This window comes from Oryza glaberrima, chromosome 11 (assembly GCF_000147395.1).
Source record: "Oryza glaberrima chromosome 11, OglaRS2, whole genome shotgun sequence".
Lineage (NCBI taxonomy): Eukaryota > Viridiplantae > Streptophyta > Magnoliopsida > Poales > Poaceae > Oryza > Oryza glaberrima.
Window position 1 is genome coordinate 21310486 of NC_068336.1, and position 144179 is coordinate 21454664.

The following is a 144179-nucleotide window of genomic DNA, read 5'->3' on the forward strand; positions in this document are numbered from 1 at the left end:
TACTCGGATCGTATCCATACTTTGTCTTCATAGTTCTACTTGAAAAAGGGACATCTGAGAGTATAAATACTAAGACCCCTAAGAGGAGAGGGACACGACACAATACACACCAACAAACGTGAGACGAGGGACAAGTCTATACATACTCAATCGGGAGTCATAGAGGCCACATGAGGGATCTAGCACTACCCTCTTTCTCGCTGAGTTCATATTTGAGGAAGAAAACCATGCTGCCGTCGACTACGTGTGGAGGTCCATACCGCCAAGTCAACAATAACTAATTAGGTTATCCCAAATATTATACTCGATTGATACTAATATATAATAATAGCACACCGGTTTCAGCCAACAAAGGTAAGGAAATTACCTTTCGAGGGGTCCGAAGAGGAGTAGGGATATTACCTTCCGAGAGACACGACCAGAGTAGGGATATTATCTTCTGAGGGGCGTGAACCTGTATAAAAATCATTGTCTCCGTATCTTTTACGTTAATATCGCGTACACCTTGGCACAAATGATCCCTACTAGAGTGGTATCTGTTGATGTGGTCGTGTCTGGTTAATCATGGAGCAATGTGTTGAAAACAGACCGATTGAAAACTGGCACATCGAGTGTCGATCCAATGTCACGCATGCGGGAGAGCAACCTAAACAGACCCAGCATGTGCGGAACCCAACTAAAATCAGGAGAGACGGACGAAAATCAAAGGAGAATAGAAAACATAATCAGATTAGGATACAGACGACGTATAAGGGCTTGTTTGGTACAGCTCCAACTTCTAAATTTAGCTCCAGGAGTTAGGTCTGGAGTGGAGTTGTGGAGCTGCCTAAACCCAGCTCCATAACTCTAGTTCATTTTGTGAGAGAGCTCCACTCAACTCCACTCCTAATTTTGATGGAACTGAAACTCTTTGGCTGGAGCTGGAGCTGGAGCTGTGTCAAACATGCCTTAAATATCCAACGAAAACATTTTTAATTTTTATAGTTGTAGAGATAGGATACGTCATACTCCTACGTGTGTTCCCATTTGTATTTAGGGGCTTGCACGTGCGCTTAGATTTAAAAAAAAATCGGCATCAGGAAGCTGGAGGCACACGAGTCGGAGTCGGAGTCGGAGTGCGTACGACTTCCGTTCCGCAGCGGTGATCAGAAGCCCCGGGCTAAACGGTCGAAGATTTCATCGTGGTGATCAGAACTCCGGTTCGGGATCCAAGAAAACGGCTCCGACTCTGACTCAGAGACTCGCGCTCCGGCTCAGCTCCAGCTCTGACTCCTGTACATATATATATATATATATCCGGATCACTTTCGCCGCCCAAACAGGTGCGTGTTCTGTCCAGTGCGCACAATCTGTTAATTAACACCGTTCAGTGGTGGTATTTTTTTTCCTAATTACAGCATTTCACGGTTGTAATCTTGTAATTTTTATACTACTCTATCAATAGAATTTGTACCGTCTCGTGCGAGTCATTAAAAAAAACAACACCGTCATGGATCCACTGCAAGCCACGGAGGGAGAGGGAGGAGGAGGAGGAGAAGCCAAGGCAGTCACCACCTGCTTCGCGGAGTTCGCGAGCGAAGCCAACCTCGACGTTGACGACGGCGGCGGCGACGACGAGGAGGAGGAGAGGGAGTATCAGCGAGCCAAGCGGGAAGACGAGCTGAAGCGGCAGTGGATCTCCTCCGTGCTGGCCATGGCCGGCCGCGAGGTGGACGCCGGCGTCGTCGACTCGGGTAGTGTGTACCACTACAAACGCGCCGAAGTCCTCTACGAATCGTCCAGGGATCTCCGCCACGTCAGGAAAACCCTGGATTGGCATCTGTTTTATAACATGCACATCCTCTCACCAAGTAAGTTCTTTCTCTGACGGTGTGTATATGTTTAATTAAAGGAAGCATTAGCTTTATTCATCATCATTTTTTTATTAGAATAATGTTAAAACATCTAAACATTTATGAAAATATGTTTCAGGATAAATCTCATATACATGCGGTGTTTATGTTTGAAACTATCGAGTTTTAAAAAATAATAGTCAAAGTTTTAAAAGTTTGATAAAAAAACAGACCAATCATGTGTATAGAGTGAACTTCACATACAATTCCTCTTCTATTCTCTAGTTTTTCTGTGAGCATGCTTACCAAGCTACTAAACACTATTTTTCTTTAAAAAAGTTATAAGAAGGTTGTTTTGAAAAAGTCATTAATTTTTTAAAAGTTTATTTAGCTACTAGTAATTAATCAATCAATGGTATGTTAATGAGCTACCCCGTCTTGCGTGGATGGAGAAGCTCCCAACCGTTGCTGCCGAAAGATATTTTGGCTGCTTCTCATATTGACACATTTATTTTCCTCATAACAGCTCCTCTAGGACCGATGGATCATTGGAATAATTGCAGTAATAAGGGTGACGGTTGCAAGGAGGATCCATATGCAATGCTGCAAATATTTGATGTCAAGGTCCTGCCCTTCACGCTGGATGTAACCCGTCCGGTGGAGGTTTACGGCATCATCGCTGTGCGGGACGATGTCGATGAGTATCGCCGAAATTACATCTTCAACAGATCCAGAGATAACCCGGTCCTCATCACACCGGTAAGTAGTACTCCCTCAATCTACTTTTGATAGACATATTTCTAAATCTGAAAAAATTATTTTTGACATGTATATTTTAATCCAACAACCTATCTTCTTAATGACTTTCTCGGATTTAATACATGACTCTCTATTCTTTTACACAAGATTGGCTACATGGGCATCGAAAAATGTAAATATTAATAAATCGCTTGTTTACGAGTAATAACTAGTAGTATGTTTAAATTGATGATAAGTAGAATTAATTATCCTTGGTCTATGTGCGGGAAATATGACTATCAAAAGTAGATGGAGGGAGTACTAAATATAAGCATTTTTAGATTTTGACACGGTCTTCAATATGCTACTTTGACCAATAATATTTATAAAAATAAAATATTTTAAATAAAAAAATTACATATTATGATAGTTTGTTTAACGATAAATCTACTGGTAGCATCAATTTACATGATTGATCTATTTTATTTTTTAGCTATTAATAATTAAAGTTAAAACTGCTTGTCACTATATTAAAAGTACTTATATTTTGGAACGGGGAGTATATCATTGCATCAAACAAATTAAATGATAACGGCACCTTTCTTCATCGAGATGATCCATATAACGCATGATGATCAAAATGCAATAATTTTACAGGCGTACGATTCACTGCCCCTGATGAGCCCAACGAGGGGCATGTCAATGGCGGAGGCCTGCTTGATCGAGACCGACATAAGAATCAAGGTGCAAGGAGAAGACGCCACGCGAGACCTGACAATGGCGGACGGATGCAGGTGTCTCCAGGACAACCTCTGTTCCTCCTTCGACTACCACTCCAAGATCCGGATCGACGGCGAGCTCGGCGCCGTCCTCACCCACTCGATGCTCATCCACGACGCCGTCGAGGCCACCGTACAGCTCGAATTCCGGCGGCTCCCCGCGGCGGCGGCCGGCGGCGGCGATTTCCGCGTGCGGATGACGGGCTACACCAGGGCTCGGCCGTCAGACGACGACCACCGCGACAACACCTACGTGTTCGCCGGCGATGGCCGTGAGTTGGACGAGATCGTCGTCCGCGCCGCCGGCGAGCTGGAGCACAGGTTCGTCGCCGCCGTGGGGCTGGGCGACACGCTGGAGCTGTCCTTCATGGAGGAAGGGCGAGAGCCTCTGGCGTTCTTGTCGGCCAAGCATGACAGTGAAGTGAAGCCATATCGCTTTCAGAATGGAGCCCTGGTGTTTGTTCAGGTCTCTTGGTCAGTTATGGATTTAGGGCCTTAAAAGAAGGGAAAATTAGAACCGCCATTATAATTTTGTAAAATTTGAGATATACCATTCTAACCCACATGTCATTGACTCATGTGGGTCTTACATATCATTGAGATATCGATGACATATCTTAAACTTTACAAAATTATAATGTCATAGTTTCAATTTACCCTTAAAAGAATGGAGCATCGAGCATTGGAGAAGTCTTTATTCTTGTCAGTCAGTACTGCACCGGATTGTTACCGTAAATTATTTGCTCTATGTCTCTAACAGTACATTTTATACAAAATAGTTTTAATTTCCAAGGCATTGTTTAGATCACTTGTTTTAAACTACTCTCTTCGTTTCATATTATAGACTGTTTTGATCTTTTCTCTAATCAAACTTTTTTAAGTCTGATCAATTTTGTAGAAAAATATAGCAACATTTTTAATAAATATATTATCAAAATATATTCAACATTACATCTAACAAAACTAATTTGATATTGTAGATGTTTGCTGAATTATTTTATAGCTTGGTCGATCCTAAAGAAGTCTGACTATTAAAAAATGGTCAAAGGGATTTATAATATAAAATTATTTTATTAACTTAATTTATTAAAATATTTAATCTATCGCTACGATGAAGTAGATAATCCATAACAATATTTTTTTCTAATGTATCTCAAATGGGGCCTTAGATCAGCTGCTTGTCTGAACCTGTATTTGTTTTTAGCCTGTCATTATTCACCAATCTGTGTCAACCTTTTTAGGAATTGCATTATTATCCTTTGCTTTTAAGGAATTTTGTCGACTCGCTTGGTGTCTCAGTTAAATTAGTCAAACTTGTCAAAGACTGAAATAAAACCACAACGCTAGCTTAGTCCCCTTGTGAATTTCACCACAGTAAGCCCCAAATCATCTCGAGAGTGTGCAGCTTTGCCAGAATGTTCAGGATTACTTCATTTTCAAGTGTCACACCTCAATCTGACACTGCCATACAATGATACCTGATAGGAGCATATCGTTTTGAAATTTATCATAAACTTTTAAGATTGTGTTAACCTTATTCTAACAAAGAGAGAAAATTTGCTTGGTGAGAGGATGTGCATGTTATAAAAATCATGCCAGGGATAGGTTTTTTCTAGAGAAATTTGCATATATGCCACAAAAAATTGGCTTGGACAAAATGCCATTGTTAAAATGAGATTCTATAAATTGCCACTATCGATCGGAGGGTGTTCGCTAGAATGCCATCGTGGACGGTATTGCCCTTGAATCTTCTTCTTCCTCCCTACCACTCCGGCTATTCCCCTTCGCGTTAGAGGGGAATCACCGGCGTTAGAGGGAGGAAGAAGAAGATCCAAGAGCAATACCGTCCACAATGACATTGTAGCGAACACCATCAATTCGACAGTGGCAATTTATCGAAGCCAGTTTTTGCGATGACATATATACAAATTTCTCCTTTTCTTCTTCTGACGTGCCGGAGATCCCTGCTCGATTCATGGAGGACGTACAAGCTTTTGTAGTAGAAGTCGTCATCCGGGTCGACGACGCCGGCGTCCACCTCACGGCCGGCCATGGCCAGCATGGAGGAGATCCACCGCCGCCTCAGCTCGTCTTCTTGCTTGGCTCGTCGATATTCTCTCCCGTCGTCGCTGCCGCCGCCGTCGCCGTCGAGGTTGTCTTCTCTCATCGCGAACTCGGCGAAGCAGGTGACTACCTTGACCTCTTCGTTCTCCTCGCAGCCGGCGCTTCAGCGATCCATGGCGCGCGGTGTAACAGACTGTGCATGCGTACGCGGCGGAACATGGCCGCGGCGGCGGAAACATGAGCCGTTTTTGGTTGAGTGAACATCACGTACGGGTTCTAGCTAACTTTTTCCATGGCCCATGGGCCAGAAGTTAAGGACACAATTATAGATTTTAGTTCTGATAAAAATGAGTGGAATAAGTTGGGTTTGAAATTTGTCCCTGAACTGCAATACAAGATATGACACGTCTCTCAACTCTAAAATCAGTGCAAATAATTTTACAAGACAGTTTGAATTGTGGTTTCGGCTAACGTGACGCCTAGGTGGTGTTGACGTGGTATTTAAAGTAAAAAAATAAAACATAAGGGCCTATAGATGGCCAAAAGGCCCGAGGCCCGACGGCCCGGCCCATGGCACGGTATTTTGGCCCGGCCCAAGCACGGCACGGCCCGACCACCGGGCCGTGCCTGGGCCCCTCCACCGGCAAGTTGGCCCGGCCCGGCCGGGCCGGCAGCTAGGCCCGATACACAAAAAAATAGGGGAGTAAAAATAGACATATTATATGCCATGAACGAAAGAATAGGGATCTAAAATAGACTTTTATTATCTATACATATGTCAGCCAAAGAGGAGGGACAGAAATAGATTTATTTTAGCTATACACATGACAGCCCAAAGAGGAGGGACGGAAAATAGACTTATTTTAGCTATACAAATGAAATAGCCCAGAGAGGAGGGACGAAAAATAGACTTATTTTAAAAAAGCCCGATGGGCCACCCATGCCTTCGGGCCGGCATGGCACGGCCCGACAGCTGGTGGGCCGTGCCTGCTGGGTAGCCGGGCCGTGCCGGCCCGATGGCTGCTGGGTCGTGCCCAGCCGTGCCTGGGCCGGGCCGTGCCGGGCGGGCCCTTTGGCCATCTATATAAGGGCCACATGCCAGTAACTGCCCAATTAATAAAAACAAAAAAAATGTAGTGGAACCCATGTCTCCTCCTCCCCGTCTCCTCCGCCTAAAGATTTCGTGATCGAGCTAGTCATCGTCAACGAACCAGAACATCAGACTGCAAAATGATGGATGAGACCGTTCCATTTGCTAGGCTTAACGATCACCGATTTCCCGCTAGTTAGGCCCAGCTGAAAAATACCCAGCAAACCATGTCAACAGCAATCAAACTTGCATGAGCAGATGGGAAAGATGCGATGCAAAATGAGTGGGTGTAGTAGCGCACGAAGGGAAAGAAGCGGCCCTTGTGATTTGCTCAATTCGTACACACTCTCCTGAGGCGCAGCGACTCGAGCTCGGCGGCGAAGACGTCATCTTCTTCCGTGCCGACGAAGATGACGTTGGGGTCTTGAGCTACTGCAGCCAAACACGCCCGCTCCTTGCCCTTGGGCTTCTCCCGACCGGCCATGAGAGCACCGGCTCGAGAGTCGAGATCGATGGCCCCGCGCCGCAACCACCCACCGGGCGGCGGTGGCGGAGGAGTCCTCCTCCCTCGCCCACACGGTGAGCTTGTGACGGTACAGGATTCCCGCCTTCCCGGCAGCAGCCCGGCCCAGCCCGCCCCCCTCGCTCTCTGGCTTGAAAGTTTTAGGATTTTTGAATTGAAAGTTTTTTTAATTTTTTATGAAAGTTTTAGATTTGTAACAAAAGTTTGTGATTTTCAAGACGAGGCAACATCATTTTTTGAGGCCAACTCCTTTTAGCGCGACCAGAAGGGATTGGGATCCTCTAACGTGAAATCAGAGGAACGTGATGACTGACATGTGGACCCCATCGCTCGTGAGCCCACCTGTCAATGACCACGACAGGAGGCAGATAACGTCAGACGATCTGGTTCCGAGTAGAAGACACCACGTGAAGTGGCAAACAGCTAAGGTGGGGCGTGACCATGCGCTACTTGCGTAGCTAGCGCAGCTGCGTCAACCAGCAACCCCGGTTTTAAGCCTCTGTGCGGAAGATGGGGATTTGTCGTGTAATCGGGCTTGGCTAACGGGTGATCGATCCACATCCCCCGTATACACTCCTCTCCCCCCTTCCTCCTCCCCTTCTTCTCTTCCTACTACACCATAAATTTTAAAAAAATAAAAAACAAAGTTGAAAAACTTTATATATAGAAATACTATATATAAAAAATATTTGAATTCAAATTCAAATTTGAAACGGGTATGTAAACTTTTGACTTGTAAACTTTGGGACTATAAACTAATATTTGAATTCAAATTCAAATTTGAATCGGGTATGTAAACTTTTGACTTATAAACTTTGGGTCTATAAATTTTAGGTGTATAAACTTAAGATGTATAGAAATACTATATGTAAAAAATATTTGAATTTAAATTCAAATTTAAATCGGATATAATTCAAATTCAAATTTGAATCGGGTATATAAACTTTTGACTTATAAACTTTGGGTCTATAAACTTTAGGTGTATAAGCTTTAGATGTATAGAAATATTATATATAAAAAATATTTGAATTCAAATTCAAATTCGAATTGGATATATAAACTTTTTACTTATAAACTTTGGGTCTCTAAATTTTAGATGTGTAAACTTGACTTGTAAATTTACTAAAATAGGAAAGAAATATGGTGCCAAAAAAAGAAAACCAGGTGAAGGGAGGGGGGACGGAATCTTGATCGCTCGATCGCCCCTTAGCAATCTCGCGTGTAATATGGTGTTCCCTATTCTTTTCCTGCTTTCCTTTAGTTTTTTTTTTCTTCCCTGTGAAGATTCTGTTGCCCTTCACTATAATTGCAATTTTAGTGGATTCCGGCCCTCTACTGAACCCCGTGGATTTGAAGATTTTAGTGGGTTCCGGCCCTCTACTGTAGCGAAGGGGTAAATTGCAATTATTCCTACCCTATTCGCCGCAGAGTGGCCTATTTGCAAATGTACATCTTACGTGGAATGCCACATCTGTGGTTAGCTTCGGTCAGATGGGGGTTTGGACCGTCCACGATTCATTAAAATAAGATGGTGCACTTAGATGTGCAAATTTCAATATTACGAACCTAAGTAACACCCGCTCTCAAGTTTAAGGACCGGCCATATATTTTACTCTAATCAAAACAACACCAATGTATTTAATCATTAAGTTTATTCTAACAGCATTTTTTATAAATGTTGAAAAGGACCAAACTGGAAAAAAAAAAAACCACCGGACAGATCTTAGTTTCATCGAGCAGAGATATATGTTGTGTCTGATCCAAATTTTAGTCTTCCCGTCAAAGCACGGTTACTCCAGCCTGATCATATCCCCATGCGGAGAAAAATGCATCGTCACCCTGGTACAGCTGGCGATACAAATTGCTGAAAACGACGAGCTTGTCTGCTCGTGTGGGGAGGGGGAGGGGGGAGGGGTGGTTGGGCGATCTGATCTTCAACGTTTCCTCAATCACTCCCTTGGTAATTGGTACTCCATCACCAGAAAAACTTATTTTAAAGTTAAACTGCAAATTAGTGTAAAGGGGAAAAATAAGTGTTCCTTATTAATAAAAATAAAAATAATATAAAATAGTACTTTATCCGTTTTAAAATATAACAATTTCTAGATTTTAAATTTGACTTTTACCACTAAATTATCCATACTGCCTCTACTATTCACTAGCATCATTATAATCTCAAGCCCAAACCTACACCTCCTTTACCCCCATGAGGGAACAAGTCCTTTTACCCTTCTCCTTAATATTTGGGCGCGCAACAATAACAACATTCACTACTTAAAAATAGTTTTTTTTTCTAGTGTCACCATAATTTTATTTGGCAGATAAAATATAAAACTCTAGTGAAAATACAATCGGAGGTCCCTGGTTAGTAACTGCTTGTGAAAATCGATTTTTACTGGCGGTCATATTATTAGGACCACTTGCAAAATTATGACTATTTTTACAAGCGGTGCTTTAAGAGAGCCACTTGTGAAAATCATTTTTTACTCGTGGTCCTCTTAAGCAGCTGCCATGAAAAATAAGTGGAGAACATGTACAATATTATAAAACCCTTATCCTTCTTCCATTATCGCACTGCATAGGGATCTCTCTCTCTCTTCTTCCATTTTTCCCACCGTACCCCTCTCTCTCTCTCTCTTGATTCCTTACATCTCTCTCCCACTCCCCCCTGGTGCGATAAGGCGGTTACCGAGGTAACCGCCAAAAACCGTGTGAATTTTGTCTTCAAAAAATGGCGTTTTCGTGGTTACCGTGCGGTTTGATGCGGTAACCACGATGTTTACAGAAAACATGGAAAAACACTCAAATGTGTGTAGAAATTGGGGATAATTAGGAGAATATATAGAATACTTGCAAACCTAGCTTGTGGATGTAAAATACAAAAATGAAGCCCAATACATTTTTTATTTTCTCCATTTTCTAAACAATTATTTTCTCCATTTCCTAAATTTGATTTTATCTTACTCTTTTTAAAAAAATTTCTTCACCATCTACCATTAAAAATCAAGAAATACATCCATGATTTTTTTTTGTAATTTTGGAACCCTTACCGTACCCCCGCGGTAAGCATGGTTACCGGCGGTAAGGGAACCCTGGGCTAGCGTTAGCAAAGGGTGGCGGGGCCGACGGCGGCAAAAGAGTGGGGTGTGATAGCGAGTGGCGAGAAAGGGGATGATGACACGGTGGAGGGAGCGGCGAAGCTCATCAGCAGCAACGACGAAGCCGCCTCCCCTCCCTATCCCAGTTCTGGCTAGCGAGAATCAAGGAGTCAGGTGGTCGCGGTGACAATAAAGGGAGCAGCGGTGTCAACTTCCTTACTCTTCTCCCTTCCCTCTCCTAGATCTGGCTAAAGGGAGGTGACCGGAGGCGGTGGTAGTAGCAAAGAGGGCTAGATCTAGCAGCAGATGGCTCGGAAACGATGATGACGAGGGCGGGATGATGCCGGCTACCACTGCGAGGGCTACGACCGAGGTTGGGTGAGGCGGATCTGCCTTCAACAAGGATGGGAGAGGCGGATCCGCCGTCGTCGAGCTCGAGAGGGGCGTATCCATCGTCGTCGGGCTCAGTAGGTAGGCGGTGATGGCGGTTGATGATGGTGGAGGATCCGTGCGCCTCGACCTCGGCTGTTGGGGTGGGAGAGGTGGATTCGGGCCTCGGTAACAATGACGATGATCGGTGGACGACGATGGCAGCTGGGACAACGACGATGGGCGGTGGACGATGATGCTTCTGAGACAACGACGACTTTTGTGATTTGTGATTGTGGGTTTATTTTTGCAGGAATTTAGATTTGTGGAATGTATGGATTTGGGATTTTGAGGGAGATTTTGAAATGGGAACATGAATTTGGATAGTTTTTAGCCTCGAAAATCCTTATCACAGGCAGATAACTTAATTTCTGCACCAGTGAAGTTTCGGTTTCAATGGTGGCCGTCATAAGCTGGCCACTTATGAAATATGAATTTCGCAGGCGGATAGGCACCCGCCAACGAAATGTTTATATTTTCACTGGCCTTTGGTTACTGGCGGTGTTGCTGGCCACCAGCGAAAATCCATTTTGACCACCAGTGTAAACCCATTTTGTAGTAGTGATTAGGCACTGTGCTCCCCTTCTGGGGAGTTATTGAGCTGCCACCTCTTCCTCGCTAACAGGACTAGCCTGGTAAAAACCTAGTCCAAGGATGGACGAGCGACGGTGGTGCCTTCGGCTCATGACCTCTCTGGAGGTGCCGCCATCTCTAGGAGGTCTTGTTTCCTCGCCTTCACTGCCTTCTCTTAGTTTTGTTACATCGTCTCTCGGTTATCGTCATCAGGTTGGCGCGAGGATGAGCAGATTTTTCACTCTCTTGCCCTCACCCTCCTCAGTACTTCTCCGTGAGGATGACTAGTAGCGCGTCGACGGTTTAATTGTTGGAGTTGCCTCCCTCTTGCCTTCTGGTATTCTGTGAGAGAAGTTGCTTGCGCAGCTCCTGTTTCTCTGATTAGTTTTGTTGTTCTTTCCCTAGGATCCCCCTTCTCCTTCCGCCTCACTCAGCTCTTGTTCATATGGATTTGTTCGTTGTGCGGTTGAGCAAGAACGGCGATCCATCACCACTTCAGCAATCTATTGATCTCTAGTCTAGGAACTCGCCAAAAACCCTAGCTGTGGCTTGAGCGCTTTTTCCCATTAACCACCGGGGAGAATGGACTTTGGCCCAGTTTAGTTCCCAATTTTTCACATCGAATCTTTGGACACATACATAGAGCATTAAATATAGATTAAAGAAACTAATTGCACAGTTTGCATTGAAATCACAAGACGAATCTTTTAAGCCTAATTACTCTATGATTAGCTATAAGTGCTACAGTAACCCATATGTGCTAATGACAGATTAATTAGGCTCAAAAGATTCGTCTCGCGGTTTCCAGGTGAGTTATGAAATTAGTTTTTTCATTCGTGTCCGAAAACCCCTTTTAACATCCGGTCAAATGTCCGATGTGACACCCAAAAATTCTTTTCGTGAACTAAACAAGGCCTTTGACTTGACCTTGGGGCAAAGTCCTCCAGAAAAAGCCATATGACTGGCGGCTGGGTATCACAATCAAGCATACAAGAAATAGCCATTTGAATCACGTGTTGGTGGCATCATCTGTTGAGATTATAGGCATATAATGATTTAATCTATTCCATAAATAAATCATGACATTACAGATGAAAACTAGCATGAACGCATCATTAGATCTACACATGTAAACTACACAGTATAACATGAACAGATCAAATATGCGCAACATATTGAACACGTACCGAGGTGACGGAAAGACCGGCTGCTTGGTCGAAACTTTTCGCAGGCGTCTACGAAGGCACGAAACACGCGAGCGAAGAGGAAGGGGAGCCGTCGCGAACGAACAGGGAGCAGTCTCGCAAAGCGCTTCCCAAACACCTTATTGCCGCCTTCTCCCGGTGCAGGACGTCGAAGGCAGAGGTTCCGGAGACCTGCTCTCCCGATCGCCAGTGCACGCCGGCGAGCGGGATGGAGTAGTCTACGAGCGACGGCGCAGTACAGAGTAGGAGGCAAACCCTAGATTGATTTCGCGTGTGTTGCGTGAAGACGGCGGGTCGGTTTATATAGAGAAGGGTCGCTTGATCAGGGCGCCCGCACGATCTCTACTGCGCGTAACCGAACCGGATAAGTCGCGCGTAACTTATCCGGACTCCACGTCGTTTGCACGCACCGGATTTTTCGGAACGTTTCCAAAACAAAAACGAATCCGAATTTGCAGCAAAACAAAACTGCAAAAGGAGGCTACATCTGCGCAAGGGTGAGGAGCCAATTTTTTTTGGACCATTCGACGCGTACGTCGTGCACGCGCGCCGCCGGCCCGGCCCGGCGAGGCGAGCAAGCGCGCGCGTGTGTTTCCCCTCTTCTCTCCACCACACATGCTTCAAGTGGCTAGGAGGGCATCCTCCCTTTTAAGGAGGTCCCCTCTCCTAGAATAAACAAGGTGGTACTAAACTCCACATGCATGCCATCCCATGAGGTGGGCTTTTGTGATTTTCCAAAGAATTAATCTTCGAGTGGGCTAAGGCCCATTCATTAATTCCAACATCATCATCGTAATTGGATAGTTGCATTTATTTATCTATTTATTGCCTCAACCACCCAGGATAATAAAATGTGACGTGTAGATATATGCGCGCCAATCCATTGGTGGATTAAGAAATTAACCAAATGCCATTTAATTTAGCACTCCATGACAGCGATTTAGATCTGATCATCTTCCCTATCGGTCGCCTTGATAGCTTGACGTAATATGATGAGCTGACCACTCACCACTGTGTGGCACAACTGTCTACTCTAAGGGCTCCTTTGAAAGAAAACAAAAAAATGTAAGAATAGAGAAAAACACAGGATTTTAACATGAATGCAAATTCCACATTCCAAGTAGAGGGCTGTAAAACTTTATAGGAATCTGTTTTGCAAAATACAAGAATAATATAGGAGCCGACGATTACGAGAATTGCTTAAACAATCCCAAGCAAATCATCTTCTAGTGGAAGAGTAGATAGCTACTATTTATACCGGAACAAGAGGATATCTTGATTCCTTAGAAATTGGACAGGTAAAGAAATTTCTGGATGAGTTACGTAAATGCACCGATAAAGGTAGCCAGGCTAGCAAGCTCGATGGGGATTGGACCGGTGGAAGAGATGACATATTAGAGGGAATGAGAAGGAAGGAGAAGAGGTAATTTTGACTAATTTTTATTATGAATGCATTCAAAAGGTAAGTAGTGGCATATTTCTAATCTCCATCAAATTGTAATGGCATGTCTCCAAATAGACGAGTAGTAATGATATTTTTTAAAAAAATTGAAGAAATTGTAATGGCATGGATCCAATTAACCCTTGTTTTAAAGGCATTCCTAGGAATTATTTTCAATAGGATTAAAATCCTTCAAGTATACTATGTTTTTCTACAAATCAAAGTGGCCACCAAAGAGGTTTTTTTTAATAAAAACTGGTTATTTGTAGTTTAAACGATTCAATGATGTGAAGCAATGGCTATATTGAGAACTATTATGATAAATCATTTGTTTATACTTTGGATTGAATATATATATTTAAATCGCTTTAATTTATTATATAGACTTCATATACAAGGTGAGTCTCATAACTAAATAAGTATCAAACGGGGCACGGAGGAACCTCTTAGAGTAAGTACAGTAATGATTTAAATGGTACAGATTAGATAATAAGGTGAAAGAGATAAGCCAGAAGAAAGATGATGAGTTACCCCTCATGCAACATCTACACAAAGCTTAAGAAAAAGGGTTCATTCCTTGTTTGGGTTAATTGGATCATGGCACTGCAAATGTGGCAAATTAGAAAAATGCTACTACTATTCACAATATCGGCTGGGTACCACTAGAATTTTGGGAAATTGGATCCATGCCACCCCGTCACGTTTTCCGTCCTTCCCCGTTAAATTCCTAACTCTGTGCCATCGTGGGGGCTGCCGGGACTGGACGCCACCACCGGACATCGTCTTCGTTGCCGTCGAACTGGAGCAAGCCGGAGCAAGCCATCGCGCCATCGTCATTGCCTCGAAGACCTCTTCAAGAAGCCTCGAGAACCCTAGCCGGAGACGCAGGGAACAGGGAGATCGGCCTTCATCTTCTTCACCTCCGGCCGCCGTTCCCATCGTTGATTTCCGCAACACCGATTGCCACAGCTGCGGGCCTCGTTCCTCACGCGGTTGCCTCAGCGCATCACCACCTTCCTTGCCGGCATCTGGGCCGAGACTAGCCTCGCCGCCGCTCGTCGTGCATGCCCACGGTTGCCACAGCTGAGAGCAACGCTGGTGAGCACCATCCCATCGTGCACATCATCCACCACGACGGCGCCGTGGCGGGTGAGGAGCGGGTCGGCAGAGAGGAGCGGAGGACGACGCCGGCCACGACGCCACCGGCAACTCCGCCGCTCCACCTCCTCGACCCATCGTCTCCGCCGTCCGCCGTCCGCGACGCCAGCCGGCAACTCCGCCGCTCCGCCTCCTTGACCCGTCAGCTCCGCTGTCCGCCGCCCACGACGTCGGCCTCCGTGCCCTCGGCCTCCTAGAAAGAGTGACGGGAAGGATGGAAAATGCGACAAGGTGGCATGGATCCAATTTTCCAAAATTCCAGTGACACCAAGCTGATATCGTGAATAATAGTGGCATTTTTCTAATTTGCCACATTTGTAGTGGTATGGATCCAATCAACCCTAAGAAAAATGTACAGAGAGAGAAAAGAGAGACAGGGAGTGTGTGTGTGTTTGTGAGTAATCCAACAAAAGAAAATAATTAGGATTTATGTGTTAGAGATAATATGTTATAGTATATGTTGCCTCTTAATTAATGAGTGGAGTAAACTTAGACGTAGTAGCTATCTCTCTATAGTATAAAACTCGCTCTTAACCGGTTCAGATTGTAAAACATGCTAGGAAGCATGTGAACGGCTCTGACTACCATGACTCGTCCGTCGTCGAAGTCACATAATCAATGGCACAAAACGGAGGTTGGCAGTAGTATACATTCACATCCCGTGCGGAGAAGAATTCATCGCCACCCCAGCTAGCTAGCAATTCCCTCCCCCAGATGGAGAGCATTAACAGCTTCATCTTTTATAGCTATTGTACAGTGTTTCCCTCTTCTTTATGTTCATTAAGCCAATTTTGGGTGAGACTAATCACGCTGATTTTGGTCGATCGCCCATAACCGCGGGCACGGCTATTCGAATAATTTTACTCTAGCCAGAGGTGCACAACTGTACCCACAAGACACAATCCACCGGCATGTCACCGTGCCATGCATGACACGTCACCGTGCCATGCAAGACACGTCACCATGTCGAGTGATTGTGATAGGACCCTTCATATAACTCCCTCTGACCAAGCACACCACACCTCAAGTTTCGCCCCCACTCCTCAACAGGCAGCGGGCAGCCCCCTCTCGTGCCTAGGCGAATCAGCAAGCCGCATAGGCCGTCGTAGGGCCCATCCAGACTCCATCACGCTCACCCTTGCCTGGATGCGTCAACCAGAGAAAAGCTATACTACATATCAAACAGTTACACATTCCCACTTGTGGTAAGTGTCGTGAGTCTTCCAGTGCATCCCCGTGAACCGGTTCTTAATTGCCATAGGTGCGACTAGCAAAACCATGCACCCACAGCCCACCATTTTGTCGCATTTTAGTTGGATAATTACAACCAATGAAATATGGCCGGATGTCCCGAGCACGTGACTCGTCATGATACTAGATGTCTAAAAATGTAATCATCCCATTATGTGAACTAGTGGTAATTAAGCATGGCTAAGCATATAGTTCTAGCTAGGTTAACACAAGTAACACAAGCTAGTCGATTTATCACCCAAGTTTAACAAAGGACGGTTATCAAGTAATATAGCGCAAGCAAACAGATAGGTAAACCATGATCCCATATAATTAGCAAGACATGCAATTTTATTTGCAAACGGTAAAACATTTATAAATTAGAATCAACATGCTCAAGGGAATGTGTGACATGCTCAAGGGAATGTGTGACTTGCCTTACTTCTTCAAAAGAATCTTCTGAACTCTTTTCCTCGTGATCGCAATCTTCCGAAACGGGAAAAATCTACATGCTGGCACGCAAAACGAGGAAAAACTCTAATAAACACCAAGTAAACAGTACATAAGAAGTAAACAAACATGTAGAGCTCAATTTTAGATGAATTTTGCACGTTGAATGGCCCAATTTGGAGTTTGTATGGATTATATATGAATTTTAGAAGTTTTGAGCCATTTAAATGAATTTATGGGATTATTATTGATTTATTGCGCAATTATTAATTATTTTTCCAAAGGAAATGGGGACTGCTGATGTCATCAAGGGGGAGGCCGGCGCTGACAGGCGGACCCCACGAGTCGCGCACGATGGACAAGATCCACCGTGGCACGGGCGCGCGTCAACCACGTGGTGCTGACGCGGCAGCCACGCGGGATGGACACGCTGACGTGGCGCCGACGTGGTGCCAACGCGGCAGAGCCGCTGACGGCCACGGCGGGCACCACGCGGACGGCCCAGATTGATCGAGGGCCGATCGGACGGCAAAGGGCTCCCGAGCGGTACGGCCACGCGGCGGGCACAGGACGGCCAGCCGGCGGGGAGCGGCAGCGACGCCTAGGGCCAATAGGCCACCGGCGGCAGCGGGAAAAGCGGCGGGAAAGGAGAGGTAGAGCTCACCAAGCGGCGCCGACGAGGGGCGACAGCTGGAAGGGCTCGGCGACGGAACCCGGAGGGAGCTTGGTGGCGCGGCTCTTCGTGGTGAGGACGACGGCAGTGGTCCGACGGCGGCCGACAGGCGTGGAGTGGCGGCCGGGGACCTCCGGAACCTGGGGAAGGAGATAGAGGGATTAGGGGGCGAGGAGGAGGCGTGGTGCTGAGGGAAATTGTGGCCGGAGGCAGCGGGGAGCGGCGGAGCTCACCTCGAACGGAGGAAAGTGGAGTTCCGACGGCGATTCGTGAAAAGGGAGGGGTAGCCGACGTGCGGCTCGACACCGCGGAGATAGAGGGGGTATCGGCGCAGCCGGACGTGGCTCCGAGCGCCGGCGGCGAGCGGCTAGAGGCAGTGCGGGCGGTGGTGGCTTGGGTGTGGTGGTGGAATGGTGGTTCGGGTGGCGGGAGGCGACAACCGAGCGGCGGTCGAGGTTGTGCTCAAGAAGGCGGAGCTAGGGGTGGCGGCGGCGCAGTGCGGTGATGGCCAAGGCGACGGTGGCATGCGGCTGGAGTTTGCCGGCGAGCAGCAATGAGAGGGAGTAGCGTGGGAGAGTGGGCGGGGCACGAGAGCTCGGGGAAAAGTGGGGAAAAAGATTGAGGAAGCCATGAGGAGTGTTTATATAGCTCCAGGAGGTGGAGATCTTGGCCGAGATGGGCGGCAACTGGCCGGCGACATGGGGAAGAGAGAGAGAGAGAGCGGCGGATTCGAAATTCGAATCCGCGCCGATTTTCGAGCGTGGCGCATGGGCGGAGTGGAGGTGGGCAGTGGTCGCGGGCGATGCGGGGGAGTGGAGTGGAGTGGGCGCGGAGGAGGCAGCGACGTGAGGAAATGACGGCTATGGTGGTTGGGCTTGGGGAGGCCGGAGGAAGGGGATGACCCCGACAGGTGGGCCCCACCTGTCGGCGGCTCGGGGAGAGGAGGGAGGAGGAGGGACGCGAAACAGACTTCAAGGGCGAGTGGGCCGAGGGGAAGAGGCCGGCCCGAGCGGAAGGAGGGAAGGAGGATGGACTTGGGCAGAGGAGAGAGAGCAGCTTTGGGCCGAAAGGGGCCCAAATTGAGGGAGAGAGATTTTAATTGGTTTTTATTTTTATATAATTGATTAAATGAACTTTGTAATATTAAATTAGATGTTGAGCTCCATTTCACGGGAAATTCCAGAGAGTACATTAGGGCACAAAGAATATTACAAAATATTTCCGGCCATGACTTTTAAAGGGAATTTTATTTCCCCACATTAATTTCACTTGATTAAATAGCTTTAACATTTATTTAATTTCTAGAAAATTATTTATTAAATGATTTTTAATCCCGAACGAAAATCGGGGCGTTACAGATGTCTTGTTTCAATGCCTTCCCTGTCTTTTCTCAGTTTGGTTTTCATCGTCTCTCAGTTATTGTCATCAGGTTTGACACGAGGATAAGTGAATATCTCTCTCTCTCTCTCTCTCTCGCCCTCACCCTCCTCAGTACTTCTCCATGAGGATGACTAGTAGCGCGTCGACGGTCTAATTCGTAGAGTTGCCTCCCTCCTGCCTTCTGGTACTGTGAGAGAAGTTGCTTGCGCAGCTCCTCTTTCTCTGATTAGCTTCGTGGTAGGTTCCTCCTCCTTCCAAGTTCCGCCCCGCGCGCTCAGCTCTTGTTCATCTGGATTTGCTCGTTGTGCGGTTGAGCAAGAACGGCGATCCATCCCTACTTCAGCAATCGATTGATCTCTAATCTAGGAACTCGCCAGAAACCCTAGCTATGGCTTAAGCGCTTTTCCCCTTACCCATTAACCACCGGGGAGAATCTAGAGCAGTGGACTTGACCTTGGGGCAAAGTCCTCCAGAAAAAGCCATATGACTGGCGGCTGGGTATCACAATCAAGCATCCAAGAAATAGCCATTTGAATCACGTGTTGGTGGCATCATCATCGTAATCGGATAGTTGCATTTATTTATTTATTGCCTCAACTACCCAGGATAATAAAATGTGTCGTGTAGATATATGCGCGCCAATCCATTGGTGGATTAAGAAATTAACCAAATGCCATTTAATTTAGCACTCCATGACAGCGATCTAGATCTGATCATCTTCCCTATCGGTCGCCTTGGTAGCTTGACGTAATCTGATGAGCTGACCACTCATCACTGTGTGGCACAACTGTCTACTCTAAGGGCTCCTTTGAAAGACATGATTAAAAAAAAGTAAGAATAGAGAAAAACACATGATTTTAATTTTTAACATGAATACGAATTCCAAGTAGAGGACTGTAAAACTTTATAGGAATCTGTTTTGCAAAATACAAGAATAATATAGGAGCCGACGATTACGATAATTGCTTAAACAATCCCAAGCAAATCCTCTTCTAGTGGAAGAGCAGATAGTTACTATTTATACCGGAACAAGAGGATATCTTGATTCCTTAGAAATTGGACAGGTAAAGAAATTTCTGAATGAGTTACGTAAATGCACCGATAGATGTAGCCAGGCTAGCAAGCTCGATGGGGATTGGACCGGTGGAAGAGATGACATATTAGAGGGAATGAGAAGGAAGGAGAAGAGGTAATTTTGACTAATTTTTATTATGAATGCATTCAAAAGGTAAGTAGTGGCATATTTCTAATCTCCATCAAATTGTAATGGCATGTCTCCAAATAGACGAGTAGTAATGATATTTTTTAAAAAAATTGAAGAAATTGTAATGGCATGGATCTAATTATCCCTTGTTTTAAAGGCATTCCTAGGAATTATTTTCAATAGGATTAAAATCCTTCAAGTTTACTATGTTTTTCTACAAATCAAAGTGGCCACCAAAGAGGTTTTTTTTTAATTAAAACTGGTTATTTGTAGTTTAAACGATTCAATGATGTGAAGCAATGGCTATATTGAGAACTATTATGATAAATCATTTGTTTATACTTTGGATTGAATATATATATTTAAATCGCTTTAATTTATTATATAGACTTCATATACAAGGTGAGTCTCATAACTAAATAAGTATCAAACGGGGCACGGAGGAATCTCTTAGAGTAAGTACAGTAAAGATTTAAATGGTACCGATTAGATAATAAGGTGAAAGAGATAAGCGAGAAGAAAGATGATGAGTTACCCCTCATGCAACATCTACACAAAGCTTAAGAAAAAGGGTTAATTCCTTGTTTGGGTTAATTGGATCATGGCACTGCAAATGTGGCAAATTAGAAAAATGCCACTACTATTCGCGATATCGGCTGGGTACCACTAGAATTTTGGGAAATTGGATCCATGCCACCCGTCGCGTTTTTTGTCCTTCCCCGTTAATTTCCTAACTCCGTGCCATCGTGGGGGCTGCCGGGACTGGATGCCACCACCGGACATCGTCTTCGTCGCCGTCGAACTGGAGCAAGCCGGAGCAAGCCATTGCGCCATCGTCGTCGCCTCGAAGTCCTATTCAAGAAGCCTCGAGAACCCTAGCTGGAGACGCAGGGAACAGGGAGATCGGCCATCATCTTCTTCACCTCCGGCCGCCGTTCCCATCGTTGATTTCCGCAACACTGATTGCCACAGCTGCGGGCCTCGTTCCTCACGCGGTTGCCGCAGCGCATCACCACCTTCCTTGCCGGCATCTGGGCCAAGACTAGCCTCGTCGCCGCTCGTCGTGCGTGCCCACGGTTGCCGCAGCTGAGAATGACGCCGGTGAGCGCCATCCTGTCGTGCGCATCATCCACCACGACGGCGCCGTGACGGGTGAGGAGCGGGTCGGCAGAGAGGAGCGGAGGATGAAGCCGGCAACTCCGCCGCTCTGCCTTCTCGACCCATCGTCTCCGCCGTCCGCCGGCCATGACACCGGCCGGCAACTCCGCCGCTCCGCCTCCTCGACCCGTCGGCTCCGCCGTCCGCCGCCCACGACGTCGGCCTCCATGCCCTCGGCCTCCTAGAAAGAGTGACGGGAAGGATGGAAAATGCGACAAGGTGGCATGGATCCAATTTTCCAAAATTCCAGTGAAACCCAGCCGATATCGTGAATAATAGTGGCATTTTTCTAATTTGCCACATTTGTAGTGGCATGGATCCAATTAACCCTAAGAAAAATGTACAGAGAGACAGGGAGTGTATGTGTTTGTGAGTAATCCAACAAAAGAAAATAATTAGGATTTATGTGTTAGAGATAATATGTTATAGTATATGTTGCCTCTTAATTAATGAGTAGAGTAAAATTAGATGTAGTAGCTATCTCTCTATAGTATAAAACTCGCTCTTAACCGGTTCGGATTGTAAAAGATGCTAGGAAGCATGTGAACGGCTGTGACTCTCTGACTACCATGACTCGTCCGTCGTCGAAGTCACATAATCAATGGCACAAAACGGAGGTTGGCAGTAGTATACATTCACATCCCGTGCGGAGAAGAATTCATCGCCACCCCAGCTAGCTAGCAATTCCCTCCCCCAGATGGAGAGCATTAACAGCTTCATCTTTTATAGCTATTGTACAGTGTTTCCCTCTTCTTTAATAAAAATGCACTCTGCAGGGGTTTATAAAAAAGGACTGCAATGTTCGGCCTTTAGGATTTGCATATATGTATGCTGGGGAAGATGATGAAAATTAAGTTCAAGGAACATAACGTACGTTGTACTTCGTGGCAATGTACGCGTCGGCACCTTGCCAGAACAATGCGTCGGGGTTCTATATATGCTTTTGCAGAGGTTTGATTTCAAATATCTATAATTCAAATGGTCATTTCCTTATTTTTTTTTTAAATCCCAATACAAACACAACAATCGATATATCGCCTACTACTGAAATAATAATTATTAGCCGTAAATATGAACACTCATGTCAATCTAGAATTTGAATCCAGATGGGCTGGTTCCACCACAAGAACCATAACCAGTTGAGCTACGTTTCATTTCGCTTCCTTGTTGAGCTTTGTGGTTCCTTTCTGTTGGTTGGAGTGCATGGGAATATTGAGTTGAGTGGTTGAGTAATCTTCGGTCCAGGGTATTAATTTGGCCTAAAAAAATAGGTAGCACGATTTGTAGTGCATTAACATTGGTGTGATGCTTATTCTGCTATAAATATATAAAAAAAACAACACCAATGAATTTAATCATTAAGTTTATTCTAACAGCATGCTTTTATAAATGTTGAAAAGGACCTATATAACTGAAACAAAAAAACCACCGGACAGATCTTAGTTTCATCGAGTAGAGATATATATCGTGTTTGATCCAAATTTTAGTCTTTCCGTTACAAAGCACGGTTACTATGCTAGTGGTATCTTAAATTAGAAAACCCAGATTGTATATTCATATGGTCATATCCGCATGCGGAGAAAAATGCATCATCACCCTGGCACAGCTGGCGATATAAATTGCTGAAAACGACGAGCTTGTCTGCTCGTGGCCTCGTGGGGGAAAGCCATCACCCATGAGCTCTCTGCTGCCAGTGGCATCTTCATCTTCATTGATATTTCTAGTTGCATTTATTTAGAGTACTGGTTGCTGTGCAGATGCAGCGATCCTATCCGGGGATTAAGAAATTAGTTTGTGCTATTTTACGACTCCGTAACGATGATGAGATCTGATCTTCAACGTTTCCTCAATCGCTCCTTTGGTAAATGGTACTCCATCACCAAAAAAACATATTTTAAAGTTATACGGCAAATTAGTGTAAAGGGGGAAAATAAGTGTTCCTTATTAATAAAAAATATATTATAAAATAGCACTTTATCTGTTTTAAAATACAACAATTTATAGAGTTTAAATTTGACTTCTACCACTAAATTATCCATACTCTACTATTCACTGGCATCGTTATAATCTCAAGCCCAAACCTACACCTCCTTTACCCCTACGAGGGAACCAAATCTTTTTACCTTTCTCCTTAATTTTTGGGCGGGCAACAATAACATCATTCACTACTTAAACAAGGATGTTTTCTAGTGTCACCATTCTTTTTCTTTGGCGGACAAAATATAAAACTCTACTGAAAATACATCGGAGGTCCCTGGTTAGTAACTGCTTGCGAAAATCGATTTTTACTAGCGGTCATATTATTAGGACCGCTTGCAAAATTATGACTATTTGTACAAGAGGTGCTTGAAGAGAGCCACTTGTGAAAATCGATTTTTACTGGTGGTCCTCTTAAGCAGCCGTCATGAAAAATAAGTGGAGAACAGGTACAATATCATAAAACCCTTATCCTTCTTCCCTTATCGCACTGCACAGGGATCTCTCTCTCCTTCCATTTTCCTACACACCCCTCTCTCTCTCTCTCAATTTCTCACATCTCTCTCAAGGTAGAGGGGCTAGCGCAAGGTTTACCTTACCCTTTTGGCGGAGGTTACCCCCCCTGCCCCCCCCTCCCCGACGCGGTAAGGAGGTAACCACCGAAAACCGTGTGAATGTCATATTTGGCGTTTTCGCGGTTACCATGTGGTTTGTCGCGGTAACTGCAATATTTGCGGAAAACATGAAAAAACAAAAATGCTAAAAAAATGAAAAAAAATAAAAATAACAGTTAAATGTGTGTAGAAATTGGGGATAATTGGGAGAATCTATAGGATACTTGCAAACCTAGCTCGTGGATGTAAAATACAAAAATGAAGCCAAATACATTTATTCTTTTCTCTATTTCCTAAACAGTTATCAGTTTTGCCATCAAATTTGATTTTATCCTACTCTTTTTCAAAAAAATTATTCACCATCTACCATTAAAAATCAGGAACTACATCCATGATTTTTATGGAATTTTTGAATTTGCTCAAATTTCACCCAAACCCTACCACCGGTAACCCTTACCGTACCCCCACGGTAAGCGTGGTTACCGGCGGTAAGGGAAACCCTAGGCTGGCGGGGCCGGTGGCGACAAAGGGGTGGGGGTGATAGCCGGTGGCGACAAAGGGGATGATGGCACGGTGGAGGGAGCGGTGAAGCTCATCAGCGGCAACGACGAAGCTGGCTCCCCTCCTTATCCCAGTTTTGGCCAGCGTGGATCAAGGAGGCCGGTGGCCTCGGCGACAATAGAGGGAGCAGTGGTGTCGGCTTCCTTACTCTTCCTTCCCTATCCCAGATCTGGCCGAAGGGAGGAGACCGACGGCGGTGGTAGTAGCAAAGACGGCTAGATCTAGCAGCAGACGGCTCGAAAACGATGATGACGAGGACGGGACGACGACGGCTACCGCTGCGAGGGCTACCGAGGTTGAGCGAGGCGGATCTGCCTTCAACGAGGTTGGGAGAGGTGGATCCGCCATCGTCGGGCTCAGGAATCCCGAATCCGCCGTTGCCGAGCTCGAGAGGGGCGTATCCACTATTGTCGGGCTCAGGAGGTAGGCAGTGATGGCGGTTGATGATGGTGGAGGATCCGTGCACCTTGACCTCGGCTGCTGGGATGGGAGAGGTGGATTCGAGTCTCGGCGACGATGACGATGATCGATGGACGACAATGGCAACTGAGACAACGACGATGGGCGATGGACGATGATGCTTCTGAGATAATGATGACTTTTGTGTTTTGTGATTAGTTTTTTTTTTTTGCAGGAATGTGGATTTGTGGACTATGTGGATTTCGGATTTTCGGGGAGATTTTGAAATAGGAACATGAATTTGGATAGTTTTTTTGCCTCGAAAATCCTTATCACAGGCAGTCAACTTAATTTCTTCGCTAGGGAAGTTTCGGTTTCAATGGTGGCCGTCATAAGCTGGCCACTTGTGAAATATGAATTTCACAGGCAAATAGGCACCCGCAAGCGAAAAGTTTGTATTTTCACTGGCCTTTGGTTACTAGCGGTGTTGCTGGCCACCAGTGAAGCCACCGGTGTAAACCCATTTTTTAGTAGTGATTAGGCACTGTGCTCCCCTTTTGGGGAGTTATCAAGCGGCCACCTCTTCCTCCCTACCATGACTATCCTGGTAAAAACCTAGTCCAAGGATGGACGGGCGATGGTGGTGCCTTCGGCTCATGACCTCCCTGGAGGCGCCGCCGTCTAGGAGGTTGTCACGCCTAGAAATTTAGCCCAAATTTCCAGACTATTTTGTGTATTAAATCCCTGTCCAGGACCCGCCAGGATACACAAATTAACAAATTAATATACAGATCCAAACGTAAATAAAGCATAAATACTTACAGAAGAAGCACTTAGTCCTCACACCGAAACGAAAGCAGCAGCAGCGGAAAAAAGCGATCCTAGCGGGGCTTCAGCTCCACTCCACAGGCAAAACTCAACTGGGGTCTGAGCCTTGGTCCTCTAACCTCGTCTTCAGCTCAGAAGCACTACACTTCTGAAAAAGGGGAACAATAACATGGCTAAGTACAACCACCGTACTCAGCAACACCAGTGATGCACACGTGCAAGGGGAGACAAAGGGAGGTTTGTGGCTATTTGCATAGAGGCGGTTGTAAAGCATTTATTGAGCAAAACAGTAAAACTGTTGATTAATTTAGGTAATACTAAATCTCTACTGATCAACGCTACACCACGTTGAACAGGCCCAACCATCCCACCTGAACTACATATGTTCATTAAGACAAATTAGGGTGAGACTAATCACGCTGATTTTGGTTGATCGCCCATAACCGCGGGCACGGCTATTCGAATAATTTTACTCTGGCCAGAGGTGCACAACTGTACCCACAAGACACAATCCACCGGCATGTCACCGTGCCATGCATGACACGTCACCAAGTCAAGTGATTGTGATAGGACCCTTCATATAACTCCCTCTGACCAAGCACACCACACCTCAAGTTTCGCCCCAACTCCTCAACAGGCAGCGGGCAGCCCCCTCTCGTGCCTAGGCGAATCAGCAAGCCGCTAAGGCCGTCGTAGGGCCCATCCGGACTCCATCACGCTCACCCTTGCCTGGATGCGTCAACCAGAGGAAAGCTATACTACATATCAAGCAGTTACACATTCCCGCTTGTGGTAAGCGTCGTAAGTCTTCCAGAGTTCCAGTGCATCCCCGTGAACCGGTTCTTAATTGTCATGGGTGCGACTAGCAAAACCATGCACCCACAGACCACCATTCTGTCGCATTTTAGTTGGATAATTACAACCAATGAAACATGGCCGGATGTCCCGAGCACGCGACTCGTCATGATACTAGATGTCTAATAATGTAATCATCCTATTATGTGAGCTAGTGGTAATTAAGCATGGCTAAGCATATAGTTCTAGCTAGGTTAACACAAGTAACACAAGCTAGTCGATTTATCACCCAAGTTTAACAAAGGACGGTTATCACGTAATATGGCACAAGCAAACAGATAGGTAAACCATGATCCCATATAATTAGCAAGACATGCAATTTTATTTGCAAACGGTAAAACATTTATAAATTGGGATCAACATGCTCAAGGGAATGTGTGACTTGCCTTACTTCTTCTAAAGAATTTTCTGAACTCTTTTCCTCACGATCCCAATCTTCCGAAACGGCAAAATCTACGTGCTGGCACACAAAACGAGGAAAAACTCTAATAAACACCAAGTAAACAGTACATAAAAAGTAAACAAACATGTAGAGCTCAATTTTAGATGAATTTTGCAAGTTGAATGACCCAATTTGGAGTTCGTATGGATTATATACGAATTTTAGAAGTTTTGAGCCATTTAAATGAATTTATGGAATTATTATTGATTTATTGCGCAATTATTAATTATTTTTCCAAAGGAAATGGGGACTACTGACGTCATCAAGGGGGAGGCCGGCGCTGACAGGCGGACCCCACGAGTCGCGCACGATGGACAGGTCCACCGTGGCATGGGCGCGCGTCAACCACGTGGTGCTGACGCGGCAGCCACGCGGGATGGACACGCTGACGTGGCGCCGACGTGGTGCCAACGCGGCAGAGCCGCTGACGGCCACGGCGGGCACCACGCGGACGGCCCAGATTGACCGAAGGCCGATCGAACTGCAAAGGGCTCCCGAGCGGTGCGGCCATGCGGCGGGCACAGGACGGCCAGCCGGCGGGGAGCGGCAGCGACGCCTTGGGCCAAGAGGCCACCGGCGGCAGCGGGAAAAGCGGCGGGAAAGGAGAGGTAGAGCTCACCAAGCGGCGCCGACGAGGGGCGACGGCTGGAAGGGCTCGGCAGCGGAACCCGGAGGGAGCTTAGTGGCGACGCTCTTCGTGGTGAGGACGACGGCAGCGGTCCGATGGGCGTGGAGTGGCGGCCGAGGACCTCTGGAACCTGGGGAAGGAGATAGAGGGATTAGGGGGTGAGGAGGCACGGTGCTGAGGGAAATTGCGGCCGGAGGCGGCGGGGAGCGGCGGAGCTCACCTCGAACGGAGGAAAGTGGAGTTCTGACGGCGATTCGCGAAGAGGGAGGGGTAGCCGACGTGCGGCTCGACACCGCGGAGACTGAGGGGGTATCGGCGCAGCCGGACGTGGCTCTGAGCGCCGGCAGCGAGCAGCTGGAGGCAGTGCGGGCGGTGGTGGCTTGGGTGTGGTGGTGGAATGGTGGTTCGGGTGGCGGGAGGCGACAACCGAGCGGCGGTCGAGGTTGTACTCGAGAAGGCGGAGCTAGGGGTGGCGGCGGCGCAGTGCGGTGACGGCCAAGGCGACGGCGGCGCAGTGCGGTGACAGCCAAGGCGACGGCGGCGTGCGGCTGGAGTTTGCCGGCGAGCGGCAATGAGAGGGAGTAGCGCGGGAGAGCGGGCAGGGCACGGGAGCTCGGGGAAAAGTGGGGAAAAAAGATTGAGGAAGCCACGAGGAGTGTTTATATAGCTCCGGGAGGTGGAGATCGTGGCCGAGAAGGGCGGCAACTGGCCGGCGACGTGGGGTGAAGAGAGAGAGAGAGAGCGGCGGATTCAAAATTCGAATCCGCGCCGATTTGCGGGCGCAGCGCGTGGGCGGAGTGGAGGTGGGCAGCGGTCGCGGGCGATGCGGTGGAGTGGAGTGGAGTGGGCGCGGAGGAGGCAGCGACGTGAGGAAGTGACGACTATGGTGGTTGGGCTTGGGGAGGCCGGAGGAAGAGGATGACCCCGACAGGTAGGCCCCACCTGTCGGCGGCTCGGGGAGAGGAGGGAGGAGGAGGGAGGCGAAACAGACTTCAAGGGCGAGCGAGCCGAGGGGAAGAGGCCGGCCCGAGAGGAAGGAGGGAAGGAGGATGGACTTGGGCAGAGGAGAGAGAGAGAGCAGCTTTGGGCCGAAAGGGGCCCAAATTGAGGGAGAGAGATTTTAATTGGTTTTTATTTTTATATAATTGATTAAATGAACTTTGTAATATTAAAATTAGATGTTGAGCTCTGTTTCACGGGAAATTCCAGAGTACATTAGGGCATAGAGAATATTACAAAATATTTCCGGCCATGACTTTTAAAGGGAATTTTATTTCCCACATTAATTTCACTTGATTAAATAGCTTTAACTTTTATTTAATTTCTAGAAAATTATTTATTAAATAATTTTAATCCCGAACGAAAATCGGGGCGTTACAGAGGTCTTGTTTCCATGCCTTCCCTGTCTTTTCTCAGTTTGGTTTTCATCGTCTCTCGGTTATTGTCATCAGGTTTGACACGAGGATGAGTGAATTTCTCTCTTTCTCTCTCTCGCCCTCACCCTCCTTAGTACTTCTCCATGAGGATGACTAGTAGCGCGTCGACGGTCTAATTCGTAGAGTTGCCTCCCTCCTGCCTTCTGGTACTGTGAGAGAAGTTGCTTGCGCAGCTCCTCTTTCTCTGATTAGCTTCGTGGTTGTTCCACTAGGTTCCTCCTTCTCCTTCCAAGTTCCGCCCCGTGCGCTCAGCTCTTGTTCATCTGGATTTGCTCGTTGTGCGGTTGAGCAAGAACAGCGATCCATCCCTACTTCAGCAATCGATTGATCTCTAATCTAGGAACTCGCCAGAAACCCTAGCTATGGCTTAAGCGCTTTTCCCCTTACCCATTAACCACCGGGGAGAATCTAGAGCAGTGGACTTGACCTTGGGGCAAAGTCCTCCAGAAAAAGCCATATGACTGGCGGCTGGGTATCACAATCAAGCATCCAAGAAATAGCCATTTGAATCACGTGTTGGTGGCATCATCATCGTAATCGGATAGTTGCATTTATTTATTTATTGCCTCAACTACCCAGGATAATAAAATGTGTCGTGTAGATATATGCGCGCCAATCCATTGGTGGATTAAGAAATTAACCAAATGCCATTTAATTTAGCACTCCATGACAGCGATCTAGATCTGATCATCTTCCCTATCGGTCGCCTTGGTAGCTTGACGTAATCTGATGAGCTGACCACTCATCACTGTGTGGCACAACTGTCTACTCTAAGGGCTCCTTTGAAAGACATGATTAAAAAAAAAGTAAGAATAGAGAAAAACACATGATTTTAATTTTTAACATGAATACGAATTCCAAGTAGAGGACTGTAAAACTTTATAGGAATCTGTTTTGCAAAACACAAGAATAATATATGAATGGTTGTTTGAATAAACTGCGGATAATAATTGGATGAAAAAATAGACTTGAATGAAAATTTCTAAGATGTTGGAGCTCTTGCTACCATTCCTTAAAAATCTCTAGATTGTCCATTACATAGAAATTTGAAAGAAAAGGATATGATTCTATCCTTTGTTGTAAGGTTAATTGAATCCATGCCATTGCAACTTCTTTGATTTTAAAAACTATCATTACTATTCGTCTATTTGGAGACATGTCATTACAATTTGACAAAAATTGATGATATGCCATTACGTGCCCCTTCAATACATTTACAAAAAAATTTGGACCAAATCACCGCTCCTTTTTCCTTCACCACTTCTTCCTTCTCCCTCTCTCCTCTGTTAACCAAGATCAAAATAATGAAGCCACGACCATTGGTGACGGAGAGCGGCAATGTGGTAGGGGCGAGTCCTTAGTGTCCGGTGGGAATTGGAGCTTCTTGCGCCGACTGTGCTGTGGCACAATGGATGAGCTACGTGATGTACTGGCCGTCATGCGCCGAAACCCCGCTACCCATGCACCGATAGAGGTAGTCAGGTTGGCGGGCTCAATGGGGATTGTTCCGGTGGAAGAGATGACATATTAGAGAGAAGGAGAAGTTAGGAGAAGAATGCATTGAAAAGGTAAGTAGTGGCATATTTCTAATCTCTGTCAAATTGTAATAGCATGTCTCCAAATAGACGAATAGTAATGATATTTTTCAAAATTGAAGAAATTGTGATGGCACGGATCTAATTAACCTTTGTTTTAAAGGCATTCCTAGGAATTTTTTTCTATAGGATTAAAATCCTTCAAGTTTACTATGTTTTTCTACAAATCAAAGTGGCCACCTAAGAGGTTTTTTAATAAAAACCGGTTATTTGTAGTTTAAACGATTCAATGATATCATTACTATTTGTGAAGCAATGGTTATATTGAGAACAATTGTCCTTAGATAAATCATTTTGTTTATACTTTGGATTGAATATAAATATTTAAATCGCTTTAATTTAGTATATAGACTTCATATACAAGGTGAGTCTCAGAACTAAATAAGTATCAAACGGGCACGGAGGCACCTCTTAGAGCAAGTACTGTAAAGGTTTAAATGGTACCGACTAGATAATAAGGTGAAAGAGATAGGTGAGAAGAAAGATGATGAGTTACCCTCATGCAACATCTACACAAACTTTAAGAAAAATATATATAGAGAGAGAAAGATAGAGACAGGGAGTGTGTGTTTGTGAGTAATCCAACAAAAGAAAATAATTAGGATTTATATATTAGAGATAATATGTTATACTCCCTCCGTTTCGAAATGTTTGACGCCGTTGACTTTTTAACACATGTTTGACCGTTCGTCTTATTCAAAAAAATTTAAATAATTATTAATTCTTTTCCTGTCATTTGATTCATTGTTAAATATATTTTTATGTAGGCATATAATTTTACATATTTTATAAAAGTTTTTGAATAAGACAAATAGTCAAACATGTGCTAAAAAGTCAACGGTGTCAAACATTTCGAAACGGAGGGAGTAGTATATGTTGCCTCTTAATTAATTATTGAGTAAAGTAAAATTAGATGTAGTAGCTATCTCTCTATATAAAACTCGCTCTTAACCGGCTCAGATTGTAAAAGATGCTAGGAAGCATGTGAACGGCTCTGACTACCATGACTCGTCCGTCGTCGAAGTCACATAATCAATGGCACAAAACTGAGGTTGGCAGTAGTATACATTCACATCCCGTCCGGAGAAGAATTCACCGCCACCCCAGCTAGCTACCAATTCCCTCCCCCAGGAAGCAAAACCAAAAAATAACTGAAAACCACCACTCCCGGCCCACCTCGAGCACCCAGCCGGCGGAAGAAACAGGAGGAAAGGAGGGAGAGGGGTGGGGGGGCATCAGCCATGACTGAGCTCGCGTCTGGCGCCGTGAGCTCACTGCTGGTGGTCATCCGCAACGAGGCGGCTCTTCTCGGTGGCGTCCGGGACGACGTGCAGTTCATCAAGGAGGAGATGGAGAGCATGAACAGCTTCTTGGGGCACCTGGCCAGGAGCGCTCCGAAGGGCGGCGAGCACGACGAGCAGGTGCGTACCTGGATGAACCAGGTGCGGCTCCTCGCCCAGGACTGCAACAATTGCATCGATCTCTACCTGTACTCTGGGAATCCAGAGATTCACCGAGCCAAGGGCAGACTCCGGCGACACCTCTGGTGGGCTTACTGGTACCTGCGCAAAATGGTCGCAAGGCACCACGCAGCCGTTCAGCTATGCCAGCTCAAGGACCGGGCGCGGGATGTCGGCGAGCGACGGCTGAGGTATGGCGTGGAGGTTCCAGCCACGACCAAGGCTGCTGCACCTGATGCAGCAAGTGGCTATGCTGCTGGAGATGATGAAGACGAAGAAGACTATGAACATCAACTTGCGGTGGCAACTGCAGGCCATCATTCTGCTCGAAGGGCCGTCTATGAGCCCCCCGCTCTGGAAGACTACGTGAAGGCAAAGTTGATGGAGTGGATAAAAGGAGTTCCTATGGGAGCCGTCGAGACGTTGTCCATCGCCATTGTGGCACCGGATACAGATAACAAGGAAGCCCTTGATCTTGCACATGAAACTTTGGTTGCTAAAGGCGAATACTACCCTCGCAGTATCATGGTCAACGTCCCGGCGTTGCATCACCCTTTTTTACCGCTACGACCCAAGGAGGTTCTCTACTACATCTTGCGGGAGCTCAAGCATGCCGAAGGGGCTGGGTCCCAGGAGCAGGCCACAGATCAAGGTGACACTAGGCAAGATTTCTACAAAATTTACCGTAGCAAAAAAAAGGTGCTTCATAAAATCAAATTGAAAATAGAAAAGATGAATATTTACAAAAAGCTTGACAAGATCAAGAGTGATATTGCACACGGGCAACAGAAGAGCGACAAGCAGCTGCTGCTTCAGCTACAAAAGAAGGGTGTGGATCAGGTGGACCTACATGTACTCCTTCACCTGTTGCTGCTCCAGTCTCAACAAGACCAAGTGAAGAACAAAGCAGTAGACACATTTAAATTACCAGAGTGGAACGACAACAACATCATGAAAATAGCCAGGAGGCTTAAGAAGCATATGGAAACAGATGAAGAGACCAAGGAGGTTCACAAGCAAATTGAAGTAGAAGAAGAAATAACCAAGCAAGAAAGAGGGGGGGAAAGGAAGGAGGAGGAGGAGGAGCAGCAGCAGCACGAGGAGCAGGAGGAGAAAGGAGAAGAGAAGAAAGAGGTGGAGCGGCACGAGAAGGAGAAAGAAGAAGAGAGGAAAGAGGAGGAGGAGCAGCACGAGAAGCAGGAGGAGAAAAGAGAAGTGACGAAAGACGTGGAGCGGAACGAGGAGGAGAAAGAAGAAGAGAGGAAAGAGGAGGAGAAGCTGCACGAGAAGCAGGAGGAGAAAAGAGAAGTGACGAAAGAGGTGGAGCGGAACGAGGAGGAGAAAGAAGAAGAGAGGAAGGAGGAGGAGGAGCAGCAGCACGAGAAGCAAGAGGAGAAAGGAGAATTGACGAAAGAGGTGGAGCAGCATGAGAAGGAGAAAGAAGAAGAGATGAAGGAGGAGGAGGAGCACGAGGAGAAAAAGGAGAGTGAAATAGAGGACGAGGAGGAAGAAGAAAAGAACAATCATGATAAGAATGATGGCAATGATAATGACAAAGAAGAAGAAGAAGAAGAAGAAGATGATGAAGAAGAAGAAGAAGAAGAAGATGATGACGACGACGACGACGACGACGACAATCCGATTGATCTTCATGAAGCTCAATACGCACAAATCTTACAAGAAGTGTTCCCAAAGATCGCCAGCAGAAAGGCCCAACAGCAAGACAAATCGGAGGCCAAGCAAGTTACAAAGACTGCAACGACTACATTGGACGAGGAACGCATCAAACAAATGATCAACGAGGCAAAAGAAGATGTCTTTAGGGAGTTACGGGGAGGCAAACCTGATAAGAATCAAGCAACATGTGAATCTGATGTTCCGCCTGATAAGAATCAAGCAACGGGTGAACATGCAGGTGTTCTGGATCAAAATGGAGAGGCTTATTTTACAGAAATAGAGCAGAAGATTGACGAAATCAAGCAGGAATTTAAAAAACAGCTGAAAATCAAAGGGATCGTGGACAAGATCAAACAACGCTTGATCGAGTACAAGATCAAACATGCCTTATGGGATGAGTGCCCCCTCATTATCCTAAAATTTGATGATATGATGGATGGGTCCAGATGGGAGGAGTTCAGAAAGGCTTTGAGCTTGTTAGAATGTAGCGCGGATGCATTGATCTTCACCACAGAGAGCACCGAACAAGCTAAAAAATATAGCTATCCACCACGAGAACCTATAGACTATTCTCTTGTTGGTCTATACCATTATACAGTGCTTGAGCTTACTAGCAAGCATAAGAATGAAGACAACTGTAGCCCCAAGATTTTTCGTGACATCTTGGAGGAGTGTGAGGGGCATGAATTTTGCATGAAGATCTTCACTCACGCTCTATATGCTAACCCCAAGAGGAGCAACGAAGAGTTAAGCAAGCTGCACAGCACCCTGCAGGATTCACAAAAATCATTCGATGCCATAGCTAAGAAGATGTTCATGTACTCTTACAATGATCTGCCTAAAGAATACAAGTCTTGCTTGCTATACCTAGCTATCTTCCCCAAGGGACAGAAGATCAGGCGATCAACCTTGATTGGACGATGGGTTGCAGAAGGGTTGACACTCAAGGAAGATTGGCCCAGTTCTGTGCGTCAGGCAAATCGATGTTTTGATGCCCTCATCCGTCGGTATCTTGTTTGTCCTGTTGATATTGGTGGCACAGGAAAGGTCAAGTGCTGTGCGGTACATGATCCAGTTCATGGGTTCATTACCACAATTGCCAGAAAACAACATATTGTGGAGACACGCCTATCACATCATTTGGCTCGCCACTTCTCCATTTTCAATGATCTTCGACTCCGCAGCTCTGATGGAATTCACACATTCCTCCAAAGCCTCTCACAATCATCTCGAGTATCCCTACTGAAGGTGCTAGATCTAGAAGGTTGTCAGTGCTTTGGTGGTAAGAACCAGCGGTACCTCAAGGACATCTGCAGCAAGATGTTACTGCTCAAATATCTAGGCCTAAAGGGAACAGATATTAACCAGCTGCCCAGTGAAATCAACTGCCTCCGTGAACTAGAGGTATTGGATATCCGAGAAACCATGGTGCCAGCAAATGCAACGGTTAATGTCCTGCTCTTGAAGCTGAAGCGTCTACTTGCTGGTCACATTGACCCAAGTCAAAGAAATTTTGGCACTAGCGTTCATATTCCTCACAAGATAGACAAGATGGTAAACATAGAGGTACTATCTAATATCAAGGCCCAGCGCCGTGATGATTTGGAAGATATTGGAAAGCTATGGCAGCTGAGGAAGCTAGGTGTGGTTATTGATGATAAGAAAAGTCACCTTATGAATTTGCTTAAAGCAATAAGTGACCTACATGAGTGCCTGCGTTCTTTGTCAATCACTATTCCCACAACCACACTCAACGGTACTCCTTCAAGCCCAGAGTTACCAGATGATATTGGCTCTCGCATAGAACAGCATCCCAAGATTCTTGAGAGTCTAAGCATTAGCGGAGCCAGGCATCTTTTTCCATTGTTGACTAGAGGTGGCAATAACAAGCTTGCCAAGGTAACTCTAAGTGGCACCCCACTGAACCAAGATGATCTGAAAGTCCTTGCCAAGCTCCCCAAGTTACAGTGTGTTAGACTCCGACACATTTCATGCACCGAGAGCGTGCTCATCTTCGAGGAAGATGATTTTGAATGTCTCAAGTACCTTCTTATTGAGGGCTCGAACTTGACTAATATCACTTTTGAGGATGGAGCGGCCTGTGAGCTCGAGAAGATGGTTTTATCTTCCACCGGTATAGAGTCTATTTCTGGAGTTGATGAGCTTCCAAAATTCGAAGAGCTTGAGTTGAACAACAACAGCTGTGGAAGGTTGCTATCATCATTTCACAAAGCCAAACAGATAACCAAGCTCACTCTTCGCGGTACATTGCTGAAGCAAGATGATCTACAAATCATCACCAAGGAACTAAAAATACGCTGCCTAGTGCTCTTGGACAAATCTCTTGATGGAAGTCAGAACCAGATTACCTTCGAAAAAGAAGAGTTCATATGGCTCAACCTTCTTATTGTTGACTGCTCTGCCATCACCAAGATTGACTTCACCAGCGGATCAGCTCCTAGGCTTGAGAAGATCGTCTGTTCACATTTCACATCTCTCTCTGGCATCGACAACCTTCCTCGATTGAAGGAGCTCGAGTTAAATGGAAAAGTTGTCCCAAAAGAGGTGAAAGAAGCCATTGAAAACAATAAAAGAATAAATCTTAAATGTAATGAACCATGAAGTCAAGACCAGGCAAAACGGAGGTGAACAAGAGGATGAAGACAATGCTGCAAAATCCCCATTCTGCTGGAAGAAACAGGTTTGTCGCCAGAGGAGCATATCTCCTTTGATCCCATAGTGTGGTTTGTGTGTGCTAGTGTGGATTGACATCTGCTGTTAGTCTATTTTATTTCTTTCTGCTGTGCGTGAGCGTGTCTTTATGTTCTGCATGATGTAATAATTCTTGCTGTACCCTGTTTTTTCTTCCTTACTTTGTTTTGGTCTGTTTCCGAGTTCAAGTCAGTGTAAGCTCGAGGCTTGCTTGTTCAAACCGGAGCGAGTCCTTAGCTAGTTGGCACGACATGCACTGGCGTGTGGGATGGCACACGATTCAGCGGGCATGGCGCGCAAGTTAGTTGTGTCGGTGGTGCAGCACGCCCCGACGTGCGGGATGGCGCACGAAGTGGACAGGCGTGGTGCGCGTAGTGGCATCAAGGCCAGAATTTATTTTGTGTCTTGGCTATTTAAGTTTCAATATAATCCAGAAAATGCTGCCGCTTGACAGCACCAAAAAATCTCTTCCTGTTCGAGTTCTTCATCGTCAAGTTCAGAGCAAGTTCGTTTGTTTGGTTTTTTCCTGACACTCCATGTGTTTCAACTGAATGTGTCCGGTTACTTGCTATGCATAAGTGCCTTGTGCCTCTAATTGAGCTAAAATGGTCGTGTCTCTGCTCGGATTTGAATTTCTGGGGTTTTCATTTGTCGAACACCATATGCATTCATGAACATTTTTGTGTAATAATAAGTATAATATTTGTGTACACATTTGACTTCTAATTAATATAATGTGTGCTACATTATACAGTTTTCTTATTCCTGAAAAAGGAATATTATGCAGCATGCTTGACTGGATTCTGAAACTCAACGATGAACTGGGTAAATGGGAGAAGCAGAGTTTTATGCAGATTAAGTATGCTTGATCTGCAATCTGTCTGCACCTTCCGATTGAACTGCTAGCAGTATGCATGATCAAGGAAAAACAGAAGTTTTTTCAGTCGTATGTTGCTGTTCTTTTGGTCGGTCCGTGTGGTTTCTCTCCGTTTTTTTTTTTTTCCTGATGGAGAAGCCAGTATAGTTCAGAAGTTAATACAATTGAGTTCACGACTTAGCAAGCTGCATGCCTTGATTGATGGGGAGGCCAATTCTTCCGATAAAAGGAATGATTTGTGCAGGAGGACAGCTTCAACCGAGCATTTAGCTAGCGAAGCAGTGGACATGTGCATGCATACTGGAGTTATAATAACGAGCAGGATCACTTGATCACTTGATCCTCCCATTCTCCCCTCCAATGAGCATCTCTGTTGTGCCTCGCCCCCACCCTGCCCTTGTCCTCCCATCTCCGGTGGCTCTACAGTCTACACGTCCTGCCGCACTAATCCAACAAGCTGCTAGCCCTGCCCCAGCACTGCTCACACGATGGTTGACATGATGCTAGCTATAGTTTAAGAGGTTTCCTTATTAGAACCATTTATAAAGACATAACAAGCATGGAAGCAAGCAATAGTCAAACGGTATCCTAACTGGAGTGTAATTCACTAGTAGGCTAGTAGATACTAGATACTGGCTACAGTAGTTTAGTAACAGGGCCAAGTACAACATGACACCATAACCAAGCATGGGTCAGTAAGCATGGCTCGAGTCAGAAATGCAAAATATCCCTAAAGAAATTGAGAAGATAACTATCAGGATTTCACTACAACATAGAAGAAAAGTTTTAATTGTTGGGTAGTCAAACAAAATAGAAAAAAGGTTAGGAGAGTAAAAAAAAGGGGAAATTCCAAAGTACAAAAATGAAGTACATACAGAACAATGGATACTACAAAAACTATAGATAAGTAGTTCATCATGTGCCCAATCATCATGTGTTGAGTGTTGACAAGATGCAGAAAGGGGTAGCGCGGAGATGAAACAGCAGATTATGTGTATGGTTACTACAAATTTTTATAATTTCTAGTTGTCCAGAGGAAATCTGATATCACAATAGTTTCGTTGTTTACATTAATTTCAGTGCAAAAGGAACATTTATATTATCTGAGCCTAAGATATTCTTTGCATCTGTGTTTGGAAAATTTATACTTCAATTTTCAGGTTCTTAAAAGAAAATTAAAAATGACAAGCCCAGACACTTTCAAAAGAACCAATAGCTATGTCTCTCCTAGACACTCCCCAGTTTACATGGGGAATAATACCTTTGATGGAGTATGCTATGATGTCCTATCCACATATACAAAAAGAAGAACAAAGGTCACACGCTGAAACTCGGTTCAGTAAATAATATAACATCTTATGGCTATGGAACCTTCTTAACCAAACTACCAAAGTATCCAAAAATACAGAAAACTATGGTTCATCAACCTAACATGACAGAACTAAAGTCTAGCAACCTAACATGACAGACTTAAAGTTTAGCAACACTTTAAATATTTACTCCACATGAAACGCTGAGAAATCATCCATACTTGACAATTTCAAGAGAATTCCAACAGAGAGTACAAACTCACTGTTACTGTCAAAACCCAAAGTTGACACCTAGTGATTTAACTGAGCTCCCTTTTCTTTTGTGAGGAACTAAAGCACCATTTTAACCTATAGCACTAGTTAGGAATCTTCACCAAGACAACAAATAACAGGGAACCAAGTCCAGAGATGATCAACACTTTAGTCCATAGATCAGTATAAACATCATATTTCCATGATCCCAAAGTACACAACCAATTGTTGGTTGTAGGGCAGGAGTTACATTGCCAATATCTACAGCAAGGAGACCCTCTGATCTTCACCGTTAGACAATTTACTCTTAACACATTAATTAAGGGTGGTAAACTACTTAACCACTGAAGACATCATGATTGCTAGTTTACCACAAAAGGGCCACGCCTAACATAGCAATTTCCAATCCCAATTCACACAACTTAAATGCAACCACATTATAGAGTTAATCTCGGATAGCAAACCCTATTGATTATTCAAAGCTCTGAAGGATCATTCTAAAGCAGAAATATGGAACACGGCATCCAATCCACTCATCAAACGTCACTAATTCACCATAGAACCTACAAAAACGACATTTCTCACAAAGCAATGCACGCTAGTAAATCATCACAAGCTCAAAATTAGAATCAGGAAACCAAGCTGACTAAATCGGTCATTGCGATGGCACCCTTCTAGTTCTAAACTAACGCCCAAATCCTCATCAGTCATCACAAAAATTTATGAGATGCGGAGCAATTAAATTGGCACGAAATGAAGGCGAGGCGCCTCACCTCGGCGAGCCACCGGTCGTCCTCGGCGTCGGCGATCGCGAAGCCGGTCCACCCGCCGGCGCCGTCGTCGAGCTCTCGCACGAGCCCCTGCAGCGACGCGCACAGGCGGAGCCACGGGGAGTAGAACTCCAGCACGGTCGCGTCCCTCCCGCTCGCCAGCGCCCGCTGCTCCGCCTCCGCCGCCAATCCGGGGCTCCTCCTCCTCACCCCCACCGCCGCCTCCTGCGTCCGACGAGGGGGAGGGGAGGTCCCCGGCGACGAGGCGACCCTGCGCCAATGTGCGGATGGACTTGAAGAGCCAGGGAAGCTCGAGGTCGCCGCAAGGCCATGGCAACTTGAAGCAGAGTAGCAGACGAAGGGAGAGGGGTTTCGTCTTCGCGGCGGCGGCCATCTCTTAGCGGTGGAAGCGCCGGCGAGGCGGCGGCGGCGGCGGATTGGTCGAGGGCGTGGGGGATGAATGGACGGCGCAGCGCAGCGCAGCACAACTCGATCCAACGGCTAACATCTAACTCACTGGAGTACTGGACGCGGCCTCTGCTTTTGCGATATTTCCACAAAATACCCCAAAATTAATTTTCGTTTATAAATATGCCCTTTGGCTATGGGGCCATTGTGTGCTATAGCTGTCACTCCCTTTTTCTGAAATGAACCATAGTTCAATTTCAATTCATATCCCCAACCCTTTACTCCTGCTCTCTAATGCCACTGAATATTTTGCTCACTTCGCTGGCATAGCTGGAATTCTTTGCAGAGTACTCCATCCATCTCATAGCTGGAGGTAGATTGGTTTTGATTAATTCTGTTCTTTCAAGTTTAGCTATGTTTATGATTTCTTTCTTTGAGATTCCGAAAGGGGTTCTTCATAAGATTGATTATTATAGATCACGTTTTTTTTGGTAAGGGGATGACCATAAGAAAAAATATAGACTAACTAGATGGGATATAATTTGTCAACCCAAAGACCAGGGTGGATTGGGTGTTCATAATTTAGAGATCCAAAATAAATGTCTATTGAGTAAGTGGTTATATAAGTTAATTAATGAGGATGGTGTTTGGCAAGATTTATTGAAGAGGAAGTATCTTCATAATAAATCTATAACCCAAGTGGATAGAAAACAAGGTGATTCTCATTTTTGGTCAGGGCTTATGAAGGTAAAAAAACACCTTCTTAAGTATGGGCTCTTGGATTGTGAATGATGGTCAACAGATAAGATTCTGGGAGGATAAATGGCTAAGTAATATAGCCTTTAAAGACAAGTATCCATCTTTATATGCTATTGTTAGAAGGAAGAGTGCCTCTATTGCTAGTGTTATGGGTTCTGTTCCACTAAATGTTTCTTTTAGGAGAGCTTTAGTTGGGCATAATCTAACACTTTGGTATAATTTGTGTGCTTCCATTGCTCATATCCAGTTGGATGATTCTGCTGATTGCTTTAGATGGAATTATCATCAAAATAGACATTTTTCAGTAAAGTCAATGTACTTAGCCTTAATTAGCAATGGTTACATTGATAGAAATAAGTTCATTTGGAAGCTTAAGATGCCGCTTAAGATCAAGATCTTTATGTGGTATTTGCTTAAGGGAGTCGTCTTAACAAAGGATAATCTTGCACGACGGAATTGGAATGGGGGTTTAACATGTTGTTTTTGCATGAAAAATGAGACGATCCAGCACTTGTTTATGGATTGTCATTATGCAAAGTTTATTTGGAGAGCTGTTCAATTTTCTTTTGGATTACATCTTCCTAGAAGCATACCTCATATGTTTAATGGATGGCTTCAGGGTGTGGACAAGGACAAGAGAAAGTTGATACTTGTTGGTGCCTCTGCTTTATGTTGGGCTCTGTGGTTGTGTAGAAATGATAGGGTTTTTGACAAATCACCATCTGTTTCCTATATGCAGGTAATTTTCAGGGCAACATATTGGCTTCGGCTGTGGGCTCAACTATAAAAGTGTGAGGAAGATGGAGTTTTCCTGAATGTTGCATGTCGTACTCTTGAGTCAACGGTTATGCAACTTTTTGCCAACCATGGATGGAGATTTTCTAATAGGCTGGAATAATGTGTTCCTTGTCATGTTAGGTCTTTCTTTTAATTTTGGTTGGTTTGATAGTTTTATCTTGAATTAAGATTTTATAAGTGTGTTACTTTTTGTAATAACTGGTTGTAGCTCTTTGGAGTAAAGGCCGGGATGTTTCATTCCATTATCTAAAAAAAAATCTCATGTTATAACTCGCTTTAACTTTTTTTTATTTTTTAGAAAAATATAGTAACATTTTTAACACAAAATAAACATAGTATTAAAATATATTCAATGTGATAAAGCTAATTTAGTATCATAAATGTTATTGTTTTTTATTGTTTTTTCTATAAACTTAGTCAGACTAAAAATTTTTTAACTAGAAAAAATAACTTATAATATAAATAGAATATAAAACAGAGGGAGTACTTAGGATGAGAGCTAGGATTTTTGAAGGATTTAATTTTATAGCAACATTTTCTACATGGTCCTTTGGATTGTAGAGTTGGGCTGGCAAATTTTCTATGGAACCATTCCTTTCCTTTACTATGATGTTCTGTGCTTTGCTGCGGGATATATGTTAAATAATGGAGAAATAATGAAATGATTTGGATTGAAATATTATAAAAATGATTTAAGAATTATGATTTAGCATGTGTATGTTTAGTTTTAGAATGAAATAAATTGTAGATATAATTACTATATGGTTGCATGTTGAGTTTTGTGTGCTTATTGGGTTGATGTAGTATGCTTACATGTAGGTTCTAGGAGTGCTAATAAATACTTTGCTTGCATGTTGAGCTTTAGGTGTTTTGTGGGTGTTAGCTTTATAAAAAGAAGAGATTTGCTGAATGATTTTGAATATGAGCTCTAACCTTATGTTTTGATTTCCACGGGGAAGTCGAAGGCATTTTTTTTCTATTCATCTATCCTATTAACTCTACAAGGGTTTCTTCGGTTCACAAGTTTTTCAAATTACAGGAATAGAAAAAACATAAAAATTAAGCAGGAATACATGTGCAAAACAAATGATAGGAAACAAAAATAGAATGGTCTCTCGCAAAAGGGCCTATTTCATGGAAAAGCTCCAAGCAAACCGTCATAGCATCATCGATGATATATGCTGAGTTTGTAGCTAGTTATGAGACCACGAGGCAGGCAAAATGGTTAAAGAAGTCTGTACCCAGGTTGAAAGTGGTCGACAGCACTCAAAGGCCACTCAAGATGTACTGCGACAATGAGCCACCAGTGTTTTATCCTCACAACAATAAGTCAAGTGGTGGTGCCAAACACGTTGACATTACGTTTTATGTTGTGAAAGAGAAGATCCAGAATCAGACAATTAGTCTCGAGCATATAAGAACAAAGGAGATGTTAGCGGATCCGCTTACAAAAGGCTTACCACCCAGCGTGTTCAGAGAACACTTAGCCGGCATGGGTTTACAAGAAAGCCTATGACCCTTGGATTACAAAAGACCCTAGTGTTTATTTCTAGATGGGGAGGTGCATTGTAGTCGTTGTGTCTGATGGTTCAGTGGTGACTATCATGATGAAGCGTGCTTTATGCATCAATCTATTTAGACATAAATGATAATTAATAGAATGTTATAGTTGCGATCTCCGGGGGATCGAGAAACCGATCCCCACTCTGCCTATGCTCCCTGATCGGGGGCGCCAGCCATTCGTGGTTGTGGGCCCCTCTCACGCAGCGCAATACAAAAAGGGGGAGTCATCGGGCACACAAACCAACGTTTGCTGTGCACACGCGCTCCCACACAAAACCCTAGCAAACCCACCGATCCGGGATTGGCGCTGAAGTGAGGGGAAGTCCGTCGCCGGCCGTCGTCCACACTGTCACCATCGTCCACAAGCCCATCGCAAAGCCACCACCACACCGTCGTCACGGCCGCTTCAACCTCTAAAGGCGAAGGTATGTGTCTCTCTCTCCTCGTTCACTCACAAAAGTCATGTCTATTTATTGCTATGTGCTAGAGATCAACCCCTAGATCCGCACCTAGAAATCCTAAAATTCTAACAAAATCTACACAATAAGCAACTTATATACTTGGGTCATGTTTGCGTGTCGTCTCTCTGAAGGAGAATCCAGAAAGACTAGGAAGCATTTTTTTACAGGTTGAAGCCCTCCTTCAAGTTATAGCCATATATCCTATCAGGTGGCTTGTTTCTTTATTGCTAGGGCTAAGTTCAATTTATCCCCCTCAACTAAAATTACCTCCTCAACTACAAAAACGGACAAATTACATTCCTCAACTATTTAATCATGAAACTATTATATCTTGCGAAGTTTGGCCAGCGAGGAAAGGCATTTGGCAGGTCAAATGGTTTGGCAAGGATGGAGAATGTTTTGGAAAGATATTTTGTGCCGTACCTGCTAAATTTTGGCATAGAGAGCCAAATAACAACGGCTCTCAGAGATGCTCTTAATTTGTGCTAACAATCCTGATTGGAAGAAAAAGATATTCCGCTTAGATGGCACTCTATTTAATAATTTAATTGGTTTAAAGGTGTGTATATATTTATATCCGTGTTAATGTATCATCATCCAATAATAACAATATAATCGAGTTTGTCTTGTACAACTAGTTATACCTTTTACTATTTTCATGGTATATTATGATTAAAATCCATGATATATTTTATGTACTGGAAACTATATAAAACAGGACAAAGACTTATACTACATTTTAGTTATTAGGAGGGAGTATCCGTTCAATATTTGACGGTAAAGATTCAATTAAACTTTTAAAATTTAACCATCAATAAATTTTCAAATACCTAATTTTAAAACAAAACAAATAATATACATTAATTTGTTTGGAAAATGTACCATTGATGGTCCCAATTTAAAATATTTGGCCGAATCTTACCGCAAACGTTGTCAAATACTCGTGATTAGGAGTAACAAAAAAAAAGCAAGTGAAATTGCAATTATGAAGGGTATTTACGTAATTAGACAACTTGTAAGGGGCAATATTGGAATCGGGGTACTTATATAAGTACACGCTCCTTCGCTCGCTGCGTGCACTGCGCCTCCGCATTTCTCGCCTCGCCCACCCCCACACGCAACCGACTTACCGACCCACCCATCCATCCCACCCCACCCAACCCCACGCTCTCCTCCTCCGCGGGCTTGGCATTTCCACAAACACCTCGCGTGCACCTCCCTCGCCGCCACCTCGCCGCCGCGCGCCGCCTCCTCCTCTCGGTCTCCGCGCGCCACCGGCCTCGGCGGCTCCCCGTGGGACGCGGGGGAACAAGACGAGCCCGAGCAGGGAGCAACATGGACTGGGACAGCGCCACCCCCGGCTTCCGCGCGCGGGTGAAGGACCTCACCGGCCCACTCCCGGCCGAGCGGGAAGGGGTTGACGTCAAGGAGGAGAGGCTCCATGAAGCGGTGGAGCTCGCCGTCGACTTCCACTCGGCGCTCGCGTACCACGTCGTGGGATACGTGCGCGCCGCGCTCGGGGAGGACGAGTTGGCGCTCGATTCCCTTCGCCTCGCCAGGGATCTCGCCCCCGGCGACCTCGGCATCGCCTTCACCCTCGCCATGAGGTACGCCGCTAGGGAGCAGTTTGATCTGGCGGTGGAAGAGTGCCAGCGCGCGCTCAGCCGAGGTGACGCTGATCTCGTCGACCCGCAGCTAAACGCCGTCTTCGAGTCCCGCCACTTGGAGCCGAGCAAAGAGGCGCGGATCTCCACTGCTAAGAATGGCCTCAAGCAACTCCTTATCTCCGCCTTGTCGAAGATCGCCATCCCGATGGCCCGAGATCGTTGGAACGGCATGAGCGAGGAGACGCGCCGCAGTTTTCTGACAGTGGGTATTGACGAGATGGTAGCATACTACTGTGCTAAGCCGTCTGACGAGTGTCAGATGAGTGCTCTCACTGGTGCACTGGACTTTGTGAAGGACAATAGAGAATGGATCTGCTGGCTGTGCCCTCAATGCGAAATGACTTTCCTCACTGCGAAGACCTTCCAGTTGCATGTTGAGGATGATGAGTTCTCCCGGTCCCAGGAGTTCAAAGAATCGCTGTTGTTTGTGCCGGAGAGGATATCTGATGAACAGACAGAGTTTATTAAGTGTTGGACTCTGCCATCTGATGTCAATCCTACTGAAGAAGCTGAGAGAGAAAAGATCTTGACCAAGATCAAGAGTACATTTCAGTACCTCAAGGATCAGAAGGCTCTATCTGTTGATCTTTTTGACAACCTGATCAAATTCACGAAAAACCGGATTGAAGAAGCTGTTACCCAAAATTATAGCTGCATTACTTCTCTGGACCCTGGAGGGCTTCTGTTGCTGGGGACTTATCTGGATTTGCTTCGATTGAGGGTTGGTGATGCCGAGCAGGATAGCCGTGATAATTTTGGTGGGGGAGTTGTTCAAGACGCTTGCGTTCTATCTATAGGTACTGATGAGAATGTGCTAAGAGTTACTGATGGTTCTAGCAATCAAGATGCTCTGTTTAGCTGGCTATCTAGACCTTCAAGACAAGACCCATTTACATCATGGGACAACATGAGGCAAGCCTGTCTAGATAAGGGAACTCATGCCCTTGGAAAGTTAAATGGAAGGGCCGCTGCATTGATAGAGAAAGTTAATCTGAAACGTGGCTTAACAGCGACGCAGACTTATGAAGCTTATTTTGGTGAAAAGGTTCCTTTTACTATATCCTGAATTTCTGTTTGCTCAATATCCTTTCAGATAGTGTTTGGACCTTCCTGACCAATCTTTTAAGCTTGGCTGTAAAATGTGCAGGCTAAAATAGATATTGAGATCATGCAATTGGTTGCCGAAGTTGATAATTTGAAGAAAAACCTCCTGGAAGTCTGCACTTATGATTATCGTGAAATCATTTTACCAGCTATGAAAGATTTCCTATGGGTTAGTCTAGTTCTTGTATGTTATTTGACTTTGATAAATAATACTACTTTGCTTATCATTGTTTTCATGGTTGCACTCATGCAGGCTAAACTGTGTAATGTTCCACCTAAAGGGGTCTCAAGTTCTGAGGATGATAAAGCTTCTGAGGCAAGTATTGAAAACAGAGATCCAGTTCAAGAAGATATTAATGTAAGTTGTAACACGAACATGATGTTCTTTTCTTACTCTGAAGATATATCAGCTTTGATTAGTTTCACTTAATCATCTTTGCATGATTGTATGCTTAACAGGCAGGTCTCAATATCATCAGTCCTGAATCAGTCTTACAAGAAGATGATGGAAAAGCTACCGAGGACAATCTACAGGGTGGAGATTCAACTGTGCCCGACTGTAATGGTGTCGAAGAGCTTCCAGGCGATAGTAAAGTAATTAACGGTTCAATATTTTCTTACTTAAAAAAATAACAGTATCATCGTGCTTTAGCTTCTCATTCACTGCATGCACTGGCTTAGTTTCATTTCATGCTTTACAGTACTGAACAAAGAAAAATGTTCTGATTTTAGGTACTGCAATCTGGCAAGAAGCTTGAGTTGCCTCCAAGAGCTAACACAACGTAAGCATGCTTATGTTGGGTGTAGCTTGCTTCCTTGAAATTGTTATTTGCTGGATTTCGCTCTTGTTTTAGACTATAGCTTTCTGGACTTGTTCCACTATATTATGTTCCCATTTTCCTATTTAATGTATTTTCTGTAAAGTTTATTGAACTTTCTGTTATGCTTTTGACCCAGTGAGTATATCTCATATCACCATGATATATATATCCAATGATGTATATATCCATGTCTAAGGGTTATCTCAATATTTTTTTCTGAAAGAAAATCGGTAGTTCTGCCTTATCAATTAAGGGGGAGAAAGATAGGGACGACTACAGAGTTCAGTTTACAAGTTTTGCAAAGAAGAAAACCAACTAATACTAACTGTTAACAAACTACCCTAATTAAAAGGAACGGATAAGAAGGTTCTCTGGCACAAATCTGTTTGACACCAGCTGCTACAAACTACCCTAATTAAAAGGAACGGATAAGAAGGTTCTCTGGCTCAATCTGTTCGACAGTATTGCTATATATATCGAGTCTAGGTCCTGCTTGACAAACTTTGCATCTTTTGGATCGCTATATACAAAAAACTTAGGGCCTTCAGGAGTTCTTCTGCGCAGTCTCTCCTTTGCACGGGAGAAGATTCGAACGTGGGGGAGTCCAGCATAGATAGGGAACCTATCTTGATGTCCAGACAGCAAGAATCGTGAGTAAATCCCATATGTACCATGTGCAGCTGCCTGCATGGATCTGGTTATACCTAAAGGGAAGGAGTCCGATGGAAAGGGCATCGCTGCACCTAGCAAATTTATCTTGGTCATTTGTATATCAATTACTTGCTGATGATTGAATCCGACTGGAATACGTATAATTAATGGGGCTGTTCATCCAAACAGTACATTGATGGGCTACATTGAGTAAATAATGAATTCAGTCAGTTTTCCTACTTTGAGTCTGGGTCGCCCAAGTAGAGGCATGGTACAAATCAGAAGGGCTCAATACTTCTATACTATATAATAGGTACTCTTAGGTGCGTAGGAGCATATGCTTTGTAGTATTCGACAGATTACAGCCCAAATTTCAAAATTATATTTGAGAGGGATTTGCTTGGATTCTGAATGTTTTTTCAAAACAGACTTACAAGTTCTTGGCCAAAACTTGTGGAGAGTAACCTAATTTTACAATTGCAACCGTAATTTGTGCTTGAATCCAGGTGTTTTTGCTTACTGGTTTTTCATTCTGATGGTTTGGTTGGATGATATAGGAGCAAGTGGCATCGTTGTTTGTTTAATGTGTTTGTAAAATTTGCATCATTAGTTATCTTATTCCGATGGTTTAGGTAAATTTAGATTCCCCTGAATAAGTGCTAGGGATTAAAATATGATCCAGAAGGGTATTCCGAGTGTAACTTTTCGGCATCAACAATATTTTACTAGAGAAAATTTGAATGCCCTCCCTGTCTCCCTCTGGAATATTTAGTGCACCAAATGTCCACACTGTTAGATTAATTTCTTCATATTCATGAACCTGCATGGGGAGCCATGTGTTATTTTTTTTAAATGTGAAACAGGAGGGAAGCGCCTATCATCTGTTTGCATATTCCTGGTCCTTCATTAACACAGGACATGTTACTAACTACATGTATGTTTGGCACAGCACCTTGGGAAGCTCAGAGACTCCTATGGAAAAGGAAAACAAGACTTCCTCGCCATCTGGTATATGTTTATTATATTTTTTCTATATCTTATGTCATCCAGAATACCATGGTAACCACATGTGGTTGTAGGCTTGTACCCATTGTATTTCAGTATTTCACATCCACTGTGGACTATACAAAATAAAATGATGTGCTTTACCTGATGGACTGTCATGAAATTCTAGCAACCACTATCTAATGCATCGCTATTCATAAGAAACTTCCTGCCATTCTCTCACCAGTCACCAGTGAAAACACTCATTTGTTCTGGCTGGTAAAATCTTGTAAGCAGATTACTCTGGCTCAAATGAAGGGAGTGCAAACATTTCGAGCAATGGAGTAACTGGAACTGCCTATCCAAATAGTGAAAATGAACTAAAGTCCTTGTTTTCGGCTCTCCTGGTAACTCCTTTGTGACTCTCCAGATTCTCTTATTTACCTATTATTTTATGATGTTTCTCATAGCCTCCAAACACCCATGCAGTCATTGTGGCACTTAAGGCCCTTCACTGATAAGTTCATGAAGAAAGCACCGCTTTATCCTCATTTTGGAGTTTCTGGAAAAGATCGGAATTGTATGCTGTGCTACTTGTTCCATAGTTTCAATGCTTTTAGTGATAAGAGTGACTCTACAGCAACTTATCGACTGAGCTGTTTGAGACCTTCTTTTATCAAGATTTTAGAAGAGGCGAATGTTTCGTTGAAGGTTTGTCCTTCAGCCTCTTGTGCCTTTTTTTCTGACCATTTTTTTTCTTGCTATCTCCTGAAAAAGAATAGATCAATAACTTTTCAAATATTATTTTCTTCACTTATAACTCACTAGAAAGTATAATCAAGAAAAAACTTAATTATAAAAAAACTATATTTGTTTAAATAAACTATTCCTCCATATTGTCAGCACAGAAAATTTGGCTTCACTAATCAGTAGGAATTATCATGATGCAAAATCTTCATTCCAGCATGAACTGGATTGGTTTTAGGCACTACTTATTCCCCAGCTATTGTTACTGTAGTTAGAGAAAAATAGCAAGAAAACATCCCAAATTCCAACTACCTAGCACATTCTAGCAGTCTTCTTTTTTGTCACTGTGGTGTCACACATTTTCTTTTCCAGGACTTGTATGGCGTTAACAATTTTTCTCCAGAACTAGTACAACTTAATAGGGAAAAACAAATCAACTATTAAAATGCTCTATAGACCAAAGGTTCATGTTAAACTTTTTCCCCTCTACCTAAATGATCTTACCTGCTATAAATTAGTCCAAAACAGCATCGCTACTTTTGTTCCTGACCTAATTGCTTTGCTACATCCTAAGTGGATAAACTCTTGCAGAAAGAGCAATTAAATTACTTCTAGAATGAGGATCTTAGCATAAATGTGCAATGTTTCATAATACTAACAATATTTTATTCTGGTTGCAGGAGGAAACAAATTTGGCAGTGAAATATATAGAAATAGTGCTTAACATGGTGCATACATCAGAAACTGCTAAATGTATCAGCAACAACAGTAAAAACATTCTGTACAAAACAACACTCTTCTCCAGTTGTCCTGATCATAGATGCCTCTCGCATGAACTTTTTGGGATGCACAAGAATGCAACAGAGAGCACATATTTTCTCAACGTTGGTGCAAGTGAACTGCGGAATATTGAGGTGTGCTTCAGTGCTTTCTTGTTTCCTTGTTGGATTAGCTTGTTGTAGATAATGCGTTTGTAAACTTTGTCATTTATTAAATTGACTTATGCTTCCTCTCTAGATGAACACTTTTGCCGATGTCATAAAATCTGTCGACAAGAAGTTTCACTGTAATACTGAGAGTAATGCTCACAATCATCCGCCACGTTACTTCACAACTGGTAATGTTGCTTGTTTCAATTAAGACTGAAGTATAATCATGTGACTACATTTACACTATATAGTTGAGAACGTACTGATGGGCAGTGGAAATTAAATGCGGCCGCTTTGGTCTTTTGCACTAACCAAATCAAACCAACTTTACTGGTCTGCAAATAACATCCTTCAGTATAGTCAATGCAACATAAATAACTAGAGATTTTTGACAAATATTATTGGACCGACTAAACACAATAAATCATTATGTAATTCATGTTATGTTCATTTTGTGGTAATTTACACTAAAACTAATTTTGTTCTCTTTGTATATTGCTTTGTCACAGCTTTTGGCTATCCAAGTGAGAATGATAGCCATCTTGTCTCTGGATTACTGGTCAGCATAGCTGCCCCCTTGGACATTAATCCTGTTTATGAAGGCCTGCACTCAGAATGCAAGTATAATATGGTTTCTGCGGTATGTGCAGATCAAAACTTTTATTCTCGGATTCATATTTTTAAATCAATTTGTCCAATATTATATGGCAATGGCCCCAGGACCTGTTCCAGGTTTAAGTCAAATATTAGAAATTTTTCTGTTTACAAAGAGTTTTCCATTTCAATTTTCTTCTTGATTGAGGTTGATCATCAGGTTTGCTAACAGGTGAGAGCTTGTGTGATTGCATTTAGTGATGCTTTGTTGAGTTCCACTAGTGTTATAGTCTTGGGTATGCAAATTGGACGTGTCTGTATACTCTTGCAAGAGGGTAAAATGGCATGGCATTTGTTACATTTGTACTTATCAGCTGTTGATGTTCTTGCAACCGTCCCAAAAGTGATTTTCCTATAGTTTTGGTCATAAACCATTGATCTTATGAACTTAGCCATGACATTGCAATTCAAACTAGAAAAAACAGAGATTTAGCTGCATTGTTTTGTTGGCATCAAGGTGAAACGCAGAATTTGATTTAGAAAGCAATCAAGCTTAGCCACCTTATCCAGTAGAACGGAATACTAGTACAGGGTATTGGGACATGAAAGGTGGAGCTTATTCTCAATCGAAACTGAGAAGAAGAGGGCACATTTTAACATAGGGGACATATGCAAACAATGTCAAGAGCAAATTTGCCGCTCCGCTGTCACATGGGTATTATGCAATTATTTCTTCATTCCGGTTTCTTTTGTTATACACAACATATTGTGTGAACTGAATATTTGATTGGAATAGTTCCGTTGGTTCCCTTGGGTCAATGCCATTGTAGGTAATATAATTAAATTTTCTCCCTCAGGATATTTTGTCCATTTTATTCGTCTCATCACCCTGAAACTTCTTTTCTTTCATAATTTCTTCATAACAGTATACCACCAGCTTGACCAATTACCTTTTTGTCATAGTTATGTTTTTCACCTCTGTAAGTACATAGTTAAAATATACTATTACACAAATGATCAATGCTTGACATACAATCTACTAACATTATCAGGTATTTCGTGCTGAGGGGCGAGATATCTGCCTTGCTCGCGAAGAGGAGAAGTGGCTTGTATATGATAACTCACTCAGGGAAGTCAAGGCAAGTTTGACTCGCATTTTCCCTGCATTTTCTCTTGGCCTTTTGCCAGATAACCCCTTTTCATGACGAGACTTTCTCCATGCAGGAATTTGATTCATGGGAGAAAGTGCTTGAAGAATACAGTCGTTCCAGTTTCTGTCCACAGATAATCTTCTTCGAGCGTATCGACCCAGTTTCAGAAGTCACAGTCTAGACAACTGCTTACAGTTCTACCTGGAAACCGAATCAGGGGGCTATTTTTGATGGCTGAGTAATCACCTTTTTAGTTAGAATACAGACAGCTTGATGACGCAAAGCTGAATTTTCTGTCATGTACTGTCGATATGGCTTTCGTCTCTATATGCCTTGTCCTTAGCTTTACAGTTCTACTACCAGATATCATACGCAGCGCAGGGTAGTAAGTATTCCAGTTATGCACTACTTTTAGGATGATATACCAGGTATCTTAATTACTTCGAAACAGCTTTTCTTGAGTCCAGTTCTTGCACGAGTGTGGCCTTGGACTGTTGCTGTGATTGAGAATTGGTCCTTGATCAGTTGATCCTTCCCTGCAGCGAAAAGTTTTTTTAAAAAAAATGTTTGATGTGGCTATAGAATTGTAGGTTACCATTGCATGAGGCAGTCCTCTGATCCTCTCCCTGGAGCACACCAGGGATTGCAACCGTTAGCTGAATCTTTGTTCTGATGTTGATTGTGCTTTGAGATCATCACACCGGCGTGGCACATACGTTCATGTCGTATATACTGGAGTTTACATAATTTGCTTGGCGAGATCGACACTTTTTTGCTGACCTTGATCATCTAGGCTAGAAGAAAGGTATCCCTGTCGTTTGTTTGTTCTTTCTGGTTGCTACCTGCTCCTGCAAAATTGCTGCAAATACCGTGATTGCCAGAATGTTGTGGGCTTACAATGAGTAGAGACCAGATCTCTTATTCTCCTGTGCTTTTATGGGGCACAGTCATGTACTCCCTCCATTTTTTAATAGATGACGCCGTTGACTTTTCCTCACATGTTTGACCATTCGTCTTATTCAAAAAATTTACGTAATTATAATTTATTTTGTTATGAGTTGTTTTATCACTTATAGTATTTTAAGTGTGATTTATATCTTATACATTTGTATAAAATTTTTGAATAAGACGAATGGTCAAACATGTGAGAAAAAGTCAACGGCGTCATCTATTAAAAAACGGAGGTAGTAGTATATAGTCTATATACTAACTTGTGTGTCGTCTATTTCTTCTTCTGGTTGCGTTGTAGAATGCAATTTTTGCAACTACCGTGATTGCCGTACCAGGGATTTTTGGGTTTATAACGATATATGTTCTGAAAGCAAAATGCACTGCGAAATGAACGATATGACAAAATGCACTGCAAAATATACAGTATGATTTGCGTCGTTGATGTCCGAAAGGTTGCTGGACTCGATCACGACGAGCATTGAGCGAGGGAAACGGCTGGTTCACCCGGGCTGGAGGCAGACGCATGAACAGACCTTCAGGATTTAGATGCTGAGATTCAATTGCTAAGTAGTCGCTGGTGCGAATCTAGATTTTAGCTTCTAGATTCTATAGTTACACATTCTCAAAATTTAGATGAGAATCTTAACCATTTGGAAGAGCAACCTGGAAATCTACGAGTTACGAGAAACTCTCATAAATAGAACCCCAATCTACCACCATCCTGCATATTTGCACAGTAGCACTCAATCCACCATCGTGTTTACCGTTGTGTTGAGGGTTCTAGTCCCGAGCATTTTGTTCAGGTCCTCATCGGTTGCCTATTCCCTAATAAGCCAAAACAATTTATTAGGAAATAAAATTTATACTCCCTCCGTATTTTAATGTATGACGCCGTTGACTTTTTGACTAACGTTTGACCACTCGTCTTATTCAAAATTTTTGTGCAAATGTAAAAATACTTATATCATGCTTAAAGAAAATTTGATGATAAATCAAGTCACAGTAAAATAAATTATAATTACATAAATTTTTTAAATAAGACGAAAGGTCAAACGTTTGTTAAAAAGTCAACGGCGTCATACATTAAAATACGGAGGGAGTAATTTATAAGTAAAAATTTTATATACATATTTTAGCAACTTAAAAACCAATGCTATTAAAACTATCGTAAAATCAACTTTAAAACTAAATTTTAAATTTTAAATTTTAGTTTTGGCTTTATCTATTACTCCAGCCAACGGAGCTACTATCAGTTTTACTTATCTCCAAAACAGAATCTGGTGCAGGAATATCTCTCTGCGGTTCGAGCCTTGGGCCCCGTAGGCCCAAGTCCATCCTCCCTACCGCTGCCCCCTATAAGTACACGTCACCTTGCCATCTAGGCATCCACGATTCCACGCCTCATTAGTCATTAAACCTTCTTCTATCCCCCCACACCACCGCTTCCCCCCAATCGCCGCCGCTCGCCGCTCGCCGCCGCCGTTGCCTCGCCTCCTCGCTCCAACCGCTTCGCCGCCGGCGAGCGGGTTTGACCCCTCCTGCGCCGCACACCTCGGCCGCGCTGCGATCCTTTCCTCCCGCTCTCCGCACACGCCTCGACCTCGCCGCGGCATTTCGACGAGCACCACGCGCGCTAGCAAAAGGAGCCCCCGCGATCGATCGATGGCCGACGACAGCAAGGACGTGAGGAAGGCGGCTAGGGCGGTGCTGATGCGGGACTACGACGGGGACCACGGGGGGGCGCTGGAGCGCGCCGGGAAGCTCGCGCGCGACCACCCCGGGTCGGCGATCGCGCTCCGGCTCGTCGGGGACCTCAACCACGCCGCGGCGATCAGGGTGCGGAAGGTGATCGAGATCGGTGGGAGTCTGGGCCGCGCCGCGGAGCGGGACGCGAGCGCGCACCTCGCGGCGGCACGCGACGCGCTCTCCGAGGCAAGGCGGCTCGTCCCCGACTGCGTCGGCATCGCCACCGCGCTCGGCGACGTGCTCGTCGGCTCCTCCATGGCCGAAAAAGCGGAGCAAGCGTACACCTCGGCGCTGGCCATCCCACTCCCCGTCGACCCGGCGCTGCACAACGCGGCGTACGGCCTCCACGGCCGGGACCGCACCACCGTGAACGCGAGGGTGAAGGATGCCAGGGAGAAGGCCAACCTCGCCTACGGCCGCTTCAAGAAGAAGGTGGTCGATGAGTGGGTGGCCGAGATGCTCCAATTCCTTCGCGGCGATCTCCTCCGGAAGAACCCGCGCGCGTCGGCGAAGGAGATCCTCAAGGCGCAGCGCGACGCGATGGTGGAGGCGCGCAAGAAGGCGAAGAGCATGGTCGACGCCATGCCGAACTCGGCCCGCGCGCAGTGCTTCCACGGCCTCATGGACCTCAATTTCGTGTACCTCCTCGACGAGGCCATCGACAAGCGGAGCGCCCTGCGGCGGAGCACCCTGGCCATCTTGGACCGCGCCGCGGAGAGGTTCCCCAAATCGTTGGTGATCGCCTCCTTCCGCGCCAAGCTCCTGTACATCCTGGGCGACTACGACGCCGCGGAGCGCGACTGCCGGCGAGGGTACACCATGAAGAATCCCGATGACCCAGCGGATGATTGCATCCCACCTGGTTCCATAGGCGGGGAGAACAAGGGCGACAGGCTGATTACTCATGTCAGCGAGTTCCATGAGCTGATCAACAAGATCGTGAGGACGGCCAATTTGTACTGGAATTCCATGACACAAGAGCAAAGGGGCGAGTTCCTAAGCGTGAGGTTCGATGAACTACAAGAAGACTACAACAAGGTTGATCGATCTTCGTTCACCATGTCGGATGTGCTGAGATTTGGGGAGAAACACAATTCTTACAGGTTCTGGGTTTGTCCCTTGTGTGGTAGTGGTAGCAGTAGCAAGAAGCATACAGACACCGTCTCGCTGTTGTCACACATGTGCAGCAAGCACCAAAGGGCAGTATTGCCGAGGCTGCGGTCAGTTCTAGATCAAGAGCTGGATCGCAGTGCATTTGACGATGATGAGTACTCTTTCAACAAGGTGATTTTCTCTCAAGATTCTGATCAGCGCAACATTGTCTGCTTCGAAGAGAGAGATCAGATGTTCAAATGGCTGTTTGATAAACCCTCAAGTGGAGTACGAACACTGGCGCTCACTGAATTAATAGAAACAAAACGCAGGACAGGAGCTTTGCTCCTTGACAATATCAAGGAGAAGTTGAAGACTTTGGTTACAGATAAATCTAGTACTGAGGTTTGACATTTTTATATCTAAATGGATCCTTTTTTGCTGGTATTAATTTTACATGAGATCAATTTGTTTATTTGCATTGCAGTTCGCCGAGGCTCTTCCAGGAATCCAGGAATCGTGGATTAAATTTGTTAAAGAAACTGCTGTGGATTATAGAGCACTCATCTTGGCGATTGGAAGATCATTGTTATGGGTTTGTTTATGCTGAATTTGCTTGTTTAGGTTCAGTTATGCAGGTACTTTCTGATAGCATGTGATCACTGAATATTGCCATCACCATTGCAGAGAAAATTAAAGAAATGCATGTCTGAGGACCCAGAAGTAGGTGCTAGGAGGATTAGTGCTGCTGATATTGATGAAGTGTTTGTTATTGTTGCTTATAATTCTGGTAGCAGTGCTGTTGAAGACAAGACAGAAGCTCACATGGTTTGTTTTGTTCATCTTGATATTCTTCTAAAAAATAGTAGCATTTCTCTGCTGAACAATTCCTAATTAATTTGTATTATTGGTTCATTAGTATCTGCCAGTTAACATTAGTACTAGAGCGACAAAATTCTTTTTCAGTCTTAGTATTGTATTATTAGTTGATTCAACAGAAAATAAAATTACTAACACACAAACATTCTTTCAGTCTTCACACTCAGATGCAGCTCAAAAGATGAATGGGAATCATCAAGAAAGGTAATATTATTAGTGTATTTCTATTATTATTTATTTCTTGACAGGACTACCCTGTCTTTTTTAAGGAATTATGTATTTAGCTCTCATTTTGTTCATGTCCAGTATCTACAGAATTTTCTCTCTTTTTTTCATATATGCCGCACTTCAGTATTTTTAAACTTTATTTGTTCATTGATTATGTACCAATTCATGAGTATACGCTGTATGGAATAAACATACATTATATTGTTCAAGACTTATATACTGAGGTGGCATCATTACACATTTATCCTATAATGAAACGTGTTGGGTTGTGGTGCCTACCGAATAATATGAAGCCCTTTTAGTGTTGCACTGGACTTTCTGAAACATTGGTGTGATAAAGGGAGAAAGTACTTCTTAATATGTAAAACTGAGATGGAATGATAAATCCCTTCTTGTGTCCATGTAAGCATGAGTTCATTTCAGCTTCTATATACTGATTTAAATTTGTAGTATGGTCAAGATCCATGTGGCTAATCTATTAACTGGAAAGAAAAGATTTATACTTCTTTATTTGAGTAGGTAAGACAAACAAACAAGAGTGACATTCTGAAAGGGCAAAACAGAGGCATTATTTAAAATGAAATGGTGTTTCCTTTCAACAATCTAAAAAATTGTGCTGATTTTATCAGAAGTAGGACACACACTCTATTTAAAGCACAAACAGCTATTAGATGAGTGCATCACTATATTCTGATGACCCCCTTCTGTATGAAGCCTTGATTACTAACAAAAGCATATTGATACTAGTACATCAGTATATTCTGACATCACATTGGTGATATCTTTCTTATTACTAATAAAAGCATATAGATACATGTGAAACTGATTATCAGGAGAAATAACATCAAACCGTGGTCACCAAAGTTGTTTCCTTTTGAAAGTTTTATTATAGATTCTAGACAATGCACATATATGATTCCCTGAAATTTTGCATCGTTATTCCTCTATTATCATTTATTTCCTCGGACTCTTAGCTTGCAAATTTCATTATTCCTGCAGTGACTTTCATGCTGAAAATAGAAGTTCTGGGACCATTGTCGACATGAAACCACAAGATCCGCCAACCAACATGGAAGGAAATGGAAATAAGCTAGATGAACAGATGGAAAAACTGGATATTGATCCAAATTCTGTCCGATCAAGTGCAATTCCTCAGTCCAGTACACCAAATGGAAATGGTTCCCCCCACATATTAGGTACTGCTTTTTTTATTTAATCAGACAAGAAGCATGGATCATTTATTGATCTTGCTTTCTTGGATTGCATTAATTACTGGTAGTAATGCTATTTAGTTCATATATCCTATCTTTTGCAGATAAAATCATTGATATTGTCATGTGAAAATGACTCTAGCATGCATATGTTTTTTGTGTTATATAAACACGAAACTATATGTAAGCTAAATGATCCTGGGAACAACCTGAAGAAAGTCATCTCTAGGAGGCTGTTAAACAAAATCTTGTGGAACTACGTGGTGCTTTAATTTGGAGTTCAAGTATGGGTCTGTCCATCGTTCCATATGATCTCTTGACAGGATGTTATGCATTATATCTACGCTTGGTGCATAATATAGTGTACTTTATATTGGATTCAGATCTTGTAATAGGGATTTTAATCTTGTCAGACCAAATGTAATATGCATCCACTTGAGCTCTAATGCATGTTATTTTCCAAGTATAGTTGTCAGATGGTGATTGAACTCTTCACTGCACCTGCAGTGCGACATTTTTCATGATCTAACCTATACCTTTTCTAGAGATCCATTTTAATGATTAACGGTATGTGATTAATTGTTTGCACGGTACAATAGTCACATTGCTTACAGGCACTTCCTGTGCAAAAGGTAATAGCGAATTATGATGTACCTATTGGTCAGTACTAAACACAACAGAAACTTCTGTGCTGCTCTAATTTTTGCAACTCTATTCACTTATTCAGTAACGCGGCAAAATATTTGTTTTAACTTGGAAATCTCATAAAGCAGGATCTTCTAGCCAATTTTCAGATGAATCAGCACAAATTTCCATCTATCAAAAGAGTGTTGATGTTCTCAACCAAAACAGTGAAGACATATTTTTCTTGCATTTGATCATACAGGTACTTGACGGTTGCAGTGTGGTTATGCGTTTTTGACATCACTAGCTAATAATTTCGTTTAATTTGCATCTTGTGCAGACAATGTGGAATTTGAGGCCTTTCAGGGATGATTTTTTAAAGAGGCCACCTGCCAGTTTCCAGTTAAGACATAATGGCTCCTGCTTTTCTGATATATTCTATGACATCTTCTCTGCTTGGGAGAAAAATGATCACCACGAAACATACTATTCACTGACTTCTCTGAAGAACAATTTGTGCCAAACTGTAAATGTTAGAAATATATTTGAAAAGGTATGCTTCTCATACTTTCTTATCATTATGAAGATTTACAGCTTCCCAAACAATATATGGATGTGGCAATTACATCCATTCATTGTATAAAGCACCTCAAACCTTGCATGAAAGACTTCAGTTTTCTTGTCTCAGACCAGAATCAACTTTTGTTTCTTGTTTCTTGTGGGCACAGTTAGCATACTGTTATCATGCATCATTTATAAGTGCTGTCAGGCTTTCCCTTTTCTTTGTTTCTTTCCTTTTATCATATGATGTTACTTGTTCCTTTATATTATGTATGAATGAGTGAACCTGTGCTTTCAATTGTGTGTGTTTACAATCGTAAACCTGGTGAATCATTTTCAGCTGCGGGCTGGAAAATATTTTGCTTCTGTGATTTTGGATTTAGTTCTCGACGAACTGCACGTGTCAGAAGCTCCTTTGCATTTCTATTTCAACAACAAGATTCAGGGACAAGTAGTAAGTCCAATCACTTGTGAAGGCTGTATATGCCGAGCGCATGTTCTTTTTGGGATGAGGTTCCTGGTGCGAACGAGCTGTAGGTGTGGAGCATGTTTTGATGAAGGAAAATACAGTACACTTATCCATAAACTTGATGCAGGTTTACCTCAAACACCAAAGGTGCATACACTGTAAATTCTCTTCCTAGCCAACATGGTGTATGTAAGCGTGTGTACATTCTCGCAAGTAGTAACTGTTGCAGTTCTCTTTGTCCTTTTTATGCAGATCAAGTCCTTTGCAGATCTTCCAGTTGCAATTGATGAACGGTTTTGGTACCTGCAGGACGAATGCCAGTCTTGTGGAAATCTGAAGAGTGTTGGCCACTTTCTTTTGAATACACCGCACTTCTTTACAGTAGGTAAGCTTGTTCGCGTAGAATAATACGGAGTACATTGCTATTTAAAATTCTTGTGGTAATCTTCCTGCCTCTACTAGACGACAAAAAACCCTGACAACAGTACACATAAATTGACTAATTAGTTCAAATCAAGCCAAGAAGGCAAGAAAAACTACAGTAGTTAGTTTGATATGACTCGCTACCCTTACTGATAACTGAAATGCATAAAAGGATAAAAGAGAAATATATTCATCAAAAGGAAAAGGAACTGTGAAGTTGTGTGTGACTTTCCATGCATAAAGTAACTAGTAGTAGTAAGTTCCCTTTGTGTTGTCTCAAGAATTTGCTGCAACACTCAACCTTTTCTCCGTTCGAAGTCGAACTAGTTTGAATGAAATGGTTGTTTTATTGTCTCCTTTTGCAGTTTTGAAATGCACGGATAGTAGCAAAAGCCATGTCAGCCTGTCTGAACTTCTAGTTGGCTGCACATCTCCCCCTGATATTACACTCGCAACTAAGTATACTCTGGCCTCAATGGTAAATGCACACAAATCTTTTTTATTTTCCAGGTTTGACTTTTCTGATGAAACTAGATAAACAACCTACAATCCTGATGTTTAAGGGATTCAGAAAGGGAAGGAGGGAGGGGGCATTACGAGTTTTTTTTAAAAAAAAATATTGGTTTATATGCATTTTCCCGAGAGATCTACATCAGTTTACAAGTTTGATGTTATTTATTTCTTTTCTGGTATTGTTGCTCGTTAATTTTGAAAAATGCACAAGTATATTGACTCCCAGCATACATATTGGATGATGCTTCTAATCTGAGAGGTCACAAAAAATACATTATTATTTAATATTTGTAAAGTTGGTGTCGTTCTGAAGGCTATGGAGGTTTGTTTATTTTTGGATAATGAATTGGAGCAAGGTTATGAAAGATATTTATACCGTGTTGCAAACTTTTTTTTCTTTTCAAAGAAAAGGGCAGGACCTCTGGTCTATTGCATTACAGATGGAAAATAGGTTTAAAATTAGAAAATGAAATGAGAGCAAGGACTTAAGAGTAAAAGAGGTTTAAATTAGAAATGAAATGGGAGTAACTTGGTTCAATCATGTTGGACCTCCTTTGTTCCTCAACCTTTTTGGTTTCTTTCCTTTGTTATTTTCTCGGTACAGAACATGTGTAAGCATATCTTCTTATTTTACCTGCATGCTGACTTAAAATATCTGTATTCAGTTAAATCAGAATCTAAAGTTTATCCGTAATAACCGTGTCTGGCAAATATAATTTACGTACGACTTATGTATGTATCAAAATCTCCAGATCTGCTGTTCTGACGGGCAGTATGTCTGTATTTCTCGGGACCAAAACAAATGGCTCATATATGACACCAAGACTATCGAGGTAACGAAACTGTTGAACACTGCATCCTTGATTCTCAACTGCTCCACATGTTATATTGTAATCTGCTTGATTTTCTGGAGGTATTATCTGGGTTCCTGACATATATATGCAGGCAGAAGATTCCTGGGAGCGTTTGGTACTGCGTTTTACAGATAGCGAGCTCATACCTGAAGTCATCGTCTTCGAGGTCATCAAGTAGCTATAGATAGATTGCATTCCGTTAGCAAGTTTATTCTCTCACAGATTCTGTTGACAATTTTAGTTGATGTGCTCTGTAATTCTGCTGCTTACATACTCATGTGATCTAGTGTGGATAACATGGGTGATGGATCATGGATGATGCTGATAAACACAAATGATGGTATGTGTGATTTGTAGTTTGATAGTTAAGCTTTAAAATAGGGTCAAATAAGCAATTGTCCATTTCAAATAACACCAAACAATATGCGCAAATTAAAATCCCCCCTCCCTGATATGATATTATTCTGACCGAAACTTTTATTTTTTTTGTGAATTTGGTAATATTTTGTTTAAATATGATCAAATTTTGTTCAAAATTTCGGATCGAAATTTCTGAAATTTGGGTATATCAGCGTCCTCTGATACAAACGCCGAAAAGGAAAGATCGAACCCTGCAAATTACTTAGCCAGCACGCTGCGCGCCCAAATTCTAGTGCACTCGGAGATACTACGGACGGGTGGATCGGATCGCCCGTCAGGCAAACATCCAACGGCCTTGATTTAAACTGGTCGCGCACCTGTTGTGCCCTTCGGCCCAATAAAACACCATACATTCATACTATACTATGCAGTTCTTTCCTTATTATATCATCGTTATCAATCGTCAAAGCTGCAACACAGCACCTGGTAATTAAAAGGCAGGCGACGAGTGACTCGTCGATTTGGCGCGTGCCACACTTAATTTTGTCGGTGTAAGCACAGGTTCGTTCACTATGTCATGGTATGGTACAATTTTGTTTTCTGTAAGATGTAGTTCTATTTGGTTAAAAATTGTCTAAATGGGTTATAGCTTTTATAAAAGGTTTTTTTTTTTTCACGATGGAACATAATTTGATATGATTTGTGCGGCTCCATCTTTTTTATGTGCACTTAGCTGAATATCTTCAAATATATAAGGGATATATTACGTTGCGCATGTGTTGTGTCAGATTCGTGACGTTTATACCAGATATATACCAATTCAATCACTGCTTCTAAAATTACTCGTGCTCGCCAATTTGGCTACTCATAACGTACATAAAGGAGTCGTCGTTTCGCTTATTCGCGAAATAGGAGAAACGGCATATTTGCAAACAAAAAGTGATTTGTAAGTAAAATTTTTATATACGTGTTCTTAGCGATCTAAAAGCAAAGGCTAAAAATAAACTTTGATGAAAAAACCTTAGAATCAGCTCCAAATTTAAGGTTGAAAATTTCAAATTTTAGCTGATAAGTATAAGTATAAGCGAAAAGATGAGGCCCTAAGATTTTTATCCTCGATATTATTCATACACACAAATGCAGTACAAGGTCTTAGTTTATCAAATCTTATATACCTAATGTAAACAGTGAAAACAAATTAATATTTGTGTGACGCTTTTTTATAGCATATAAATGCTTGATTACATCATCACTAGTGATTCATTTCTAATCACAGAAACAAAACCTCTCAAAGAAGGTGCTAATCTTTATGCACTTGATTCCCCTCATTTTAACCTTTACTATAAAGAAAAAAAAGAATGCCCATGATTGTCTTCGTATTTAATTGACCAGTTTATATAAATCACAAATTCGTATCCCTCCGAAATATTAAGGTTGAGAGGGAGACATTCCCTTTCCAGTCACATCACTAATCAAATTTAAAATTGTGAACGATCTATATCCTCCACAAGCATTCGATTGGCTAAAAATGCTTAGATTTCGGTACAAAATGCTTGGCTTCCTATGTATTTAGAATTGTTGTAACATAAATATTTACATTATATAGAAAGTACTTATATTTACCAACAGTTGGAACAATTGAATAAATATTACTCCCCGGAAACGCCACCGCCATCCCTGCCTCCTAATCACTCTTCTAGGAACCCACGCCACTCGTCGTCCTGAACCCAAATCTGCTCCCCACTGGTCTTCCCAGTCTCCGGCGCCCGGAAACGCTACCGCCATCCCCGCCTCCTACTCGCTCCTCTAGGAATCTACGTCGCTCGCCGCCCTGAACCCAAATCTAGTTTTTTTTTTAGTCCGAGAAAATCAATGGCGCCAAAGCGGAGGAAGAGTTGTACATATGCTTAAAAAACTAAAGTAAGCAAACATGCATCCAAGTCCTCTACTGAAAAACTTGTACATATGCTGGTTCTGTAGGATCATAAGAGTCTTTCCCATCCTAAAAGCTAGCTAATAAGGCGAGTGGTTCCCCACTTATATATTAGGTCTCTTGTCCTTCCAAAAGCAATGTGGAACTATTCAACAATCTCTCCCTTCACCCCGACGGCCCCTCAAGTATATAGGCCCCGCAGGCACCACGGTCTGTCAGGTCTTCACACACTTTATCCATCAAACAAAATATGTTGAACCAGCCAGGCTCTTCCTTGCCCTTCCATAACTAATTAATGTGAGACTATTGAATAGGTTAACCTACCCAAGATCAAATATGTATGTGCCATGTCTTAGAGCATCCATAATGTGTAGTTCATGTGAGGGTACTAGAGGTGGGGCACACATCAATCATAGTAACTAGAGAAAATTGTTGCAATGTACTACTATAAAACACTCCTTAAAATCATTATGGAACCATGTATTTAATATGTGGGCCCAAAGATACTCTCTCACCATTGGAACCAGCCACTAGTACTAGTACTTGGTCTTAGGATGAGGCCTCCTAAAAAAACAGCCACAATGTATAAGAGCAGGTACAATAGCAGGCTAATGCTATTAGCCAGCTATAAACATATTTTAATGAGATAAAAGATGAGAGAGAGAAGAGCAGCGGGCTACAGATCTGTAGCCAGCTACAGCACGGACTCCAAGATATAGTGTATGTATGACATGTGGGACCATATATTAATAGTATTGTAAGCAACTATTGTATGAATTGGCTATTAGATTGACTATAAATGAATTGGAGCTAGTAGTGGGCTATACTATTAAACTTGCTCTAAGGCTAGCACCATGGTCTTCTCTCTCCTCTAGTACCCCTCTAAAACCAACCATGCAGATGCTCTTACAGGTCAGTCGATCCAAAGGGCAGAAAGAAAGAAAAAAATTACACTTGAGGATTCTAACATTAATCGTATTATTCCTTCCGTTTCATATTGTAATACTTTCTAGCATCACCTATATTCATATAGATACTAATGAATCTAGATACATATATATGCCTAGATTTATTAACATCATATATAGACAATGTTAAAAAGTCTTACATTGTGAAATGGATGAAGTATATTATAACACATTACTATCTAAAAGTAGTAAATGCTATAGTCGTGTATACAAAAGCTAAAAAAAGAACACAATCCCAAAGACAACTGCAGTTTGCTGGACCTTGGCAATGTCCCATTTTACTGAACACAATCAATGAGTGGATGAGCATATACTTAATTTATCATCAAATAAAATAGTCTTCCCTTATACTTTTACATATTAATATTAAATTTTTTGAATATGATGAAAAACGTTTACCAAAAAATCAACGAAGTCATATATTTTAAAAATAAGGTAGTATATAGTAGCAAAATGAAGATCTCCTTCCCTCTACATATGCATGCAGTACTAAGAAGCATGATTAACAGAAAAAAAAAAACAAGGCTAATTAGCTTTTCGCAGATAAAGAATCACCTCATGGCATTGTCAACTATCCAGATTAGACAAACTAACCAAAGTTTACGTTCTCCGGTGACGGTGAACATGAAGGGACATTTGTGAATTGTCCATTCTAAAATGGTTTGGAATTAGAGCTTTCCGCTAACGTACATATATTATACTTGAAGATTGTCCATGCGAGCAACATCCAAGAGACCAAAACCCCTCTCACCTTGTGTAAATAAATTTGCATTGACCTTAAAAAAATAAATTTGCATTTGGTTTTATTGGAGTGTGGGAACAGTACGTAGTCTAATGTCAAGTAACATAATCCTGACAGGAGGGTCCAAAAGCAATACTCTCACCGTCTTATAAAAATCCAACTCCATATTCATAGTCAGAAGTTACTTTTTTTAATAAGACAGATGAAGTATAAGGCTACGTTCGTTTCTCTCATTTCCTAACTTATACTCCCACATTCTTTATACTTACGCTTCCCTAACATTAAAATGATGCCTTTTTTTTTAAAAAAAAGGGAAATTGCTTTTAAAATAGTAATAATTATTTATTTTTTAAGTTTTTTTAAGCTAACCCTTAACATCTCGCATATTGTTTGGCTACATCTTTTTAGCAACTATTCATTCAAAACGACAAAGTTCAAGTGATCCCAATATAAGCGGCGCCTAAAATCCAAAACGACGGTAGCGTATCAACATCCATATCCAAACAAAACGCAACTAGAAAAAACAAACCATCGTTTATCAGGCACGAAATCCCTTTATCCAATCGTGTGGTTAGTTTACGCCAAAATTAGAAGTTTGATTGAAATTGAAACGATGTGACGAAAAAATTGGACGTTTGTGTGTGTAGAAAAATTTTGATGTGATGGAAAACTTAGAAGTTTGAAAAAAAAAATTGGAACTAAACTCCGCCAAATTTTGCAACATCAGAATCCTTAAATCCCCTTTATCCATTCAAACAAAATTTTGCAACATCACAGAATTCTTGCGTTTCCTCTTTCCCCGCGCCGCTATATAAATACCCTGCCGCCTCTTCCCCTCCTCGCCTCCCCAAACTCCCCGCATTCCCAACAACCTCGCCGCCGCCGCGATCTCCGCCTTCTACTCCCGCGTCGCGCTCCCCTCGCCTTCCTCCACTCAGGCGGCGCTTCTGCTAGCGTCTTCGGCGGGGGTCGGCATTTCGACGAGCACCTTACCCGCGCGCGCGCGTGCGGTCAAGCGCCCCCCAATGGCGACACGCGACGCCGCGGACTCCGCGGCATTGCGCGAGGAGGCGGCGGGGATCCTGAGGCTGCACCACGAGGGGGGTTTCTCGGCGGCGATGGCGCGGGCGGTGGAGCTCGGGCTGAAGCACGGGGGCTCCGCGCTCGTGCTCAACCTCGTCGGCACCCTGCACCAGGTGAACTACACCGCCTGCAGGGTCATGTCGTGCTGCGGCGGGGGCGCCGGGTCCGGGAGGGAGGGCTCGGCCGAGGAGGAGGAGGAGGAGGAGCACAAGCGCGCCGCGCTCTCCGCCTTCGCCGCCGCGGCGTGGCTCGCCCCCAACTGCGTCGACATCGCCGTCTCGCACGCCGAGATGCTCTCCGAGGTCGAGAGGTACGAGGAGGCGTACGTGGAGCTCCTCCGCGCCCTCGGGATCTCCGACCCCGCCGACCCCGCGGCGCACGACGTCGTGTATGACGTGTGCGACGGCGAGACGACCCTCGCCGAGAGGTTGGGGAAGGCCAAGGTCAGGACTCACCGCGCCATAGACCGCCTCGCCGAGCTGATCTGCGCACGGTTCATCCCGGCGGAGTCCGTGCGAGTGCTCGACGGCATCAAGCTCGGCGGGGACGCCGCCGCCAGAGCGCGCGCGCGAGCGAAGCATCTCGCCACGACCTACCCGTTCGCGCCGCGCGCACACCTCCTCCGCGCGCACGTCGACCTGGAGCGCGTCCGTGGCTTGGACCCGGCCATCGACAAGAGGCGGTTCCTGCGCCGCACTCTCGACATGGTCCAGGACACCGCGTACGAGTTCCAGCGATCGCTCGTGGTCGCCCTGTTCCGCGCCAAGCTCATGTTCGTCCTGGATCAGTACGACGATGCCGAATGCGAGTGCCACAGGGCGCTTGCCATCGAGAGCCCTTTCGACCCGGTGGTGGATGACTTGCCTCCAGGATCTGTCACTGGAGCAGATTATGATGCCAGAGTGTGTTTTGTCAGGAATCAGCTTCGTACACTGATCAAGAAGATCATATTCTCGGCTGCAATTTACTGGCGCACTCTAACAAGCGAGGATGAGGATAGCTTGATATCAGTGAGGGTCAAGCCATTGATTCAACTATGCAATAGAACTGACAAGTCGTCTGCAAAGACCATAACGGATGCAGTGCGCTTTTTCAAGGGCAACAATTCATGGAGTTTCTTGATTTGCCCTCTGTCGAGTCGCTGTGATGGCCGGAAGTTTGTGGACACTTCTTCACTCTGGGGACACCTGTGCAACAAGCACCCAGAGGGGCACTGGAGAAAGTTCCAATCAGTTTTGGGTTCAAAACTATCTGAAAATACATCAGTGGGGGACGGTTCCTTGGAATGGATAACTTTTGGTCAAGATTCAGAGAAGCATGACATCTTCCGTTTAATAAAGATAAACGATATGTTCGATTCCTTGATTCGTCTGATAGCTGGTGGAACAGAACCAGATTTGGTGGAAATGCGTACAGAGAAATGCAGAGAAGGGGCTGAGATCCTTGAGGGAATCAAGAAAAGGTTGGGGACTTTGCCTACAGATACATCTAGCTCTCAGGTCTGTTACAAGTTACAGTCACATGATGATATGACATGATTTTAAGTTTAGCACTTGTACTTTGTGTGCATTAATGTGCTTACAATTATGTTTACCGGACTGAGAATTCACTTGCCTTTACATTTCAGTTTGACGAGGCTCGAGTCAGAATACAAAATATGTGGCTTAAGTTCCTCGAAGTATCTGTTTTGGATTATCGTGGCGTCATATTTCCACTTGTGAGATCGTTCGTATGGGTGTGTTACATCAGGAACTCCTTTTTTGTCTTTGTTATTCAGCTGCTTGTTCATATTGTTTGCTCACTGATAACCATCTTTGCAGGGAAAATTAAAGAAACGCATGGCTGGAGATCCAAATATTGTTGGCCATATTAGTGCTTCCAAAATTGATCCTATATTTGATGATGCTCCTAGTGCCCGTTGCAGGAATGTTTCTGTAGGACATGACTCCAATCCCTCCGATGCAAACAAAATGGGTACAGCAAGCCAACATAATCTGAAGGTTATTTTTGCTACAAGCATTTCTGTCAAATTTCAGTGAACTAACATATATTTTCGTTAATTTGTCTATCTGAAGCTGACAGTAACACATTAAAATTGCTTAACAGGCTTCATTCTCAAATGAGACACTTAAAGCTGGCAAAGATCACCAAGAAAGGTATTAAATGCAGTGGTACTCTTATCATTGTCTGGAATATTTTTGTAAGGTTATATTTGCACTCTATTTTTTTTCTCGTGAATCATATTTAACCTACTGTTTGTTTCCACGCGTTTCATTAATGATGCTTTGACAAAATACTTCCTTACTCTGCACTTCCATTTGTATGTGAAATAACCTGGTACTATATGGAATGACTGGTTATTTTTCTCATTGGGAAATATATGGAATTAATAGTGTAGAAAACAAAGTATTCCATTTTCTAAAATTTATGGCAATGTTTACACAGAACAGCAGTGTATTCAGTACTTTTCATCTTTGATAATGTATAACAATGTGGAGTTCAAAAAATATAGTGAATTAAGAGCAATTTCTATTTGTCTGTTTTCTCCTAATTTTGTTTGATGAAAACATTTAAGAGTTGGTTTTAGAACTAATGCTTGTTTTTTGGTTATATTTTCTAGTTTTAGTGTGTTTTATCTTAGTGGGCATGAATTTGAGAAAATATAAGTTATTTCATGTTATTAGAGATTACTATGGTTTTATATCTGCCTAAGTATATTAATTGTGGGAGAAAAAAACAATAGAATATATGAGGTCCTAAAGCAAGCAAGAAGTAGCTTCCATAATTTTGACCAAAGACATCAAAGTCAAACAGCATCAGTGGACTCTAAAATAGCTATGTTCTCACTGTTGTGGTATTTTCATTGTTTCTACAGTGCCTGAGCAGTCCCACAATGTCTTTTGTACAGTTGCCATTTGCCTATAACTGTGACTCGATATCAATAATCTCGCAATCCTACTTTTTTGGGTTAATTGATTAGGAAGATCTACTGAGGCCACTAATACTCTTCAAGAAAATTATAGATGTGGTCAACTGGTCATCCAAGGACGATGCCATTGCCCCATGGGGAATATTAGATTTCTAGCAAACTAAAAGGAATGATAAACAATGGAATGTAACACTTCCATTTTCCATAAATATTTTTCTGCTATTCTACAATTGTGTGCAAAATAGAGACAGCAGTGTAGTAGCTTCCACCAAACTAGATGCTGTAACCAGTAAATAGTAGTTGTGGACTGAACAAAATAACAATTGATGAATGAGGGGAAAAATGGTAAGTGTAAGTAACTAGAATTTTAAAATAGTAGCTTTGGGATTAGGTGTGTAGTTATTAGAATTTTTCTTTGATATAGACTCTAGGAAATGCAAGTAGTTTGATGACTTGACCACCCTTTATTTTTCAACTGTAAAGATGACCCCTCACAATTTTTAATTTTTTACTATGTGTGCAGTGAGGTTTGTGTTGAAAATAGCTGTTCTGGGGCCATGGTAAATACACCAATGGATGTGGAAGGAATCGAGATGGAGATAGCTGAAATACTGGCTAATATGGAACAGAATTTACAACTAGAAGGTGACTTCTTTCCCCTGCACACAGCGCCGTAATTACATTGATAGTCTGAATTACCTATCCAGCTCAATAAGCACTTAATTCCACTTAGTAGATAATAACACTAGGAAAAGTAAAATTTCTGTAAAAGTATAATTTTGATGAGAACATGGATGCATGACTTATATTCTGAAAGTCCATTCTGAGACTAGTTTTCTAGTTTTTGTACTCTGCATATGTGTGGATATATTTGGTAGTATTAACATTACAGAGTTGCTTTGTTTTCAGGAGAACTTAAACATTCCCTATCCAAAAGGTAATTATTGCATGTCTAATCATTTCTGAAAAAAAAAACAGATAAATATCCTGTAACTATTAGTTGTATCTGTGATTTCCTTGTAAATGTGATTATTATGAACTTAGTAAGCTCACAATTATTAGTTATATCTGTAATTTTGTTAATGTGAATGCAGTAATCTGTGATTTATCTATTAATGTGAATGCAATAATCTCTTCATAATTACAAAATCTATCATTCTATCCATGTCCTAGCAACACAATCTGTTCGCCATTTTTCAATTATGTTATTTAATGTGGTGATTGTATGTTTTTATGGATAATTACCCAGAAACTGATAGCCAATCAACTGAGGAAATGTCAAGCACCAACGGCAATGAAAATGTTGATGTTAACAAAGAAATAACCGACAAAGACCTGTTTATCCTTCATCCAATCATACAGGTAGTAAAACCTTGCATGCAGCTATTTGTTTTGTCTTGTGCTAGCCTCTTGAGTTCTGATTTCTATGCATGACTACCTTCTGAGTTCTGATTTCCTATGAAATGTGCAGTCATTGTGGAATTTGAGGTACCTGAGAGATGAGTTTTTAATGGGAATACCTGCATGGATCCTGAATATCAGTGGGAACTGCTGCATTGCTGACCTAATCTATGGAATCTTCTCTTCTTGGGAGAAAAATGAACACGACAGAGTGGCTGTTTTGCTAGCTTCTGTGAAGGCCAGTCTCTGTAAAATTGCAAATGATAACATGTTTCAGAAGGTACGGACGTATGGTCAACATCATATTGTATTCCTTCGCATGGTCATCTTGTTCAAGCAATAATTATTACTCCCCGCATTACCTTAATATAAGGATACCATGTTTTTCAAACAACTATTTTTTTCCGACGATTAAATCAGCGCACATCGCACTAATTGGAAATATATTATGAATGAAACTAATGGTAAAATGTCAATTTGCAGGCCATGCTTTACCAAAAATAAATGTAGGGTCTAAAAATTTAGGTTTACAAAATGCGCTTTAAAAATAATTATAGATACTAAGTTTTTGTTGTACCATACAAAAGCTCACTCTATAATGTTGTTTTCTGTTGGCACAACCTTCGATTGATTGCATTTTCCGATTCCTTAAATTATGGAGATTATGGAGCATTCTTGTTGTTTTCAGTATGTGACATTTTTTTTACATTTTTTTTTAAAATCATATCTGAAGGATCTATATTTGTTATCTCTTGTTCCATATGACTACAGTGAGTGATTTTGGACACATGAGTATCATTTTCTTTTTTCGGCAATCCCTATTATTTTGTTTCTTTTTTCTGACATAACATGTAAAATGTCAAAACCATTTCCACCAGAGACTTATTTGAGACATGTGAGTCTCATTTTCTGCTTCAGTCTTATTTTACTCTTCATGCATATTTTTCTGCCTTCACAAGGCTAAATCTGGTTGATCCAACTTCAGCTCCAAGCTGGAAAAGGAATTGCTTCTGAGGTTGTGGCAACGGTTTTTCAAGGGTTGCATATATCGGAAGCTTCTTTGCATTTTTGTTTCAACAGTGAGATTGAGGGACGTGTAGTAAGTCCTATCAGCTGCCAAGATTGCATATGCCGAACACATAATCTGTTTGGAATTATGTTCCACGTGCGAATGAGCTGCAGATGTGGGAAGTCTTTTAATGAGAAAGAACATACCACAATTGTATATAGACTTGATGCTGGTTCAGCTCAAACAACAAAGGTATGTCACATTATATATCCTGTATAGCTAACTCTTCATCATAGGTGGATATATTTTGCCAAAGTATCCTACAAATAGTAATTGCCAACCTTTTGCAGATCAAGTCCTTTGCAGAGCTTCCTGTTCTATATGATCAGCAGTTATGCTTTGAGGACAATTGCGAGTATTGTGGAAGTTCGAAGAAAGTTGATGTTTCTCCGTTGAACACGCCACATTTCTTTACTATAGGTAGAGGTTCTTGTCTGCAATAGTAAATTGCAATTTAACATTTGATGTCCCCTTTTCCTGCCTAAACAGAAAATGCTATTGGAATTATACATTTGGTGTCCCTTTTTCCTGCGTAAACATAAAATTTATGTAGGAGACATGTATCACGACCACTTGTAACTAAAACATAAATTGAAACTTGAAGGCTAACTTCTAGAATCCAACAAAACTGAAGTCTCTACATTGTTAAGTGTGATATAGCTCGGTATTATGCTGGTTAAGAGGCTTTTGATCCATTGATATTTTTTTTTCTGTATTGTAAAGTTAACGTCAAACTTCTTGTTAAACTGAAGTCTCTACATTGTTAGGTGTGATATAGCTATTATGCTGGTTAAGAGGCTTTTGATCCATTGATAATTTTTTTTCTGTATTGTAAAGTTAACGTCAAACTTCTTGTTTTGTTTCCTGTGTTTGGCATTTTATTGTAGGTTTAGATTGGTTTGGTGGCAGTGAAGACCAGGGTCAGCTATCTGAACTTCTGGGTGGCATTGCACATCCCCTTGACATTAAACTTCTCTGCAAGGGTGTTCACTTCTCAGCAAACTATTCTCTGGCCTCAATGGTATGAGCACTCAGAACCTTTCTTTTCTTTATGAATTACATTGTTGTATAACAGAAAAAGTAATGTTATCCTTGATTGTCAATTGTCATTTTAAGGAATCTGAAAAGGAGGGAAAAAACAATGAGCTACTTGATATTGGTTGATATCTGTTGTCAATTGTGTTTCTTGACTCGTATCGTATCTTAACATCATCACCACATATTATACTCAAGGCGAGGGAAGTCACAGGAATCAAGGTTTTACTAGAACTAAACGGACCAATATTATAATTTGGTGTCTACAAGATTCAAACTGGTCAGGATATAGTGGATAATGGGTTGAAGCTATGATCCATCTGAGTTGGCCATATAGTATTTTGGTGCATATTTCAATGGTTTTGTTGGCGAATGTTATTCTGCATAAACCTTACTGATCTCCAGCATTTGGAATGCTTCAAAGAATTTTGTCAAGGGTTTTGTATGCAGAACTGGCAGCAACAAGCCAACAACTAACATCTTGTGTAATTTCACAATCTCACTGAACGTTTTGTCAGGCTGTCAGCATGTTTCATTGATTGAGAATTGAAATGGAGTAATATGGCAGGGTGATCTTTAATGGGCTTGTTTCAATCTCTGTTACTCCCCAGTTATTTATATTCATCCTTTGGTTTATATCTCGATACCAAAATGTCACCATCAGAAATCACAATCAGTGGTACAGAACTTACATTGGTATACCTCGTTTTGTTTTCTATTCAATAAATTTATTATTCTCTTGCAACGAGTTCTACTTCTTTGGCCTTTTGCAAGGTTTGTTGGTTGCTTATGCTTACCAACACAACATTGTCTAGCAAATGTAGTATATTAGTTTTCCATACCCCCAGCTTATTAACTCCCTGCCAACCAAAAACTCTGCAGATCTCCTATGCTGATGGGCGCTACGTCTGCTTTGCTCGCAACCAGGACAAGTGGCTCATCTGTGATGCTGAGAATGTTGAGGTGGGTAACTAACTTCTTGGCCTGTGCAGCGCATCATGTATGTATGTATGCTTCTTGATTCTGATCTTCTCTCTGTTATTCTGAGCGGTTAAACTCTATACAGGCAGCAGATTCCTGGGAGCTGTTGCTTGAACGCTTCAGTGTCTGCAGGCTCCAACCTGAAGTTCTCTTTTTCGAGGTCATCAAGTAGATATACGAGTGCCTGGAACAACCCTTTCGCGACATTGTGTTTGTATCTTAATTCTGGCATTCTTGAAAGGAAATAGTTGTTGCTGCATGTCACCGACTCGCTATCCTGCTGCTATCTCTACATCAGGAAAGGCCTTTAGTTTGAAACGCAGCGTTTTTATGGATTTGGTGGAGATCTTATGAATTCTGATCAACTTGTACGATCAGTCCACATTGTATTGTGATGAATGATACCATTTCCTTTCAACCGTCACGAGTAGAAGTCATATTTGATATCAGGCTATTAGTTATACTGTGATGACTGATGAATGATACCATTTCCTTTCAACCGTCACGAGTAGAAGTCCTGTTTGATATCAGGCTATTAGTTAACCAGTATGTCATATCTGTACTCTCTGTCTCATATTTTAAGATGCTTTAACTTTTTTTTTTATGTTTGACCAAATTTATAGAAATATATAGCAATATTTTCAACACAAAATAAACATTATCAAAACATATTCAATATTGAATAATACAATACACAAATGCAATACACATTTTTTTTTGTTTCGCACAAGAAAAAGGATGTCCACAAACAGCGCGCAAGTGCTCAGGAGGCAGGACTGAGCATCGCCAATGGATTGGATAAATTGTTCCCAATCCAAAATTTTTGGGAATTTGGGCTAAAAATCAGCTCCAACATATTTCCTCATCTGCTGCTAAAAATTTAGAGTTCCCTTCCCTGAGTTTTACGATCTCTACTTGTAGGGACGTGCGAGGGCTCCCAATCCCTCCTATTCTGCTGCTTCTAACATCCCTCGTCGGGCTGGGACAAGGATGGTGATGGGAGTTGAGGAGATATGATTTCTGTTGATAGTTTAACGGAGGTCCGGGTCTACTCTTTTGTCCTCGAGAAGAGATTACTTGTGTGATAAATTAAACAAATTTGGTGTTGTAGATGTTGCTAAGTTTTCTATAAATTTGGTCTAATCTAAGGAATTTTGACTAGGAAAAAGTTCAAAGCGACTTATAATATGAAACAAAATATTATTTTTCTTTTTATTTTCTGGTAGTTAAGATATTCCTGGCAGCGTCAAACCTGAAGTCGTCATCTTCAGTTGTACACTACCATTTCGATCATTTTAGTTTCAAATTTGATGTTACCTTATTGTGTTTGCAACTTGCAGTTAATTTTGGCATTCATGCAAAGAAACAGTTGTTATATGTTCACCATCTTGGTGTTATCTCTACATTGAGAATTCCCTTCCGTACTGACATCAAATGTGCGATGAGAATGATGCAAATTCTTAGAATTGAGCTACACCCAACGAACTTCAGAATTTTCACCCAAATTCATACAAAATTTTGGATGAACAGATAAACGCTGGATGGACGTTCATTTCACGTCCTTCGTATCTTCAGCAACTCAGTTGTTAGCCAAATTTGTTGAATTTTGGATGATCAATAGATAAATGCGTCCTCCGTATCTTCAGCAAATCAGTTGTTAGCCAAATTTGTTAAATTTTTGGATAAAATAGATAAGGGGCAATTGTGATTTTGATCCTATTTTGAAACCTAACTACCAATTTGACTTTACTTTTTCAGGTTTGCTTATATGACTCTTATTTTCAAAACCGAAGATCATGTCTGACTCTCTTTTGTGAAGTCAACATAACTGTGCTAACTTAGACAAAAAAAAAAAAAAAGATGATGTTTGTGTCCTTACTTATTTGACCCTATATTAATTATCCCTTCTTAAAGATTTTGTTTGTTTGATCCAGATTGCGGTGGATAGCCTAGCGGCCGACTTCCCACGGCCACATCGGTGAGCACCGCACCGCCGCCCATCGTCATCTTCCTCCTCGTTCGGATCAAAGAAGAAAAGCACCATCACCCCGCAACCTTCGACCACGCCACCGTCCTCTCTGTTTGGAGCGAGAAGGAGCAGTGCCGCCGCCCGCCGTGCTTAGGGGTATTTTCATTATTTTAGTCAAGATGAAGTGAAACCCTAATGGTTAAGTAGAAACATGGTCAAACGACAACTTCAATTTAAAAAAACGAGGTCAAATAAACAAACTTAGAAAAAGAGATCAGATTAATAGTTAGAAGACTTCCAAAGGATCAAATCAGCAATTATCCAATAGATAAACACTACTCCGTTCGTTTATTTTGACGTCATCGTATCTAAAGCTATTCCGTTCGTTATCCCAGTTAGCTAGCTAGAATCTCTCCGAGAGATCATCCCCTCCCGATTCGTTTCCTCCTTCTAGATTCTAGAAGCTATTATAAATACCCTCCTCTCGCCTCGCGAAACCCCAGAACCGCGCCGCGCTTTCCCATCAATCCTTCGCCGTCATCGCCGCCGCCGCCGCCGCCGCCGCCGCATTTGTACGAACACCTCGCGCGCGATGGGCAGAGGCAGCAGGGCTCAGCGGAAGGAGGCCGCGGAGCTGGAGCGGCGGCGGCTCGAGGCGGAGAGGGCCCTGCGCAGGGAGGCCGTGGCGGCGCTGCGGATGTACCGCGAGGAGGGGCGCCACGACGAGGCGATCGCGCGCGCCGAGGAGCTCGCGGCGGGGCACCCGGGCTCCGCCGTCGCCGCCCACCTCGCCGCGGTCCTCCACCACGACGCCACCAACCGCGCCGTCGACGGCGCCTCCGGCCAGCAGCCCTCCGCCGCGGGGAAGCACCTCCACCCGGCCCGCGACTTCTACATCCGTGCCGCGCGCCTCGCCCCCAACTGCGTCGAGATCGCCACCAGCCTTGCGACGGTGCGGTTCGCGTGCCTCGACGACGACGACGCGGACCTCGACATCCGCCGCGCCGTGACCATCGACTACCCCACCGACCCCGCCGACAACAACGTCGCCTACGACCTCGACGACGACGACGGCGCCACCCCCAAGGACAGGATCGCGAACGCGAGGGCGGCCGCCATCGAGCGCTACAACCTGATCATGGCCTTCGTCATCGCCAAGGTCATCCCCCGCGCCGTCCGCGGCGTGCTCGACGTCGCCGAGCGCGAGGGCGCCGCCAAGGCGGTCAAGCCGGCGAAGGCGCTCGCCGCGCGCTACCCCTACTCGGCGCGCGCGCTCTTCGCCCACGCGCACGTCGACGTGGAGTTCGCGCGGGGCCTCTCCCCGGGCATCGACAAGCGCCCCTTCCTGGACCGCCTCCTCGGCGAGCTCAACGGAGAGGCGCTGCGGTTCGACACCTCGCTCGTCCTCGCCGCGTTCCGCGCCAAGCTCGTCTTCCTCTTGGGCTCGTACGTCTCCGCGGAAGGCGAGTGCAGCCGTGGGTTGCACATGGTCGGAGCAGCTGATCCCGCCGACGAGGATGTCCCCCCTGGATCTGTCCCCGGAGAGAACTCTGAAGATAGGCAATCCGCTGTCCGTGTAGAGCTCGGTCGTTTATTCCAGAAGATTGTCTTGGCGACCAAAGATTACTGGTCCTCGTTGCCAAGGGAGAAGCAGGACAGATTTCGGTTTGCGGGATTCAATTCGATGCATCAACACTATGCCAAGAACTATGATGACACGCACGAGGGCGCAAAGACCATATCTGATGCACTCAGCTTTGTCAGGAAGAACAGGTCGTGGAGGTTCTGGATTTGCCCCTATTGTGTTGGCAAGAAGATCCCGGACACCGATTCGCTCTTGCAACACATGCGCAACAAGCACCCGGAAGGGGGTGTGTGGCTGAAGCTGCTGTCGATTTTGGATCCAAAATCGGTAGATTCATCTGAGGGCGACTATTTCTTGGACGACGTAGCTGTCTGTCAAGATTCAGAGGAGAATTATGTCGTGCGTTTCGAAAGGATGGATCATATTTTCAAATACTTGTTTCTTCGGGCAACTGGCACAGTTGAGCACAAGCAATTTTCTGAACTACGAGAGACTAAATGCAAAGAAGGAATTGAAATCCTTGAGATGATGAAGCCAAAGCTGAAGAATGTCCCCACAGATATTTCAAGCAGTGAGGTTTGATAATCTTCCGTTTTTCATGGCCTTGTTTCAACATTTTCCTTTGTTAGATTCACTCCCATACTGATATTCATCTTGATTGGACTAAACACTGTTGCAGTTTAATGAGGCTTGTGCTGAGATCCAGGACATGTGGAATGACTTCCTTGAAATCTCTGTTCTGGATTACCGTGTAGTCATCACACCCCTTGCAATATGTTTCATATCGGTATGTTTACAACTGGAGGTTCTTGTTCACGTCTAGCTATCTGTCTGTTCACTGTGTACTGAACTACTGATCTATAAATCTGTAAACAAATTTACAGGAACAATTACTTCTTTCCATGAGTAATGATGAAAAGGCTGCCAGTAAGAGTATTGATGCTGCTGATATTGATGCATTATTTCCTAATGTCGATGACACTCCTGATATTGATGCAATATTTCCTAAAGTTGGCGATGCCCCTAGCGCTGCTGATACATCAAAAACAGGTTATTCGGATTTTGGTTCCTCTTTCAATGCAACCTGTCTTTCTTTGATACAGAGCTTGTTGCCTTGTTGTTCATGCAGTTGTCAAACTATATATGTACTGCATCTACTTGAGGCATGCTTGCTAACTACTACATGGCTTCCATTCAAATACAAATACTATTAATCACTTCAGTTTAATTTCATAGTGTGATATTGTAGTAGGTATTTGAACTCTATTGATAACCTGCAATAAAGCATTAAGCATCACATCGACATTTTACTTTTTTTTAAAAAAAAATTCTAGTTATTTGCAAATGTGTGAATACTTATTTTGTAGTATTAACATCACAGATTCTTTGTTTTCAGGAGAACTTTAACATTCCCTATCCAAAAGGTAATTATCACTTGTTTTATTCATCCCTGAAAACAGACAAAGCTTTTTGAATTATTAGTTGTACCTACGATTTTTTTTGGTTGATGTGAATATATTAATCTTACAATTATTGGTTGCACATGCAATTTTTTTTTTTTGTTAATGTGAACGTAGTAATGTGTGATTGATTTCTTAATATGAACAAATTAATTTATTCATAATTACAAAATCTATCCATGTCCTAGCAAAACACTCTGCTCCCATCTTTCAACTCAGTTACGCAACATGGTGATTATATATTCTTATGGTAATCTCATTATCCAGTAACTTATGCCCAATCAGGTGAGGACATGGCAAGCACCATCAGCGACGAAAGTATTTATGTTCTCGAAAAAGATAACACTGACAAAGACTTGATTATCTTGCATGTGATCATACAGGTAGTAAAAACTTGCATGTAGTTTTTTTTGGTCATGTGCTAGCATCTGAGTTCTAATTTCCTACGAATATTTGCAGTCATTGTGGCATTTGAGGTTCTTCAGAATTGAGTTTTTAAGGGAACGGACTGTATGGATCCTGTGTATCAATGAGGATAACTGTATCGCTGACCAATTATATGAAATCTTCTCTGCTTGGGAGAAAAATGAAAATGACAGAGTGGCTGTTTTCCTGACTTCTATGAAGACCAGTCTCTGTAAAATTGCAAATGATAACATGTTTCAAAAGGTATGTGGGCAAGACCACTGTATTCCTTTCCATGGTCATTTTGTTCAAGCGATAACTATTACTCCCATATAAGGAGACCATGTTTTCCAGATCAAAAAATGATTTTTTTTTCTGACTATTAAGTCAGCATTCATATGACCATGATTTTGCAGTTATTGGCAATATGTTTTTTTACAAGAATATTAACAATATGTTGGTGGGAATTAATTAATGATCAAAGTGCAATTTTGTCAACCATGCACTGCAAATATAAACTGAGTCTAAAAATAAAAACAGGGTTCGAATTTTTTTAGTGTACTATGTGAAAGCCAAATCTATAATTTTTTTTATTGCTGGTGCTAACTTTGGTTGGTTGCATTTTCCTTTGTCGATTCCTACTTTCCAGACTTGTTTTCAGTATCTGACATTTTTTACATTCCACAGAAGGAAACACCCAAACGTTAAAATGCAATTATGTGCTTTTTTAAAAAAAAAATCATCTCAGAAGGAGCACAAGTTTTCAGAAGGAAACACCCAAACGTTTTCAGTATCTCTCCTTTTTTTTGTTCCTTATGCACTGGAATGAGGGAATTTAAATACACACAAGTCTCTTGTTCTTTTGCTTGCAAACTCTATTAGTCATATTTTTGTTGTTTGTATTTTTTTTTTTATGTAAGGTGACGAACTAATCCATTGGAGACTACCAACATCTTCATTCTGCTTCTGTCTTATTTTAGTTTTCATGCATATTTTTGTGCCTTCACAAGGGTAAATCTGGTGAATAAATTTCAGCTGCAGGCTGGAAAAATAATTGCTTCTGAGGCTGTGGCAATGATTCTTCAAGGACTGCATATGTCAGGAACTTCATTTCATTTTGAGTTCAACAATGATATTGAGGGACGTCTAGTAAGCCCTGTCAACTGCAGAGATTGCATATGCCGAACACATAATCTTTTTGGGGTTCAGCTCCAAATGAGCTGCAGGTGCGGGAATTCTTTCGATGAGAAGGAACATACTACAGTTTTCTATAAACTTGATGCTGGTTCACCTCAAACAACAAAGGTATGTCACATCTAACTTTTTATAGGCGGATATATTATGCAAGAGTAACTTAGCAAATCGTAACTGGAAGCATTTTGCAGATCAAGTCCTTTGCAGAGCTTCCGGTTCTATATGATGAGCAGTCATGCTTTGAGGTCAATTGCGAGCATTGTTGAAGTCCAAAAAACACTGATGTTTCTCCTTCAAACACACCACATTTCTTCACAATAGGTAAAGGTTCTTGTCTACAATAGTAGATTGCACTTTACTATTCAGTGTCCTATTCCCCTGCCGAATCGGTATCTCAAATACTGAGGTCTACATTAATAAGTGTGATGATTTTGTACTATGCTGGTTAAGAGGCTTTTGATCCATTCATATTTTTTGTTATAAAGTTAATATCAAAATGTTTGTTTCATTTTCTGTTTTCACCAACATGTTGCAGGTTTAGACTGGTCTGGTGGCTGTGAAAACCAGGTTGAGCTATCTGAAGTTCTGGTTGGCATTGCACATCCCCTTGATATTAAACTTCTTTGCAAGGGTGTTCACTCCTCAGCAAACTATTCTCTGACCTCAATGGTATGTGCGCATAAAACCCCTTTTTTTTTTGTATATGAATTGAATTGGCTATATAACAGAAAAAATAATGTTATCCTTGATTGTTATGCTAAGGAAATGCAAAACGGAGTGTGAAAACCAGTGAGCTGTATTGTATTGGCTGATATCATTGTCTTGAGAGTTCTGTCTCATTATGTTCCTTGACTGGTATTATCTTAATTATGACAGTATACTTTGGATATACTCGTAAGGTGTGAGAGGCCACAAGGATATTGCATGTTATGCTTATCTTAAAAGAGATGGTGTTAGTCTGAAAAAAGGTTTTTGCAAGAATGAAGTGAACCGAAGTTATAATAATTGGTGTTTACTAGATCCAAATTGGCTAGGCTTCTGTGGATAATGGATTCGAGCTATGACTCATAATGTTCATATCTGAGTTGGTCGTATACTCATGAGTATGATTTTGGGAAATATTTGAGTCCATCAATGGTCTTGTCAGCGAAGTTATTCTTTCTATACTACTGATCTCCAAATTTGGTAAGTTTGAAGGCAAGAATTTGAGCAAAGAGTTGGTAGTCCGTGTAGGCAGTACTGGCAATAACAAACAATATCACGAGTGATTTCGCTGTCTCACTGAATTTTTTATCAGCATGTTCATTGATTGAGTATTAAAATGGAGTACCATGGCCTGGTAAAATCTTGATTGGACTTCTTTTTTTCTCTGTTACTGTCCAGTTGTCTTGATATATTTCTCCTGTTCTTTATGTCTGAGTTCTAAATTATCACCATTAGAAATCATATGTAGTGGAGCAGAACTTTTGCATCATACTGTTCTCTTTTTTTGTTTCAATAAATTATAAAGTTATTCCCTTGGTCTATTAATTTTTACTTCAGCTCTTCTGCACGGTTTTTTGGCTGCTACTTAACCTGCCCTGCTTATACTTACCAACATAACCATGCCTGATAAATATATCACGCTTTTACATGTCAAACTTATTTATTCCCTATTATTTAAACCTCTGCAGATCTCCTATGCTGATGGGCGCTACATCTGCTTTGCGCGCGACCAGGACAAGTGGCTCATCTGTGATGCCAAAACTGTTGAGGTAGATAACTTGCTCTCCTGGCCTCTGCAGCAGCAAAGTGAGGCTTCTTGATTCTGATATCCTCTGTGATTCTGAGCTTGTTAACTCTCTACAGACAAAAGATTCCTGGGAGCAGTTGCTTGAACGCTTCAGAGGCTGCACGCTCCAACCTGAAGTTCTCTTCTTCGAGGTCATCAAGTAGAGATCATCGAGAAATTTGCCTGGAAGAACCGTGTCATAACATAACTTCAGAGTTAAATTTGGCTGCTTGTTACATGTCACCATCTTGATGCAAAACTGTTCTGATACACAACCTCCTTTGTTGTAAATGCGTGATAACATTTTCTTTCCGGCCATGTCATGGTAAAGGAACGTCTGATATTGAGCTGAAACCATTTGCTACTAGGGTATTATTATCTAACCAGTTGCTCAAGTCTTGTGGGTTTTAAATTCTGAAAGTCTTGTCGATTTTCTGATAAAGCCATTTTCTCTGTCCAATCTGAATGCATCTCTGCCTTGCCTTTGCAGGTAAAGACCTAGTCCATGTTTTTATTACTTGTGCTTTGATTTGTGCATGGGTCACAGACTTTCTGCTGTAGAAAACTAATGCAGAAATTTCCTGTTCAAAATCGTATATTTCAAACGGCCCTTTTTGAAACCTACAAATCCTCTGTTTAAAACAAAAGGAACAAACTGATAGATCCTGCTATTGAGTTGTTTTACCAACCTTTCGGCCGGTGCACTAAAAAGTAAAGTGTTGTTAGTCTGCTTGTAGCTTCAGTGTTCAGGAATATTTTGGGCCGGGCTTTTCCATTCTGGGCCGAAGGAATTTAACAGCACGAGAAGCTTTCGGCCCGGGTATGGCTTAGGCTTCGGCACGTGTTTGCTGATCTGCTGGCTCTGCTGACTGGTTGCTACACACCCTATCTAAAAAAACCAACTCATGGTTACGAATCTAGACACAATAAATCAATTCATGGCTATAAATCTAGAATACTATGTTTAGATAGCTAAAATTTAATTAATTTTTTTATAGGACGGAGGCATTAACTTGATGAGTAGGATGTTTGGGACGTGATTTGAATGATCGCCTTGCCATGTGTGGATCAAGATAGTATTACTCAACATCACTGGTGCAGCTACTCCCCTAATCCTTAGCTCTCCGGCCGAATAGTCCTGATTATATCTCCATCTTGTTTATCTTTATGTAAAAAATGCTAGAGATATTAAGAAGCAGCTATTGAGTATTCCGTTGGTGAGAATCTAGATAAGCTGAGGTTAATTACCTAACCGGTTAACTAGTTTATTTCTATAATTCTCCATCAAAATATGAAGAATATTCTAGAATATTCAGGAGAGTTTTCGAGAGCAGTTACAGCTATGAGAAACTCTCCAAAAGACCTTACTGTCAATACCATTGGAGCATTCGGGTGAGAATTCGTAATCTCTCCTACTCTTAATGTCACGTCTCTATCTCCATCTCTCTCCCTCTCAATTCCTAATTACTATCTCTCTCGAAAACGAGTGACGTGGATGGGTAAGAATATAATTGATAAGGAAAAGCATTATCCATGCTTTGTGGGAACCTTTTCCTTTTAGGGAAAAAAAGTTGGAAACTCACCATTTCAATCAACTAATCTGTCCGAAATCACCACAAAAGATGATGATTTCAACCGCAAGACGATCCATCCCAACTAAACTGGCCACACCTGCAAATGGACAGACTAAGAATGGTCCAGTTTGGACAGTAAATTGTCCGAGCTGTAATTAAATGAGAACCCAGAGGCCTAAATATAATAAATCTCTGGGTGTTTATTCTGCTTGAGGATTTGGCGAATTTTGAAAAATTTAGTAAATGATGATCATGCTTCCATTCTTTAGTTTTCGGCTCAATCTCAAATTGTAGGTCGATGAGTTTTCCAAAAAAAAAAAAAAAAGAGGGGTGAATAGCCAATACGGTCTCTGATGTTTTACTTCCGGCTCAGTTTAGTCCTTGATGTTTCAAATCGTCCAAATAAGTCATCAAAATTAATTATTTGGGTTAATAAAAAGTGTCATGTGAGCATGCCAAGTCATTCTCGCATGCAGTGGTATGAATGAAATGGCCATTCTACCTTAAGGATTAAACTGAGCCCGAAACGAAATTTCAGAACCGTATTAGCTATTTGCCAAAAAAAAAAAGGTCAATATGAATTAATCAGCAACGTACTACTACTCTGGTCATATTCACTTTGTTCTTTCCATTCCCAACCACTGATGGGTGGATGATCTTCGACCAAAGAAAATTGCTTACTGTCCAAGTTTCTGTCAACTCCGGATTTGTTAAGCAGTTTAGCGCTTTGTTAACAGTGATTAACCAGCTGATCACTTAATGATTATGATTGCGATTTGCGAAACCAGGCAATGGGTTTAAACGGCTCTCGATGTGTCATGTGTACGGTTGGTGTACCTATTAGTTTCAGGGCCTGTTCACTTTGATGCCAAAAAAAACCTTACCAAATTTTGGTAAAGTTGCCAAAAAAGTGGCTACATTTAGTTTGCTGCCAAATTTTTGAAACTATATAAGAAACCCTGCCAAAATTTTGGCAAGTTGCCAAAATTTTGGCAACTATGCCAAATTTTGGCAATGCCAAAACTTGGTAAGGTTTTTTTTGGCGTCAAAGTGAACAGGCCCTCAATCCCTTCTTATCATGATTGGGAGCTGCTATACATACGACTGTTCACGTACAATACTCGATCGTATGACTAACGTTTTCCGGCCAAAGCCCATAGCATTTTTGAAATCTTTTCAAGCGATGCAACACATGTCGCCATCTGTTAGAAATCGTACTAGGATCGTACATAGAAGCTCGTATGCATAGTATTTTCGTATCACGATTACCCCTTATAAAGATATATATTATCGTTGATTATGATTTACTACTCCATCGTTTACTCTTCAGTTTATCAATCTTAGTTTATTTTAAACCGTCTTCCAATTTAAATTTTAAAACTTACTTATTTTTATGGTCTTTTATCTGGTTTACTTTTCAACATTGGATTTTAAAATCGTTAAGAATATACGTATAAATATTTTATGTATAAGTTAATTTTTTTGTCGTTAATAAGTTACAACTTATAATCAGTTGTTGGTAGGGTTGGGTTGGTAGCTACAGGAACTTGTTTACAGTAGGTGACACCACAATTCCCTGTCATTTTTTCGTGTGGAGTAGTCACCCATGGAAACAAATAACCATTGATAACATTTTCTACTTCCTCCGTTTCACAATGTAAGTCATTCTAGCATTTTCCACGTACATATTGATGTTAATGAATCTAAATAGATATGAATGTGAGAAATACTAGAATGACTTACATTGTTAAACGGAGGGAGTACATAGCTATTTTCTTTTGACCATGTGTCTCATTAAACAAAACCTAATCCATCTCATTATCTTAACACAAGAGTAATTAAAGCTACTAATCTCTTTTTTTCCACACTTCTACGTATGTCGTCCGAGTGTTTGATAGAAGAAGGAAGAAGAAGATTGATAATATACATAAAACAAGGTGAGGTGAGTCATTAGTGTATGATTAGATAAATATTAATTATTTTAAACTTAAAAAATAAATTAATATGATTTTTTGAAATAATTTTTGTATAATTTTTTTTAAAAAAAACACCGTTTAACATTTTAAGAAACGGACGCGCCAAGAACTAGTGAAATCTCTACTCTTTTGTCCATCGATCAAACGCATAGCCATCCGACGAACTGGGAGCCACTACCTCAGTAGCACTACACTGTACACATCATGCATACGTGTGCTAGCATCACGGTCCATGGAATCTTTGGGACACAAATAATTTGGCATCTGCAAAAGAGAGACAATCAACACACCTCATGTCCCCATCATTTCGCACAATGATCCGATCATTATTGCCATTTGGCGATCGATCCAGGGCCACACACATTATTTGTCCCATTTTTAGTTTTAGAGATACACTATTATAATAGTGTAGTGATAAGAAGCGTATGGTTTTAATTTCGAGATCTTATGTTTAATTTTCAACACGTTTATAATTTCTTTTTAAAATATTTTAAGGGACGTCTCTTTCTCTAAATCTCGTTTTTCTTACCCCTCTTTTCGTTTTGAAGTTCAATTATAGTACTAAACTTAATTATTTTGAAGTGTGTTATTCAGTTCTTGTACAGAAATCTAGATGCATCCATCAATCTGTCCTGATTAGGCGATGCAACTCCGGCGTCTGTTTCGTACACGACATAAAAATTTGGACTGAAAAAACAATCTCTGATGGGTGACAGATACCTGTACCACGAACGAACCAAAAGGAGTTTTAACTGCATCATGTATCAGACAAGAAGGTTAATTAGCTCTAATTAATCTAGGAAGTAATTTGTAGCTAGCATCGAGCTAGCTACTTTTTGGAGCTAAGTGTGTGTCCTTGCTAGTGCAAGTTTAATTAAGGTGTGTGCGCCATGCGTGTGTAGTAGATTATGTAGTTAGGCATGTTCATGTGTTTTGATTGGTACAATGGGATGAACTGATGATGCTAGTACAAACGTGCTTAGCGAGGGAAAGGTAGAAGGGTACAGAGTCAACCAGAGTATCTCATTTGATAGGAGATGTGTGTTTTACTAGCCTATTAGCGTCAGCGCTTAAAAAGCACTCTATCGTTGATAGATCAACGCTACCTTCCCTGATGGTGGCGCAGACTGGAAATTTATAATGCCCGAGTAAATCTAATTGGAGCACTTAATATTGAAGATAGCTCAAAATGAAATACCACGTTCGCTCTCAAGGCTTAAAATTTACCATATTAGTAGAAACAAATTCAAACTGTTACTCTATCCGTCCCATAAAAAACCAACCTAGTATCTGATATGACATATTCTAATACTATAAATCTAAACAAACTGTAATTTGCGTCCAACGATGAAGCTATAAATGTAAGGAATATTGAGGGGTGCTTAGCTTAGGGAAAATATTACTCTAGAAATGTTTATATCTATAATAATAAATTTTAAACGATAGAAATGTTTATATTGGCGAGCGGATGAAATGCTATTCCATTATACTACTCCCTCCGTCCCAGAATATAGCAACCTAGTACCGGATGGGACGTATCCTAGTACTAGATTCGTAGTACTAGGATACATCCAATCCGGTCCTAAGTTGCTATATTCTGGGACTGAGGGAATATTATGTACTATGGCCATGTTTAGTTCATGTGCCAATTTTTTTTAAGTATACGGACACACATTTGAAGTATTAAACGTAGATTAATAACAAAACAAATTACATATTTCGCCTATAAACTGCAAGACGAATTTATTAAGTCTACTTAATTCGTCATTAGCAAATGTTTACTGTAGCATCACATTGTCAAATCATAGCATAATTAGGTTCAAAAGATTCGTCTCGTGCAAACTGTGCAATTAGTTTTTTTTTGCCCACGTTTAATGCTCCATGCATGTGTCCAGATATTTGATGTGACGAAATTTTTGGAAGTTGGAAGGGAAGTAAACACTGCCTATGTAATGAGTGGGTTTTCTCCAAACCTTTTGAAAAAAATCTGCATTCACGTTGATAGGCGACCATTCCATTGTCCCCAACTGGCAGACCATTCAGTGATCATTTGTCAAGCTTTACCTGCCTTTCTCTTTGACGGCGCACACACACGTGTACTCTGTACACAAACACAAGACCAAAGCCCAGAAATAATCCCCCCAATGTTGTCAACACAGGACGCCGTCGCAGAGGATCCACGTGCGATCGCAGAGTCCGACACCACCACACGGGCTGGAAAATTCATGTGCCGTACGCCTTTTTTTTTTTCGCACGGGACCTTCTGCGGCCGGCCGTTTCCTAGCTGCTGCTGCGGCCGCGGCCACATGCTCATCGTTGTCGTCGTCGTCGTCGCCGTCTTCTTCCTCTTTTTTATTTTTTTCTTTGAGGTCGTCATCGTCTTCTTTGGCTTATGCATTATGTTACTGCACATGATGTAGATCTCTCTTGGATGTGGCACATTGATCGAACACGCCTCAACGGAAAAGCCTTCTTGATATGTCGAAAGCGATGCACAGATCTCGCAACTTTGATGATGTTGAAATTGTTTAATTCGTTACGATTTCTAGATGGTTCGTGTTACGTAAGTATAGTCTATCTATGAACGTGGTTATAGAGTTATGAACAACACGAATAGATGGTTGATTACAACACTAGCCGTATGTTTTTTTTCTCGACGATTTGTGATAAATTTTCATAAGAAAACAATATGGAACATGATAGAACTCTCACGATCGGTTTGCTACACTAATATGATTGTATATTACGGACCTGTTCACTTTGTTGCAAAAAAAAAAATTACTAAAATTTTGGCAACTTGCTAAAATTTTAGCAGGATTTCTTATATAATTACCAAAATTTGGCAGCAAACTGAATGTAGCTACTTTTTTAGCAACTTTACCAAAATTTGATAAGGTTGAAAATGACGTCAAAGTAAACAGGCCCTACATATAATTAATTCGTTAATTGGGGGGTCACGTTGGCATATAGTGCTGGTACTGTCGGGTAGTAGCCCGGCCGTACACCCATTATTTTTTTTCTAACCAAACTGGGAATATTTAGAGGAATAAAACAAGATATTGGTAGGATTTTAGCCTGCTATAAAGGATTAAACTTTTAGTTTATTCCAAGCTGCTCTGCACGGTGGCCATCCAGAGTGCGAAGTGGCACACAATTCGACAAAAGCATTTTCTCAGTCACGCCCACGCGACGGGAGAAGAGTTCAGCGGACGAATGTCAAACAGCTTTGAGATTCGTGCAGGTAACAACAAAGGAAAATGTCAAATAAAATATGCTTAAATTAACAAGTTTAGTATTAGCCGATGATTGGATAAAGAAGCGAGGTTTTGTTTAGTTCACACCAAAATTGAAAGTTCGGTTGAAATTGAAACGATGTGACGGAAAAGTTGGAAGTTTGTGTGTAGGAAAGTTTTGATGTGACGGAAAAGTTGGAAGTTTGAAGAATTATTTTGGAACTAAACACGGCCCGAATTGCATTATTCATGGCTACCAAATAATTAGCTACAGCTCTCTATTTTCTTGTATGGTTTTAGACCTTAACCCATTGCTAGAACATTGATGTATAGTCTATGATGAACATGTTTTATCATTTTACATTTATTTATATTTATAAAATGCCAATCTCTTTTCCTTGAGAAATATAAAATACTAATCTAGTTATGTCGCTTTTACATATCAAGGCACGATTTTTATTACTACATACTTTTATTAAGAATATAAGAGAATTAATGGATAAAGTATAAGAGTTGAAGTCAATATAAATTGGGCATAACTGCATTTCATATACACATGGTCCCCTTTTATTAATGGGACTCAAATTATAAATCTAATCTCTTCACATACATGCGAACCACACGTACTACCTAACAAGAAAATCCAGTGCACAACGATAAAAAAGAGACAAGAGGAGTAGACACACCGTACAGCCATCAAGGAGGTGCACATATATGGCCAACAGGCCAAGTGTATTTTTGTCAAGATGCCACCTAGTTATCCCCTCCTGTCCACTTGTCCACCACCTCATCGAGCGCTGACGTGGCGGCGCCACCGTCTCGGAGGCCATCCGTCGCCATCTTCTGTAGCTCGGCTACCTTAGCACGCACCGCGGCGCCCCTCCCTTCCCCTACCATCATCTCCCTGACGACCGCCGCGATCTTCTCCTTCCCCTTGGACTCGGGCACCCGTATCGCGGCCCCGGCCCCCTCCGTCAGCATGACGGCGTTCTGCCGCTGCTCGGCGAAGAGCGGCCAGGCCACCATGGGCACCCCGTGCACGAGGCTCTCGAGCACCGAGTTCCACCCGCAGTGCGTCAGGAACCCTCCCGTGGCCCGGTGGGCCAGCACCTTCGTCTGCGGGGCCCACGAGGGCACCAGCAGGCCCACCTCCTTCGTCCTCTCGACGAACCCCTCGGGGAGGTACCCGAAGGGGTTCTTCTTCGTCTCAGCGTCATAGTAGTTGGCGCTCACCTCGCCCTCGTCGCTCGGGCTCCGCACCACCCACAGGAATCGCTGCCCGCTGAGCTCGAGCCCGAGCGCGAGCTCGCGCATGTGCTCCGTCGGCAGCGCGCCGCCGGAGCCAAAGGAGACGAAGATGACCGACCTGTCCGGCTGCCGGTCGAGCCAGTCGAGGCACGCGGCGCGCGGCGAGGGCGGCGCCGCGGCGTCGTCGTCGCCGGCGCAGTGCGTCTGTATCAGTGGCCCGATGGGGAACACCGGCGGGACGCCGGGCTTCGGGTGGCGGAGCACCTTGGCGGCGTCGGGCTCGACGGCGTCGAACGAGTTGACGAGGATGGCGTCGGCGTCGCGGTAGCGCGCGCCGTGGTGCACCATCCACCTGTAGCACGCCCTGGACTTGTCCTGGAGCGGCATGAGGATGTCCTTCCCCGGGATGGGCACGCAGCCGGGGAGCCTGACGGGCTCGTCGAGGTCGCGGAACTCGCCGGGGATGGAGACGTCGAGGTCGGGGAGGTGGAGGAGCAGCGTGAGCGCGTGGAGGTTGGTGGGGAAGAAGAGGTACCTCCTGGGCACGCCGGCGTCGCGCGCGGCGTCGAACGAGTCCGCGCCGAACAGGTCGGCGACGAACGCCACCAGCCGCCGCCTCTCCCTGATCCCGGACAGGATCCGCGTGAGAGCCGGGACCAGCCGGACGCACTCCTCCGACATGAGCGTCTCGATGGCGGCGTCGGCGGGGAGGTCGGAGAGGTCGACGGGGGGCAGCGACACCGACTCGATCGCCGGCGGCAGCGACGCCAGGAACTCCCGCTGCGTCGCCGACGCCGTGGAGGCGAACGTGAGCAGCGTCGACGTCACGCCGTGCCTCGCCGCCAGCCGCTTCGCCAGCTCGGCCAGCGGGATCAGGTGCCCCATCCCCGGCGTCACCAGCATCGCCACGTGCATCGCCGCCGCCGACGCCGACGACCCGTTGCACTTGCCGTTCTCCATGGCGTACGGTGGTTTTGGGCGATTTGGAGGGGATTTCGGGGCGTTTTTTGGGCGGGTGGTGGAGGAGGCGATGCGGTTGGGTTGGGTTGGAGTGTTGTGTTGTGTGTTGTGTTTGTGTTTTGTGTGTGCGTGTGCGTGTGTGTTGATGTGGTGGGGGTATAAGAAGGGGGGGAGGGGGGGGTGAGTGTTGTCGTGTGGTGGGGTTGGGGTGGTGGGATGGGATTGATGGGGGCGCAGCAATAATGGAGTGATGATGGTGACGTCACCCCGGCGTCATGATTACGCACGGGTGAGAATGGAACGTGAATGGAAGCATAGGGAGTAGGGGAAGGTAAAGGGGTTGCTGGTCTGGTTTTCGTATTGAGTGTTTCTTTTTTCTTTTTCTTTTGAGAACTCATGATCAGGGACGGATCTACCCATTAGGCAGGGTGGATCGACCGATCCAGTTATGATATATGTCGTCCCATACCCTCAAGACATCACTCTCTCTTTATAGTAGTCAAGACCATCAAAATTAGATATAATAAGATGTGAGCGTCCAATAGATTAGTACATATCTTCACATACGCACTCCGCAAGCAATAATCGATTCAGTTATGCGATTGAACTATAAGTATGATATGTGTTGTGTTCGATTGCTCTTATCGAGTGAATATCTATATTTTAAAGCTGTGTTCGCCACTGCTCATAATAGTTGTAGAGGATTTTGCCACATTATACTTATGGTTGTTACAATTTATTAGGTATGTGTTTGGTTCGCCGTTATAGTTGTGACTTGTCATAGTTTTCCAACAGCATGTTTTATATGCCATAGACTATATTTATCTTTGATAATTTTGTCACACTTTGAGGCTTATACATGTGCTCTTCTATCTGTAAAAAGACTAAAATGACACTTATTAATACTCTCTCCGTCTCAAAATATAACAAATTTTGAGTGGATAGGATATATCTTAGTTTTACGATATTCGTTGTACTAGGATATGACATACCTATCCAGATTTGTCGTTTTAGGATATGTCCTATCCACTCAAAATTTGCTATATTAGACAAATAGACAGGTAATTTTGAAGCAATAAAACTTTTCGATTTGCAGATTGATGGTGGATAAGAGGGCAGTGATGGGTTTATTTTGGGATAAACGGATTACAACCAATTAGATCACTTCGTTTAGAGTGCAATGCAATAATGGAATGTGTATATGTTATGATTAAACACAATGTAAACAAGATCATTTCATTAGTTAGCCAGAATGTTTGTAAAAGACGTCGGGTGCTACGTACGTTACAGATAGGGTTGTACTTAATTAGTCTTATACGACATTTGGTATTTATATATATCATTAAAAGCGTATTTCGAATCTTTTGTGTTTGATTTAGTTTAGTTGTCACAATAAGTAGGACTTTGGATTACATCCTTGTTGGTTGAACTGTCCGGAAGGAGTCAAACGGGATTTTTTTTCTTAATTATTTATTTTGTTCATGGATGAGGTCAGCACGGCCGTAGAGTAAGAAGGTTCTTTTTCTCTCTACACATTTTTAGTTCAATAATCAATATAGCTTTCTGTATTTCAAAAGGTGTCATTAGCAATAGCCGTTCATGGCTGCGCGCCCGTGAACGTACGTGATGCTAGCAACGCAAGACTGATGTGTCATGTCATCACCAAGCTAGCTAGTCCAACTTAACTATATTTGACCATATTTATAGAAAAAATAGTACTATTTAAATAAAATTAGTTTCATTAAATATTACATTTAAATATATTTTTATAATATAATTATTTTGTATTAAAAATGTTGCTATATTTTTTTAAAAATTAATCAAACTTTAAAAATTTAACCAGGCCGAAAAGAAGTCAAAATGAGTTATAATATGGGACGGAGGAAATAGCTGCCAATACGATTCTCTCCATGATGATGTTACAACCCATGTGACAGCAACACAACTTGTCAACTTGGATTTTTCCAAAGTACCAGATGATGTAGTAGTACGTGTGGTTACTAGTAGCTTCATGGTACACTTGATGAGCCCTTCTTAATTTAATTACCTTTTTTTTTTCTCTTAGTGCTGATAGCTGGTACTGTTCATTCTTGATCAGTTGATTAATTAATTCACACGGTACGGTTACTAAATCCTGGGGTTCATCTACTACATATCCTCTCAAAAGTACAACGCACGTTTAATCCTTTTTACAGCTTAGCTACTAATGGTACTAATCAATTAATTAATCAAGGTATTTTGGAGGCTTCTTCTACCTGGCAGGGGTTTAGTTACGCTCTACTCACTTAATCTCTTAATACAACGAATCTCAATATAGGATTATTCAGATTCATTGTACTGGAAGAGGTCACATTCCCTACTAAATTAAGTGTATTTTTTGTATTTTTTTTGAACGGAGAAAGTGCGTGGATAGCTTAATTTATACTACCTCCGTTTTTTAATAGATGACGCCGTTGACTTTTTCTCACATGTTTGACCATTCGTCTTATTCAAAAATTTTATGCAAATGTATAAGATATAAATCACACTTAAAGTACTATGAGTGATAAAACAATTCATAACAAAATAAATTATAATTACGTAAATTTTTTGAATAAGACGAATGGTCAAACATGTGAGAAAAAGTCAACGGCGTCATCTATTAAAAAACGGAGGGAGTATTTTGAGAAATAGGTCGGTGAGAATTTAGCTGGTGAAAATATATTAAAAAAATGCACGCACAGTACAGGAGACGTCGTCGATTTCTCCGAGTCTTCTTGCTGCCGCAGCCGCGGTCTTTTGACGCAGTATAACTTGGGCCGAGTTTTGTTCCAAAAATTTTTTTCAAACTTTTAACGTTTTCATCACATTAAAACTTTTCTATACACACAAACTTCTAACTTTTTCATCACATCGTTTTATTTTCAACCAAACTTTCAATTCTAACGTGAACTAAAGACACCCTTGATGTAGTACGTACGTCGTCTCGTACTACGTACGGTAGAACAGTGGCGGCTTCCATATGCAACCACGGAAGGAGCTCCTCTAACTTAAAGTTAGAGGGACACTGTCACTGACATGTGGGCCCTCTCTCTAACTTTAAGTAAGAGGAGCCTCATCCATGCAACCACCCCCATACATTCGGTGCATTTCGGTGGCTGCGCGTACGTGCATTTCTGGCCACCTTCAGCTTGGGGTTGCAAATTTGGAATGGGAGCACAGCGGATGGAAGAATAATTTGGTTTCTTATATACTCTTCCCTTTTTAAGTATATAACACTATTAATTTTTTCATATATATTTGACGAATTGTTTTATTGAAAAAATATATAATTACTGTTATGACGTGATTTATAAGGAAAGACTCTTTAAGTATAAATTATATTTTGCATGTTTGCGTAAAAGTTTAAATAAGGTCGTAAATGATCAAATACATATAAAAAAGCCAATAACATCATATATTGTAAAACATAGGCGCAATATTATCTACTCCTCCGTTCTAAAATATAGCTAATGTGGTCAAGGTTTGTAAATTCTTTTAGCATATATTTACGCTGGGGTGGAGAAGGGGCCGGGTTTGATTTTGGAATGATTTTTTCTTTTGAAAACGAATAAGTTTTAATCCATTTTGACCAATTTATGACTAAATTAAAAAGAAAGATAATTACAAGTGAAATAGTGTTGAGTGGAAGAATGGGCTGGGGGGTCTGAAATACCCACAATTTCAAAAATTTTGGACCGAAATTACAAACAATAACCATGAGTTCAATTTTTATCTAGTTACCTCTCCAATTACTACACTCATGTCAACGATTCAAAATCAACTCTATTTAAATTTCTACGCACTTTCCCATGTCAACCGATCACAACCATTATCCATTTAGTTTTACCTATGTCATTAATCCCCATAAAAAAATTCCGCAAGTCCTTTTAGGCTGAGGGAGTAGTTAATTATATTGCATTTTATATGCCACTAGTTTTTTCCCTAAATATTAGTGTCAGGGTTACGGGTCAGGCATACCCTCTACCCCTCGACATACGTCACGTATCGACAAGGCCTATTCATATGTGCACGGATAAACCCGTTTGGCATCTAAGGAAACTCCTCGTAAAATCAATGGACGAGGAGAGACCTCCTCGGACAAGAATTGGGTTACCTACGTACTGTGCCAGGTCTGGTATGTTCGAAGTCCTACTCGGAGAGCACCCAACCTACGGTATAAAAGGGACCCCCCGGGGAGGGTATAGATCATCGAATCTCAGAGCCAACACAACCCACACAGCCTACGAAGCCGGAGCCTGCGAGGAGCCAAGTCGACGAAGGCTAGTCGAATCTACTCGACTACAATCTCGACAAACCCCACAAGTTCCATCTTTTCCTTTGTAATCTGTGTTTTCCACCATATAATCCCATACCAAATGGATTAGGGCTATTACCTTTCAAGGGGTCTGAACCAGTATAATTCTTGTTTTTTGATTGCTCGATGTCGTACTACGTAGATCCTTATACCAGCGTACCCCAATACCCTCTATATCCGGTCTACGGGTATCCCCCGTCGACAATTAGTTCCCGTATATTTTCTGACAGAAAATGTGGACAATGCAGGGAAACCCGTTCCCATGTCACCAAGGCAACAATATGATGGCTTCCTTCTTCCTCGGTGCGGCGATAGCTCCCTCCCGCTCTCCCACCCACCTCGAGCTCGAATACATCTTTGATTTTGTCTTCTTTTTCTTTTTACATGAAGCATCGGTCGTTCGAATTGTACCGAGTCAGGTCATTTTTTAAAAAAATCGTTCAAATTTAAGCTGTGTTTAGATCCAAAGTTTGGATCCAAACTTCAGTCCTTTTCTATCACATCAACCTGTCATACACACACAACTTTTCAGTCACATCATCTCCAATTTCAACTAAAATTCAAACTTTGGATCCAACTAAACACAGTCTTATTGGTGCTGATTCTACCTCATTAATACCGAATAAGCTATTACTGGTTATGGGACCGGTACTGTGTTGTCCCTTTTGGAACCGACAGCCACTATAATGGTTAGAAATACACCTTTAAAGACAAAACTACATCATGTAATTTATTACAGCTGGATCGACCGAAACATCGGCCAGCCAATTTTATTACGAACAAGGGTGAAATGAACTAGAAAATATCCTAGCTAGGTCCGGTTCCATTTTATCTTTTGCCGTTGAAGCTAGCTTTCTTGGCCGTGGATGAGAATTTTTTTTTGAAAGGGGTGGATGAGAATTTTAAGGCCATGTTCAGTTCCTACGTAAAAACTTTTTACCCTGTCATATCGAATGTTTAGACACATGTACGTAGCATTAAATATAGATAAAAAACTAATTACACAGATTGCGAGACGAATCTTTTAAGCCTAATTGCTTCATGATTTGACAATGTGGTGCTACAGTAAACATTTGCTAATAACGGATTAATTAGGCTTAATAAATTCGTCTCGCAGTTTATAAGCGGAATCTTAATTTGTTTTTGTTATTAGTCTACGTTTAATACTTCAAATATGTGTCTGTATATTCGATGTGACACGCTAAAACTTTTCACCCCTGCATCTAGACACAGGCTGTGTTCGCGGGAGAATGTTTCCAACCAGCCATTAGCGTACGGAAAACGGAACGATCCATTGGCGCGTGATTAATTAAGTATTAACTATTTTTTTTTTCAAAAATAGATCAATATGAGTTTTTAAGCAACTTTTATATAGAAACTTTTTTAAAAAAAAAGTATCGTTTAGTAGTTTGAAAAACATGCGTGAGGAAAATAAGAGATATGTGTTGGGAAACTTGGGATAAGAACACACCCCAGCAGGTTAGCGAAAGCACGGTCTTGTATAGCAGCCGGCTGCCGGGCCATCCACTGATCCACATTGTGAGATCTACAGGATGGATGCTTCGCAGGTACTGTATCGTCTGTGTGCTACAATCCAAACAGTAGAGTCCTGTGGTGACGACTACTGATGACTTGATGAGTGATGTGATGCCGTTTGGGTTGGACTGTCCCAACTCCCAAGCCTCTGTATCGGTGGCTGGCGGCAGCAGCCAAGATGCATGAAATCTATTGGGGGGCAAATAAACTGTGTCACCATAGAGACAACCATGAGAAAAGTCACACTTCTTTTGTTGCTGGAACAAGCACACACTGGGATGGGGATGGCCGTTTTCACCTGGAAACATCGTGTAATTAAGGAATTTCACCCATCTAACCACATAGATAAAATCTATTATATTTTAGGAGAGAAAATAAAGACGTATTTGAGGCCCATGACTTGGATACTGCTAGCTATTTACCTGCTAAGTATTCTAATACTACGAATCTAGATACAATCTTTCTCGAACCGAATATAGATATGATCATTTCTAGATTACGGATATATTTCTGAGAATATATATAGATTCGTTGTATCATAATATGTCATCTCTTGTATATACTCCCTCCGTCCCATTTTAAGTGCAACCATAAGTTTCCGCGCCCAACTTTGATCGTCCATCTTATTTAATTTTTTTTTATAATTAGTATTTTTGTTGTTATGAGATGATAAAATATTAATAATACTTTACTCGTAAACTATGTTTTTAATTTCTTTCAAAAAAATTTCAAATAAGACGGACGGTCAAAGTTAGACGCGAAAAACCATGATTACACTTAAAATGGGACGGAGGGAGTATTAGGTTTATCTTTTACAGAATGGAGGGAGTACTTCATCCATTCGAAAGCGCACTCTGCTATTATCTATTCATTAAAAAAAAGGAGGGAGTAGCTGTTATTTTAGAATTTAAATTTTACTCAAAAAAGTTGAAGTTCCTTTTGTCATAGGAAAAAGTACAAATTACCTCCTCCCCCCACGAACTATTGTGACAGTACGAATTACCCCCCCCCCAACCACAAAACAAACATATTACACCTCGAACTATTGATACCGGATGAATTATGTACCCCCGACTCAATTCTGAGTGCTTTTTCTCCTACGTAGCATACACGTGACACTGATTGTGGAAATCCAATCAACAAAAAGAAATAAAAGAAAATATAGGGCCCACCTGTCATTACCTCTCTTCCCACTCCCCCTTCTCTCTCTCTCTCTCGGGCACGTGTGGACGAGCAGTGGGCGGCGGCAGCAGAGAGCGGGAATGGCACGGCGGGCGGCGGGCAGCGCCGAGGAGAGAGTTGGAGGAGGCGTGCTACGTCATCATCGTTATGGGGAGAGGGGCAAATGAGGTTGGAGGATGCGCCGGAGAGGGAGCGCCCTCCTCGCCGCAAACCGCTGCCTCCCACGCCCTCTCCGTGAGTCCGCGACGCCATAGCCCTGCCGCCTCTAGCGCCCTCCTCGCCGGCGCCCGTGGCCCACGGTCCGCGTCCCGCGCCGCCGCCCACCACCCACCCCCGCGCAACGCCGTGCGCGCCGACCCTCTGTCGCTGCTCAACCTGCGCTGAATGACCCGAACCCCAGCGAGAACGTCACATGAACGCCGCCGCCGCCGCCACACTCGTCGCCGCCGCCCACCACTCCCTCCGTCCCAGAATATAAGAATTTTTAGGGTTAGACACGAGTATTAAGAAAATAGTTAGAATTAAATGGGAGAAAGTTATGATTGGTTAAGGAGTGAAGGTGGATGAGAAAATTGAATGGTAGAGGATTATGATTGATTGAGAAGATAATGTTGGTGAAAAAGTTATTATGTTTTGGGACGGAGGGAGCAGTAGACATTGTGATTATTTTTCGAAACCTCAAATCTTTACTTAGAACGAGGGACAGAAAGGTGGTACTATCAGATTTCTCCTGCGAATGAAAAATCAACACCATTCGCCTATAGTTTACGGTCTTTGTGTGCGTGCATCTGTCTAGTTTCAGTAGGTGGTGGACTAAGAATAATGGTGGTCAGCACGTACGTGGACGTTTAATTAATTACTCCCTCCGTATTTTAATGTATGGCGCCGTTGATTTTTTAACCAACGTTTGACCATTCGTCTTATTTAAATTTTTTATGCAAATACAAGAATACTTATGTCATGCTTAAAGAATATTTGATGATAAACCAAGTCACAATAAAATAAATAATAATTACATAAATTTTTTAAATAAGACGAAAGGTCAAACGTTTGTTAAAAAGTCAACGGCGTCATACATTAAAATACGGAGGGAGTAATTAATTAATCTTGCTTGCACGCACGTAGCCGATGGAAGGTGCGATGCACGCACGTACAGCCAGTATAAAGTGTATGTAACCTGAATTTAGTTGCTTTGGAGATACAAAACGTCAATTTTTTCTTGAGTTCGATCTCTCTTCTACAGTTTGATGATCATGACGCAGCAACTAAGATGGCAGTCGTGTATGTACTCACAGTGCCGCTTAGATCGATGGATCGATCGATATGCATGCGTGAATGTGTGATTTGGGTTTCAGTATGTTTGGGGAAGTTTCTAGCGGCTATAATTTCTCTTAAAATTAGAAGCTTCGAAATAGTTTTGCTTTTCGTGTTTAAATTCAAAGAAGCTGTAGTTTTAGAATCCAGAATGAACTAGAAGACATAAGTAGAAACCAACTAACCGTTTCTTAGAATCTTAATTAAGCTTTCCAAACATGTCCTTAGTCGCCGGTGATGGACTCATGGTGGTCGAGTTGACGACGCCGTGAAAACGAAACGAGGCTCATTCACAGTGTACATTTCGGCGGCATTCGCAGTTATTTTCTGGGCGGCTTCAGTTGGGGGATGGGGATGAGAGCAGTTGAGGGAAGAATAATTTGTTGGTTTGCTATATTTCGTTAGTTGTACATTAGTTTGAATCCTATCTTGTTCTCCTACTATTTTTTAATTTGTAGTACTTTTAATTGTACATTTATTAACTTGTAGTATTTTTTTAAAAGAAATATTCCATTAAATATGTTAATAGTTGACAACTGATATATATACTTTGTTATTCTCCATGGACATTAATTTGATTGATATAGAAATAAACTGCTACGGGTCTCATACTAATTAATTAATCTACTTTAATCAGTTGTTGGTTTCTTGCATCAGAAGCTAATAGGATGAATTACCCATAATTATAGCTAGCTTCTGATGAATTAATTTAGAGGAGTACCTTTGAAGCAGACAACAAAACCACATATACAGACATTAGCCAGCTGCGTTGTTGTTGTTGCCATAGTTGATGAGAATGTAGATGAAAATTAAATAATGGCATGCAAAATAAAAAAAATATTAGCGCATGACTAATTAAGTTTTAACCATTTCAAACTTAAAAGTAAATTTATCTGATATTTTAAAGTTTGAAAAGTTTTTAAAAACATGTTAATGAAAATTGAGATAAAATATTTGTCGTAACCAAAAAAGAACAGGATTAAGATCGTAATCAGAAATAAACAGGATTAAGATTAAAAGCGGGCACGTAAAATGAGAAAGTTATTAACGTATAATTAATTGAGTTTTAATTAATATAGGCTTAAAAAAGATATATTTGATATTTTAAAACAACTTTCTTATAGTTTTTTTTTCACGAAACGTGTCGTGTAGTAATTTGAAAAACGTGGTAATGGAAACCATATATATGGTTTGCCATGGACGCACGCACAGTGCGAGATACATCTAAAAGAGGCGTCAATTTCTCCAAGCTTTTTGCAGCCACGGTTTGACGCAATAGAGTGGTAGTCGTCTCGTACACAGAGACAGTGTATAGTGGCGGCTTCGATAGGCATGCAATGCATGATTAGTTTGGATCGGTCAAGCTAGGCGCGGATTGTCGATTAATTATTGGGGGATCAGGGATGGGACTCGGGAACAGCTGAGGGAAAAAGAATTTCATTTCCTATATATATAATCGCATATCTCATATATCTTTATCTATTATAAAAGTTTATATATATAATCGTATATCTCATGTATCTTTATCTTTATCTTTACCTATTATAAAAGTTTAACATGTTTTTGCCCAGGAATTTCGTACGTCGTCGCTTGTCCGATTGGTCATCGATCTCTCGCGTAATCTCTTATACCGAATTCAGGGTTCAGGATCTTCCATTTCATTGGGCCACGTGGAACGCTGTAAATTTGGCTAGGCCTCCTCCGAAAATATGCCACGTGTCCCTCCAAATACAAATACAGCTCCATTCTTGATTCCAGGATTTACTCCCACGCACAACTATATGATTAACAATCAACGGTAGGAGGGTGAAAGGACCTAACAGTAAAATTTACTATTCAAAGGGAGTTGAATGCAAAATGTACGATCCTTACATTCTGGATACATCGTTCTCCCTCCTGAAACGGATCAAGAACCTCGTGCTAAGATCGTCAGATGAGCTAAATCAGGTCATGTGAAAAAAAAAGAAGCATATCTACCCTAAATCCACATTGGGAAATTTTTAAAAAAAAACTAAGATTAAAAAACACGGCAGAAGTAATTGGTGAAAAAAAATTGAACACAAAGTCCTTGCATATTTCCCTAAAAAAAAAGGTCCCTGCTCGACTTCTTCAGTTCTTTATATAAGCTTTCTATACCGGCGATCAGAATTTGGAAAAAAAAAAACAAGGAAAGCACAAACGAGGAAAAACAATTTAAGCGACACATCTCCAATGATTACTTCCCAACTATCTGCTAGGCAGAAAAAAAAAAAACCATTGCTCCGTCCTATTCAATCGTATATACATCCAATTGTTGAGGAGAATAGAGAAAGAAAAAAAATGTCAGATGCCCAAAAAGAAAAATCAGTACCGACGCTCGTTCTTTACTTCATGGCGGACGCTAGCTAGACTGATGAACTGAAGCTTGACCGGCTGCCACTGACAAGCTACAGCTTAGCTCACTTTCTTTGCTTCCTCTAAATCCGGTCGGTCAACTGCCACCGGCCGTCACCTCCCTATCCACACTAGATTAGGCCCGTGATGGCTAGCGGCTGCATGGCACCAAATCTAGCAGACGAAAATGTCGTGGTCCATGTGAGCAACACGAACAAGGGATCATAGAGGATTGGTGGCGACAGAATCCACGGTGCGCCTGCGAGGGGGAACGAACGAGAATATGATTTTTTTTTTCTTTCATCTCGGTACTTTCTAGAATAGCTCTGTGAGCTTTATCGACATGGGCAAAACGATGCGAGTCAAGAGCCCAAAGTGAGGTTGGCTATATATGGCAGTAATACCATGTGTGATTTATTTCTAACTTGATTTTTTTTGGCCAAGATTTTCAACGAATTGGTAACCCCAACGCTTGGGGAAAAAAGATTGGCTAAAATGCAATTTTATTATTTAGAATAATTGTTAAAATACAATGGGTCTCCTTGAACAATTAGACCAAGTGACCAGCCGATTATGTAAATCAGTCGTGATGTCCCAAAACGGACATCACGACGCCAACATAACATAATGCAATTTTTTTAATTACATGGCAGAGGCACACACAAACATACTACTACATCCGCAACACCACACTCTCAAATTTTGCTATAACTTACAACCATCTAAATTACATCTAAAAGAAATCTAGATGAAGAATCAATTATCAACAATATTAACTTAATTATAACTATCACTGATCGATTAATTTGATGTATTTATGACAACTACATAGTGTTACTACGTACCCACCTTGATCACTACATGTATGCATGTACTGATTAACTGGTCGGCATGTCATTTGGCCTAATTAGAATACTCACGAGCATTTCATATCTTTTTTTATTCTCTCACGAGCATTTCATGTCCAGTAGAAGGGGCCACATTTTAATAGTGTATTTCTCTAAAGATTTGTCTACAGCTAAACCACGAAGTTATGAAATCCAATAGCAGATTTTAGCATATTTGGTGTTTCAGAAAAGATAAAGTACACAAGGATAAAAGATAAATCCGGCCTAAACAATATAACAGGAAATATAATACTGTTAACATTCCATGTTCCTTTCCAAAATAAAATGGAATTTCACTAACTCCTACTCCCTCCGTCCCAAAAAAAAGACAAACCCTGGTTTCCGTGCCCAACGTTTGACTGTCCGTCTTATTTGAAAATTTTTTGAAAAAAATTAAAAAGACAAGTCACGCATAAAATATTAATCATGTTTTATCATCTAACAATAATGAAAATACGAATTATAAAAAAATTTCATATAAGACGGACAGTCAAAGTTGGACACGCAAACCCAGGGTTTGCTTTTTTTTTTGGACAGAGGGAGTATGTACGTATTGTAAACTATTTAAATTTATCTCGAGTTCTTCTCTAGCTTTGGCTGACTTCATAAAAAGAATAATAAAACTACAACACCAAATTAATTTAATTAGATTCATCATGAAATATGTCTCCATAGTGCATTTATTTATTATTATAGATATTGGAATATTTTTCTATAACTTATAAGATTAACTTAAAAAAAGATTAACGAAAGGGAGTAATATTGAACCTATGATATTATATATCTTCACATAAACACTACATCTGCTATTCGGTAACACCAAAAATTATTCGGTAACACCAAAAATTAGAGATTAAAATATTATTAATTACACTATATTTTTTTTTGTTTATAGACGCATATGCGCGAACAAAGCAGGCGCGCCAACAGGCGCGCCAATTTTCTAGTTAGATACGGTAATTGGCTTTCATAAGAGCCTTCGCCCGCCGCTTGTGTCATCATGCACAGGATAAGGCAGTCCAAATCAATCATGTATTTCATAACGTAACACAGCCTAATCTCTATCCCCATGGAATGCTCTAGATCTTTCCTCATACTAACTTTGTCACGTATTAATCCATCCACATACAGGGTAGAAAATTGGGGAATAAATTCACACACCCAGATAAAATATACATCAAACTAGAAGATCCGGTAGGGGAATAGAAAAGTTAGAACATAAATCCACAATGAAGAAATTTCTTAATAAATCCACACGTCCAAATAAAATACACATCAAATCAGAGGTCTAGGTAGGGGGAAAAAATTAGAACACAAATCCACAATGAAGAAATCTCTTACGAGAATCCCCGAGCCATCGCCGCCTGCTTCAACCCATGAAGCACGACCAGCTATCCAGCTTCGAGCTCGCTGGGCCCTGTTCTTCGGTGTCCAGATCTATCCACGTGCATCGGAGGCGAGCACAACTGGACAACAACGGTGGCGAGGGGCGATTGGAGCTGCCAGATCTACTAACGAAGGCCATCGCCGCCTCCTCTACTCATCCGCCATGCTCTGAGAGTTGCGGGTTTGGTGGCGATGGAAGTGAGCAATGGCCCTGTGCGACCTGTTATCTTCCTTCACTCTTAGCTATTTACTGATTAACAGGTACTACCTCTGGCCCAAATTAGATGTCGTTTTAACTTTTTCTTGCAACATTTGACCATTCGTCTTATTTAAAAAATTAGTACAAGTCTCTTCTCTACTATTATAAAGAAATTAAGATATTTTTGCCGGTACTTTGGTACATCATCCGTGTATGAGTCAGTTTTTAAGTTCATGCGCTTTTGAAAATATAAATCCGTATTTAAGTCGGGTTTTAATTTTGTTTGCTTTTGGAAACACAGAAGGAGTCGTATAAAAAATCCCTTCAAGAAAACTCGCATGCTAATTGGAGATAATCGGACTCCTGATTTTAGCTCATGATTTTCTTAAATAAATATATATATCCAAGGTAATTCCCATAGTGAATTTTTTTAAGGGAAACGAGAGCTTTATTGATTATGTAATAACATTACAATCTTGCTTCAGAACCTGCATCAGAACCTATAATTCTCATAGTGAATTTCACCTTAACTAAACCGTATAACAATAATAATATTAAAATAGCTTTTACCCGTTGCAACGCACGGGCATTTTTTCTAGTATATATATATATATATATATATATATATATATATATATATATATATATATATATATATATATATATATATGTATGTATGTATATGTATATGTATGTATGTATATGTATATGTATATGTATATGTATATGTATATGTATATGTATGTATGTATGTTTGAATGATTGAATCCTATCCACTACTCTATTTCTCCTAAATATTCCCATGTTATTTATGTGAACAGCTGACAACTACGTACTAATATACTTCCTCCATCCCATAAAAAACCAACCTAGTACTGCATGTAACATATCCTAGTACTACGAATCTAGATATACATATGTATCCAGATTCATCGTATTAGAATATGTCATATTCGATTCTAGATTTGTTTTTTATGGGACAGAGGGAGTACGTTATTATCCTTTGACAATTTGATTATTAATTAAGTTAAAGATTTAACGGATCTTTGCTATATCAAACTTGGATAGAAAACTCAGGCTAGATCTTGCAAATCGCTTTGATCTTTCTATTAGCTCCATGATTCGTCCTCCAGCGATCCTCTATCTCCGACAGCACCATAAACTCCGACTACAGTGAGAGGGGTTGTGGGCAGAGAACCGGAGCACGAGTGTTATAAAAAGGAGAGGGATGTGATCGAGGATGTTCGGTATAGATCCGATGGCTACAAATCAAATAATATGAGCACCCATCGCTACTAGCTAGAAAACGGTTTTCGCATGTGGCCAAAACTCATTTACACAGTCATACGTTCCATCTGCTTTTCAAGGCCATGTAAAAATCAAGCGACCGCCTGTGATAATGGGTCTTTGAAGGCGGCCACTGGCCGGTCATCGAATCCCGCCGTCCACAACTACGCAGGTGGGTCATCAAGGTCAAAAATACGACCTGCCTACATAGGAAAATAGGACTCGTGGCCGAAAATCGTTTTTCTACTAGTTCTCAAAACCATCGGAAAATTACATATGAAGTCTACCTTCATAAGTGTGTCACTCATGAACTCTAAGGCTGCGTTCGTTTCCCTAGGTTGGGAACGCTACCCTCCGGAACGAAAAACGAAACGGTCCATTAGCGTGTGATTAATTAATTATTTGCTATTTTTTCAAAAATAGATCAGTATGATTTTTTAAGCAACTTTCGTATATAAACTTTTTTTAAAAAAAACGCACAATTTAGCAGTTTGAAAAGCGTGCGCGTGAAAAAACGAGGGTAAGGGGTTGGTAACCTTAAAATTTCCATATTGCTTGCTTTAACTAATTCTTGACAAGGAAAATAATAACTGAGGCCCTCGTCGGATCATCATATTTTTCATATATACCTCCTCGGTTAATTAATTTGTCCCAAAGAAAATGGGCATTGACCTTGCAGGCCATCTTGTGGGTCATTGTGTTTGCCCCAAGAAAGAAAATGGATGACTTTTCTTGGCCATCCTTGGTGGTTGTCTGCTCCAAAACAGATTCCATCTTGCAGTAGGAGATTTCACCTAATGAGAACTGGAGTTAAGCTTATAGTAGTTATTAAATCAAGTGTAGCATGCATCTTGAGATAGAGGTTAGTTAGTTCGCCTTATTTTTTTCCCAAACATGTCCATATATAACATATTGGCAGCTAATTAAACAGTCAATTATTTCAGCAATCTCATAGAGCTTTACACAACTGCAGTATCTTATTCAAACAGTTGAGTTTGAACTCACAATTGAAAATTTCAAATTCGAATGTAACCTCAATAGTTGGGGTATGCATTTTCCTGCTAATCTACTAACGATTGAGTGAGCAATAGGCAGGCATTAATGAGCGAATACAGGAGTAGGGCAGCTCGACTAGATAAAATTATGCTTTAAAATTTGAAAACAGGGAAGATACAAAGATAAATTTATATAAATTACACTGGTTCAACTTTACTCCCTCCATCCCATAAAAAATATATAATATAAAATATGATGCGATGTTTTCTAGTACAATAAATCTAAATATGTTTTTGTCTAGATTTATTGTCCTAAGAAGCATTACTATTGGTTTTTTAGGGACGGATGGAGTAGACTTGAGCAAATCATAATCATAGCTCCGACCTACTCCCTCCTTAAAAAAAAAGACAACCTAGCCAGGGATGTCAGGTTGTCTTTTTTTTTTTTACGGAGGGAGTACAAGAGTGGCAGCTGACACTGACAATGCAGATGTCTCAGTACTGAGGCTGTGTTTAGATCCAAACTTTGGATCCAAACTTCAGTCATTTTCCATCACATCAACCTGTTATACACACACAACTTTTCAGTCATATCATCTACAATTTCAACCAAAATCCAAACTTTGCCATCAACTAAACACAGCCTGAGTAAACAAAACTACAGTCTCAATTGAATCTAAGGGGGTGTTTGGGTGAGTCACCAAAAAATAAAGCAGTATGGATCAAGTTAGGCAATATATCACTCACGTACCATTTTTAACCTTCACTACAAAAGGAAAACATATATTAAAGATATGCCCTCTTCGGATCAGTCCCAAAGAAAATGGGTTGACCCTTCAGACCATCTCGTGTGCTTGTCAAAAACACAGAAAGAGAGAAAGAAAATGGTTGACTTAAACAGATTCCATCTTGCAGTAAGAGGTTTCACCTGATGCAAACCGGATTCAAATTACTTAAACTTATATTTTAGTCCTCCTAACACATAGTGGTGTAACGCAATACATGCATGATTATTCCTTCCTAGTTTGATATTGTAGTAGAGTACAACTACAAAATTGGACACATTCACTCGATCATTCGGAGTGTGTTTAGATGTAAGAGTGTAATGTTTTGCCGTATCATATCGGATATTATATAGGGTATCGCATAAAGTTTTCGGGTACTAATAAAAAAACTAATTACAGTATCCGTCAGTAAACCACAAGACGAATTTATTAAGACTAACTAATCCGTCATTAGCAAATATTTACTGTAGCACCATATTGTCAAATCATGGAATAATTAGTCTTAAAAAATTCGTCTTGTAAAGTAGTCGCAATCTGTGCAGTTAGTTTCTTTTAGCATATATTTAATACACCATACATGTGTCCAAACATTGTATGTGATAGGGTATAAAGTTTTAGGGTGAGATCTAAACATGCCCTCGATATGTACTGGAGTACCATGAATGCACAAGGAATCTTCGGACTAAAATAGGAGTAACTATTATTGTAGCTTTAAATTAGTACTCTAACATACATGCACCATGTTCACGTTCAAAACGTAACACTGCAAGGAAATCAATTCCGTAGAGCCAGGAGCCCAGGACGGAGCAATAAAATGAAAGGGGTTCTACTCACTTGTTTTACTCTTAAGATCAAGTTTATGTTGATGTGGATGTTTAAATTTAAATTGAAAAAGTATACATACGATGAAAATAGATAAACTATACTTCAAAAGATTTTTAAACCGGCTGCTTAGATACCTCTCGTATGTAGCTCCGCCCCTGCCGTAGAGCCAATCTGCCGTAGAAGTTAGAACCAGAACCTTCTTAGCTTAACTTCCTCAAAGACAAAGGACATCAGATTGGAAGACCTACTCGTATTGACACTCTCGTAATTACGGTGCTTAATCGATACTCCATATATGAAAGTTTCAAATTGATAAGGCATTGAATTCCAGTGGGCAGCTTTCGTTCAGAGGTTAGAACCGTCAGATCGACCAACTTTTTTGCTTAAAACATAATGCGACTAATTATTCCTTCGTAAAAAAAAAAACAGTTTCTAAATATGAACCCCATATCTACATTCGTACTCAGAGTAGGTTTTTTTAGACGAAGGAAGTAAAAAACTAATAGACGAATCCAATTTGCTTTCTCGCTCTCACTAATGTAGAGGCACACACTCCTATTACAAAAGCAGAACCATTTTATCTTTTATGCCAAACAAATAATAGGACCATATCCCATCCAAAAACACGGATAGGTTAACCATCCCGCCGCATCCCAAACCAAACACATGCTTAAGTGGATTATCTGGGTAGTAGTTGGACTGGGCGGTTTTCAGTGGGAAAAATGGGCCAGGCCTAGTAAATCCACAATGCAGCCCGTTAAGGACGCCAAGTAGCTTTTCGGGGATGCTGGGCCGGCCTTCTGTCCACCTACGTATACAGCCCATGCAAGTCCTTTGGATGGGCCGGATGCTGCCTGCCTCTTTTTCTTGGCCCATGGAGCAATTTTCCCTGTTGCAAATTGACTAGGAATAGGATAGCAAAGCTCGATCGATTGGCGATTGTGTTTGCTCCCAAACCGTCTTGCAGTTCTTTCACCTAACGCAAACTGGAATTATGCTTAATCAAGTGTGGCAAAGTGCAGCTAAATTAAATACGAACGGTCAAATCCAACCCTCACGTGGAGCTTTACACAATCGTAGTCTCCGATCCTTGGTTCAAGTAATGGAGTTTAAATTCACAATTCGGAGATTCGAGCAATGGGATTTAAACTCAATTTTACGTCGAGTTTGATTGACATCATTAATCTCAAATACAAGAAATCTTTACGGAAGATGAAAACCGCGAGGACTGAAATGAGAAAGGAAGGAGTTCGGTAAGACGACTGCGGTAATTCAAACTTGAAATATCATGGACTTTCTTTAAACTTTGAGCTCAAATTATAAAACTTCTATAACTCAAAAACTGAAAATCTTTTTAAGCAATTCCTTGAACTTTCGAATCAAAATATTTAAAAAAATTTTATCTTAGCATTTACAACTTTCTATCTGTAACTTAAACTTTCTATTCGTAACCTTACATTTTTAAACCAAATCGGAAAACTTTTGCCTTAAAATCTCCAACCTTTTAACCGAGGGCATGTAGCTCACATGTGGACAACGGCTCTTGGCATGGCGGAAGAAGAAGAAGAAGAAGGAGATCCAAAGCTCGCCAAACGATCCCACTGGGAAGGAGGAAGAGAGATAGGGTGAGTGGCACGAGGACGCTAGAGAGGAGGGAGAAGGAGACTGTGATTTGCTGGCGTCCTTGAGTCGGCGACGTCCTGGGAACCAATGGCGGGCTTGCCTGGTTGAGGCTAGAAACGAGGAGAAAGGAGTCACGAGAGGTATTGAGACAGGAGCGAGGTGTAGATCATGCAAGGTGTCGGGGAGGGATTGTTGCTAATGTGTGAACAAGGGGATACAGTATTCGCTAGTATTTCGCACTAATTAGCATTAACTATAGTGCTCTATGTAATATAATAGGTTTGAAAGATTATGTTAGAAAATTCTTGATGAAAATAAGGCGTAGTTCTTCCTGAGCATATTTTTTTTTTCATGAAGGGTGATGGTCATTGTGTTGTATCCTGAGTTCTTCGTTCTCAACAATGATTCCTCGAAATATTACACCACGCATCACCATGCATCACCACCGAAATGTGCAAAAAAAAAAAAAAAAAAAAAAAACCAAACCGGAGAAGAGCACAAGTCCAAATCCAAATCCCACACGAACATGTACATGTATTGCCTTGAATTATTCATGTTTTTCTGGATACAAAGCAATTGATGATAGTATCATGGGTAAATTGGAACCATGCCATTATAATTTTACAAAGTTTAAGATATGTCATTGGTATCTCAATGACATATAAAACCCACATGAGTCAATGACATGTGGGTTAGGATGGCATATCTTAAAATTTACAAAATTATAATTGCATAGTTCCAATTTTCCCTCATTCATGGGTAAATTGTATTATCAAGCAATTTCTTATCTTAAAAAATATCTAAGCATTTTCTTCTTATTTAAGGCATAAAGCTTTCTTATTTTACAAAAATATCTACTGGCATTTTCTTCTCAAGGAATAAAGTTGTTCGACCATTTTTTTTTTTGAGAACTGTTGTTCGACCATTCAACTTCTCGTTATCGACAAGTACTCCTCGAAATATCACCACATGCGTCAAAAACACACACACAAACACGTCACCACCGAAACGTGCAAAAAAAAAAAAAAAGAAAAAAACATAGAAAGAGACCAAACCGGACACAAGTCACAGAATTAACACAAGCCCCAAACCCAAATCCCGCACGAACTCCACAGATATTTCACGGCTTTTCCCATGCACCGCGCATCTTTTCGTTTATATTTATGTTTATCAATTAAAATTTAAAATTTAAATTTTAAATTTATAGCTAATTTTAATATTTTTTTATTAAAATTTAATTTTCAGGTTTTGCTTTTACATTGTTAAAACTTAAAAACATGTATATAAAAATTTATTTATAAATTAATTTTCGTTCGTAAATATATGTCACGAATAAGCGAAACGTAGCTACAAAATCCCCCCCCCCCCCCCCCAAATCCCATTGTTAGGTTTTCACCCCCACCTCGCCTTCGTTTTGAGCCTCAGAGACAAACCAAAAAGAAAAAAAAAAATCACACTCCTCTCCTCCTCCTCGCAACAAATTTCCTCCTCTCCTCGAGAATCCGCCGCGCCGCGCGCCAGATCCGTCCATGGCGAACCCCTCCCGCACCTCCTGGGCCGACGTCGCCGACGCCGACCCCGCCCCGGCCCCGGCCCCCGCCGCCAACGGCCCCGCCCGCCCCGACCGGAGCTCCTACGTGCCCCCTCACCTCCGCAACCGCGGGGCTTCGTCGGGTGGGGGCGCGGCGGCGCCTCCGCCCTCATCCTCCTCCTCCGCGCCGCCCCCTCGCGCCGCCCCTGGCCTCCTCGCCCCCCGCCCCGCCGCCGCCGGCATGGGGAGGATGGGCGGCGGCGGTGGCGGCGGAGGATTCGGTGGGCCAAGGAGGTGGGACCGGGAGCCGAACCCGTTCGGGAACGACGGCGACGCGGCGGCGGGGGCGGGGGACGAGCCGGAGGTGTTCGACGCGCACCAGAACACGGGGATCAACTTCGACGCGTACGAGGACATCCCCGTGGAGACGAGCGGGAGGGAGGTGCCGCCGCCGGTGGGCACGTTCGCGGAGATCGACCTGGGCCAGGCGCTCAACGACAACATCCGCCGGTGCAAGTACGTGCGCCCCACGCCCGTGCAGCGGTACGCCATCCCGATCTCGCTCGCGGGGAGGGACCTCATGGCGTGCGCGCAGACCGGGTCCGGGAAGACGGCCGCCTTCTGCTTCCCCATCATCAGCGGCATCATGCGCGGCCCGCCCGCGCAGAGGCCCCAGCGCGGCGGGATGAGGACCGCCTGCCCCCTCGCGCTCATCCTCTCCCCCACCAGGGAGCTCTCCATGCAGGTGATGGATGCTAAGAAAGTCTTTGTTGCTTTGTTGGTGCAGGATATCATCTCTGATTTGATTTCCTTTGCCATGCATTTGATGGGTGCTTTGTTATTTTTGTATTCTGCTGCAGATTCATGAGGAGGCGAGAAAATTTTCCTATCAGACCGGTGTCAGGGTGGTTGTTGCATATGGAGGAGCACCTATTAATCAACAGGTCTGATTCAGTCTTTGCACGATATTTCAAATCCAATTCTGCGGCAGTTCAAGTTCATAAAACTGCTTGCTCGGTATTTTAGGATGGTTAGAACTTGATAACTTGCACGATAGGACAAGCAATTACTTCTTCCACATAGGCCACGCAGGACCTCTGATTTGTGGTGTATGGTCATGGCCCATGTGAAGGGTAAACAATGAGATGTATAATTTAGGTCTTTCTATTTGCTGATATTGCCATTTTGCATTCGACATATTTGTATTAGTGAGGATAATTATTTGTGAATCTTCATTTTGTTTTTTGCTAGCTGGTGCCTTTACACAGTTTAAAAATGTTTAGGCCCTCTACAGTGTCCAACGTAGGTTTTCCAATATAATTCATAGTTATGGTTGATAGGAACACCCCCTTCTTATGGCAGAATTTTATCCTTATCGCATGTTTAATCTAAAACAGTTGAATCATTGTCAGAAAGATTTTTCTGACCAATGTGAGACATTTGGTGCTAGGTTAGTCCAATCCATTAGTTCCTAGCCTTGTGGTTCATTCATCACAAGTTAATCCAAACAAGAAACTAAAACAATATGACAATGCATTTTTTAAGCACTTCTGGTCAATGTTTTGTCTGCATATGTGGATAGGGTGTGCTTGGCAATCATCAAACTACCTTATCTTCTCAAATTGTATGATATCGTAAACCTACTTTTCAATTTGTATTTTGCAGTTGAGAGATCTTGAGAGGGGTGTTGACATTCTTGTGGCTACTCCTGGCCGTTTGGTTGATTTATTGGAGAGGGCAAGAGTATCTCTGCAATCTATCAGATATCTTGCCCTTGATGAGGCAGATAGAATGCTTGACATGGGTTTTGAACCGCAAGTTAGGAGAATCGTTGAGCAGATGGACATGCCTCCGCCAGGTGCCAGGCAGACAATGTTGTTCAGCGCCACATTCCCAAAAGAAATCCAGGTAAGCTGTTCATGTTAGTTTACTGTTTTCATACTCAATATGCATTAGAACTGCATCACAGCATTTTATCAATTGACTGGATCTTGCTAATTGACTTCATGTCCTCATTCTAGTTGCATATTTTACTGATTGATTTATTGTTTTGTCTTTTCCCTTGATACATTCCCATGTTTGGTTGTTATTTCTGTTCCTTTGCCATATTTTCCCTAAATAGGGTAACATTCGCTTTTTTGCTGGCTGAGCTTCAATATGTGAGTAATATAACAGGAACCTTTAGTATGCTTTGCACTTGTTTGTTGGTTACACATGAAATAATTAAGAAATACACATTCATTACACTTGAACTTATTGGCTATAGCCTAGTCACGAGGACTACCAAAAAGCTCTGGTAGAAGAAGACATGGTGGCTAAAAACTTGGGGCAAGCTAATTTGGGTCTGTTTATTTTAACTCCCAGACAAACCACACCCAAAAAATTGGCAAGACCAAGGGAATGGCTTGTATTAATGGTTTGCTGCCAAAAAATTGGTGTTTCCAAATTTTGGCCATAAACCAAACACCCACACTTTGCCAAATTTTGGTAAGACTCGAAATGACAACGATCAAAACAAGTCCTTTGCTTCACAAATTTTAGGAAGAACATTGCCTATGTGTTAAGGTAAAGCAAAATTTGGCATGAACTCAAGTGAAGGCCAAAATATGATCTGATAACCTTTTTGAGAAGCTTTTCTTTGCCTTGTTATTGACATAACTACTGTCACTTGCTGTATAATGTAGTCCCTCAGGTACATAGCTAAAGGTAGCTCTATTTTGGGACAGTGGAAGTATATATTTTGGAAGTTACAGCCTTTTTTGTTCTATTTTTTTTCTCTATTCCCAAAGAAAAATTTCTATTAGTACACTCAATCATTTATGATAAAGATAATATTATGTGTTTGGATATTATCTTAATGATAAGCAGTTTCTCAGGGGTTAAATAGCCGCTATCCTAGGTACATATTTGAACTTATCTTTGGTGATACTTATCATTTGGCATCATTACATCAAGTAGTTTGTTAGTGCTCACTAATGTTGTCTAACCTTTTTTTTTTTTGTAATATGGTTGTCTACATCTGATTCTATGCTTAGCATTTTACCTTGGTGAAACGCTATCTAATTCTCTTTCGTGTTAATTTTCATCTGTATACTGAATGAGGTTTTGTGATTTGCTAATGAACACAGAGAATGGCATCTGACTTCCTGGAGAACTACATATTCCTGGCTGTTGGAAGAGTTGGATCAAGTACAGATTTGATTGTACAGAGGGTTGAGTTTGTGCAGGAGGCAGACAAAAGAAGCCACTTGATGGATCTGCTTCATGCTCAAAGAGACAGTGCTACTCCAGGAAAGGTAATGCAGAAGTAATGTCTGTCTGCACTTTTATATTACATCCATGATTTAACCACTTCCTCAGAATGTCCTGGTGCTTTTCATGAGTAACTTCCCTAAGATTATCTGTGGAATTGCTGCTTGGCAGTTGGCACTTAAAGTGAATAGTGCAATTATCCAAAGTACTGTTGTATTCACTGTTTTTATTTTTTTTCCCTGATGCAGCCAACTCTTACACTTGTCTTCGTGGAAACCAAAAGGGGTGCTGATTCGTTGGAGCACTGGTTGTGTATGAATGGATTTCCAGCTACTTCTATTCACGGTGATAGAAACCAGCAGGTTCGTTCTTGTTCTTTTTTCGCTCATGCTATTCAGATTTCTAGCTGTGTTTAGCTATACTTATTCTCTGAAATGGTTAAACCAATCATTCATCTGATGATGAAATGTATGTTGTCATTTTGAGTCATTTCTTTCCTGGTTAGTTCTAAAGAAGACGTGCATGTACATCATATCATACATAGCAGAGTTGTCTAGTTCTTGGTTTACTCGTATATCCAGCCACACCATTTCAGTAGTATTTGCTTATTACCATTGAGCAGTGTGGAACTTGCGCCAAACAAATTATGACGATGCTTTTGTGCATCATGTGTTTGCTTTACTGATTTATTAATGTGATGTTGCTTGCAGGAAAGAGAGTATGCTTTGAGATCCTTCAAAAGTGGACAAACTCCTATTCTAGTTGCAACTGATGTGGCAGCCCGGGGCCTTGACATTCCTCATGTTGCTCATGTTGTGAACTTTGATCTTCCCAATGATATAGATGATTACGTACACAGGATTGGGAGGACAGGGAGGGCAGGAAAAAGTGGTCTCGCAACTGCTTTCTTCAATGAGAATAACTCTTCCATGGCGAGGTCTCTGGCTGAGCTAATGCAAGAATCTAATCAAGAGGTACCTGCGTGGTTGTCTCGCTATGCTGCTCGCCCATCTTATGGTGGCGGTGGCGGGAGGAACAGAAGGTCCGGTGGTGGGAGCCGCTTCGGTGGCCGTGACTTCCGCAGGGATTCTTCCTCCGGAAGAGGTGGTGGTGACTACTATGGTGGAGGCAGCAGCGGTGGAGCTGGTGGCTATGGTGGTTCCTCTGCATATGGGGGTGGCGGCTATGGTGGCGGCGCGGGTGCTCCAAGTGCCTGGGATTAATTTATAGTTGCTCCCTATTAGGGTCCGTCAGGTCTAGGTTGCGTTTTACTCTAGTTTCCTCAATAGTATACATTTTTGGTAGGAGCTGATATACAGCGACAATACAAGGTGAACTGTGTCATCCCCTTTTTTTTCTTCTGGTTGCTACAAGGTAGTCTTATCTCGCAGATGTCCATTATGGAGAGAGTCTTGAGGACTTTCAAGCACACACAAGATTCCTAGTTAGGAATAGTTTTTCCGGGGACTGAAATTCCTAGTTAGGGATAGTAGTTGGTATTGGTAGACTGACATTTGGTGCTTGATGCCAAGTTTTCTGCCTTTTTGCCGTTTCCTTGGTCCATGTCTCATTTTGGTGGTCGGTTGGTTGTAGAGCTTGTGGTGAGGGAGGCTTTTGCGGCTTGATTTTTGACCGAAATTTGATTTTGATACCCAGGTTGAACAAAGAGGTAGGAGGATATGTAGTCCTTTAGATCTTGTTGTAATGTATATACTGTGAGGTGAGGCTGGGAAAGAATAAGTTTTGTCTAGGTTTATAAAGGAAGAAGGGGGAAATTCTGTGATGTTTGTTCCTTGAGAGGATACATGTTGTGAATTTGTTTTGAATGGATGAGTGTCAATTATTATTATATTACTCGAATGCCTGTCCCGTTTTTCTACTACCTTGCAATTTCAGTGGCCAATTGATGATGTGATGATCATGTTTTCTATTCATGTTTCGTTGATGTGATGCAACATATCAGATGCCTGTTGCGTTGAATTATACATGATCACGAACTTTGCGTATCTTTTTAATTTAAAAAAAATCTGCCACTCCAAAACTTTCACTCGTTAATTCACAGCAATTTCGTCGTGAGCTCTTGGCTAGCAATTTCGTCGTGACTCATGGCTCTGATTGAGAATACGGATACATTCCAGTAATTTGAGCATGCCATCTTGTTGGGGCCAGTATTCACGTAATAGGATATTACACATCAAAAAAGAGTTCACGTAATAGGATGTTCACATCCAAGATGGTTCAGCTTTTGTTACTGACGTTGATCAATTGGGTGCTATTTTTGGATTCACAGTTCACTATAGTGATTCACGCATCTTAGGACTCCGTCGTTTTGCTTATTGATGGAATAAAATGGAAAATAATTTGTAAATAAAATTTTTATGTACGTGTTCTAGCTTAGTGATCTAAAAGCAAAGGCTGAAAAATAAAGTATGATGAAAAAATCACAAAATTATCTCCAAATTTAATTAAAAGTTTAAATTTGGCTTATAAGCATAATAAAAAGAGATGTGGTTAGTCCTGTATGGCCTGCAGAGGGACATCATCTAATTGTGGCACTTTGCGGGCCTCTTCACCTAGCATGACAGCTTGTTTCTTTACAAGACTGGGATCAATTACCAATATTTCCTTTCCTGATGCATCTCAATCCTACAACGACTAGCATGGTATTCTCACAGTCAATACACGTTTGTCAGTCGTGTTGAACTTCTTATTTTCCTCCATTTTCCTTTTTCTTTCTGCTGATTTTGGTGGTGTAATGGGCAATGGCCGTGTGTATTCTAGTTGTTGCCGACGCTGGAAAGTTGTCACTGAATTATCTAAAAGAATCTCATTCTATATAAGTGTTTATTATAGTTGGAAATGCAGCCTAGCTGCTATGAGCATTCTACGGGCATCAGATTGCAGCCACTAGAGTTTTTGGAACTTCTAGTTCCCAACCCCTTTTCCTCGTTTTTCGCGCGCACGCTTTTCAAACTGTTAAACGGTGCGTTTTTTTTATAAAAAGTTTCTATACGAAAGCTGCTTAAAAAATCAAATTGATTGTGTACAATAAATGGTTGGCCAAACACCTACAAGTCCTTCAAATGGGAAGGTCTATAGTACATTAGGACCTGTCACCACTTAAAAAAAGCTTTTCGCTGGCGGCTATTTTATATTTTTGCTGGTGACCAGTGCAGCCGCCAGTAAGCAAATACCAGTGAAAATAGAGTATTTTCACAAGCGGGAATTAGCCGCTAGCGAAAACATATTTTCCCTGGCGGCTACCTAAAGAGAACCGCTAGCGAAAATATGTTTTTCACTGGTGGCTACCTAAAGAGAACCGCCAGTGAAAATCACACCAGTAGATCCAAAATCCCCCACACCAAATCCCATATCCCCTGCCCAAAAATCCCTCACCCCAAATCCAAAATCCTCTGCCACCCTAATCCATTCACAAATCACAAATTCATCACAAATCTCATAATCAATTCAACAAATTCATTCAAAAATATTCCAAACCAATCACAAATCACAAATTAAACTCACATTCATTCACAAATCACAAAAAGTAAAAAAAAAACATTGCCGTTGTTGCTGCACTCCACAACGGCCACTGCACCCGTCGCCGCCGCCGCCGAGGTCATCGCTGCACTCACCGCGGCCGCCAGACGTTGCCGCAACCACAACCCGCCGCCACCATCGAGGTCGTCGTCCCCACACAAATCCGGTAATCATGAGGCCGGATCCGTGCCGATAGCGGCGGCAGCGTCTCGATCTCGCCAGTGGAGAAGGGGAGAGCTTGAGATTGAGCGTCGCCACATGGAGCTCGACGTTGCCACCACATGGAGTGGGGAGGAGATCATTGCGGTGGCGGGGAGGGAGCCCGTCATGGCTCTCTTGCGGCCGGATCCGCCGCCCGCGGCCTAGCAGCGGTCGCGTCGTCGTCGCGGCGGCCTCCCACCGGGCTCCCCCGAAGTAGCGGCGGTGGATCCGACCTCCCCTGTCATGGTGGCTGCAGCTCGGGCTTCCCCCGTCGTCGCGGCGGCGGATCCGGCCTCCCCCATCGTCGCGGCGGCTGGATCCGGCCCCGAGCTCGCGGCGGAGAGGCGACGGCAGCCCGCAGCAGTGGTGGTGATGACAGCCGGCAGAAATGACCTATCACTTTGTCGGATGAAGAAATGACCAAAATAGAAGTTATAGATCTTGATGATTATACAACTTTGTTATTGATGACTTTTTCAGATGAAATCATTTACTGCTTCAAAATATTATTTGAAGTTTTGAAATTCAAATTTTTAATTGATAAAACAAAGTCACAAGAAAAAATAACCAAAATAATACCAGTAAGAACACAATAATATGATAGAGCATTATTTTAGAATCATTTAGGAAAAAAAATCATCTAATTTGGAGTTCATATGAGTGAGATACACTAGTTTCAAATTTTTCAATTTTTTTTTACAAAGTCACATGCTCATTTTTGCATGCGGCCCTCTTAAGAGACCGTATGGGAAAATCGATTTTTCCATACATGCCACTTAAGCAGCCGTTTGGGAAAATTACCCTCGATTTTTACAGACGCCACTAGTTATGGTCCGTTTACAAAAATCATGGGGCCTCGTATAGAAAAATCACTTTTGTAGTAGTAAGTAATACTTATCCCATCAATCACATCTCATTCAAATTTCTCCCAATTCCACCCTCAACCATCCATCTATCCTCATCCATAAATTACTTTATAAGGGTATTATAGTCTTTTGTTCCAAACCTTAGAATATTCCAAACAACCTTAAAAGACAGTAATTTGGGACAGAGGAAGTACTAAATAAACCTTTATATTTGTATTTTTTTCTTTCAAACGGTCAAGCCGTTGCTGACGTTTTATATATAGAAGGTGTTTCATTTTAAAGTGAAAATAAGATTAAATCTTATGGCGCATAGTTAATTATGGAAACTGGGCGAAAACCACAACTATAACAAACTCACAACTAACTTAAACTAGGTACATTAACAAAACACTGTTCACCACAAGATCTGCATAAAGAAACAAGCTAGAAGACAAGTAAGGCTCCCCAACACGGGTAGAAACATGGAGTTATCGTCATCACACCATCACCCATACTCGATGCCGGCCACAACTACTAATCAACAATTTTATAATTAAGGATCAAAATGGTTGATAGGTTTACTAATCAAAAAATTTCTTTTTTTCTTCCCACACTAAAAGAATTTTAGAGTTCATATCTAGCCAAAGGGGAGTGTACTCATTTTTGCAATATTATATTGTACACTTGTACAAACAAGACATAAAACCCCTCTAAATATAAATTTTATTTTGTAGAAAGTTTATACCTATAAAGTTTATAGGAAGAGAGTTTATAGCTAAAAAGTTTTACAAGCAGAAAAATTATACTTATAATCTTTGTAAGTATAAAGTTTACAGGAAGAGAGGAAGAGAGTTTATAGTTAGAAAGTTTTACAAGCATAAAGATTATACTTATAAACATTGTAAGTATAAAGTCTTATATGCAGAAAGTTTATAGCTATAAAGTTTATGTGTGGAAAGTTTATACTTATAAACTTTATAACTCTAAAGTTTTATAGGAAAAAGTTCATAGCTATAAAGACTTTATGTGGATAATGTTTTTTACCCTCTATGCCTGTATATTTTTTCTATCCACGATGTGTACATGAATCCTAACTGCAGTTTCAGTTTGTTTTTTTGTTACAAATTTATTGCTTCAATTTGTTTTTATGTAGGAAGCTGCACAAACATCTTTTGATATTTGGTGCCAAAAAAATAGAGGAAATGCAGTGGTGGTGCGAACCCACTAGGGATTGTGGCCCGATCTTTAGATATTGATGCTACAAAGTTTGTATTTATTAGATTGAGAACTAAAATCAGCACATTTTCTGGGAAGTGCTAGTTATATTTAAATGAAAGTTACTTTCATGAGCTCCCCACCCGTTTTATCCTTTCATTACCCCATCCCAGAAATAAAAAAGGAAAAGGGACTAGCTAGGCTAGAAAAGAACACTAGTTGGGCGAAAAAAAAAAATCTCAAGTCGACGGTGGCCACGGCGGATGTAGGCTACGGAGATGGCGGCTGTGGCGGATAAGGCGACAGCGGTGGACTAGGCGATGAAGATGACGGTCATGGCGGACGAGGGTGGTGACGATGGCGTTGGCCCAGTGGAGTGTGACGATGATAGCGGCGGACGTAGGCTGAGTAGATGGTGACATGGATGCGGAGGGCGAACCGTCGCTCCTAGTGGGCCCCCGTTGCTTCGGGATGAGCGTGTAGTCAAGCCTCTCGGTTCTCTCTCTCTCTTTCCCTCTTTCCTCCAGCTCATCAAAAAATTTCTATGTAAATCTTATACAGCTCATTATTGTACTTGCTCTTAACGCATACTTTTGTCGCGTTTGTTTCTGTATCTAGGATGAGATAATATCTCGTTATCAGTGAGCATGATTCTCGAAGTGCTAAATAGCATATTTCGTACAGAAAAAATCATATAAAAGTTTTTAAAAATTCAAATAATTCTATTTTCAAGTTTATTAATCATATGCTAATTGCTTGCTCCAGTTTCTATCTTGGTTGTTCAGCGCGGGAACAAACGCAGTCTTAGGTACCTATAGTATATTTATTTTTTATATTAAACGGTATATTTCTGACCTTGTTAAATTTCTAATATTGCTATTGGTTATTGAAGATGTACATGTACATGCATGTGTATTATTGGCGAAATGACCAAACCAAATAATTTCAGCACATTGACCTAGACTATATACTCCCTCCGTTATTAATAGATAACGCCGTTGATTTTTTTTACATATTTGATCATTCGTCTTATTCAAAAAATTTACGTAATTATAATTTATTTTGTTATGAGTTGTTTTATCACTCATAGTACTTTAAATGTGATTTATATCTTATACATTTGTAAAAAAATTTTGAATAAGACGAATGGTCAAATATGTAAGAAAAAGTCAACGGCGTCATCTATTAAAAAACGGAGAGAGTACATTTCTTTAGTGATGTCACGGAACCTTCTCATGTCCTAGCTGGATCTGCTAACGGTTATATAAACAATTTGTCAGTTGTGAGCAGCAAACGGTTATATATACACACACAATCATCTCCATGAACAAAGCAGCTGAAACAAACGTGTTCATTGATTCCTCGCAAGAAGCAAAGCATTCGACAGACATGGCGTCGGAGGCGGCGCAGGAGCCCAACCAGGAGTTCCTCGATGCCTGCATGCCGTCGCCGTCATCGGCCAGGGAGGCGGGCCGCCGCCGCGTGCCGCCGCTCAGCGACGACGACATCGGGTGGTTCCACTGCGAGGCCTGCGACGAGCCGAGGCTGCTGTACGACCGCCGCCGCGTGTCCGGCGGGTGCGCGCACGAGCTCTGCGTCGCCTGCGTCGTCGGCCACGTCGAGGCCCGCGTCGCGGCGGGGGAGGTGCCCGTGCGCTGCCCTTTCCAATTCCCGGCCGGCTCCTCCCACTGCGACGCCGTCGTGCACCCGGAGGACTGCAAGGACCTGCTCTACATAGGCGACTTCGACGCGTGGTGCGTCGCGCTCTGCGAGCTCGCCGTCGGCGGCCCGGGCGCCTTCGCGCGCTGCCCCAACCCGGACTGCGGCGAGCGGCTCGACACCGGCGCCGGCGGCGAGCGCGCGGTGTCCGGGGCGACCTGCCTCCGCTGCTCCCGCGCGTTCTGCCTGCGGTGCGAGCAGCCGTGGGACGAACGCCACCGTGACGGCGAAGGCTGCGTGCCTCCAGGAAATGGAGACGCTGCCGCGCCATGATCATCACGGATGCATGACTCACCGATCACCATTGCTCCGATTTGGTTTATTTTCATCATTGCTCGTATCTATGTCAAACCTCCAAACTTGTTTATGCAATTTGATACGGAAAATTGCACTCGCATGTAACGCATCTACATACAGCTTTTCTTGGAAATAAAAATCCTTGAGCTCGAGTGTTCGATCGACAATTTGCAATCCACTGACATATGAGCCCTATAATCATTTTAATTATTTATTTTGAATTTTTGCTGTCAATGGGCCCTATATAATTGTTTTAATTATTTGTTCAAAATTTTTTGCTTTCATAGATAAGTAGGTGCCACGTCGATGCCACCTAGCATGGAAGACCAAATCAAATAAGCCACGTAGGTATCACACATTAGCTTATCGTATAGTTGGCCATATGGGCCGCCCGGCACGGCACGGCCCAGGCACGACCGGGCCTGGGCCGAGGTCAGTCGGGCCGGCACGGCCCGACTAACAAGCCGTGCCGTGCCGTGCCAGCCCATGGGCTACAACCACGGCCCAGGCACGGCCCAAGTAGCCTCGGGCCGTGCCGGGCTGGCCCGACGGCCCGGCTAGCCCATCGTGCCCGTGCCGGCCCAGGCACGCCCTGGCAAAAAAACCCCTTCAAAGGTTCAATTCAACACAACAAATTGACATAACACATCAAATTCATGAAATTCACATGTAATTCATCAAATAAGTCAAAGAATCACAAACAATTCATCAAGTCACCAGTTCATCAAATCATGCATACATCAAGTCACAGATTTACAAGCACAGATTTACAAACAAATGAACAATTCTTCAAGTCACCAATTCATCAAGTCACAGTCTCACAGACTTACAATCAGTTCAAATCAATTCATCAAATGCATACATCAAGTCATCTACTATTTTCCATCAAGTCCATCTCAGAATCACAAACCTCAGAAAGTTAGAATATAAAAGGGGTTTATATAAGCTGTGATTGTGCAATGGCTGCCTCATTAAAAACCTTTCTAGGTAAAAACTCACACCTCGTGAGAAAACCCTAGAAAGGAAAAGAGTACAGCCCATAGCTAAAATGTTCATATCAATTACAATCATCCAGTTCAAGGGTTTACATCAATTTCATCATCAAGATACATATTCTCATAAGCATTTTGAAGCTCCACATTCTCAGTAGTATGCTGACTTTTTGCATCTGCTAGCTCCCAGTCCTTGATCACTGCCAGAATTTCCACCAGCCTAGGGTTTAGACGCCGCCGACGGTCCTCGATGATCCTGCCAGTTAAGCTAAAAGTAGACTCGGACGATATAGTAGAAACAGGAACAGTCATAACATCTTTAGCTAAGATTGAAAGAACAGGATAAGTTAGTTTGTGCTGTTGCCACCAACTAAGGATATTGAAGTCATCATCATATTGGTTGACAGTGTCACTGTCAAGATATGCAGACAGTTAAGAAGAATTGAGATTAGCAGTTGAAGAAGCTGCCTGAAGCAAAGCAGTAGCAGATGTCATCCTGGATAATGAACCAGCACCAAGCCCAGCACCTGGACTGGCACCAGCATTACCAGCACAAAGCCCAGCACCTGGACTGGCACCTGCATTACCAGCACCTGGACTGGCACCTGCATTACCAGCACCAAGCCCAGCATCAACAACAGAACCAAAAATCTTCCCCCATGCAGTCCTTTTCTTACCAGTGGAAGGGCCTGGAATAGTGGAACTATGCAATCTAACAGAACCAAACTTTCTTTCATACTTAGCAAAAGTATCAGACAATGAAGCTCTAACAGTTGTTAAATAAGCAGAGTAATCATCACCAATGAGTTGAGCCATAATCTGAAGCACTTTACTAAACCCCCTAATCTTGGCCCTAGGGTCCAAGATAAATGCAAATGAATAAAGAATTGGAATTTTAGACCAGTAGTTCATAAACTTAGTTTTCATGGGACCAACAACATTTGCAAGGTTTTGAACATTGCCATATGTGTTTAGATGTCCAGCAATCTCTAAAATGTGATGCATGATTAATGGAGATGTTGGATAATAAACACCAGACAAAACAACAGTTGAATCATAAAATTGTTCAAGGAAACACAAAACAGATTGAGCACATGCCCAATGTAAGTCTGTGAGTAATGGATGGTCATTAACAAAAGGATGTTGTGTACTAATAAATACTGTGAATGGTTCCCTATGTGGTATGAGATGCTTAAGCATTAGATAAGTTGAATTCCATCTAACATCCATGTCCAAACCAAACATATGAGGACGATAACCCGCAGCAATGCAAACATTTTTATATGTAGCAATGCGCTGATTAGATGCATTCAAGAATGAAATGGCAGCTCTAATGTCATTTAGCATGGGCTTGAACTTGTCAAGTCCAGCCTTAACAATCAAATTGATGATATGACATGCACAGCGTTGATGCAAAAATAAATCACCAATATAACCAGACAGAGCAGGAGTAAGGGTGTCCATAGCTTTAGAATTAGCAGAAGCATTGTCTAATGTAATAGAGAAAACCTTATCAGTAATACCATATTCTTCAGCAACAGCAATCACACGCTCAGCAATATTAGCACCAGTATGTGACTCATCAATAAGCCTAAGACCCAAGACCCTCTTTTCTAATTGCCAATCAGAATTAACAAAGTGAGCTACAACACTCAAATAATCTTCCTTAGCATGACCAGACCATATATCAGATGTCAAAGCAATAGAGCTAGCAGAATTGAGACGATCAATAATAACAGAACGACGATCCTTAAACAACTTATAAAAATCTCTGGTAGTAGTTTGTCTAGAGACAGGAACAAATCTAGGGTTATGAGCAGCCTTAATATAGTTCACAAAAGCAGGAGATTGACCAAAACTGATTGGAAGATCCTCTCTAGCAATCAATCTACACAATTCAAACCTAGCAACTTCAGGACTATATTCCCATGGAATAACAGAACCATCTGCACTAAATCTAAGCATGGACTGAGGCAAAGCATTAGACCCAAGCTTTCTAGGTTTGCATGACTTAATATGCCTAAGCAAATGTCCAGTGCCAGCAGAAGAACGAGCACTCAAAGTTTTATGACAGTAATTGCATTTAGCAGAGACTCGAACCCTATTACCATTGGTCGTTTCATAAAGTTCCTCAAAGTCATCCCATACCTTGGAGGTTTTGGTCTTCTTGTTGGTACAAGTCGCACTAGAGCCAGTCGGCGTCCCATTGCCACTGTCGTCGACCGGCGGGTCGTCGTCATCGACATTCACATGGATCGGGATGTCGGAGGTATTGCCGAACACCTCCACACGATCCTCCTCCACATCATCATCGTCATCACCGCACATCCTCATAGTCCTCAACTCGTAGTTGACAGAGGTAGGATCGTCGTCCATCGCAGGCACTCTGGTCCCTTAACGGCTGCTGCCGCTAAGCAACGGGCTTGCGACCTGCAAGCAGCCAACAACACTCAAGGTTAGGGTCGGAAATGGAGAAAAAAAAAAAGAAAAACGATGGTTCCATGCTTGTACCTGCGCAGCCGGAGCACCGGAGTTGCCGTTGAAGACGATAGGCTCACGGATCTACGAGAAGACCAAGGGATCTGGCGAAGAAGAACAAAAGGGAAAGAGACGAAGAGGAAGGCTGGATCTGGAAGAGTGGAAGGACGATGACTCAGGCGACCATGCGTGGCCGGTGGCCCCCATCCTCATGCGCCCCTCATGCGAGTCAGGCGAGGCATCGATCGGAGACGAAGAGGAAGGCTGGATCTGGAAGAGTGGAAGGGAGGCGACTCGGTGAGTCTCACCGGTGCGCGCCTGAGGCCCTGAGCGAGTGAGCGGCGGACGGTGGAGGAGGAGATCTGGTGGGCGGTGGAGCGTCGGAGGCGGATCGGCGGAGGCGGTTGAGCGGTGGCGGCTAGGGTTAGGGTTAGGCGGAGAGGCGGAGAGGCGGAGAGCGAGAGGCGAGAGGGGACTGGGGAGGGGAGGGGCGGCGCTCGCTGGCTTATATATGCGGGCGCACGCGGCGCGGCCTGGCTGTCTGTTGGGCTGGGCCGTGGTCGTGCCGACCGTTGGGCCGTGCCGTGCCGGGCCGGCCCATCGTGCCGACCTCGGTCCGTGCCGTGCCGGCCCGGCCCACCGTGCCCAGCCATAGACCCAGGCACGGCCCAATAGTCGTGCCGGGCCGGCACGGGCCCGACTGCTACCGGGCCGTGCCATGCTTGGGCCGGGCCAAATTCCCGTGCCGTGGGCCGGGCCATCGGGCCTCGGGCCATATGGCCAACTATAGCTTATCGGACTCAATATTATCTTGGAACCTCACTTACACCGGTTTTGCAAGATAATGATGTGTTGTACTTAGTTTTACGGTTGAGTGATATATAAGATTGAAATTCGGCTCATAGAAAAGGGACATATGAGTGAAAATTTTCATTTCAACGGAGTGACACAATTGTTCTTGCAGGTAGAAATCGGCGGGTGACCCTAATGAGCGACTGGTCGCGCGGGAGCGTGGCCGCGTGACCAGTCCGCTCCTAGCCTCCTACTACTGCTGCTGCTACCGCTCTTCTAGTAGTACTACTACTACTCGTCTACTCCTCCTACTCATACTGCTCCTGCTGCTCTGCTCCTGCTACTACTACTGGCGCGCGCTGCTGCTGCTGCTACTACAGTACTACTACTACTACAACAATACTACTACGTGTATATATACGTATGTATATATTTTATATACACGTATATAAACTTTGTATTGGTAAAATACAAAGTTTATACATATGTATACAAAGTGTGTGTATATATATATATACACACACGCGTATATATAATTTTTATGTGTACCAAAAATATACATGTATATAAACTTTGCATACGTATATACAAATTTTGCATACGCGTATATAAACTTTATATACGCGTATACAAACTTTGTATATGCATATATTAAAAACTGAGAGAAAAAAACACGAATACAAACTTTGTATATATACAAGTACAAAATTTGGTATACATATGAATATAAACTTTGCATAAACACATCTTTAAAAAACCGGAAAAAGAAAGAGAAAAAAAACCGAAAAAACCAAAACAGAAAGAGAACGAAAAAGAAGGAAGAGAAAAAAAACAAAACAGAAAGAGAACCGAAAAAAACCAAAACAGAAAGAGAATCCAAAAAAGGGAAAAGAAACCAAAAAAACAAAACAGAAAAACCGAAAAAAACAAACAGAAAAACCGGAAAAAAACACTCGTGCGGGCGCCATCCGCCGCCCCCCTTCACGCGACACGTGTCCAATCGCGCGGGAGAGGGCGCGTGCCACTGGTCGCCCATTAGCTTTTTCGGAAATCGGGCGCGTACGCGCTGATTAGTCACACCCAGAAACGGTTTGGGTTTCCTGTTTCACTGTTTGTGGGCCATGCATGCCATGACATTGTGTTGGGATGTCCAGCTAAGACAGTTTGCCTAAGCCTACCAAAAAGTTTTCTTAAGCCTACGGCCTACCAAAAAAGCAGCCCACGTACCTTAGTCATGGTTAGAGTAAAATGAAACCGGTTGAATTGGTTATAACAGTGAATGATTGATAATGTCAAGACTTTTGTTATCCTTATAGTATAGAGATATACACACATCATGCTGTTAGGTTGAGGATATATTTTTTTTAGATAATGGAGGTTGTCAGTGATATGGGCCCGGGGTACGCAAGATAGAGTGAAAGAATCTTTTCGTCTGGCCACGTGGCCGCGCGACCTATTACCCCCCCCCCCTCGGGGGAGAGCGAGCGGACGTGAGGCGGCCAAGCGGCCTCGGGGTGCCCTGCCGCACCCCTCGGGCCCGTAGGGCGCGTTGCCCTGAGGCCCTCATCCGGCTGCCATGTGGCGGCCAAGCGGGCGGAGAGGGAGGCGCGGCCGAGCGGGCGGAAAGGGAGGCGCGGCCGAGCGCCTTAAATGAGCGGCACCCCAACCGCTCCTCGCCGCATTTAATGCGGTGTGGGCGGACGTGAGGCACTGCCCGACTGACGTGCGTCAATCAGGCTTGACCGGCCGCAGGCGGATGGAACAGGTGGCAGCGCACCCACGTCCGCCCTCTGTCAGGCGGAGTGGGGATAGGTATGCCCCTCCCATCGGCACGCAGCCGAGCGTGCCTCCCCGTACTTGAATCCACGAAAGTCTCCATGGAATTAAGAGGGAATGACAAGGACGTCCTCTGTGTCATTTGGAGGACGACGCTGGGACCCACTCGGGGACGAATGGCCACTTTGCTTCCGATCGGAGGCATGGACGGCGGCCTGACCCAGGACATGTGGGCCCCATCCAGTGATGGATTGTGTAAGGCGGTGCATGTGGTATCCCCTTGAGCTATAAAAGGAGGACCTTGCCTACCGAAATAAAGGACTTCACTCGAGAAGCTTGAGCCTAGGGTTAGAACTCCCTTGTAACAACACAAGCTTAATCACACACACAGGAGTAGGGTGTTACGCTTCTCAGTGGCCCGAACTTGTATAACCCTCGGTCTTCCATTCTTTCGCGATCTATCTCACCAGCTAGACCCATAGCGGAAGTACGCTCTTGATCATCGCGCCATATCCCCCGGCCGAACTCACAAAGGGGGGGGGGGGGGGTCTCACGATCTCCCGCTAGAGAGGATCACTCCTTGACAGAGGTATACAGGAGTACTGGATTTTTCGCATTTTGATCCTTTTAGATATTCTACAAATTGATCCCAAGAAAACTTATTTTAAAAATGGTCCTTTTCGCGGCGCTAATGTTATTGGCACCATGGTCCAATATGATGGCTCCAATGACATTGGCGCCATCCCCTCCGTCCTCGGGTGAAAGCTAAGTCACTAATGTGAAGGGATGACGCCAACGACATTTATGCCGAGGACCAATTTGCAAAAAAAATTGAAAATGACTTATTTGTCATTAAAAAGGATCCATTTGTAAATAAAAATATTTACAAATAGATTCTTGGCGCTAGCTTCATTGGCACCGAGGACCTATTTGTAAATATTTTTTATTTACCAGTAGGTCCTTTTTTTAAAAAATACAAATTGGTCCTTGGTGCTAATGACGTTGGCGCCGTCCTCCTTCACATTTATTACTTAGCTTCCACTGGGGGCTAGGGCGATGGCGCCAATGTCATTGGCGCTATCATGTTGGACCACGGCGCCAACGATGTTGACAGCACAAAAGGACCATTTCTAGAATAAGTTTTTTTAGGGGTCTATTTATAGAATAAGTTTTCTAAAAGTATTAAAATGTGAAAAATTCAGTAGGATTGTGATGCACAAGGACATTACCAGCTTCTTGTTCATATCCATTTCTTTTCTGTACGACGACTGATCTGTGTAAGACACATTGCACAAACATGTTGATCTTCCGGTTTAGCTCAAACTAGCATAGTACCAGCTTGCATACTTCCCCCTCTTACAAATATACACATTCAATATTTTTTCTAGAGATTAAAGATGAAGGGAAAAAGTCTCTGATGCCTCTCATTAAACAAAGATGGTTGTGGATGACACAGTGGGTGGTTACAGATAAGATAGGAAAGCAGCAAATGACGGGTGGTTCATGGAACAAGTAATACTACAAAAATCTTTATACTTTTAGATAAATTTTAAATGCGGAATTCATATATTTGTGGACAGATAAGTACTTTAGCTAGTTGTTTAGCATGAACAAGAATGTTCAACAAATGAGAACTATTTGATATTTCCAATGATCTCAAATGTTCTAACGTGACAAAAATATTCAAGGGAACACTACATTAGCAAATCAATATGTTCAACAAATGTTTTAAAAATGGCAACATTATTACTTTATTAGACACGTATGTCAATGTACTCTACCATTGTGCATATATGGAGCATGGGATTGGGATGTGTCAGGACTCAAGAACTCAGGAAACTTTCATTATGCAGGTGATAAGCCAAATTGTCAAGTGAACGAAACATGCATGTGGGAGCCGTTGTATCCATTGGAGCTCATCGTTGTTCTTCAGCACATGGTTGTACATCGTACTAATTTTATGTTGCCGTGGCACATTCTTGATGTAACTTCTCAATTCTACATTTGAAAAAACGAACATCGTCAATTATAATCCCAGAAAAAATTGCAATTGCCACCTTCCTAATACAACGAAGCTCTCTCTCCTTCATTGGTGTATATATAGGATGTCTCTGAACTCGTCTTGCATGATCACCACAGACTCTGCCACGGTGTTTGGCTTCTGATAATAGTTGTGGGCGCCAACGTCGACCTCCTATGCAGTGTTGTGGGTGCCAATGTCGAGGATGGCGAGATCACATCGAACTTCCAATTTCAGAGCTCTGGCTTACTTTGGCAATGAACAAGCTGGTAAATATCCTGATGCATCCCAATCCTAGCCAGATTTTGCTCCATGGTTTTTATTAAATTACTTTGACAGCCACGAAAAGGAATCACAAACTCATCATTCCATAGACATGAGGCAGAGAAACAAGTGATATATATACACAGCGATCTCACCTTATACATCATCAGTATATCTCAGTCGAAATAAGTTTTAATTAGAGCGGTGGCCTGGTTGGAATTTAAAGTGCAGTGATGACACTTGTACAAAAAGTAGATGCATCTGGATAAGATGTCGAACATGAAATCCATTTTGGTGCGGTGCAGAGAAATGAAATGAGCAATCAGCTTTTGTAAACTGTTATAAATATATGCACTTCAGGAAAATGAGTGAATTCCCGAGATCACTGGGTTTTCAATTATTCCACATTTGACATGCATGTGGAAAAATCTAATATGGGTATTTTGGTATTTTCTGATGTATTACATCGACCCTCTCATGGGGTATATATAGGAGTACATAGGAGATAGAAACTTGGAGTACAATACAAGTAAGAGTAGATTTATCTCTAGGATTCTATCTCTAGGACTCTATCTTATCTCTAGGATTCTATCTCTAGGATATATCTTATCTCTATAATTTGTATTTGACTCTTATCACTAACTACCATATTATACTTCTAACATTCCCCCTCAGTCATAACGGGAGCGAAGCGAACGATTGCGACTGGATTTGAAATTTTTATTCCTTCATCTTCTTTGACTCACCATCATCAATTGCATCTCTGATGGACGGTCCTCCACCTGGTGCCTGCGTCCCCTTCTGTGTCGTCCCTTGACTCTCCTCTATTCCCTCCCGCAGTCATAGCGGGAGTGTCATGGACGATAGCGATGACACGGACGCTTTGACTGGAGTTTCCGTCAATGATTTTTGTTGTAGACGTCCGTCGATGTAGCCAATCATGGAGTAGCCGTAGTCATGGTAATCATGGTAGTTGATGTAGCCGCAAATAGCCGAAGGCGAAAAAAATATTTACGCCATGGTGTGAAGACAAAAAACTGCAATTGTTAGCATCTTGCATCTTGTAGATGTCAGAGGATGCCATTGGGGACGTCATGCATATGTCAGAGGACGTCGTTGGCGATGAGGCCACCACATCGGTTGGTCCTTCCGCGCCATGTAGCGGTCATCACAATGGTGATGCCAGATTGATGCAGTCGTTGTCGTCGTAGATGACGTGATCGATGCCGTCATCGGTGTCGCGGTCGTTGCCGTCGTAGAGGACGCGGTCGATGTCGTCGAAGAAGCGTCTTGCAGATTAATCTGTCAGAGGACGTGAGGTGTCCATCTATGTGGACGAGTCGGCGGTGGCATGTTACCACGTTGATGAAGACCATCGGATCGGAGTCGATGTAGTCGTACAACTGATGATGAGTGTTGTCCGTGTAGATCCGAAGACATGTGTTGTTGCCGCGGAGGGAGTCGATCTCGGCGACCACCGGTCGCCGGCCGCCGGCCGCCACAAATTCATGCGTGTGAATTCTCCTCGGGCTCGATTCACCGCGCTGCTGCTTGCCCTCGGGCTCGGTTTCTCTGATTCTTGCTGCTTGATCTGATGCTTGAATAGTTGCTGCTTGATCTGACGCTGGTCGTTTGCTGCTTCCGCTCACGAGGATCGCTTTTATGTGGCTAATGAAGAAACTAATCTAATCTAATGCTAATTAATAAAATTGGCGGCTGATTAGGCACTTGCTTCTTCGGCTAATGATTGAAGAGGCTAGCTAATGGCGTTGCCCCAGGGAGAGCTTATGGATTCCTCTCGTCTCCCTGGGGCAGCGCGAAGGATCGGTCGACGCTAGGCTATGGCTCTGATACCATGTGGAAAAATCTAAATTGTTGTATTCTAATGTTTTCTCATCTATTACATCGACCCTCTCATGGGGTATATATAGGAGTACATAGGAGATAGAAACTTGGAGTACAATACAAGTAAGAGTAGATTTATCTCTAGAATTCTATCTCTAGGACTCTATGTTATCTCTAGGATTCTATCTCTAGGATATATCTTATCTCTATAATTTGTATTTGACTCTTATCACTAACTACCATATTATACTTCTAACAATGCATGTTCACTGTTCAGCCTTGAGGCATTCAGAACAATTCCAATACACAAGCATAACATATCTAATAATGTTCCAGCATAATTCATTCTCTAAGAATTAAAGCATATGACTACATCATTGGAGCGACAAATCAAGCTTGGAACGATGTCAATTTTTATGCCATATAAGCAGGTTTGGAATTCCTCCAAGAAAACACACTATACCAATTATCAAAGCATCTAAATATTTATCTTGCAGGTTTTTCGAAGTTTAGATAATGTTTATCAAAGTATCTGAATATTTACCAAATTCCAAACCTGCGAGATAAATGTCCAGCCCTGCAATGATGTAAATTTTTTTCAAAGTACCTGCAGAATTATCTGAACATTTTCGTTTGACGAACGTATCTATTATGAGCTTTTTGTAGAAGACAAACTTGAATGAACAAGTACTTTGAAAAAAAATTGACAATCATATGCCTCCAAGAAAACATGCTTTACCAAATTATCTGTCATTTCGAAAAATAAATATTTAAGGGTCTTAGGTTATGCTCTTTTGTTCATATTCCCAATTTCTTCTCCCTTATTTTCCGCGCACACTTCCCAAACTGCTAAGTTGTGTGTTTTAGAGTAAATTCCTTGTATACCTTTGAAAACTCACTCAATCCCTCTCATACCCTTAAAAATTTATCCGATCCCTTCTATATACTTCCGAAATTTCAACTTGATCTCTTCTATGCCTCTGCCATTACATTTTCCTTCACTTCGCTGTTAAGTTTGGTTAACAGTAGCCAAGGTAGCAGAGATTCATTCTATTTCTCCCCATTTCATGATTTTCATCTACTTGTAAAAGTTTTATTATTGGATAGCAGCTAGGATCAGGATGCACATGCTAAGCTACAGATAGGATTGGGATGCACAAGGAAATTTACCACCTTCTTGTTCATATCCTAAGTTGGTTGGAGGTCAGCTGCGGCGACGTAGTGAAACTGGAGGTTGGCTAAGATGTCACCGTAGATCTCGCTTCACACAACGCCAGCTCTGACACCGTCACGCTGGTTGCCTTAAACATTACGAGAAGGCAAACGATGATGGTCGGAGACACATGTCACATGTGGGCTTATATCTGAATGCCTTGTGGGTGAACATGTCGTTCATGTGGGCTAGGCTGTGTTCGCTCCTGACACGAAAAACAAAGCACGTGATTATAGAGAGATTAATTAAGTATTAATCTAAAAAAACTTAAAAAATAGATTAATATGATTTTTTTAAAGCAATTTTCTGATTTTTTTAAAGCAATTTTCATATAAAAAAACTTTTGAAAAAAATACATCATTTAGCAGTTTGAAAAGCGTGCACGCGGAAAACGATAGAAGTGAGTTGGGAAAGAGGGGAAAAGAACACAACCTTATAATTGAAAGGCTGGTGCTTTTCTAAAATTTACTCATTTTTAATGAAACATCTAATTAAGGGCCTGTTCACTTTGATGCCATTTTCAACCTTACCAAATTTTGGTAAAGTTGCGAAAAAAGTGGCTACATTTAGTTTGATGTCAAATTTTGGTAACTATATAAGAAATCCTGCCAAAATTTTGGCAATGTCAAAATTTGGTAAGGTTTTTTTTGGCATCAAAGTGAACAGGCCCTAAGTATATACATGTTTCCTCTCTGCTTCTTTTCTACGGAAGAGCTAGAAGGCTTCCATTCTTTCCAGTTTGTGATCCTTTATGGTAGTCAATCATGTCAATGTATTCTACCCTTGTGCATATATGGAGCATGGGATTGGGATGTGTTAGGATTCAAGAAGCCAGGAAACCTTCATTGTGCAGGTGATAAGCCAAACGGTGAAGTAAACGAAACATGCATATTATGTTCTACATCGTACTAACTATCTTTTGTAACATGTGGCGTGTGGTCTAGAAGTGCCCATGGTTCTACATCATACTACCTCTTGGCACAATGAAAATTATATTTCTACCAAACTTACTACAAAATGAGAACTTTTACGGTACAATATACTGCTAGTATATACTGGCAGTATATAGAAGGGCATGCTAGGAATTTGCTAGAAAATAAAATAATACTTTAGTAATTTTTGGATCAGATTGAATCTAATTGGGAGTACCCGGTCCTAAACCTTATCGTGCACTAGGGGAGAAGTATCCTGAGCGCCATTGTTGACAAAGCACGTGATGATAGCACTGTTTGATGATAGAATAACGAAGAAAAGACAAAATTACCCTTTCAAACTTTATACTGCCATCTAATTAACTACAAAATCAAATCAATCTACACCGTTAGGTTATATATACTTGCAGTATATACTGGCAGTATATTATGCCGTAAAAATCCTATAATGATATTGTGTCTCTGTGTAGGGTGTACAGTACACTAAATGCATATTTGCAACTTAAACAAGCTAGTGTGCTTTAGTAGTGTTTAATTAAGTATGAGTAAATTTCAGAAAGCTCGGGATTTTTAATTATAACCACATCTTGATGTGTTCAATCATAAGGCATTCAGATAGATAGAGGAGCAGCTAGCTAGCAACCTGGAAGCCTAGCACCAAACAACGTATTTATAGATATATGGTCTCAATTTCTGAAGGGTCACTTCTAATTTATTTCTGGTTCTACCGATCAGACAAGTTGAGTAGTATTTGCGCATGTATAATTTCAGTCTCAGAGGCAGAAAGTATCAATTTGTTTAATTAATTGTTTTGAATTTGGAAAGTTATGACGTGTTAATGATCTTAGCTAACCAGTAACCAGCTAGCACTGGCTTCAGCTGACGAGGAATTTGCATCGAGCAGAATGCACAGGGGGAGTCGTTCATGGTCGGGTTTTGTTGTGAGCACCACACAACAATTGAGGGATGTGTAAACGCTAGTGTTTTGTTTTTTTTGTGGTTTTGGGTGGGAGATTCAAAAATTGTCCTTGCAATCTGACAGATTTGGGTGAGGTTTCGCCGTTTTGGATGTCATTTGCATGGATTACTTCTTTTTAGATTGAAGTAATTAAATAGTGTTGATGGAAAGGTTTGAATCCAAATCATTTCCCGGAGAGATGATTAACCATCCACTGGCCACTACAAATGTTTGGTTTGCTCATCCATAAATTACCCATTTGATAACATTTTTCATCTGTGTGCCATCTACTGGTCTTCGTCATGATCCTACATAATATTTCAACTGCCCAGCTTTTGATCCATCCAGGTCTATACATGCTTTAGTTAGACTTACTGAAATGGCATACAATTTCGTGGCCTCTGCATTTCCCATTAGGGAGACAGCAAGCGACTGCTAGCATCAAAGAACATGCAAAGGTTCCATGCTGTCTCAGAGTTGCTCAAAGACAGTTTCGCATAACTTGCACAGTCCCATTGCCTCCCAAGCCTATGTTATGCATACTTCAACGTGAGAACATTGACAAGTAGTAGAGAGCACCGTAGTGAGGCTCATACATAATTGTATTTCAGATTTCTGCCTCTCAAGTGTGGCTTGCATTTCTGGGTTAGATCCTTATATCAGTTTTGAACCCATTAATTCTATCCATTTGATAACTAAAGTATATGCATGTTGGATTATAACCATATATTTGTGCATATCATGTTGGGTCAGCAAATGTTCCTTTAGCCATGAATTTTACAGTACTGGTAGTTCTACATATCAATATGTGGAGTACCTAGCACATGTACAGTTTCAGTCTCGGAAGAATAAAGTATCAAAAGTTTTCATGCTTTAATTTGGGAGGTTATACATACTAAGGATTATATATATATTACCTGACATTAGACTACTGTCCCACACCCCAATAAACAAAATGCAAATTTAGGTACACAAGGTGATAGGGGTTTTGGTCTCTTAGATATTGCTCACATGGACAATCTTCATGTCAGAACTTTTACTGTGCTTGCATTCCAAAAAAGGTAAACATCCAACGCTCTATAATGAAAGGTACCACTTAAAAGGTATTTAAGTATTGATATAGGTGTTTAAATAGGAAGGGTAAAAAGATAATTCTTTTTGGAGATGGAGAAGGGCATAATTGTCTCGATATTAGCTCTAGGTACATAGATACCACATCCGTACTTCATCTTCTATAATCCTCCACTATGTTATTTATGTGTTTTTTTTTTGTGAGATTTACATTTGGTATCTAAGAACATGGTCCAATGCTATTTGGGGGCCTTGGGGTGAGTTGGTTGGAACCAACCGAGAAGGAACAATGTCGTGCCGATCCTATCGCTATTTGTCTTCCTCCTATCCAAGCCTGGGCAAACAAGAGGAGGAGGCTAAGGGCGTCAAGGTTATGGTGGCTGCATGATGACGGCCATGGCGGTGGGACATGTCTCGTGGCACGGCGCACCCACGGGAAGTGGAGGTAGGCATAAAGGACAACAAGAACTGACGGAATGTCAGCGCTAGGGTTTGACTTAGGGAAAGAAAGAATGGTGGGTATAGCGAGCCTCAGTTGGTATTTTAGCCACCTAAGGGTGTTACCATGAGTCCCAGACGATAGGGAATCCATTTTCCATGAACTTATCGATGAAAGTGATGCAGGAGTAGTTGGCAGCAGTGGAGCTTGATGGCAGGTCGGAGGCATGGCCATGGACAAGAATGCAGCAATGGGGGAGACCAAAGGAGACATCAAACTTCACTTTTTCTTCCATGCAGGTCAATTCAATCCACTAAATGCATGAAAGATTTACTTTGTTTCTACCAAACGATACAATTCACAAAATTTTTGGAAGATTTACGTTGTTTCCTATCAAACGATACCGATCACATGGAGCTAGCTATTCTTGATTAATAGAAATTGTTGTATTTTACTAGTTAATTACCCCACCACCATTGTTTACGATAATTTTATTCCGTACCTTGCCTCTCTCTAAATCAACAGTACACACATTGTCCCACCTTGCATTACTTCTAAGTACCTCGCAAACACCGTAAATATACTTATATTATTGAGACCATTTCCACCATAGATGTTTTCGGTTTAATTTCCTCATTCATAACTTATTCGTTTGCTCTCACACTTTTCATCTCAAGCTTCAGCTGGTTATGCTGAGGCAATGTTGTGTTACTACCGCACAACTCTTGCTCCGTCTTGTTCTACGCCTGCATCAACTGGACCTATTGAAGCGGCGAAGACAACCTCATGATTTCTGCAACTGCCAGTGGAGAGGCAATAAGCTACTCCAGCAGGCCAAACATTCGCAAAGGTGGGCAAGATAAGAAGTTTCTTGATGCTGGGACTACGTAACTTGCACACTCCCGTTGCCTCCTAAGCCTAGCTATATGTGATTCAACGTAAGTACACATGAGTGACATAATTGTATTCAGACTTTCTGCCTCTAAAGTGTGTGTGGCTTGCATTTCTGGCCTGGCTCGTTTTTTATATTGGCTTTGAACCTACTTCCTCCGTTTCACAATGTAACATTTTTTTAGCATTGTCCACATTCATATATAGTGTGTGTCTAGATTCATTATCATCTATAAGAACGTGTGCAATGCTAGAAAATTTTACTCCCTCCGTTTCACAATGTAAGTCATTCTAGCATTTCACACATTCATATTGATGTTGATGAATCTAGATAGCATTTCACACATTTATATTGATGTTGATGAATCTAGATAATCTAGATATATAGATATATCTAGATTCATCAACATCAATATGGATGTGGGAATCAGTCAAAAAAAAATATGGATGTGGGAAATGATAGAATGACTTACATTGTGAAACGGAGGAAGTACATTATTAAACGGAGGAAGTATTATATAAGTCCATTAATATATCTGAATGACTGCGTGTTTCACTATAAACCTTGCTTTTGCGCATTTCATGTGGGTCCTGCATGAAATTGTTGCTTGCAGCCACGAATTTTACAGCACTGCTCTACCTCTCAACATGTTGGAGTACCTTTGCGCATGTACACAGTTTCAGTCTTGGAGGATGAATGTATGAAATGTTTTCATTTTTTAATTAGGGAATTTATAAGTATGTGATGCATAAATCTGCACAAACATTTAATTAGTAGCTAGCTGATGACCTTTCTACACTTTATCCGAGCCGTCCGCTCTGCAATACCGTACTGCTTGTTCTGGACCTCATGTACTCCATCCGTCCCATAATATAAGAGATTTTAAGTTTTTGCTTTTAGTGTTTGACCACTCGTTTTATTTAAAAAATTTATGCAAATATAAAAAACGAAAAGTTGTATGTAAAGTACTTTGAATAATAAAGTAAGTCACAAAAAAGTAAATAAGAATTCCAAAATTTTTTAAATAAGACGAGTTGTCAAACATTACAAGCAAAAATTTAAAATCCCTTATATTATGGGACGGAGGGAGTAGCTCACTTGTGCAGATATGTTTTTTTCCGTTTGGATGGACGTTTCCCTCGGCAGGAGAGCTTGAGACAGAGGGAGAAGGAGCTGATTGTTACTTTGCATCAACTCATGATACTACTTCTCTAATTAATATTTCTTGTGTTTTTATGGTGGACAAATAGCCACGAGATAACCACTATAACATAAGTGTCCTCTTCATCCTGACAGCCAAATTCAACAAAATGGTCAGGCCATGCATGACCATTAATGGTCAACTGGTTCAAAATTTGCAAAAGCACAATTGCAGAAATAATTTACCCAATGCTAGCCCGACATGTATATCGTCCGATAAACAAATTGAAACGACAGTATGACTAGCATGCTTTCAGAGAATTTAAATTTCTCGATGCATCCCAATCTCATCCTGGTTTTAGATTGGCACCCAAATTGCTTTGACATTGATATAGGTAGTTTGCAAAGTGAATAGATATATATGGAGGCCTACCATGATCATTCCATAGACAATAAAAAGTGGAGAACCAAGCGATGACATATATATATGAAGGTCTCCAAATCTACCCTTGGCGCCACTTGTGAGTTGTGACTAGCAATCTTTTAATTTCTGTGGCATGTTTCTATATATGTATGACACCTGACGCACTAATTTGTATTGTAAAATGACAACATGGGGGACCTTCTGGGGTACAGTAAGTGGGATATGTGAAAATTCAGAATTGACTAGAGGCACACAACTATGAGCATATCTTGTTCAGACAATCATAGAAGAAATTATAATCACAGATTCCACCTGCAATTAATCTACAGATACAATAGAGGGATATGCAGATTACTTTATGAATCAGAGTTCAGAAGAGAAAATATATATAGCCCTTATAGAATACATGCAAGTCATTCTGAACAAATAATGCACTATATCTTCAGAAAAATAAACAGAAAAAACACATTGTATGAATCTCATTGTATACTTCACAAAAACAAATAGGGAGAAAAAATTATTTATTAGTGCAAGTGCCTGCAGTAGCCGCAGGCGATGACAACGAAATTGGTCGAGGTTGCAGGGGAGGAGATCAACCATGAGATTACGTGTGGCAAGTCGTCCCTTCGATGTCCACAATGGTATGATATAGTTGATTTTTGTGTTGATGGGTTAGGTCCTTGATGCAAGGGTAGATGGCTTTAGTACCTGCTTGAATCTGGTACTCCTTGTCCTTGCGTTCACAAATACTTGAAGTTCTGAAAAAAACAGCTGATCAAGATATGGAAATTTTGACCAACAATGACTTCTAAATTATTCAATTAGTTTCAGTATATATGTGAGTTTATGACTTCACAATTGTGTGCAACTTACATGTCACTCTATGGTGCTGCACTCATAATCTTGCAGTAACAACATACTAGGGGAGCCTCGCAAAAAAAAAACAACATATTAGGGGAGAAAAGAGGGGCTACGAAATGCTTGAAAAAAAATCCACACACAAGAATAGTTTTCAGACAGCTAAAAATTTGAATTAACATCCACAAGCGATCCCTTGGGCACTTGGCATCTACTCCCTCCCCTAATATAAGCGATATTCACTACGTTTGACCACTCGTCTTATTCAAAACATTTATGTAAATATAAAAAACGAAAAGTTGTGCTTAAAGTACTTTGGATAATAAAATAAGTCACAAATAAAAAAATAATAATTCCAAATTTTTTTTTATAAGGCGAATAGTCAAACAGTGCAAGTAAAATGTCAAAATCACTTATATTAGGGGACGAAGGAAGTATATTGCTACACACATCTAGCTCGCTCCTGTGCCCAATCCACGTCCATCGCGGCGCAGTCGCATCTACAAACAGTTATCCATTTTTACTAGGATGAAGAAGAGCCAATAGCATCTACACGCTCTGCTTGTTTCATCAGTGCAGATGCGTAGCTGGTCCAGTTGGACCAAATTGAAGCTCGATGGACAGCAGCTACTCATCGAACTAGCCAATAACCAGATGCAGCGAGCTATTGACTAAGTGAGAGGTTGTGCTTCAGAACATCGTCCTCTAACTTGAACACTCCCGTTGCATCCCAAGCCTGTGCACAAGCACACATGTTTCAACATGAAATTGTTGACAATAGAAGCGAAGATACATTCTGTGTTAGTAGATGTAACCTCTGGCCTAGCTAGCACACCTAGCAACGATCGACTAGTGTTTTGTAGCATATACAAATGGTGTATTCGCATTCAGATTTCTGCCGTTCAAAAGTCTCAACTGTGTGCCTTGCGTTTCTGGTTCTTATATATCGGTTTGGATGAATTTTGTTCATTCATTGCAGCACCTGCAATTTCTGTACGCTAGCTTATGACCCTACATATGACACATATATACGGTTGCCTAGCCCAGGAGCAGATCTAGAAATTTTCTTAAACACCCAGATGAACTTAATAATAAATAACTAGTATAACGCTAATTCATATGACTCTATAAATTATTTACCATTGACGTGAACATATATGTGGTGTAGTGAGGCTTAATTACTTTGCTAGTTTGCTTGCTAATATGGTTTTCATTAGTTTGTCTATGGGTTTGATTAGCTAATTTGGTAAACAATTTAGGAGTAATTAGTAGTATTCAACCAGTTGCAAGTAGCGGAGCCCAGGCACTTGCCCGTGCTGGCCGGTCCTGGGCTCCGCTGCTGACCTAGCCTCCTCATCATTTTCCTTTCACCTTATCAGCCTTTGCTATAATTTAAATTGTAATACTTTAAATTTGAGGTTGATTTTGATCTTTTCACACAACTACAGAAAAGGCCATTGGTGCCGGTTGGTAACCGGTCATAGGTGTCGGATTTCCCAACCGGCACCCAACAAGCAGCACTAATGACCGGTTCTAGAACTGACACCTATGATAATTTATAGGTACCGATATTAGCTAAAAAAGACACCTATAAGGATGAATGAGCCAAAAAAAAAAAATACTGGTCGGCTCTAATCAAGATGATCCAAGCACATCAAGAACCTCATTCTCCACCACTGCCGCCGTTGTCGGATTGAGAGGAGGAGGGCGCCGCCGCCTTCTCAACCACCATCTCCACTGCCGCGGGAAGCCGTAGTCGGTCGATGGAGAGGAGGGGCGGACTCCCCTCCAGCCAGATGGAGCAGAGGCAGGGGCGGAGCTAGAGTATATTAGGAGGGTGCTCAGGAACCCGGTCAAGAAAAATTTTTAACTATACCGCATCTATTTTCACAATGTATGCACCCCCTCAATACAAACTTAGGCACCCGCATCAGCTTAAATTCGATCTAAAGTAGAGTAAATTAAGCAAGTGACACCACCCTTTATTTCGTTCTAGCTGCCGCTGCCGTCGTAGGGCCACTGCCGCCTCCCTTCCTGCCAGATCTGGCGGAGGGGAGGGCACCGCCACCGCCTCCCCACCCACACCCATCCATGTGGTTCCAGAGGAGAGAGCGATGCAGAGAGGCAAAAGCAAGAGACGAACATGCCATGGCGTGGGTTGCGGAATCCCTCCTCCCTACTCCTCCCCTGCCCCTCCATCCCGCCACCGCCTTAGCCGCGCGCCGGTGGCACGATTTGGTGGGCCCCACCGCTGCGTCGTCACTTCTCAATCACGTCGCCGACGTCCCCGACCTCCACGCCTATGGTCACAGAAGGGAGAGGAGACGGAGGGGGAGAGGGCCGGTCATCGCTGCATCCTCTGTCGGAGAGGGAGAGAGCCGGTCGTCACCGCATCCTCTGACAACCGTGATGGAGGTGGGGAGAAGGAGAGGGAGAGGGAGAGAGGAGGGGAGGGGAGGGGAGGTGTGTGTGTGAGAGAGAGAGAGAGGATGAAAAAGCTATTGCACTTGCACAAACGTTCGGGGAAACAAGTTCGTGCAAACGCCGCTTTTCCGGATGGCTTTCACCTGGTTGTTTCAAACCTGACACCAAAGATCAAGAAACAATCAGCAAGGGAGAAAAGTGTACGACAGACCTAGTTCCTAGTAGGAAAAATAAATTCTCTGAGGAACCAAAATACTTAACTCCGCACAAATATAAATTCACTGCATAGCCTAACTAATGCCGGTAAACTTTTATGAATTGGCAAAAGGAGATGCAGATATTTGAGAATATATAGGAGAGGTTAATTAATGGAAGCCAAGAGGGATTAAGGACTGAAAAATCAGTTTTATATTAATATCTTACAAGAAAGAACAGGTAGCTAGCTTTGAGGCAAATTGCAGGATTACTGCATCGGCCAAGCGTCGCAGATCTGGCTACTTTTTTACCTCCAGACTCTTTGAAGGGCAGTCCTCATGTTATGCTCCCTTGGTTGAATACCCTCCAAATCCTTCCTTGGATTGCTTCGCGATTTCTTATGGCAAGAGTACCCCTCCGTTTGACAAAGTTGAGATTCCACACGGGAAGCAGTGCTCGAAATGTTTGTACTGAGAGCAAAATGCAGTTAACAGGCATAGATTGCGCGTAGGGTAGTCAATTTCTTGATGCATCCCAATCCCTTCTTCAAGTGATTAAAAATTATAAAGAATATATTCATGACATATTGTATTAGATTGGGGTCAAATTGCTCTCGAAAAGATTAAAAATTGCAAAGAGGGATGATGGCTTTCCAC

General features: G+C 42.2%; 7 protein-coding genes and 1 pseudogene across 7 annotated transcripts; 7 read left to right on the top strand and 1 right to left on the bottom strand.

Moving 5' to 3' along the window:
• Positions 1 to 31378: 31378 nt before the first annotated feature.
• Positions 31379 to 36230, top strand: LOC127755324 (uncharacterized). Its single transcript, XM_052280980.1, has one exon. It carries the CDS (start codon positions 31602 to 31604, stop codon positions 36117 to 36119), a length of 4518 nt encoding a protein of 1505 aa, XP_052136940.1. The 5' UTR covers positions 31379 to 31601; the 3' UTR covers positions 36120 to 36230.
• Positions 36231 to 44634: 8404 nt separating this feature from the next.
• On the top strand, positions 44635 to 52511 carry LOC127755048 (uncharacterized). The gene is made up of 13 exons (XM_052280681.1): positions 44635 to 46119; positions 46222 to 46347; positions 46432 to 46536; positions 46638 to 46772; positions 46911 to 46960; positions 48600 to 48658; positions 48932 to 49041; positions 49124 to 49345; positions 50062 to 50295; positions 50399 to 50498; positions 50820 to 50950; positions 51957 to 52043; positions 52129 to 52511. The coding sequence occupies exons 1-13, from the start codon at positions 44743 to 44745 to the stop codon at positions 52234 to 52236; spliced, it is 2844 nt and encodes a 947-aa protein (XP_052136641.1). The 5' UTR covers positions 44635 to 44742; the 3' UTR covers positions 52237 to 52511.
• A 1931-nt stretch (positions 52512 to 54442) lies between these two features.
• LOC127755335 (uncharacterized) lies at positions 54443 to 58566 on the top strand. The gene is made up of 6 exons (XM_052280990.1): positions 54443 to 56249; positions 56332 to 56439; positions 56532 to 56672; positions 56878 to 56927; positions 57951 to 58147; positions 58267 to 58566. The coding sequence occupies exons 1-6, from the start codon at positions 54669 to 54671 to the stop codon at positions 58290 to 58292; spliced, it is 2103 nt and encodes a 700-aa protein (XP_052136950.1). The 5' UTR covers positions 54443 to 54668; the 3' UTR covers positions 58293 to 58566.
• Positions 58567 to 66634: 8068 nt separating this feature from the next.
• On the top strand, positions 66635 to 73255 carry LOC127753697 (uncharacterized). The gene is made up of 11 exons (XM_052279109.1): positions 66635 to 68191; positions 68320 to 68427; positions 68513 to 68692; positions 68799 to 68848; positions 70145 to 70266; positions 70871 to 70983; positions 71093 to 71302; positions 72008 to 72283; positions 72382 to 72511; positions 72979 to 73112; positions 73208 to 73255. The coding sequence occupies exons 1-11, from the start codon at positions 66635 to 66637 to the stop codon at positions 73253 to 73255; spliced, it is 2928 nt and encodes a 975-aa protein (XP_052135069.1).
• A 3413-nt stretch (positions 73256 to 76668) lies between these two features.
• On the top strand, positions 76669 to 82655 carry LOC127755805 (uncharacterized; annotated as a pseudogene).
• A 7138-nt stretch (positions 82656 to 89793) lies between these two features.
• LOC127755431 (UDP-glycosyltransferase 72B3-like) lies at positions 89794 to 91627 on the bottom strand. The gene has a single exon (XM_052281111.1). It carries the CDS (start codon positions 91480 to 91482, stop codon positions 90028 to 90030), a length of 1455 nt encoding a protein of 484 aa, XP_052137071.1. The 5' UTR covers positions 91483 to 91627; the 3' UTR covers positions 89794 to 90027.
• Positions 91628 to 111611: 19984 nt separating this feature from the next.
• LOC127755124 (DEAD-box ATP-dependent RNA helicase 52C) lies at positions 111612 to 116844 on the top strand. The gene is made up of 6 exons (XM_052280764.1): positions 111612 to 112486; positions 112602 to 112685; positions 113407 to 113649; positions 114870 to 115037; positions 115242 to 115355; positions 115704 to 116844. Exons 1-6 carry the CDS (start codon positions 111740 to 111742, stop codon positions 116214 to 116216), a joined length of 1869 nt encoding a protein of 622 aa, XP_052136724.1. The 5' UTR covers positions 111612 to 111739; the 3' UTR covers positions 116217 to 116844.
• Positions 116845 to 122183: 5339 nt separating this feature from the next.
• Positions 122184 to 122786, top strand: LOC127754309 (E3 ubiquitin-protein ligase dbl4-like). The gene has a single exon (XM_052279787.1). It carries the CDS (start codon positions 122184 to 122186, stop codon positions 122784 to 122786), a length of 603 nt encoding a protein of 200 aa, XP_052135747.1.
• The last annotated feature ends 21393 nt before the right edge of the window (positions 122787 to 144179 follow it).

Excerpts from the sequence above, each read along its gene's own strand:
- LOC127755324 (XM_052280980.1), top strand. The coding sequence starts at position 31,602 with ATGACTGAGCTCGCGTCTGGCGCCGTGAGCTCACTGCTGGTGGTCATC.
- LOC127755048 (XM_052280681.1), top strand. The coding sequence starts at position 44,743 with ATGGACTGGGACAGCGCCACCCCCGGCTTCCGCGCGCGGGTGAAGGAC. Across the intron at positions 46,120-46,221 it reads AAGCTTATTTTGGTGAAAAG|GCTAAAATAGATATTGAGAT; the intron begins GTTCCTTTTACT and ends TAAAATGTGCAG. Across the intron at positions 48,659-48,931 it reads CAAGACTTCCTCGCCATCTG|ATTACTCTGGCTCAAATGAA; the intron begins GTATATGTTTAT and ends TCTTGTAAGCAG.
- LOC127755335 (XM_052280990.1), top strand. The coding sequence starts at position 54,669 with ATGGCCGACGACAGCAAGGACGTGAGGAAGGCGGCTAGGGCGGTGCTG. Across the intron at positions 56,250-56,331 it reads CAGATAAATCTAGTACTGAG|TTCGCCGAGGCTCTTCCAGG; the intron begins GTTTGACATTTT and ends TTTGCATTGCAG. Across the intron at positions 56,928-57,950 it reads AATGGGAATCATCAAGAAAG|TGACTTTCATGCTGAAAATA; the intron begins GTAATATTATTA and ends TTATTCCTGCAG.
- LOC127753697 (XM_052279109.1), top strand. The coding sequence starts at position 66,635 with ATGGCGACACGCGACGCCGCGGACTCCGCGGCATTGCGCGAGGAGGCG. Across the intron at positions 68,192-68,319 it reads CAGATACATCTAGCTCTCAG|TTTGACGAGGCTCGAGTCAG; the intron begins GTCTGTTACAAG and ends TTTACATTTCAG. Across the intron at positions 68,428-68,512 it reads TTGTGAGATCGTTCGTATGG|GGAAAATTAAAGAAACGCAT; the intron begins GTGTGTTACATC and ends CCATCTTTGCAG.
- LOC127755431 (XM_052281111.1), bottom strand. The coding sequence starts at position 91,482 with ATGGAGAACGGCAAGTGCAACGGGTCGTCGGCGTCGGCGGCGGCGATG.
- LOC127755124 (XM_052280764.1), top strand. The coding sequence starts at position 111,740 with ATGGCGAACCCCTCCCGCACCTCCTGGGCCGACGTCGCCGACGCCGAC. Across the intron at positions 112,487-112,601 it reads CCAGGGAGCTCTCCATGCAG|ATTCATGAGGAGGCGAGAAA; the intron begins GTGATGGATGCT and ends ATTCTGCTGCAG. Across the intron at positions 113,650-114,869 it reads CATTCCCAAAAGAAATCCAG|AGAATGGCATCTGACTTCCT; the intron begins GTAAGCTGTTCA and ends TAATGAACACAG.
- LOC127754309 (XM_052279787.1), top strand. The coding sequence starts at position 122,184 with ATGGCGTCGGAGGCGGCGCAGGAGCCCAACCAGGAGTTCCTCGATGCC.